Genomic DNA, 121,896 nt, shown 5'->3' on the forward strand with positions numbered 1-121,896 from the left:
CAGAATAGACTATTCTACTCATAAGAAAATCATTTTTTTTATTATTCAGACCATCCAGGATACAGTAAAAAATAAAAAAGCATTTAGATCAGTTAAGTGGTGACTTAACATCATAAACCAGAAGTTTTCAAATTGTGGGGTGGGCGCAGAGGAATGTTTTTTTGGGGGGGCAAGTGGTGATGCCAGGTAGCTTGGACCAGACCCCTGTGGCAGAGCTCATGCCAGCGGCAATGCCAGGCAGCTTGTGCCAGCCCCATGCAGTGGTGCTTGGGCCAGCAGCAACCCTAGCAGGGCTTGGGGCAGTCCCGTGTGGCTTCACACCCTGAAGAACAGCAGCAAGACAAGGAACAATCCCAGTAACTACTGAATTGTAAGTAAAATATATGAAACTAAAAAGAATATATGAACATATAGATAAAATATATGAAACTGCCTTATCTTTTTTGCATACGGTAAGTAAACTCCCCTGAGCACGTACCCAGTGTCCTGTTTTCCGTTTAAGGAAATATGGTCACCCTACTTTGTAGCTAATGACATAAGAGGGTCGTGCACTTTTCCTGACGGGGAGGACTGATGCTTTGTCCCGATCAAAGCACAGAGTCAAGAAAAGAACCAGGAACAGCCCCCAGGCCCACTCCAGGGCCTAGTCACTGAGCGACACTGCCATCTCTTCACAGCTTTCTGCATCCCGTAAGAGTCTGAAAATCCTCTGCAAAATAAAAGAGAATCTGGAAATCTTCAAAATGAGAGTGTTTGCCAAGAAGTTATTGTTAGTGCAGGAAAAGTGGTATCTTTGCTCGTGCTTATTGTGCATTATTTTTCTTATCTCTCTTCCTTTAGAGTCAAGTAATTCAACTAACTGTCATTTCTCATTCAATGGCTTCATCCAGTATTGCACTTTCAATTTGGTGATCCTCAACAAAAGGAACAGCTTTGTAATGGTTTAAATTAAGACTGCAAACCAGCGAGAGTTGCCATCTTTCTACTCGCACAAAACCGAACACCCTTGCCCCGGCCATGCCCCACCCCTTCTCCAGGGCCCCACCCCCCACTCACTCCATCTCCCCCTCCCTCTATCGCTCACTCTCCCGACCGTCACTCACTCACTCATTTTCACTGGGCTGGCGCAGGGGGCTGGGGAGCGGGAGGGCTCCAGCTGGGGGTGCGGGCACCGGGGTGGGGACAGAAATGAGGAATTCAGAGTGCAGGATGGGGCTCCAAGCTGAGGCAGTGGGTTGGGATGCAAGAGGGAGCGAGGGCTCTGGTTGCAGGCTCTGGGGTGAGGCCAGAGATGAGGGGTTTGGGATACAGGAGTGGCCTCTGGGCTCGGGGATGGAGCCAAGGGGTTTGGAGTGTGGGAGGGGGCTCTGGGCTGAGGCAGAGGGTTGGGGTGTGGGAGGAGGCACGGGCTCTAGGTTGGGGGTATGGGTTCCGGGGTGGGGCCATAAACGAGGGGTTCAGGGTGTGGGAGGGGGCTCCAGACTGGGGCAGGGGGTTGGGGGGGGTGTGAGGTCTCTGGCTGGGGGTGCAGACTCTGATGTGGGGCCAGGAATGAGGGATTTGGGGTGCAGGAGGGTGCTCCGGGCTGGGACCGAGGGGTTTGGAGTGAGGAAGGGAGATCAGGGCTGGGGCAGGGGCGCGGGGGGGGCGTGAGGGGTCTGGGCTTTTGAGTGGGGCTGGGGATGAGGGTTTGGGGTGCAGGAGGGTGCTCCGGGCTGGGACTGAGGGGTTTGGAGGGTGGCAGGGGGGATCAGGGCTGGAGCTGGGGGTTGGGGCATGGGATGGGGTGAGGGGTGCAGGCTCTGGGAGGTGCTTACCTCAGGTGGTTCCTGGAAGCAGCAGCATGTCCCCACTCCGGCTCTTACGCAGAGGTGTGGCCAGGTGGCTCTGCACGCTGCCCTGTCCGCAGGTACCACCCCCGCAGCTCCCATTGGCTGTGGTGCCTGGCCAATGGGAGCTGGGGGGTGGTGCTTTTGGTAGAGGTAGTGTGTGGAGCCCCCTGGCTGCCCCTATGCATAGGAGCCAAAGGGGGGACATGCCGGCTGCTTCCCGGGAGCTGTGTGGCACGAAGGCTGGCAGGGAGCCTGCCAACCCCACTGCACAACGCCGCCAACCAGACAGTCATCAGCCCAGCCAGTGATCGGGTGTTCCAGTTGAAAACCGGACACCTGGTCACCCTAGGCCTGATCCTGAAGACCTTCTGCACACAAAACTTCCATTGCAACCAACACACATGAAATAAACTAGAGGATCAGACCTGTAAATGTAAATGCAACAAAACAGTACCAATAATTAAACACCGTTAATGATGTTTATAGCATGGGAGACCAACATGTGTAAGAGACCAAGTGATGCACAGACCACAGAAAGATGCATCTGACTGGAGCTCATCAGTCCCCACATTGGAAACCCTCTTAAAACCCAACAGACCTACCGCTCAGCCTCCCAGATGTTATCAGCAGAGACCAGGAAGCAGGAATGGCGTTCGTAGCATGTTCTGGGCCATCCAGGAACCAACAAACCCTGCTAAAGTTCTACTTTTGGACTCATTCCACGCTCTCTTATCCACTGCAGAAGAACTGACTGTGCTTTGTATAGCCGATTGAAACCACCAGTGCAGACTCTCCAGCACGCCATCTAACCAAGCTGGGAGCAAGTCTAATGAACATAGGTACGTTCCTGAATCAGGGCCTAAGTGTGTGGCTAACTTTAAATAATGGGAGTGCTCATTTGCGTAACACTGCATATATGCCTAAATACCTTGCTGAATCAGGCCTGGTCTACACTACGGGTTTAGGTCGACTTTAGCAGCGTTAAACCGAATTAAGCCTGGACACGTCCACACAACGAGGCCCTTTCTTTCGACTTAAAGGGCCCTTTAAACCGGTTTCTTTACACCACCTCCGACGAGGGGATTAGCGATAAAACCGGCCTTTGCGGGTCGGAATTGGGGTAGTGTGGACGGAATTCGATGTTATTGGCCTCCGGGAGCTATCCCACAGTGCTTCATTGTGACCGCTCTGGACAGCGCTCTCAACTCAGATGCACTGACCAGGTAGACAGGAAAAGACCCGCGAAGGTTTGAATTTCATTTCCTGTTTGCCCAGCGTGGAGAGCACAGGTGACCACGCAGAGCTCATCAGCACAGGTAACCGTCATGGAGTCCTCCCAGGATCGCAAAAGAGCTCCAGCATGGACCGAACGGGAGGTACGAGATCTGCTCGCCATATGGGGAGATGAAGCAGTGATAGCTGAACTCCGTAGCAGTAAAAGAAATGGAAAAGTATTAGAAAAGATCTCCAAGGCCATGAAGGACCGAGGCCATAACAGGGACACACAGCAGTGCCGCGTGAAAATTAAGGAGCTACGGCAAGCCTACCACAAAGCCAGAGAAGCAAACGGAAGGTCCGGGGCAGAGCCGCAAACTTGCCGCTACTACGCGGAGCTGCATGCGATCCTAGGGGGTGCAGCCACCACTACCCCAACCGTGTGCTATGACTCTCTCACTGGAGAAACACACAGGGAAGACGGTTCGGGGAACGAGGAAGATGACGATGGAGGTACTGTAGGTAGCTCACAGCAGCAAGGAAGCGGAGAAACCGGTTTCCCCAACAGCCAGGATATGTTTGTGACCCTGGACCTGGAACCAGTAACCCCCGAACTCACCCAAGACCCTCAGGGCACACAGGAGACCTCTGGTGAGTGTAACTTTGTAACTATTTGTAAACATTACAAAAAAAAAGCAAGCGTGTTTAATGATTAATTTGCCCTGGCAATCGCGGCCAGTACATCTACTGGAAAAGTCTGTTAACGTGTATGGGGATGGAGCGGAAATCCTCCAGGGACATCTCCAGAAAGCTCTCCTGGTTGAAATGGGGTGATTTTATTAAGGGGGACATTCAGAGGCGCCCGTTCCTGCTATTCTGACCAGAAATGTTCCCCGCTGTTAACCACGCGGTGGGGGGGAGGGGTGAAGTGAAGGGGGTGGTTTACTTGTGTTTGTGCCGCATGTTAACCGGGAAACCGCAGCCCCCTCCTTTTACATTGAAACCCCATTTTAAATGGACAACCCAATTCATCCTTGATATGGGAAATGCGCTGCTGTTTGCAATCTTTCCCGCATGTTAAGAAGGTTAAAAAAGCCAAAACACTGTGGCCTACGATGGCTGCCTGCAAGCCGAAATATGCGACCTTGTAATGAAAGACTGTACCCATTGTTCCCTAAAATGTGTCTTTTTTAACCACCTCTCCCTTCTCCTCCACCAGCTGCAAATGTTTCTCCTTCGCAGAGGCTTGTGAACATTAGAAAGAGAAAACGTAAGACGAGGGACGAGATGTTCACGGAGCTGCAGATGTCCGCCCAGGCTGATAGAGCACAGCAGAATGCGTGGAGGCAGTCAATGTCGGAGATGAGAAAAGCCCAACATGAACGAGAGGAGAGGTGGCGGGCTGAAGACGATAGGTGGCGTCAGCTTGCAGACAGACGGCAAGAGGCAATGCTCCGTCTGCTGGAGCATCAAACTGATATGCTCGAGCGTATGGTTGAGTTGCAGGAAAGGCAGCAGGAGCAGAGACCGCCGCTACAGCCCCTGTGTAACCAACAGCCCTCCTCCCCAAGTTCCATAGCCTCCTCACCCAGACGCCCAAGAACACGGTGGGGGGGCCTCCGTCCACCCAGTCACTCCACCCCAGATGATCGCCCAAGCATCAGAAGGCTGGGCTTCAATAAGAGTTAAAGTTTTAAAATGCAGTGTGTCCTTTTCCATCCCTCCTCCCCCACCCATCCCAGCTACCTTGGCAATTATCCCCCTACCTCTGTAAGGAACTAATAAAGAATGCATGAATGTGAAAAAACAATGACTTTATTGCCTCTGCAAGGGGGAGGGGAGGGTGGGGTGGGGTGGTTGGTTGGTTTACAGGGAAGTAGAGTGAACCGGGTCGGGGGGGGGGGGGGGTTGGAGGGTTCATCAAGGAGAAACAAACAGAAGTTTCACACAGTAGCCTGGCCAGTCACAAAACTCGTTTTCAAAGCTTCTCTGATGCGCACCGCGCCCTGCTGTGCTCCTCTAACCGCCCTGGTGTCTGGCTGCGCGTAATCAGCGGCCAGGCGAGTTGCCTCAACCTCCCACCCCGCCATAAAGGTCTCCCCCTTACTCTCACAGATATTGTGGAGCGCACAGCAAGCAGCAATAACAATAGGGATATTCTTTTCGCTGAGGTCTGAGCGAGTCAGTAAGCTGCGCCAGCGCGCTTTTAAACGTCCAAATGCACATTCCACCACCATTCGGCACTTGCTCAGCCTGTAGTTGAACAGGTCCTGACTCCTGTCCAGGCTGCCTGTGTACGGCTTCATGAGCCATGGCATTAAGGGGTAGGCTGGGTCCCCAAGGATCACGATAGGCATTTCAACATCCCCAATGGTCACTTTCTGGTCCGGGAAGAAAGTCCCTTCCTCCAGCTTTCGAAACAGAGCAGAGTTCCTGAAGACGCGAGCATCATGTACCTTTCCCGGCCATCCCACGTTGATGTTGGTGAAACGTCCCTTGTGATCCACCAGGGCTTGCAGCAGCATTGAAAAGTACCCCTTGCGGTTTACGTAGTCGGTGGCTTGGTGCTCCGGTGACAAGATAGGGATATGGGTTCCGTCTATGGCCCCGCCACAGTTTGGGAATCCCATTTCAGCAAAACCATCCACTATTGACTGCACGTTGCCCAGAGTCACTACCCTTGCTATCACCAGGTCTTTCATTGCCCTGGCAAATTGGATCACAGCAGCCCCCACCGTAGATTTGCCCACTCCAAATTGATTCCCGACTGACCGGTAGCTGTCTGGCGTTGCAAGCTTCCACAGGGCTATCGCCACTCGCTTCTCAACTGTGAGGGCTGCTCTCATCTTGGTATTCTGGCGCTTCAGGGCAGGGGAAAGCAAGTCACAAAGTTCCATGAAAGTGGCCTTACGCATGCGAAAGTTTCGCAGCCACTGGGAATCGTCCCATACCTGCAGCACGATGCGATCCCACCAGTCTGTGCTTGTTTCCCGGGCCCAGAATCGGCGTTCCACGGTATCAACCTGCCCCAGTGACACCATGATTTCCACATTGCTGGGGCCTGTGCCTTGTGAGAGGTCTATGGCCATGTCAATTTCCTCATCACTCTCGTCGCCGTGCTGCAATCGCCTCCTCGCCTGGTCCGGGTTTCGCCTTGGCATGTTCTGGCTCTGCATATACTCCAGGACAATGCGCGTGGTGTTCATAGTGCTCATAATTGCCGCGGTGATCTGAGCGGGCTCCATGATCCCAGTGCTAGCTATGGCGCCTGGTCAGAAAAAAGGCGCGAAAGTAGTATCTGATGGACCAGGAGAAGGAGGGCGGGAGGGAGGGAGGGAGGGAGGGAGGGCCAAGTGACGACATGGCGTACAGGTACAGGAACAGGGAGAAACACAAACAACTGTCACACAGAATGGTCCCCCCAAAGATTAAACTGGAAACCCTGGGCTTAGCAGGCCGTTGATTTCACGGAGGAAGGGGAAGCAAATGAACACAGAATAAATCTATTTTTTACATCTTAAGGTGGCAGCCGACGCTGCAGCATGAGTGACAGCCATACCAGTATGATGATGATGGGTACCAATCATAATATACCATCATCTGCCAAAAGGCAAGGGGCTGCTGCTGTGTAGCAATGCAGCCCCATGTCTGCCAGCCCCACGTCCGCCAGCACCCAGCATCGCCCTCGGCCTCTTCTGGGTGCTTAGCAGACAATATTGGGCAATTGGCAGAAAATAGTACATTATGACTGGTAACCGTCATCATCGAGACAGTAGCATGTCTGCCCAGGTGGCCATGATTGACAGCCACTCCAGTACGACGACGACGGGTACCAGTCATAATATACCATCGCCTGGAAGGGGCTGGTGCAATGCAGCCCTACGGCTGCCAGCCCCACGGCTATCACTCATGCTACACCGTCTACTGCCAAAAGGCAGTTAGCAGCTGCTGCTGTGTAGCAATGCAGTCCCACGTCTGCCGGCACCCAGAGGACATATGGTGACGGTGAGCTCAGCTGTGCTGAGCGGGCTCCATGTTGTCTGCACAGGTAACCCAGGTAACCCAGGTAAAAAGGCGCGAATCTATTGTCTGCCGTTGCTGTGACGGGGGAGGGAGGGGCCTGACGACATGTACCCAGAACCGCCCGCGACACTGTTTTGCATCATCCGGGCATTGGGATCTCAACCCAGAATTCAAAGAAAAGGCGTGAACCGCTTCGCGGCTCGAGCTGTGGCGCAAACGTAGTATCTGACGGCCTAGGGGAAGGAGGGAGGGGGGCCGAGTGACGACATGGCGTACAGGCACAGGGAATTAAAATAAAGAACGGTGGCTGTGCATCAGGGAGAGACACAAACAACTGTCACAGACTGGTCCCCCCCAAAGATTAAACTGAAAACCCTGGGTTTAGCAGGCCGTTGATTTGACGGAGGGAGGGGGAAGCAAATGAATACAGAGAAAATCTATTTTTTACATCTTAAGACGACGGTGCAGCGTGACTGATAGCCCTCGGCATCTTTCTGGGTGCTTGGCAGCAAATACGGGGCGGTGTATGACGATGGTCTTCAGGCCTATTGCACGAGCTGCTGCTCAGGGAAGACTCTGCTAATGTGCGATGACCCGACTTGTAATAGGCCGGCTAACAGTCATAATACACCATTTACTGCCAAAAGGCAAGCCCCACGGCTGCCAGCACCCAGATCGCCGATGAAGGCTACCAGTCTACTGCACCGTCTACCGCCAAAAGGCAGTTAGCAGCTGCTGCTGTGTAGCAATGCAGTCCCACGTCTGCCGGCACCAAGAGGATATATGGTGACGGTGAGCTCAGCTGTGCTGAGCGGGCTCCATGTTGTCTGCACAGGTAACCCAGGTAACTAACCCAGATAAAAGGGCGCGAATCTATTGTCTGCCGTTGCTGTGACGGGGGAGGGAGGGGCCTGACGACATGTACCCAGAACCGCCCGCGACACTGTTTTGCATCATCCGGGCATTGGGATCTCAACCCAGAATTCCAAGGGGCGGCGGAGACTGCGGGAACTGTGGGATAGCTGTGGGATAGCTACCCATAGTGCAATGCTCCGGAAGTCGACGCTAGCCTCGTACTGTGGACGCGGTCTGCCGACTAGAGCACCTAGAGCATTTTATTGTGTGGACATACACAATCGGCTGTATACAACCGATTTCAATAAAACCGGCTTCTATAAATTCGAACTAATTTCGTAGTGTAGACATACCCTCAGCACCATAGTGGGGGAAGTGGTGCTGGCAGCCAGAGTTCCATCTATTTGAGAGCTTTCAAGGGTGCTGACATTGCTCAGCTGAATTGGTATTATCAACAGCAGAAAATTTCCCCAGTGCAGGCAAGATCTAAGCAGCTAATCTGACCATCCCTCAATAAACTAGAAACTGAGCCTGTGTACAACCACATTGCTTTAATGACGTATTTATTGTGCAGTTTTATAAATGCACCATTTTACTTGGGCAGGGTAATTTCTGGGGTCACTGGGATTTGCTTTTATGAAGTAATCAAAACGTGTGCAAGGAGCTGTAGTGAGAATCCACAGAGAATATACCAATTCCTTGTACTATGTCTGAAACCCCCTGCAGTGTGGAATTACAGTTTCATGAATGCAAATGGAGCCTCCTTTCGAGCCCATTTAATCCACTGAGATGAAACTCATTTTGGATGGTTGCCTTCCCTTTAGTCATAACCATAGCCAAAGGAAGAGGTGAATTACAGGCTTGGAGGGAAATCAGCCTTTCTTACAATTGTAGAAGCAGTAGTTGGCCTTCTCAGATCTGATCCATCTTTTTTTCTCTTTCAAGATGTTTCTTCCTTTTTAGTACATTTTCTGATCTAGCTAAAGATTTTTTTTTAAATATTCTAATCCATTCATTTTAGAGTAATAAGCTTCCTTCTAAAACCTAGTGGCAGAAGTGCTCTTAAATATTGCTTGGAGTGCTCACAATCTTTCAAAGAAAATCAAAATAATGTGTGTGTATTCGTTCCAATCATTTAAATTAGGTTGGCCAATTGTCAGGAAAACAAAGGATCACTGCTTGTAAACAAATCAAGGAAGCTTATTCAATGCAAAATTAAAACGTTTCTGTTTAGATGTGTATTAAAATATTTCTGGAAAAAATGCAGATGCATGAGAAAAGGTAGGCAGGTCTGCTTCTAATAACAATCCCTTGTATTTATACAGTGTTTTTCATTTTAAAAATCCAAAAATAGCATTTTATAGCCTGGCTGAGATTTCAAAAAGCACTCACCATTGAAGTCAATGGGCGTTCTACCATTGGCTTCAATGGGACCAGAGTTAGGCCAACCTTTGTTCTTCTGAAACTATCACCCTGTGTTAGGGTTACCATATTTTAAGTGTCCAAAAAGAGGACACTCCACAGGGCCCCCCCCGCCCCAACTCCGCCCCTTCCCCAAAGTCCCCGCCCCAACTCCGCCCCCTCCCCTGAACACTTCGCCCCCTGCTCCTCCCCCTCCCCTGCTTCCCACGAACATTTGATTCGCGGGAAGCCTGAAGCAGGCAGGCAGCAGGTAAGCTGGGGCTGGGGCTGAGGGGGGGGAGGGGCACAAGGAGGCGTGGCCCAGTCCGCCCTCCCCCAGCCGAGTGGCTCCCTCTGGCGGCCGGCCCCGGCCAAGAGGCTCTGGCCCCAGCATCTCCGGCCTGGCTCGCCTTGGGCCCTGGGGCACCGGCCCCGGTTCCGGCTGAGCGCCCCGGCCCCGGCCCCGGCCCTGGGCAAGCGGCGCCGGCTGGCGGCCAAGCAGCCCCGGTCCCAGCAGCTCCGGCCGAGCAGCTTCGGCCCGGCCCCGGCCCTGGGAAAGCGGCGCCAGCTGGCGGCCAAGCAGCCCTGGTCCCAGCGGCTCTGGCCAGCTCGGCTCGGGCTCCAGTTCCAGACAAGCAGCTTCGGCCCAGCCCCGGCCCTGGGCGAGCGGCGCCGGCCGGCGGCCGAGCAGCCCCGGTCCCAGCGGCTCCTGCCAGCTTGGCTTGGGCCCTGGCTCCGGCCAAGCGGCTCCAGCCCGGCCCTGGCAGAGCGAGCGGCACCGGCCAGCAGCCGAGCATCCGCCGGCCCCAGCGGCTTCGGCTCCGGCCCCAGCGGCTCCAGCCCGGACCCAAGCCCCAAGCCCCCTCCCTCCCTATTTTCCCGGACATGTCCGACTTTTTGGCAATTCCCCCCGGACGGGGATTTGAGGACCAAAAAGCCAGACATGTCCGGGAAAATACAGACATATGGTAACCCTACCCTGTATGTATGGGAAACCTCCATCCCCCTGTGGAACACACTATAGTGTGGCTGTATTAGCAATGCTAGACAACAGGGATATTTCAGAAGGGGACAATGCAGATATCCATATTAGAATCCTATCTAAAGCAACAAGGATATAAACTGCATCAGGAGGCTTTCTGGGTCATCTCTGGGTGATTAAAAACCCACTCTTTTTGTAAAAATTTATGCTCTTCAGGTGAGGAGAGACAATCTGACTATTAAGAAAGGGTTTTTAAGGAGCATTGAATATATAGGATTGGGGGCCTGAGGATAGAGGGGATTTTTTTAGTAGGAGAGGATGATTTGGTACTCAGCGATCACGGTGTTGGGTGTAATACCGAAATTAAGCAGAATAGCAGATAAGGTCTTTCTTTCCCTCCTGGCTCCAGGAAGTTGTGCGTTTGCCTGGCAGCTGGGAGATCGGCTATGGGACACAAATTCATTGCCCTGATTAAACGATGAGGGTTGCTAATCTCAAGCAAAGCTCTCCAACGTAAATTCCTCTTTTGTAAATTTACCTTTAAGAGTTAATACTCACAGCAACTCCCATGTAGCTCATTCCTCCGGCTTCTGCAGCCCTATGGAAAAGTTGCCACACCCCAATAAACTGTAGCGCTGCAACAACTTTTGCCTCAGTTTCCCCAACCTTCTTTTGCCCTATTCTGGCCATAGACGTTTCCTGGCCCTCCAGCCAGGCCACTTGACAGTGCCCAGCTCCTTATGTCTACACAGTAATTAGATACCCACAGCTGGTCTATGCCAACCGGCTCGGGCTAAGGGGCTGTTAATTGCAGTATAGATGTTCAGCCTCAGGCTGGATCCAGGCTCTAGAACCCTGTGACGTGGGAGGGTCCCAGAGCTCCGGCTGACGCCTGAGCCCAAACATCTACATCACAATTAAATAGCCCCTTAGTCTGAGCCCTGCGAGCCGGAGACAGCGAGCACAGCCCGCCCACGGGTGTCTAATTGCACTGTAGACATACCCTCAGGCTTCATTTCAGGTTTTTTCCCAGCGAGAGGGCACTTCCCACCCCCTGTCCTCTGGGTCTTCTTTCCCCAGTTGGGCTCACCCAACTCTTTATGGAGCCAAACCGTCCTCTCCCGCAAGCTGGGCTTTATTTCTAATTAGTCCTGGCCCACCTTCCAGGCTAGTTAATCAGCCTCTCAGGCCCATATTAAGCCTTTCACAACATGTGTGAAGTAAACACCCCATCACAAGGCCCTATGACATCAGGCAAAGCTATGTTAAAGGGACAGCTGTTACTGCAGTTTATCAAATGTTTTCAGAATGATGCATCTTCCACTAAGGCTATTCGTCTCTATTCTGTTCTTCGGGAAGAGCGTCGGCCTAGGTTTTGGCATTGGCTGAAACAAAAAATGCCACTGAAAACTTTGAGGAGCAGACTCTCCATTTCCTCTCATAATCCACTAAACAAATTTGGGCCTGATTTATCCCTGGCTAATCTCTTGCGAATCCAGTGGATAAATCTGGCCCAATAAATCTCTCTTTATGATAACAAGAAGTGGCCTTGACCTAGTCTTAATGTCCTTGTCTTCTGTTGATGCAAAGAAAACAAAATTCAGATTTTCAAATCTGAGCCTCAGTGAGTGGTGGCTGGATGTTCAGCGTTGAAATATGCTTCATAGAGAACGTCCATCTTCCCTGACACATATACTGGGCTCATTTATTAGGAGTCAGATGAATACTGACTCTTCTATTACAACTGTAACAATGTAAGTCAGTGGTCTCCAACCTTTTTACACCCAAGATCACTTTTTGAATCTAAGGGCAATCCAGGATCTACCCCACCCCTTCCCCGAGGTCCTGCACCGTCCCCAAAGCCCCACCCTGCTAACTCCATCCCTCCCCCCCCCCATTGCTCACTCTCCCCCATCCTCACTCACTTTCACCGGGCTGGGGCAGAGAGTTGGGGTTTGGGAGGGGGTGCAGGCTCTGGGCTGGGATTCGCCGTGTGAGAGGAGGCTCTGGGCTGAGCCCGGGGCAGAGGGTTGGGTGCAGGAGGCAGTGAGGGGTGCAAGCTCTAGGAGGGAGTTTGGGTGCAGGAGGGGGCTCCAGGCGGGGGCAGAGTGTTGAGGTGCAGGAAGGGGTACAGGTTGCTGGCTCTGGGAGAGGGGTCAGGGCTGGTGGAGAGTGTTGGGGTGCCGGACGGGGTACAGGATGCTGGCTCTGGGAGGGGGGCAGGGCTGGGGCTTGGGGTGCAGGAGACGATTTGGGGTGCAGAAGGGAGTATGGGATGCTGGCTCTGGAAAGAGGCTCAGGGCTGGGGGTTGGGGTGCAGGAGGGGATTTGGGGTGCTGGCTCTGGGATGGGGCTCAGGGTGGGACTTGGGGTGCAGGAGGGAGTATGGGGTGCTGGCTCCGGGAGGCTCCTGGTCGGTGGCAAGCGCAGTGAGGCTATAGCAGGCTTCCTGCCTACCTCGGCCCTATACTGCTCCCGGAAGGGGCCAATGCACCCCTGCAGACCCTGCGATGAGGGGGCAGGTGGCACATGGCTCTGCACGCTGCCCCTCTCTGCAAGCACCCCCCCTCCAGCTCTCCCGGGCAATGGGAGCTGCAGGGGCAGTGCTTGCAGGCAGAAGCAGTGCACAGAGGGAGACCCCTGCCCCCCGTACCAAGGGCTGCAGTGGCTGCTTCCGGGAGCGGTGTGGAGGGCGGGGTAGCCAGGGAGTCTGCCTTAGCGGCAGCCACACTTCACTACCACTGGAGATCGCGATCAACTGGCTGGTGACCATTGATGTAACTGACTGAACCACACACAGCTGTTAATGAGTGACACGTTAAGTCATATTGCTTAATATTCCACAGCTCCCGGAAGCAGCAGCATGGCCCTGTGCCAGCTGGGGAGCAGGGTCGGGGGCCGCTCCACACAGCTCCCGGAAGCAGCTTCATGGCCCCCTCCAGCTCCTACACGCTCCAATGGCCCCCTCTGGCACTCCAATGGGAGCTGCAGGGGCAGTGCCTGCGGACGGGGCAACGTGCAGAGCTGCCTGGCCGCGCCTCTGCATAGGAGCTGGACAAGGTACATGCCACTGCTTCCGGGCCTTGGAGCCTCCACCCCTGAGCCTCTCCCCGCGCCCCAATCACCTGCCCCAGCCCTGATCCCCCTCCCGTCCTCCAAACTCCTTGATCCCAGCCCAAGCACCCTCCTGTACCCCAACCCCCTCATCCCTAGCCTCACCCCAGAGCCCACACCCCCAGCCGGAGCCTGCACCCCTTCCCACACCCCAACCCCCTGCCCCACCCCGATCCCCCTCCCGCCCTCCAAACCACTCGCTCCCAGCCCAGAGTAGCCTCCTAGACCCCAAACTCTTCATCCCCAGCCCCACCCCAGAGTCCGCACCCCCAGCCAGAGCCTTCACACACCCCTACCCCAGCCCAGAGCCCCCTCCGCACCCTGAACTCCTCATTTCTGGCCCCACCTCAAAGCCCGCACCCCCTCCCATACCCCAATTTTGTGAGCATTCATGGCCCACCATACAATTTTAATTGCTAGATGTGGCCCTCGGGCCACCCCTGGTGTAAGCTCATGAAATTCGCCCCCTCCCTCAATGTGGAGAGAGATATGCAACAGCTTTTTGCTTCCCAGTTATGAATTCCACACACTGGGTTTTAGACAAAACAAAAACAAGTTTATTAACTACAAATGATAGTTTTTAAGAGATTATAAGGGATAGCAAACAGATCAAAGCAGATTACCCAGCAAATAAAACAAAAACACAATCTAAGCTTAAGATACTAAAGAAACTGGTTACAAGTAGGAATTTCTCACCCTAAATGTTGTTTTAGGCAGATTGCAGAGATTCTTTAAGGCCAGCTGCACTTGCCTCCAGCTTAAATCTTCAGCTATTTCATTCACAGGCTAGATGACCTTCCAGCCTGGGCTCAGTCCTTCTCTCCTCATTCAGTCTTTGTTTCTTAGATGTTTACAGCAGTCATCTTGGGCGGGGATACAGTGAAGAACAAACCCTGATTACATCACTCCCCTGCCTTAAATAGGTTTTACATATGGTGGGAATCCTCTATCTTCCATTGTGATTCCCCCCACCCCCATCTTTGGAAAAATACTAGCATTATCGTGGTGTCCAGAATCAGGTGACTTGATCACATGACCCTGCAGCCATAACTCAAATGCTGTTTGTAGTGTCCCCAGAAAGACTTCTCTGTGGATGATAAACATCTTCTGAGACCTATTGTTCTCTTTAACGGCTCTTCCTCACAGCAAGCCATCTACACTGATTGCATTCAATCTGGTGGGCGTTCTCCAATGTAAACACACATGTAATTGATACATAATCAATATTCCTAACTTCAGATTCAGAAATGATACATGCAAACAAATAGGATAATCATATTCAGTAAAACATACGCTTTCCAAGGATATCTCACATGCCTTATCCTGCACAAAATACATCATAATTATACCATACTCACATCATAACAATATCTCGATGAAGAATAGGAGGGCGTAGTGTCACACTGAAATTTCATATGGAATATTGGGTTTTGTGCTGCATCAATTGGCTGTGTTCTCTGGTGTAAGGTTTCAATATGATCATAAGCAATTTATTGATTAGCAAGAACCTTTTCCAATCTTCTCATTGTTTACATTGCTTACAGGGCACTCTTATGAGTTTTAATAACTGAATGGAAAACTGACTATTTCCAAGCACACTAGGGCATCCGTAAAATCAGAACTGAGTATTACAGTAAAATAATCTCAGTGAGATGAAAGCATTAGTTCTGAAACCAACGTATAAGACAAGGACAATGTACAGCCATCCGCATCAAGCTCAAGCCAGAAATTGGCATTTGTGGCAATATTAGTTTAATTGCTAATTGAAAGGGTGACTGCTTTCCATACCTCAAGGCAGAAACTCTCTGGACAGTTTCTCACCACTCTTCTTCTGCTACCTCAGATAAATCCCGTGAATGAAAGCCCACTTGTACCAAAAATGTCCACACTGATCACTCTTCCAAACACAGCTGGCAGACATCATTGCATCGTGCCATTAGCCCAGTCTGCTAATTAGTTGCAAAACGATTCAAGTGGGCTCCAGGGCTCATGAAATGATAGTAGAAAGATGTGACATTCTTAGTCCCCCTTTGTGAGAGTTTCCTGTGGAAGTTTAGCATTGCAGGTTATCTCCCAGTACAGGTGGGTCAATTCTGTCAAACCAGTTCTCAATAGCTCAGGTAAACAGGAGCCTGAGTTTCATATGCTCTCAGAAGGTAACCAGATCATCACATGGAAAAAGATCAGATACCTCAGTCTCTTTGGACCTGATTCAGGTCTCATTTCCACTGGCTTCAGAGGTGTTAATCTGGATTTAAATCAGGACTTTTCAAAACAGGAGTCTCTAAACAGAGTCTTTAAGGCTGCTTTGTCCAAGAGCAAGAGCCGTTACAGTAGCTGGACTCAAGTGATGTGTTTTCCTTTTACAGTTAGGACCGGTGTGATCTCTCATGTCCCAAGCCTTCATGATTCTATATTTATGGCCAATATTATGTGTCTGCTTTAACTATGTGAGGCAATACAATACAGAATATATGAGTGAATATAATGGCTACTCCTTTGTGTATTACACTGAGACCTGGATTATCCAAACCTACGTTATATGAAACTACCTATTATCTGAAATGGAATCATGTTCCCTGAGAACAATGATTTACATTGATGACTGCGTATGCTCTCAGAATGTGTTGTGTCCACTCTTCACTCACTGGGGGGAGGGATAGCACAGTGGTTTAAGCATTGGCCTACTAAACCCGGGGTTGTGAGTTTGATCCTTGAGGGGGGCCACTTAGGGATCTGGGGCAAAATCAGTACTTGGTCCTGCTAGTGAAGGCAGGGGGCTGGACTTGATGACTTTTCAGGGTCCCTTCCAGCTCTATGAAATAAGTGTGTGTGTGTGTGTATATATATATATATATATATATAAGAAACAACATGCTCTATCCTGCCTGGAGCTGAGCACTCACAGCATTGAGCCCTACACATGCCAGATACATAAGTTAACACCTGGGCACAGAAAACAAAGACCAGCTTAGTACAACATGTGCCAGAGTTGCCTGAAAACAGTTGCTGCCTGTTCAAACATGCAGGCCACAGACATGCAAAGAAAGTCAAGCCAGCCAAAAAAGAAAACCTTGAAAGGGAAAAGGCTCTACATTAATCCTCATCTGCAATTGAGAGTCTGTTTTGCACAAGCTGAAATTCAATTTGTAAGTGTTAATCAAATTGTTCACCTTACTTCATAGGAAATAAGCACACTGAGTATTCGCTGATAAGCAGTGTGGGATTTGAATGCAGAGGGCAGGCAGCTTTATATGAGGAGAGCTGTGCTAACAGGCAGCCTTTACATTACAATGCATGTGGAAGCACTCAGACGCTGCAGATTCACTCATAAACAGATGTCTTTGAAACCTCAAGGCCTATCTAGGCACTCAACCTCTTTCCATCAGTAAGTGCTTGTTGCTTTAAAAAGACACACACACTTAGGGCTGCAGTAACTGATGTCCTCGCCCTAGTCACCACACAGGTGGCATTAGATCAAGTTCCCCAACAAATATGCCTCACCTGGAAAGCTCATCCTCAGATATGGAGGGTCGATGCACCTTCCTTGGCCACTCACTCCAGCAATTGCTCTTTCAGGTTTGGTACACATAGCCGAATGAGAGTGGAGTGGAAATTGATGGACTCACGGACAGGTCAGGTCAGGTCAGTCAGGTTATAGTGAGTAAACAGACTAATAAAATGGATCCCAGAAGCAAGTCATTGATGTTAATACCACCAGGGAGAATTCCACCAGGGTTCTTTGATTTCAGTGGCACGCCCTAGCTCTTTTCTTTGAGATTACAGATTTGGTTGCTAAAGGTAACTGTGAGGACACCATAGCCTTCTGTAAATGGACGTTCAGCAGGGAGGACTGAACAACCTTAGAATTTATCTTTGCCTTTCCTGCTCTTATGGAAGCCATATGACTTTCCATAGTTGTTACTCATTTCCCTTGGCAAGGCTGTATCCTGAGTTGCTCAAATCTAAATATTCCAAAAGCTGAGCTAATTCACCCTTGTCAGGATGTCCTAAATGGCAACTATTTGAATGACCCCTCCCAATTCCTGGCTTTCTTTCCCGGTGCCCTCCCCACAAACACAATCTCATGCTGTTTTTTGCCTCTCTGCTGCAGAGCCCGGGGTCTCTTCTCCCTGGCTAGTAGCACTCAGCTGTACCTTGCGGCAGCTGGATGATAAGGTGCTGTAACTGTGACGTTGTGCAGTCTATAAGGTTTTATAAAAATATGATAAGTGAATATAATGTAACTGGGATATGCTTCATGCAAAAGGTCTCTTGTAAGGTATCATTACAAAGCTCATAATCTACTGAGTGTGATCATCCTATTTGTAAAAAGAACAGGATTACTTTTGGCACCTTAGAGACTAACAAATTTATTAGACCTTAGTCTCTAAGGTGCCACAAGTACTCCTGTTCTTTTTGCAGATACAGACTAACACGGCTGCTACTCTGCATCCTATTTGTATAAATGTATCATTCTTGTATCTAAAACTAGAAATATGAACTATAACTCTGAGGGCCTATTGTACTTATGCAAAGTGTGGGCCATTAATGGTGGTTTGGAATCTTGATGACTCCCATTAACCAGGACCATTGTCTGCAGATGGCTGTGTTTACCTGTGAGGCTTCCTGTATATGTGTGTGCTGGCAAGTGGGTAATGAAGTCTTGCAGTGACATGTGATCATGTCACCTGAACTGGAATCCATCTTTAACCTGGTGCTTTTCCAATGGGGGGAGGGGGGGTGGAAACCCAGAGGGACAAAGGGTTCCCGCCTTATGCAAAAGATATATAAAGGGGTGGAAGAGAACAGAGGGAGAGAGGAGCCATCATGAAGAATCCCCTAGCTATCACCTGAGCTGCAACAAGAGCTGTACCAGGGGAAAGAATTGTGCCCAGGCCTGGAAGGTGTCCAGCCTGCGAAAAAGCTTACTGAAGCATCTCTGAGGGTGAGATTATCTGTATTTAGCTTGATTAGACATAGATTTGCACATTTTATTTTATTTTGCTTGGTGATTTACTTTGTTGTCTGTTACTACTTGAAACCACTTAAATCCTACTTTCTGTATTTAATAAAATCACTTTTTATTTAGTAATTTACTCAGAGTATGTATTAATACCTGGGGGAGCAAACAACTGTGCATATCTCTCTATCAGTGTTATAGAGGGCAAACAATTTATGAGTTTGCCCTGAATAAGCTTTATGCAGGGTAAAACGGATTTATCTGGGTTTAGACCCAATTGGGAGTTGAGCATCTGAGTGCTAGAGACAAGCACACTTCTGTGAGCTGTTTTCAGGTAAACTTGCAGCTTCGGGGCAAGTGATTCAGACCCTGGGTCTGTGTTGGAGCAGACGGAAGTGTCTGGCTCAGCAAGACAGGGTGCTGGAGTCCTGAGCTGGCAGGGAAAACAGGAGCAGGGGTAGTCTTGGTACATCAGGTGGCAGCTCCCAAGGGGGTTTCTGTGATCCAACCCGTCACAGTAACACTTTACCCTTTATCTCTGTTCCATGGCAAACATTTTGGACCCTGTCCTTCCCTCAGTAAACCCACCATCAATACATGAGGAAACGATTGGCTGGTCCTTAATGAAACTGAAAGCAATTCTCATTTACAGTACAGCCAGGAGGCCAGTCACAATGAGTGTGGTTTCTTGTCACACACTGAGTCAGCTGCCTCTGGGTAACTTATGCTGGACACATTTCTCACAGTCTTGTTTGGACATTATCACATTTATTACAGGAAGGATGAATTTGTGGTCAAGGCACAGGATTGAGTGTCAGGAGACCTAGGTTTTTCCCTGGCTCTGTGGCCGCCTTCCTTTGGGTCCTGGTCAAGTCACTTAACTTTTCTGTGCTACCTCACAGGTGTATTGTGAAGGGACAGATTGTGTCTGGGCCATGCTCTAGAACTGAAGCCATGCCCCCCCCCCAAATATGAATCACAGTCCCCAAAGTCCTGTCCCCCCAACACAGACTGTTCTCTCCTGGCACCACCCCCATAATACAAGCCACTCAAAAAGCAACAGATAGTAGATGTGGCCTTTGTACTCCCCCCCCGTGTGCTAGCCAGCCATGGAGAGAGAGTCATGCTGCACCAGGATGGAGATATCTACCCAGACCCTCAACAAGCTCTTCACCCCAACCCTCTCTTCAAGCTCTACACACTGGCTGCTGTGCAGTATATTCAGACACTTATTATGTTTTACAGGAACATTTCCCACACAAGCCTAATCTATGTTTGGCAGCCAATTTCTGGTGCCCTCCCCTCTTCAGTTATGGACAATGAAGCAACTCTGAAAACAATGAATAGGCTCTCAAGCCTCCCCTCTTCTTTTCAAGCCAATGCACCCTTTTCCCAGAAGACCTTGGTAATATATTGTCAGCACATCACTATGGAAACTCCAAGAAGAATTGGACTCCTTCACAGAGTGCTTCCCACCCCCCCTTCTCCCACCCCAGGCATGTGCCTTCCTGGCACGAATAAGCCCTTAATGTTTGTAAAATACTTCACAGATAAAGGTTGCCTCAGAAGAGTATTATTATGACTCCAGACTCCAGCCTTTGCTATTTTGACTCCATCCAGTCATTCACAAGTAACAGCTAGCAATTCTTGGTTGCAGTTTACAAAATGCTGTGAGAACTATGGCAGAAAAAAAAATATTCAAGACATTCAAAGCCACAGCTTTGTGCCCCCAACACTTCACTTCCTGCTTGGCACTAGCCTTCCAGGAATCTTGGTAACTGGCGTGCGCAAATGTGGCCCAGTTCGGTAATCAAGTGGTGATAGTCATTCAGCCTCTCTTTTGGCAGAGGAAATGCCTTAGTACTCATCCCAACAATAAATAAAGCAAAAAAAAAAGAAAAAAAAAAAAGGATAATTTGGGTCGGAGATCCAAGGGAGATGCAAATTAGCCTCCCAGTGAAAAGATCTGTATAGATCCTGGGATTATGTGTACTTATTACTACCATTAAATGTGGCATATTAAGAGGTTGCTGTTGCCAAAAATGCTCTTCTTACCCTCTTTCTTGCTGGCTTTGCTGGGCTAGTTCTTGATCTAAAGGTCAGAGAAAAGAAGAGGGAGAAAGCATTATATTTATTAACCACTCTTGGCTAATGGAAATGCTGCCATATATATCTATGGAACATGCCATGCCCTGAAATACATCTTGGGAAAGTTTCCTACACAACAAATCACTAGTAAAACTCCACAGGTCAGCATTTCTCGGTCTCTCCTGGCTGGTCTCTCTCACCTTTGCACAGATGCTTCCCTATACAGTCTAGCTATTATTCTTCCATTATCTTCACAGCCATCTCTGCTGCTTCCTTGCGCGGCTTTCTCTCTTTGTATTATAGTGTTTGACCCTTTGCATGATCTGTGATGAACTAAAGGCCAAACCACATCCTTGATACAGGATTAGTCATCAAATAGAGGATGTTCCTTAAAATAGGGATGAGTGGTTACCCTGACATGAAAAAGTCATTGAAAAGCCAGAATACAGCCAATGTAATTTTGTACTCTATAGCACAGTTTTACAGTGAGGTATCAGATGCAGGAAGTTAGAAACTTGGGGGCACACAGGTTTTACTAGGGAGTCCCAGTTGCAAGTTAAGGTCCTACTTCAGTAAAGCACTCAATCACATGTGTAGCTCCTATTGACTTCAATGGGATTAAATCACATGCTTAAAGTTAAGCATGTGCTTAAGTGCTTTGCTAAGTCTATCCCTAACTGCAGATCTGGTCCCATCCTCTTGAACATGCCCATAGCTGATTTGCAATTCTGGGGTCTATTCTCTGGGATGGGGGTGACCCTGCTGATTATTTCAGTGGGGGGTTGGTCCTGGTTTCAATATAATAGGCTGGCTAGTCAACTATGAACCTAATGGAACTCCGAGCCCATCTGCTGCTGGACTGGGTGTTGGCACAGTGCCACTTTTGAATGGGATCCATTCTGGCACCCATTATAGTCTGGGATATTACACGTCCCCAAGTGCCAATTCCGCACCTCAAACAAAGATTTCCTTTCCCATCAGGGTATTGAGATAGCAACAGTTTTGAGTGTGGAAGGGAAAGATCTTCTGGAGACAGATTAGCTGATGGCAGTGATATATGGGGCAAGGATCTGGTGAGCAAAGAAAACACGGGAAGTTGGAAGGCATGTCCAGTGAAAAGGGATTTTGTTCCCAGGTGAGTGGTCACTTAAGTGGAGATGGGATTGGGGGGCAGGGGGCAGTAGTGGATGTAGAAGGAGGGAGAATAGGGTTCCTACGTCAAGGCAACCAGAGAGTAAATTATAGAAGTGGTCAGTGGGGAGCTAGACTTTTTAGGCCCAATCCTGATCCAAGTTTTGTCAAGGTGAGTTTTGCCATTGACTTCCATGGGAGTAGGATGGGGCCTAAGTTTGCCTTCCTTGTTCTGTATAACTGCTTATGTAGCCATGCATGGAGCTTAGTAAACCTCACTTATTTCTTATGTGTTCTAGGAGACACAGACTTTGGCCCTAAACAGCAGCTACATGGTTCAACTTCAGCAAAAAGAAAAATAAACATAAAAAAAACCCCACCCCACTTTACAAACATCCGCTAATTAGTCCTCATAAGCTCTTTGTACGGTTGGTAGACGTTACATTCTCCATTTTATAGATGGAGAAAACTGCGGCCAAGGCTATGGAAGGAGCCATATTAAAAAAGTAGACCCAGTGCTGTGTTCAATGCTCTTTCTGCTAATTTAAAGACTCAGGGGCTCATTCTGCTCTCATGCTGGTGTAAATCAGGATTAACTCCATTTAAGTCAATGTAGATATCCAATGTAAAACTAGTTTGAATCAGAATCAGGCCAACTGAGGACACACTAGGTGGCCTAGCCTGTTAGTTATCATTACTCAAAACTGTACATACAGAACTAAAAGCCTGATTGAAACACAAGATAATAAGTGCTTCAAGCTAGAATTTATGAGAAATGGGTCATGTAATGGGAAACAGTTCTTTTACCCATAGTCCACAAGTTATTAAATAACATAAAGTTTGCAGCTTTGCCAGTCACCTTTCAACATGGGGACTACAAATATATTCTTGTAATGTCATTATTTGACTCATGGGAGCTAATGGGCAGTTCCTGGAAATTTCTTGTTTGGGAAATATTTTTTATGAGATCTGGATTTGGGTCTGAGTCAATGTAAGGAAGTGTAGGAAAAACAAGGCAGTCACAGGCACTGTCTGCACTCACACAATAACCATGTTCTAAAACTACATCCCCCCAGGGATCTGTAGAAAAAATGTGACTAGGTCTCATGTATGGACAATCGCACTGCACTGGAAAGAAAGATAGCTGAGCAGAACTTTCAGCCATTCTCTGTCTGAAAAATCTAGAATGGTAACTGGTTCTCAAACCATGGTCCATGAACCACCAGCATTTATCTGCTAGATTAAGGAGCCCTTTACTATCAGAAATCTTCTCCTCATGTAGATACCTATAATTTTGTAAAGGGATCATATGTATACCTATATTTTGTAAAGGTGCTGCTCAGTACAACAAAAATAAGGCTACTCACAGGAGTGAAGGCTGGGAACTTGCTGCTTTATATAACTACATCACAACAAAGTGGGGAGGGAACAGCCACTAGCTAAACATGAAGAAAGGAAGGAGTGGCGCATAGCTCCAACACATAATACTCTGAGTATTGATGATCACTTGATGACCACTTTACTACATATAGACTGTGATCATGTCACTTCTGTTCTCTTCTCTTTTGTATGAAAATTTTGTAACCCTACAAATGTTGCCATGAATGTCCTGGCTTTCGATTTTGAAAGAAAGAAAGAAGACATCTACCTGAATAGCAGAGGCTGTCTTGTTGACAGGAGCAAAAGGACGTATGGGGGGGGGGGGGAAGGAGAGGGGGGGGAGAGGGGAGAGAGAATAACACACTAGAAATTTAAAACTTTGCTTATCTCACTATAATGACAGAAATTATTCCTCCTTATCTTAATTTACGCAAAGTATATAGTTAAGAAGTCTGCACAGGCTGTTTCTGTGGAATCAGCCCTGAAGATTGAAAAAAAATCTGCTTTCTAATTAGAAAACACTAGAAATTAGAATTTTTCACAGTTAAGTTCTATAATTTGAGAAAAGTTAAACAGTGGTTAAAACATCAGCTTACTGTTAAGAGCTGATGTAAAGAACTGCAGAGAGGAAGCCATTTCCAGTGCACAACAACTAGTTTTTTTGGTCCTACAAAACTTAGGAACGGTGCTACAATTCTTGAGTGCCACCTACTGGCACTTTATCTGCTAACTATTTACATATAGACAGACATAGCTCAGATCACTAATTAGCCAAAGCAAATGTAAAGGAAAGTTGTAGAACTTACAAATGATTCTGGTGTGTATGTGGCGATGAAGCTGATGCAGCTTTTTCTTTGCACCACACCTTTACGTTTATAAGTTCTCTACCTATATGCAAAGTTCAGATGTCATTATCAGAGTTGCCATAGCATGTAATGGAGAAGACTTACTTTTGTTCTTCCTTGTTGCTTTTCCTTAACCTAAAATGAAAATAATTGTAGACACAGTAAGTGTTTATTTCTTTACAAAATGTCCAAAATGTCCAAAACCTTCACATAGAGTCTGATTTTTTTTACCATCTAAGGGGTGAATAAACCCTTACTGGTAAGTATTATTAAGATGGGAACCTGCAAAGAGAGAAAAGAGACCTGTTGAAATACTGAAACAGAGAAAGATATTTCTATAAAGTGCTCTGAAATTTCCTTCTCTAATTTACACATAATTCTTTAGCTAAGGGTCTTATCCCACATAGTGTTTAGTGACTGCATCGAATCAGGCCTTATAGTTTTGTGACTAGTCACTCCAGTTTCCTTTTATAGGATGTCATTTAGAATCCAGAGACCTTCTCTCATCAGATTATAACAATTATGAAATCAGTCAAATTTAGAGCCTGAAATCTGGCACATATATGATAACTGAGGTTCCCAGAATGGATATAAATCTCTCGTTGCAATCTCTACTATGTCACAAACCACAGAAACACAATAGGAGCAATTTCTGACCATGAGCAAGAACCCAAGAGAGAATCAGATCAATGCGCACTTGACGTTAACATCTGTTATTTGCAATGATATATCTATACGTCCCATTATTCTTGAGGATACTTTTTGTCACAAGATTTTGTTTCAACATACTTTTTTTTAAACAAAAATAATTTGTAGATAGAGAGAATGCACTCTGATATTTGAGTTCTGTGTAAGCTCAAAAGCTTGTCTCGCTCACCAACAGAAGTCCAATAAAAGATATTACCTCACCCACCTTGTGTCTCTGATATTTCAGTCACCATGGCATGGTGCATTTCCAGTGTGACAAAAGCAAAGTCAGAACAGGGAGTCTAGAAACAATAGCTAATAAAGAAACCATTAATGCAACATTAAGGCTAAGAAATCAAGCTCTTAGGAGTTCAGAAATGAGGCCCTTAACCATCACTTTACATGCTCAGCTGGTGTAAATTGGCATAGCTCCATTGACATCAATGGAGGTGTGGTGATTTACTCCAGCAAAGGATCAGCTACTGAAAGTTCAAACTTAAATTTGTCCTCTGCCTTAAAGCACAGCATCATTTAAGCTTCGAATGAGCATCTATAGGGCCCAATCAAGTGGCATTACAGGCCATCCTGCTTTGCTGTGTTGTTTTGAGGATTAATTAATTAATGTTGGTAAAATGCTCTGAGATCCTTGGAGAAATTAACTGAGAAGCATGCTTTATATGCCCCAATGTTTAGTAGTCTGGAGAGGAATGCAAAACTACTGATCAAAATCTCAGGTCCTAGACCTGGCTACATTCAAACCTGCAACGAAACAGTCCCCAGCCTCTGGCCTGGGTATAAGGCCTTTTTACAAAGCAGTCAGTGGCCTCTCCAGGGACCTGGATTTGTTATTCTGCTGTCAGCATTCCTTGTGGCGACATACAACTAACTTCAGGGATCAGGCCTGGTTTGGGCTTTGGAAATGGCTCTTCTGGAGTGAAATCCTGGCTCCATTGAGAACAGTGGACGTTTTGCCCTTGACTTCAACAAAGCCATGATTTCACGTCAAGCATCTTCCTGTGTGTGGAAAAGGAAAAAGGGGTAGAAAAAGGCAAAGATGGCTTCTTCGCTACAGCCAGCAGGATTAACACACAGTTGTATGAAAGATGCTAATTTAGCCACAAACTAGCCTCATCGTGTTCTTGGCCTCTCATCTCTTTCAAAGTGCTACCGGTGGTGATGCAGCCCCGCAGTCTTTAGTTTGATAGTTTAGGATTAATGGCGGAGTTGGCCAAAAGCAGCAAGCCAATCTGAAAGTTTTCAGTATCAGCAGGAATTCCAGTTTATTGAGCAATTTACTGGATCTTTTAATCTGGCCTCTAAAGCTTGCAATTTTACCCTGAAGGCCAAGGGAACATTTGAAAAGCCATTTCACTTCCCTCTCCATAGCCATATTTAAGGGAAATGAAAGTTGGCCACAGGAGAAAATGAACAATGGTCAATATCCTCTAAGCCATTCCTTGGAGCTCCAATCTTGTAATACTGCAAATCATAGGCACCTTAAGCTTTATCCACACAAAATTGCTTTGGGTTTGATTCTGACTTCTCTCATGTTGGCAATATGAACTTGGAGTAACTCAACAGTTACACTTGTGCAAACCCTGTGTGAGGGAGATAAGGATCAGACCCTTTGTTCTTAAACTCATTACCATATTCTTTAGCTAAGTAAAATGCCAATTTCCCACACTATGATGTAGTGAAGGAGACGTCAAATAATTGTTTGAGACACATAAACCACATCTTAATCCCTGTAAAATCAAAATATCTGTGTAGATTTTTTTAAAAGCAATAGCAGGTTTCAGGTTCTTTTAAGGGTCCTATTTCCATTATCTTTTCTTTAAATGTCAAGTTGGTGTCAGTAAGTTTAAACATATCCAAGTCTTAATGCAATAGTTCATGTTTATATATATTTTGACTTGGGAAGGCGAAAAGGCAGGTTCACAAATGAAGGCTCTACCATCATCATTCATACATTGCCTTGTACACTAGGTAGATGGCATTTCCACCCATTCAAAGTGCTAGCAGCTGCTTATCATGTGTCACCAGCTGCCAGAACACATTATTTCTTAGAGTCAAGGTTCATTGTTGGAAATTCCACAGTGTCAAAACCGCAGCACTGAGAATATTTTCCTTTTGGCCTCTTTAATCGTTTGCTTCGTGTCGCCATTATATGCACACTCTTCTCTCTCCTGTGGGGGAACCGGGTGACTATCTATTAAGGAATTTATCAAAGGCACTGATATTAAAAGAAGAAGGGGGAGTGCTTTGTATTCAGTTCACGGGTATTTGCAAAGCAGCAAGAGACATTCTCAACCTCTTCGGTCTCTGCACAAAACATTCATTTAATAAAGGATATCATCATTTACACAGTAAAGAAATGGCATTTGTTAGAAGCAAATAAACATATGGATATAATGCATCTACTGCCCTTTACATTGAAATCTAATATACTGTGTGCAGATAAGTGCTGTTTGTAGTGAACATATTTATAATCCAAGGGCTGGTCCACACTAACCCCCCACTTCGAACTAAGATACGCAACTTCAGCTACGTGAATAACGTAGCTGAAGTCGAAGTATCTTAGTTCGAACTTACCGCGGGTCCACACGCAGCAGGCAGGCTCCCCCGTCGACTCTGCGTACTCCTCTTGCAGAGCAGGAGTACCGGCATCGACGGTGAGCACTTCCGGGATCGATCCGGGATCGTCTAGACAAGACGCGATAAATCGATTCCAGAAGATCGATTGCTTACCACCGGACCCGGAGGTAAGTATAGACGTACCCCAAGAGACATACACCCATAACAGAATTTGCCTTTTCTGGGGAAGGAGAAGTTCAACTACTTGAGGATGTAAGCTTGGTACCTTTAAACATGCAGGTTTCTCGCTTCTCATATTTATTAGGGTAGAGTGCTTCACACGCTTTGTCTTCTTCATCGTTTCAGAATAAAACAGCCATGTTCTTAAAGATGTGAACAGAATTGATTTTAGAATATACATTAGTTTTGGGGGTTCCCATCCCCTCAATATGTTGACACCCCACAAATCTCTTTCTCTCATTTTCTCCAGTCTGTATCCTCTGTCTACTCTCCACCCACATTGGAGCGATCAGATTGTCTCCAATAGGAGGGAGGAGGCAGTGTGGGCAAATGGTTAAGGCACTGGGGCTGGGACTCAGGAGACTGGGATCAAGCATTATCAACCCCAAGCATTCAGTCAGGCCCCAAATGGGCATGAGAGAGGTTTAAAAATCATATGATTTTTAAAATACACCTCTACCTCGATAGAACGCTGTCCTCGGGAGCCCAAAAAATCTTACTGCGTTATAGGTGAAACTGCGTTATATCGAACTTGCTTTGATCCACCGGGGTGCGCAGCCCCGCCCCCCCCCCCCCCCCCCGGAGCGCTGCTTTACCGCGTTCTATCCGAATTCGTGTTACATCGGGTCGCATTATATCGGGGTAGAGGTGTAATAAGTTTTGGGCTCTTCTGATTTGCCTTCTAGCTTCTGAATTTTAGGGTGCACTTGGGTCATGTTCTCAAGCTTTTCTCTGCACCCAGGAGGGCCTTCCTTTTTTAAACAAAAGCTGAGATTCACATCTTATCACTTTAACTAAAACATCAGAAAGCATATTATAATCAAAACCACAAGAATAGGCACCATTGGGTTCATCCATAGATGAGAGGTTCTACATGAGCTAGATATTATTAATCTTATTCTTCCCTTCTTCCACATGGTGGCAGAGAGGAGTGGGGGGACAGCCTGGAGGCCTGTTTCCCTCCCCCTGGAGAGAATAAATTCCATGTTGCTTTTCACTTGGCAAAGTACTAGTTGTACATTTAGGACAGAACCCCTAGTCATTGTACATTTGGTTTTACCAGTATCACAAGTTTACTCTAGGCATTGTGCAGTATCACCTCTAGCTGACACCCCCTGTGGCCTGGTTCTGACCAGCATAACAATGCTGAGGCATCTCTGTCTATGTGGCTTAAATCAAATACAGTTTGTTAAGTTAAACCAGGGGTGGACAAATTTTGGGGCCAAGGGCCACATCTGGGTGTGGAAATTGTATGGCAGGACATGAATGCTTACGAAATTGGGGGTTAGGGTGCAGGAGGGGGTGAGGGCTCTGACTGGAGATGTGGGCTCTGGGGTAGGGATGGGGATGAGGGGTTGGGGGTGCAGAAGGCTGCTCCAGGCTGGGATCAAGGGGTTCGGAGGGTGGGAGGGGGATCAGGGCTGGGGCAGGGGATTGGGGCAAAGGAGGGAGTCAGGGGTGCAGGCTCCAGGTGGCGCTTACCTCAAGCACCTCCCAGAAGCAGCGGCATGTCCCCCCTCCAGTTCCTACACAGAGGCATGGCCAGGCAGCTCTGCACGCTGCCCTGTCCTCAGGTGCCATCCCTGCAGCTCCCATTGGCCACAGTTCCCAACCATCCCCCTGGATGCCCCTATGCATAGGAACCGGAGGGGGGACATGCCACTGGTTCCAGGAGCCGAACAGAGAAGGGCTGGAGCGCCGGAGCAGGGCAAGCTCTGAACCCACTCCCCAGCAGGAGCTCGAGGGCACTAGAAAGTGTATTATCTTTATTTTTCTTGTAACCATTTCTGACTTTTATGCCTGATTACCTGTACTCACTTATAACTTCTCTCTCTGTAGTTAATAAACTTGTTTTATTGTTATCTAATCCAGTGTGTTTAAATTAAAGTGCCTGGGTAACTCTATTTGGGAATAGCAGGCTAGTGTATATCATTCCCTTAAAGGAATAATTGACTTAATATATTTGGGCTGTCCCGGAGATGATTGGGCAGTACAGGACATGTATTTCTGGAGGAAAGTGCAGGACTGGGAGTGTGTTGGGGTGGCCCTGCAGGCTGGTGAAAGCCAGGATGGGACTGGCAGGCTGCAGTTACACAAACACACCTGGGCATGGCCTGCATGCTGGTGGCTTGTTGTGTGGCTAGAAAGCTTGTCTCTCGTGCCACCAGAAGATGGGCCAATAAAAGTTATTACCTCACACAGCTTGTTTCTCTAATGCACTTTTATGGCATTTTTGAAACCCCTGAGGTACATTCCTCTGTCCTGTTCACAGCAGATTCCCTGACTCCTGCTACGGATGGAATGAGAGCACCAGCCCATACAACCAAATGGGAGCAGGGTAGAGTCAGCGTTAGCAGAACTTTAAGGAACCAGGCATGTGTGACTTCAGCCAGAGAGCACTCACAACTGCATGCCACTTAACCAAGCAAGCAAAAAGCCCAACCCCTTCCACCCGTCACTGAACCACAGCACTCTGCAACAGACAAGATGCACCATTGGAACATAAATAGATAAGCTAATTCATCCTGATTATGCCAGATCCAGCACAATTACAGTGATATGTTTGTTTTCCTGAGGGCTAAATCTAGATGTGGTGTGCGTAGATACGACTCCATTGACCACTTGCCTCAGGTCTAAGTTTGAGTTTGTATGTATCAGCCCACCACCCCAATCACCCACATTTATCCATTATATATTTTTTCACGTCACTATTATTTCGTTAATGATTCTGAGAAATGGAGACTTGAAGGACAGAAGCATCTGGCTATCAAGTCATAAAGTGGTTCAACAGTCTGTGTTAATTCTTACAGGTTCTCCTGTTCCTGAAGATTCTTATTTGGTTCCACACATCTTTCAGGATAAAAATAATGGCTTAATAATGGTTTCTGACTTCAATTCGACCAGAGTGTAAGTGAGAACAGAAATCTTCTTCTTTTCCTTATTCCCAGTTAGCTGGGGTCAGGTTACTGAATCCATCTGTGATGCTGTATGGAACCTGGGTGACATTTTAGGATATTATGAATACCAATATTGTAAAATTTGCAATGAGTTATGCCAGATATAAGGTATCTGCAAAAATGTTATTTGCCAGATATGATCATCTTGTTTATGTGTTTGTATCTCCTTTGTATTATGTTATAGATATGTGTGTATGTCTATATTTCAAACTTGTGCTATGCTTCTGGGTGACATCCCCAGACAGTTTGGCATCAGCACTGCCTAGCCTGCTTGATGGCCCATTAAGGACCATCAGCTATACAATAGACCCATTGAGAGAAGGCAAAGAATACACCTTATGAGTCAGCAAGGCATGCCTATGGAAGCTTCCAAGCCATGTGCAGGGCAGCTTGTGTTTGAAATAAAGGAAGCACAAGCCACATGGCAAAAGACTATAAAAGGCAGCTACATCTTCTCCATTTTGTCTTCAGTCCTGCTTCTTACCTCTGGAGGAACTTTGCTGGCTTGAAAGTCCCCCTGGAATATATCCACAGGTCATTCAGTCCTTTGTTCAGAGCTTCAGTTTGTAGCAAACTCACCAATACTACTAGGAACCTGATATATGGACTTTGAAGTCTTTGTATGTATGTGACTGTTCTACCATTTAATTTTTCTCTTCTTGTTCTTTCTTTTTTCTTTATAATAAACCTTTAGTTTTAGACGCTAAAGGATTGGCTGCAGTGTGGTATTTTGGGGAAGATCCAAACCTACACTGACCTTGTAATGTGGCTGACCCTTTCGGGGGCAGATGGAGAAGGAGCTTTGCTTGGAGGGAATTTCATATAGGAGATGACACACTCTCTTCCCTTGGTCTGAGAGACAGCATTGCGTGTCATCCATGACAAGCTAATGACACAGCAGTCTTTCGTCTGAATGGATAGACAAGAAAGAAATCCCTCCTGTACCTGCTGCCAATATATTTTTGGCTGGACAGTCAGTGTCTGGAAATGACTCCAGGCACATGCACAGAACAGGCTTAACACTATTGTATTGGCAGAGTTCCAGCAAATGCCTCCACAACCTATAACAGTTTGTGTACAATCCATTGAAGCTACTAGCAATGTTTATCCTTCTCACGTTACAGCCACATTGCAGCCTTAAGGAAACACAACATTACAGCCAGCTGTAGGCAAAATTACTCAGCGGGGATAATGCTTAAGATTCTCCATATGCATGTGATAGGCATGTCTGTAGCCAACTCCTCCAACCTAACATGAACCTCATATGTCGCATCAAAAATGGCTGGGAGAAAGTGTTATCATTATTCAGCTTAGGGAACAGATAGCCTCACGATTCCCAAGCCTCCGTCCAGCTCAGCCACTGTCTTTCTGTATGACTTTGAATGAAGGAATGAGCCCTGTCACACTGTCTGGAGTGGTTCACAACCATGAGTGCCACCTTCAGGGCAGACTGTCAAGAGGCCGGACAGAGACCCCAAATGGCCTGGGTTGTGTTTTCTATAATTAGGTTTCTCCAATGCTGTAACTAGCGTGAACTCCCAAAGGACTATAACCGTCTCACAGGCAGCCCCTTTGGTCATTCCAATATATCTTGCCACCCAGGCAAGCTGGACTTAGTGATAGTTGGTTGATATACACCAAAGATCATAAAATATTCAGGTTGCTTCCAGTCCCAAGAGACCAGTCACTCACCCCAGGTCAATGTGCCTTAGATCTCTCACCAAAAACAACGCTTGTAACCAATCCTGTAATAAACTAACTAAAGATTTATACACTAGGAAAAAGAAATGAGAGAATTAAAGATTAAAGTATGGCAAACATATACACAAATGAGTTACAGTCTCTGGTTTTAAAGGTGCCAGAGTTGTAGTAATCTGTCAGCTCTTAATGTCTTTTAGGGCTAGTTCAGATTGACCCTGGGAACCTTTGCTTCTGTTTTGTAGCTCCATCCCTGTGAAAATCCAAACAGCAAAAGAGATGAAAAAGTTTCTTGTCAACTATTTTTGTTTCCTTCTTCCTTCTTCCAGAATTCAAGCTGATGGGATGAGCCCTTTTGCATGTAGCCTCCTCATGGGTGTGAAGGAGCAATTTACAAAGTCTTTGTATTGTGATGTCCCACAATGGCCCATTTAGTCTTGATAGGCCTTCTTGATGGGCAGGAGACAATCCCTAACTTGGTTCACAGTTTTGGAGCAAACAGTTTTTACAGTCACAAAGCAAAAACTTAAGTATTATTATAGCATGTGATAAAGATATTGTAAGTGAGATCAGTGAATCAGGGACATAGCCACAGGTAGGCCTGCGAGGGCCGCAGCCCACCCGTTTAGCATCCAGGCCTACCCAAATCTGAGCACGGATGCAGTGCTGCCACAGCGGCCCGGAGCATCACTCGGGCACCTGAAATCCTGGACAGACCTATGCGCCCGCTCTTCAGAAAGCTACACTCTAGCAGCTCTGCCTTGCCATTATCTGAGCCGCAGGCCAGAAGGTCTCCACCGCCCTTACCTCTCGGAGCTGCCCGGCCACAGGAGCACACGCTGACACGCAGTAGCCAAACACAATGAAGCGACGAAGGACAGTGCTGCAGAGACACATTAGCGTCCCAGCTGTTCTGCCGCCCCGCCCCCCCCCCCTCTGCCCGGCCATATCATCTGGCTGCTAACGCTTGGGGGGAGGAGGATTGGAAAGGAGGTGATGGGAACCACCACCCCACGAACGGAACTTGGGGCCTGGGTCCTCCCTCACGCAGCACGCAATGTGGGCCATTTGTGCTGAGAAATCAACCCTATGTGCAGTCAGGGGTGTCCGCTGCGTATCCCCCCCGCCGCTGGAGGGGGAATGGTTGGGCCCCCACTGGCAGCTGCTCTGAGGGGAGAGGGGGTAGAAGGCATGTAGGGGGGTGCAGCGCCAGGTTCCTGCCGGGTTCAGTACTGCGCAGTGCCACATCTGGCCCCTGTGAGCACAGTGTGAGGAGGAGGCGCCACGACTCCCCCCAGGAGAGGTGAGCTGAGCCCGGCGGAGCAGGAGCAGCTGGCGGCAATTGCCCAAGGTGAGGCATGCACGTGCCCAGCTCGGCAGGGGAAGCCCTGTGTCTGGAGGCACTAGGGCTAGGAAGAGGGCGTGGCATCGGGGGAGAAGCTGAGCTAACTCGGTCTGTCATTGCCCGTCCACCCGAAAGTCGGGGCCAACCCAAATTTCCACTCCTAGCTATGCCACTGCAATGCAGGCAGCAACTTACAAGCATTTCATAAAGTATAAACACTAACTACATTGTTATAAGTCCAATTGTTCTAGGTCTTAACCACACTGGTGAAACAGACTGCTTTCCAGCAATGAATTTGTTAGTGCTTAGCTAAGGCCTAAAGCCTTGGCAAGAGCTGGCATCTGGTCTGCCAGCTTCACAAGCCCTCTGTTTATCCATCTGTACAATGGGCACAATCATATTTAATCTCGTAGCCCAGAGGGTTGGGAGGTTTGATTGATGTTTGTAAAATTCCTCAGGATTCTTGGAGTATGGATATAAATGTGAAGCATTATTTACTAAAACATGCTTATACTGGTGCCCCACTAGAGATTTACCCAGCATCAGATACCTATTACCATCATATGAGTGCTTTCTATTCAGAGACTGCTGTTTCAGACTGTGCAACATTGCTGCACTCATCAATAAGATCACAGTTATCATCCACGCTGCACAGCAAGGATAAAACAAACAAAATAGGCACCTGGAAGCAGAAGCAAAAACTCTGATTTCATGATTTCCTTTTCTACCATTGTCCTAAACGAGTAAATGACGTACCAAAGTCTATAATGGCCAAAGAACACTTCTAACGAACACCGTGAAAAGCAAGGCAACCAGAGCAAAGGCATCTGCTGCAGTTACTCAGCAGGGGGTCTGCCATGAGCGTAAGGATGGTTCAGTGGTTAGTGTGTCTCCCTGGCCCGCAGGAGGCCTGCATTCTAATCCCTGCTCTGCCACAGACTTTGTGTGTGACCTTGGGCACATCACAGGCTTTCTGTGCCTCAGGTCCCTATCTGTAAAACAGATACTCTAACGGTTCCCTACCTCACAGGGGAGTTGTGAGGCTACATAACGAGTGGGTTGCACATTTTGTTGCTTATGTAGACCAAGCTGTACCCTGCTGGGTCTTTGCCCCCACCACAGCTGGGACTCTGGCGAGAGCCTTATTGATTTTGGTGAAAAACTTGATTTTTCATTCAAATCAGGTTTTCCCACTCCCAATTTTCACCAAAATCAATAGGGTTCTGTCCAGAGTGGGGGCCAGACAGAGTTGGTAGAGGGGTCCGTTAACCCTAACCTACCCATCATTCTAAACCCTTAACCTTGAGGTCACTGCCTCATCCCTGTATCCTGCGTGACCAAATGGTGATGTTAGTGGAAATCTGGTTTTTCCAGCTTTCATCAAAATCAATAGGCATCTCCCCATTGATGTCTAGAACATTCCCTGAGATTCTGGATTTGATCGGATGCAATTTTCACATTATCATATTATGTACAGACAAAGAGAAATGCCCTCAAGTTGCTTTCTCCTCAGTGTTCCGTGGGTGACCCTATGCCGAATTTACTACACACTATTCAAACCCTGCTCTGAAAACAACATTATTAATTTCCTCATGGGCTCTTTTATGGTGCTTATCACTCTAGTTACAGCTGAGTGCTTCAAAAACCTTAATTGATTTTCCACAACACTCCTCTGAGGTGAGGAAGTACTACCAGCCCTGTTTTACAGCTATGGAACTGAGGCATAGAGACATTAAGGTCAAAATATCCACCATTTTGGGTGCCCAATTTGAGACACCTAGGACCTGATTGTTCAAAGTACTGAGAATGGCTGAAGTTTGGCAAAGTTATAGGGAACCGAAAACAGGGTCTTATAGTGGAAATTGCTGGGCAACCTTAACTAGAAGCAGCGCTACCTGTGATACCTAATAATAATAATCGTGCTCCCACTGAAGTCGTTAAGTGCAGAAATGTGCCACTGATTTACTTGCAACTGCTTGCGATCTCTAGTCTATAAAGTAGAAGTAGCAGGGAGTATCAGATAATTTGAAAGAGCTCAATTCATAGCTCAAATTAAACCAGGGATTTGGATTCCAAAACCTTAATTCTCACTCTCCACACAAGCCCATCCCCTAAAAAAAATGAGGTGAAATAGAAACAAAAAATACAATGGCAAATTAGAACCACCTTAATCAATTTACCATCCTTCAGTGACCTAACCATTTCTGCTTTAAGTGATTAGCATTGCTCTCTCTCTGGTTCTGAAGTGGGTGGTCATATTCTTGAATAATGGCTTGTTAGTAAACATTTCTTCAGGCTGAACTGTATTCACAGATTGTATTCATAAGGGTCAAGACTATTGTAGAATGCAAGTGTGTTGTTTTCCTTCCAATGTTTTACTTTAAAAAGTTCCAGGCATCTCAAATGTGGTCTTCCTTAGCTTTGCAGAAGATTTCTTGGAGATGCCAGTGATGTGTATTGTGAGTTCCTACACCCTTATTAAAGGGTTAGGAGTACTGAATATTTAATAAAGACATCTTTTCTCCCAACTGTTCATTACACATTTTGGAATTAAATAGGTTTTTACCAGAAACAAAATACAACAGTATGTCTAAAAGTCCTACTCTATCTCAAATTGTTCATCTTTCACTTTTGTCAGTTGTGCTGTCATCATGTTACTGGTTGTCTAGTGATTATAGAGTCTTTCTGACTTTCTAATACAAGAAAAAAGTGTTAAAATAAACCTTTTTTTGGAAAAATATTTCAGGCCATCTTTATACATCATAAAGAAGCAACAAACAAACACCCTAAAAAAATACCGCAAGCCCATTTGTTTTTCATTTTCAGGTCACCTCAAAGGTTCATGGCCAGGGTAGGATGCAGATCTGTGTTTTTTCCTGGCTACAGGTTCTCGTTTAGCTGTGTGAAGGTAAATCAGCCTATCTTTCCATTTACTCATCTGTAAAATGGGTATACTATGAGAGAAGAAAGCTGGTCTTGTGGGTTAAGCTGCTAGCTTGGGATTTATGCCATCTAGGTTCAATTTCCAGCTATGCCACAGATTTCCCATGTGACCATAGACATATCAGCTAGTTTCTTTATGCCTCAGTTCTCCATCTGTAAAATGGAAATGATACTTTCTTTTCTCTCATCCTGTCTTGTCAATTGAGATTATAAGTTCTTCAGCTCTTTTTATTTCTCAGCTCTGTGTTTGTAGAGTGCCTAATACGAGACCCCCACTATTAACTGATGCTACTGTAATACAAATTATAGTAATAAAAATAGTTATCTGCTTCATAGAGGTGTTGTAATGCTAAGTTTGTTAGTGTTTGTATGTCTGAGACCCTTTGGGGCTCTCTACTAGCCGTTGCTGTAGAATTCCAAAGTAGTAGTATATTAAAATACAGGTCTTCCCAGGAGAGGAAAACATTGACTTTTTCTACTATACTCACATTTTTTACTGTCTCTCACCTCAGAAGGTGGGTGAGTCATGAAACATGCACTTCTTTCAGAAAGCTAGTAATTAGCTAGAAATAGAATAGAGCAAAAGTCACAGTGTTAAATACAAATCCACACACTTCATTTGGTATCTTTATAAGATCCCTGACAGGCTATTGCCGGGTCAAACCGAAAGTGGAAAAGCACAGAAAATAGAAATGGATAAAGGAGCAGTGTGAAATACAAATGGTACAGATTTCATTCAATATAATTACTGTGTGAAGCCCTGACAGGCATGAGCTGTTGCATGGTCAACATCTGGAAGGCCAAGTCAATCCTGCAATTACCACACTGTAAAGAGATGGGTTGCAGAGAAAAGGGATAGCTCAGTGGTTTGAGCATTGGGCTCGTAAATCCGGGGTTGTGAGTTCAATTCTTGAGGGGGCCATTTAGGGAACTGGGGTAAAAATCTGTCTGGGGATGGGTCCTGCTTTGAGCAGGGTGTTGAACTAGATGACCTCCTGAGGTCCCTTCTAACCCTGATGTTCTATGATTTATCTCATCATATAGTTTGATGAAATAATATACAGTATGAGAACCCTGGGAACTGTTGCAAGTTTCCTCATGGTCCTGTGAGCATGGTTGTGTTTTGGTTTAATATAGGATCTAAAATGTCTGCCTCTATGGGACTTTCCTGTTCCTTCTCTGGATTTTTCCCTGATAAAGAGCTATTTGGGCTCAGTGTAAAGGCACTTAACTCTATGGAGTGGATGAGTAGGATTGAACCAGTGTAATCCACACTAGCACAGTGTTATTTGCATTGGCCTTGTTAGCACTACAAAAGTAATTTCCCCTCCCTTGGTATTCACCCCTTCTTGTCAACTGTTAAGAATAGGCCACTTCCACCTTAACTGAATTAAGGGAGGGATAGCACAGTGGTTTGAGAATTGGCCTCCTAAACCCAGTGTTGTGAGCTCAATCCTTGAGGGGGCCACTTGGGGATCTAGGGCAAAAATCAGTACTTGGTCCTGCTAGTGAAGGCAGGGGGCTGGACTTGATGACCTTTCAAGGTCCCTTCCAGTTCTAGGAGATAGGATATCTCCATTAAATTAAAAAAATTCATTAGCATTGACCCCCCTACTTGGTAAGGCAACTCCCATATTTTCATGTGCTATAATATACATTCTGCTTACTGTATTTTTCACTCCATGCATCTAATGAGGTGGGTTATAGCCCACAAACACTTATGCCCAAATAAATTTGTTAGTCTCTAAGGTGCCACAAAGACTCCTCATTGTTTTTGCTGATACACGGCTACCCCTGTGAAACCAGTGTTATTTTTGTCTCTCTCTAATGGCTGATCCACAAAAGGATAAAAGCCTGTCACTGCTGCCAGGTAAAGAGGTTGCTCCCTTATTTCACATGATACAGGCTCATACTTTTAAAGTTAAAGGTCCCAGGTTCAAAAACTACTGAAAACTACAACTATAGCCAGACGCAGCACACAGAGGTTAAAAAAAAGATAAGCTAAGAAAGGCCAAAACAATAAATAGGGAAATAAACCACAGAAGCCTTGAGACTTTCTTGTTCAGGGTCAGCAGTGTATATCTGGGATCCTTGGCATGCCTGGCCAAGGAGTGATTGCTAACATAATGAGAAGTTATTGTTAGCTCTTTTGAGGTGAAATTATTGGCATTAATAATTACCACCAACAAAATAATCTGTGGGAATTTTGGGATCATTAGTGACAATGTCCAAGAAACTCAAAGAGCAAACAGAAATGATAGGAGCAATAAGAAATGTGCTGTTTGGGTAAATATAGAGCACAGATAGCTTTGTGAAAGATTTTAATAAACATTTAAAAAAGAGGATGAAGAACATCTTGCAATAGAAACACTTAACAACCCATTCATTTCAGGGTCCCAACCTTGCTTCTTAAAGGGAAATCAGGTTTTTGTAACAGCCTAGATATATCAGGCAGGCATACATTTCCGATTACATCTTGTCATCAGATTTCACCCATTATCACAGACTCAAGATTATCAGACTAGTCACATCCCATCTGTTTAGATCAGGTCAGATTGACTGGCAACCACAAAGCTGCTAATGATCTACATGAGATTCTAAAAATTAGATTTTTCTAGACATATTTTTCACAGAAAGAAAGTAGGAGTCAGATCTTCAGGGGCCATAAAGTAGCATAACATCAATGATTTCTATGGGGCTTTGCTGATTTATGCTAGTTGATGATCTAGCCCTAGGTTTTTACCACCACATGTTGAAATGGTTGTATGTTTCAGGTATTGTCCAGATTTGGTTTCACTACTCATTAGACTGAGCATGCTACCATCTAAACAATTGCCTGTCCACCATCACTTTAGTGAATGGACGCATCAGATAGCCTTGTGTTTCTTAACAGGAGGCATGGTATGCCACTCTCGTGTATTGTTTTTATTACTGAAAAGCTGGAGAACACCATGTCTTCCTGAAAAACCTGACTACAGAATCCTTGAGCATCCTGTTGAAAAAGGACATTCTTTGATTGCAGAAATTCTGTTTAGGGGTTACTCTACTGGAATTTATTCCTAAATAGCTCTAAGACAATGACTTTTCTTGCAACAGTGAAGTGATACTTGGGAAATCTGTTATTTGTTATTCACCCCTCCTAGCCAAGTAACTTTCATGGTAGCTTCTAATAGTATAATTACAGGAAGCCATATGGTGGCATTTTCAAAAATGCTCCGCATTGGCTTAACTCTTCTTCCACTGAAGTCAAAGGGCCTTAATTGTTAATTTTAGAGGGAGCAGAGGTAGGCCAACACTGATCGCTTTTAATTTTATTTCTTTTTATTTTTGGAGTTTGTTGCCAACTCTACATAGCCAGAAGTCACCAGACAAACCCTGAAAAGTCACTAGTCAAAAGGAGTCAAAATTGTCACTAAACAAAATTTCCAGAGAATTATAAACACGTGTGCCTAGACGAGTATAGTCACAAAATCTTTCACAAGCAGCTCAATCGTGTTAATAAAATCCATTCCACGCTCGTCTTACTACATTCTGTTGGACACCAAGTCAATATTATGTCTCAACTGAGTATGTCCTCCAAAGGAATCACATTCCAGGGCTTCTTGAGCTGAGGTCACTATAATCTGCAGGCGAGGAAAAGAAGTATGTGGAGGCTAATTAAATATTTTGCTCAGATACTAATGGGAGCCATATAAGAACCATAGGTAGACGTCTGTGTCCATCAGTAAGCTTTATCTGAACCATGCTATAATATTTTCTTATTTATACACATATTTTACTGCACTCATATGGCAATAAAAACGGACCATTCATCACAGCTTAGGTAATTAGAACCCAACTTTCAACTCTCATCAGCCCTTACTTTAGGATATAATAAAGAACAACAGTACTTACCGGTTAGCATGTCATTTTATTATAGTGAATCTTATTTTACATGGTTCAAATCTAATATTGATTTTTTTGTTCCTTTAAACAAAGATGTACTTAATACATTATCTTTTAGAACAAAGAGAAAATTATGAATAGAGAACATGGTAATTATTAAAAATATATATTTTTAAAGTGCTTTATAGGCTTTCTATTATGTTATGCATTAAAAAGGCAGATTTGGGGTGTGTGACATGGCTTAAATATACTAGCATTTCACTGCCGGAGACCTTGAGGTGCTGGGTTAATTTCTTACTTTTCACAGGCACTAAAATTTCACGAAAATATTCAGATTTTAAAAAAAACTATTTTATCACCCCGAAGTTGCTCCTGCCTGGCTATAAAAATTAAACAGATACCGAAGGGCCCACCATTTAGCATCATTCCACTCCCATGTCTTTATAGAGATGGGGCCAAGCCCTGAAGTTTAGATCAGGAAAAAGATCCAAACTTCCTAAATTTGTCTGTGTATCTACAGATGGCCTGAAATACAGCTCTAGTCATTTGCTAACTCTGCACCATGTTCCTGTGCTGACTATCCGTAGTCGGAAAATCTGTACATAGATTTGCAGGGTCTAGCCTTGTTTCACTATTGTGCTAGATCTCCCCTGAGCTGGAATTTGTGTATCTAAATAGCCAATGGCAAGACATTGACACTATATGGCTGTATCTATACTGGGGGTAGGGACAACTTTCTCTGGGACTCAGTGAGTGCCTGAATAGGGGAAGAATGGTCAGGAATTTGGGATTTTAATCTCTCTCCCAACTACAAAGGAGGTGGAATTTAGTGTATCCACAGAAGCATTAACTGGCTGCATCTCACTGAAATGACAGCAAGGGAGGGCAGGTTGCTACAAGGATGGACAAGAGAAAAAGGATCACATTTCCAGTTAATTGAAACATACGTTCTCTTATTCAGCTAATGGAGAGAAGGGGGCCCCACTAGACTGTATTCATGCTTGTAGCCTATGCTGTTTGCTCTAGCCCTTTCGGTCTAGTAATAGATTAATGTTACAATAATTTGACATGATTGTAGTACACAGAATCTATAGTGTTGTATATTTTCTACACCTCTTAAAAAAAAAAAAACCCTGAAAATATAAGGCAACATTAGATCATAATTGCACTGTGTAGAAACACACACTCTTTACCACTTAGAGCTTGTGAAATAATCAGACTTGCTGCTCTCCTAATCATGGCAAGTTGACAAATGTAGTGACAATGAAGAATTCGAGCTAACTCCTGCCTCCCTCAACATACGAGGTCAAAGGCGCTTGGATAAGGCAGCCTCGGAAGACAAAAAAGAAATAGACTCTTCAAAAGAGACTCATGTCTTGGTTGCTGATAGATTCGTTGTCCTGAATGTACTGGAGAATGTCTACCTCGTCCATGGTTTGAATCTTGTCTTCCTTCGGCTTTGCTGGAGGGGCTGGACTAACATTGTTCTTAGTGGTGATTAATGGCTTCTTAAGCAATGCCGGTTTACATGGCAGCCTGGGTTTTGGCTTTGAACTCACTCTCCAGAGCCTCTCTAAATCCTCTTCAACCCTAAGGAAAGAAAATAAAAAAACAAATGCACACGTGACTCCTCATTGGAGCTGACCAGGAATTTTTTGACCAAAAATATTTTCCCTCGGAAAATGCCAGTTCACTGAAACTGAAACTTCATGGGAAAGGGTTGATTTCAACCAATTTCCCATTCTGAAAATTCTGGAAACTTTGAAATTGTCACAGAAAACGGTAAAATGAGACATTAAATGAAAAGTTCCATTTTTTTTATTTGAAATGACTTTTTATTTAGAAATGCAAGTTAATGTAGAGTAAAGAAAAACTTAAAAAAATTGAAATTGAAACAAAACCTCTCCGTTGACCAAACTGATTTTTTTTTTCCTGTTCACAAAAGTTTGAGATTGATTTTTTGCCTCAATTTGGAACGGGAAAATATTTTTGAAATTTCAACGTTTTTCACAGGACAGGCAAACTCTTTCCTGCCCAGCTCTGCTTCTCAGACAAACAAGATGAACTACAAATCTAGCTGCTAATGCTGATCTGGATAAAGTTAACCACAGAATGGCTTGTTCACACATGCTCCTGTGAAAAAGAAGGCTCCTTTGATCAGTGTGGATTATGCTTTTTTAGGGTAACTTTTCCCAACTTTCTAATCAAATAATATTCAAACAACATCAAAACATACAAGGAAAAATTAAAATAAATTAAGGGCATTTATATTGTTTGGCTGGATTGAATGACGTAAGTATTAGTGTGAGATTTCAGGGTGGGATAAAGCACTCTGCATTGGTCTAACTCTACTGCCGTTGAAGTCAATGGTAAAACATGGGAGCAGGGTCAGTGCTGAACCTTTGAAAAATCCCATCTTTGATCATTCTGAAAGCTGCAGCTGGAAAGACTCCCTCCCCCCCTTGGCTGGATGGGGGAAGTTCTGCCATGCACGGGGTAGTGCTAGATTGATTGGGTGCACCCCTCTCTGCAGCAGCAATGGCTCCCCAAGAGCAATATGCACAGAGCAAGTGAAGATGGGGATAAGGGAAGGGGCAAAGCCAGACTCTTCACTTCTGTGTGGATTCTCTGGTCCTCCCGCTAATGCTGTGGCACCGGTGGCTGGAATGGGTTTGGCGGAGCAGCTCTGCAGCCACTTTACTGCCTGGGGTGGGCAAAGTTCCTATTAATTGTATCCCTTTTCACACTCTGTGTTAGTTGGGTTGGGATTTGGCCTTGGATTTGGCCCTCAGATCAGTTAGCAGGTATTTTGGCTCCCTGTAATGTTATTTATACTTTCTTGTTCATATTTTCCCCACCACATATCTGCTCCTGTTGCGCTAGCTGGTGGCTTTGGGGTATACTGGGTGAAATCCTGGCTCTATTGAAGTCAATGATTTGACTCCCACTGACTTCAATAGGGCCGGGATTTCACCCCTTATATATTTATTCACTGGTGCCCCCAGCAGAGATTTAATAATACTCTCTACTAAGCACAGCAGAGCAATAAAGGAGCCATTGGCAGGCTATTAAATGCAAAGCAAAGCTGAGGTGTTCCGTAACCATAGAAGCAGTTTATTCTGCTTATAGCTCCAGCACCATGGCCATTATTCCACATAGACGATAACAAAAGAAGAGTCAACAAATCTGAGATGCTTCTCTCATCACATCATTCATCACAGTTACAATTCTATAAATATTTGAATTTTAAAATACTCAAAGAACTCCCTCATCATTATTACTACTAGCAGAAATAGTATTAGTTTGGCTTTCTTAAAAGATACAACATAGAATTTCTGACTGTACTGCCTAGACGAGTGGTTTTCAACCTGTTTTCATTTGCAGATCCCTAAAAAGTTTCAAATGGAGATGCAGACCCTTTGGAAATATTAGACATAGTCTGCGGACCCCAGTGGTCTGGGGACCACAGGTTGAAAACCACTGGCGTAGAGTGAATCTAGTTGAACTTAACGCCATTTGGGCCATGCAATGGCTAAGTAGCACCTTGACCTTTCTATTTAACAACTGTCTTTCAGCCTTTTAAGGTTGTTGGAACTTGGCTCCTTATTTGAAGTCAAACATTTTGACAACCCCCTTACGTTTACTATAAAAGTAAAAGTGTATAAATGATAAGCCTATATAATACAACTACATTTGACCTCACAAACTTGGAAGGTGTTGCTAACCATGAAATAATTCTGGAAATTTTATTTTCTCTGCTTTAGATCGTAATAACATTTTCAATGCCTTGCAACCTCCCCGATTGCCTTCCATGTCCCGGTAGGAGTTACAGTTAGAACTGGGCAAATAAATGATTTTTCAGTACAGCAGCAGTTCCAAAAAAATTGGGGAAAAAATTGGTTTGGTTTCAATCAAATCTGAAATTTAAATAAATTGTGATTAGTTAAAAAAGTTCATTCTGGGTCTCAACATGGGTCTCCAATGTCCACTGTGAGTGCCCTAACCAATGAGGTAAAGGTTAAAGAGCAGTATGATTGCTCAGAGCTCCAGTCTGAAACTGGAGACTAGCCTGTTGAGAGTCTTTGGGTTAAGTTTAGAGGCGAGAGCAACAAGGGTGATGTCGTGGTGGGCGTGTGCTATAGACCACTGGATCAGAAGGATGAGGTAGAAGAGGCTTTCTTTGAACAACTAACTGAAGTCTCCAGATCACAGGCCCTGGTTCTAATGGGGGACTTCAATCACCCTGACATCTGCTGGGAGAGCAATACAGCAATGCACAGATAATCCAGGAAGGTTTTGGAGAGTGTTGGGGACAACTTCCTGGTACAAGTGCTGGAGGAACCAACAAGGGGCCGTGCTCCTCTTGACCTGCTGCTTACAAACAGGAAAGAATTGGTAGGGGAAGTAGAAGTGGGTGGCAACCTAGGCAGAAGTGACCATGAGATGGTTGAGTTCAGAATCTTGAAAAAAGGGAGAAAGGAAAGTAGCAAAATACGGACCCCGAACTTCAGAAAAGCAGACAGACTCCCTTAGGGAACTGATGGGCAGGATCCCCTGGGAGGCTAATATGAGGGGGCAAGGAATCCAGGAGAGCTGGCTGTATTTTAAAGACGCCTTATTGAAGGCGCAGGAACAAACCATCCCGAAGTGCAGAAAGAACAGCAAATATGGCAGGCACCCAGCTTGGCTTAACAGTGAAATCTTTGGTGAGCTTAAACTCAAAAAGGAAGTTTACAATAAGTGGAAATTTGGTCAGATGACATGGGAGGAGTATAAAAATATTGCTAGAGCATGCAGGGGTGTAATCAGGAAGGCCAAGGCACAATTGGAGTTGCAGCTAGCAAAGGATGTGAAGGGTAACAAGAAGAGTTTCTACAGGTATGTGAGGAACAAGAAGAAGGTCAGGGAAAGTGTGGGACCCTTACTGAATGTGGGAGGCAACATAGTGACAGATGACGTGGAAAAAGCCGAAGTACTCAATGCTTTTTTTGCCTCGGTCTTCACAGACAAGGGCAGCTCCCAGACTGCTGCACTGGGCAACACAGCATGGGGAGTAGGTGAGCAGCCCTCACTGGTGAAAGAACAGGTTAAGGACTATTTAGAAAAACTGGACATGCACAAGTCCATGGGTCCAGATCATAGGCGCCGACTCTGTGGGAGCTCCGGGCCTGGAGCACCCACGGGGAAAAATTGGGTGGGTGCTCTGCACCCACCGGCAGCTCCCCACCCCGCCCCCCTGCCCCAGCTCACCTCCGCCTCCTCCCCTGAGCACGCCACCGAGTCCTACTTCTCCCACCTCCCTCCCAGCACTTGTGCCGTGAAATAGCTGTTTCGCACGACAAGCAGTGGGAGGGAGGGGGGAGGAGAAGGAACGCGGCACACTCGTGGAAGAGGTGGGGCCGGTGCGGGGATTTGGTGCGGAGTCCAATAGGGGCAGGGAGGGGCGGAGTCGGGGTGGGGCCAGGGCACGAGCACCCACCAGTACCAAAGAAAGTTGGCGCCTGTGGTCCAGATCTAATGCATCCCAGGGTGCTGAGAGAGTTGGCTGATGTGATTGCAGAGCCATTGGCCATTATCTTTGAAAATTCGTGGCGGGGGAGGTCCCAGACGATTGAAAAAGGCAAATATAGTGCCCATATTTTAAAAAGGGAAAAAAGAGAACCCGGGGAACTACAGACCAGTCAGCCTCACTTCAGTCCCCGGCAAAATCATGGAGCAGGTCCTCAAGGAATCCATTTTGAAGCACTTGGAGGAGAGGAAGGTGATCAGGAACAGTCAACATGGATTCACCAAGAGCAAGTCATGCCTGACCAACCTGATTGCCTTCTATGATGACATAACTGGCTCTGTGGATATGGGGAAAGCAGTGGATGTGATATATCTTGATTTTAGAATTCTTGCCAGAAAGTTAAAAAAGTATGGATTGGATGAATGGACTATAAGGTAGATAGAAAGATGGCTAGATTGTCGGGCTCAATGGGTAGTGATCAATGGCTCCATGTCTAGTTGGCAGCCGGTATCAAGCAGAGTGCCCCAGGGGTCAATCCTGGGGCAGGTTTTGTTCAACATCTTTATTAATAAGCTGGATGATGGGATTAATTGCCCATCCTTCAGTCAAACACATACATTGTAGTCTGCAGACCGGGGCCTCAGATTGTGAGCTCCAGGTCAGGAACTATATCATCTTGTCTGTCTGAAAACCATCTAGCACATTGTGGGCAATCCCACAGAACCAACCAACCACTAATATTTATCATGCCCTGGGTTTTACTATCTTCATCTTAGATTATAAAAACGGAAAAGCTTTATCCTATATGACTTTAAAAAATTATCAGCAAATTTCCTGTAAAATTTATACAGGGTGTGTCTCCTCTTACCTCATTTCTCAACGTTCACATGTGTTTTCTGTAATAATCTGCCTGCTAGCCCCAGGGTGAGTCCCATTCCTAGAGGTATCCCTTTGCACACTGACAATTCTCTTTCATTTTTGACTGAATAAAATTCTGAAGCTGGCCACAATTAAATAATACATTTTCTGCATGAATATTCTTAGGCCATAAGGAAAAAGAGGTCCTGTGTTCACACAGTACAGTGCAAAAAATGAACCAGAAATATACAACCCACAAAGACATAAAGGACAGAGAAAGACTATGGTACATCAAGGTTTGCCCCAATTATTTTCCTTTAGGCTTGAATTACATTTTCCTGTGTTAAATCAAAACAACACACCTTATTATACTGCGTGTGCAAACAAGAAGGGTTTGGGCTGTCATCCAAATTGACAAAAACAGAGTTGTTCATCTGTAATAATGAGGGTAAAAGTGGGATAAGATATTTAACTAGCCATGCTGAGTGTTGCTCACATACACAGGACAGAGCTTCAAGGTAGACAAGGACTTGACTTCCTGGAATATCTCGAAGTGATCTTGGGGTTTTTCACTATCCTCTGGAGCATGGAACATGTACTAAAACTGGGAAGTGTATCCTCCACTATCTTTTTCCTCTGACTGCAGGACACACATGGGCATAGGGTGAGGGGATGTCCTTGTTTTGATCAAAAGTCCTAAGGTAAAATTTTCAAAATCATCTAAGTGATTTACGTGCCTAACTCCCATTTTCAAGAGTGACATGCTCAAATTTTCAAAGAATTTAAGCATTACCATGTTCAGCGTCAGGATGCCTAACTGATTTAGGAGCCTAACTCATTTTCAGAAGTGACTTAGGCACTTGGGAGCCAAAATCCCATTGATGGTCAATAGGATTTAGACTCCTAAATCAGTAAAGCATTGCAACACTGAGCACAGCAACGCCTACATGCCTTTACAAATGTGGGCCAGCACTTGGCAGCATAAGCCTCACTGAAAGGCAATGGGCCTTCAGAGTCTCAGTCACTGAAGTGTTTCTGAAAATTTTCCCCTAGTGTCTCAGGCAGTTTAGTGAAGCCAGTTTCACCTCAGTTTCACTAGCTCTAGCCAAGTGTCCAACCAGCTGCCTTTCCCACTCCCTAGCTGTGCCTGTGCTCAAGATGCAAAGTATCGTTTGAATTATTAACATAGCAAATATGCTCAGACATTTCTAGCCATCCAGCAGCTCAGAAGGGAAATTATTAAGGCATGCAAAAAACTTTTTGTTTTTTTAATTAGAAATAGTTTCAAATAACAAACATAGGAAGCTTTTGAAAAGAAAATTTAAAAGAAGAAATTTGCAACTTTTTCCTCTGCACTGAATCAGAGGGACCAAAGATTCACCTTGGTCTCTCTCACTCCTAGGCTAGCCAGTTGATGCCATAAACTGTGATTCCCAGACGTCACATAGATGGCATGGTACTGAAAAATTAATTAAGCTGGCATCAGTGTTAACCATTGCCATGGTCTAGTCAATACTTAGCTTAACGGAGTTCAGACAGTATGAACGAATGTCCAGGCAATTGGCTATCAACTTACAAGTCTCTGCCAAGTTGTTTCAAAACCACAGATATTATAATCTGAAGTAAATACCCCCGAATACCAGAGGGGATAGGAGAAGGGTCTATGACGCTAGGCAAGGTTACTGGGACATGTGCAGTGTGGGTTGTTTTTTTTTAAATAAAATCCCTTTCAGTTCAAATCAGGGTAGAACAATCACAAAAGTCAGAGATGGGACAGACCTTTTTGGGCATGATCCAGCCAAGCACTTTAGCACGTGCTGAACTTTAAGCATGTGAGTAATCCCATTTGTTAGGGTTAAGAATGAGTTTAAGAGTATCAGTGCCCTAGTGCTCAGGGCAGGACTATTTCATACAGGGCGCCCTCTGGTGCTTTGTCAAGTCTAATCTTAAAAATCTCTCATGGGACTGAGCCTCTAGCCTGTCACCTGGAAGACTATTCCCTAGGCCAGGGGTCCCCAACGCGGTGCCCGCGGACACCATGGCGCCTGCCGGGGTGTCTAAGTGCGCCTGCGTACTGGCCGGCGGACAAGCATTCACCAAAATGCCGCCGACAAGCAGCAGCATCCAGAGGTGTCACCGCCGAAATGCTGCCGATTTTCGGCGGCATTTCGGTGGTGACACCTCTGGATAACGCTGCTTGACGGCTGCACTTCGGCGGCAACGCCTATTGACATTGCCACTTGTCAACGGCATTTCAGTGGATGCTCGTCCGCCACCACAGTCCTCCGTGGCTCGTCGTCTGGCACCCGCCAGACAAAAAAGGTTGGGGATCACTGCCCTAGGCTAAAAGGCTACGGGTGTGAGGAAACATTTCCTGATCCTTGGCCTAATTTTTTTTTTCTTTTTGTTAATTTCACCTCATCACACCTTAATCCTATGGATACCCTAAACAATTCCTTCAGATACTTCTAGTCAGTAACCACGTCCCCAAGCTACACAACCACCCTCCGTCATCCTTCAGTAAAGTTCTACACATAGAGCCAAACTCATCCTTGATGTAATTTCACTGAAGTCAGAGTTGTTCCAGGGATAAATTTTACCCATTAGGGGAATATTCAGACCCTTTCCACTGCCTTCAGGGCTCAGGTTGGGTTCTGCTGTGCAAGGGAAAGGATGAATAGGGAGGGAGGGGAAGGAGATCCCCTCTATGGTGTGACACCTTGCTCCATATAATCTTGCTGCACAGCAGAGCACAGGTCAGGGGTAGGGGATGAGGAATGGATCTGGGTGAGGCTAGACAGCCCACGGAGGTTACTTCTGATAAGAGCCTCTATGGAGTGGTTGCACAGGTACTTTGTGCCTGATGTCAATGGTGGGGTTCTCCTCCCTCTCCCATGCACCTTCCAAACACCCAGCCCAGCTACCCAAGCCAAGCACTTGGCTCTGGGTTTTCACCTTAACATCCTCTCCAGAATTTGTCACATCAGCCCTTAATCAAGAGTCAGTTGAAAAATTCTTGTGTGATACTGAACCAGAGATCAAACTGCTGCCACATATCCCCAGGACAGATTCCCTGTTCTCTGGTACACTATGTAATAAGTAATAATTCTATCCCTTCCTCCCCCACTGCACAAATACTGAGTGAATCAGCAGCCTAGAGTGACAAAGCTCTGGCCATACACAGAGAGATCAGGTATAGATTTCAGGACTTCAAACTACAAATGTAAAGGCTCGACTAGGTGCTTTCAGTGTTGCTGTAGCCGGGTTGGTCCCAGGATGTGAGAGAGACATTGGACCAACTTCTGCTGGTGAACCAGACAAGCTGTCGAGCTTCACAGAGTTCCTCTTCAAGTCCTGTAGGTCAAGGGTGATCATATTTTCCCCAAGGAAAAAGGGACACTCCTGGGCTAGTCCAAGCGCTCCTTGAGGTCCCCCAATCCCCCCATGCTTGGGCTTGCCTGAGCCCTCCCTGCCTCCCGCCCACACAGGGCCAGTTTGAGGTCCTCCTCCCACTGGTGCCTGGGGCCAGCCCAAGTCACCCCGCTACCTGCCTGCGACACGCCCCCCCGTCCAAGCCACCGCACTGCCAGCTTGCGACCCCACCACCACACCTAGTCCAAGCTCCCCTCCCCCACCCCCTACCCTTGCTGCATGCACGGCCGCATGGCTGATGGTCTGAGCCCCCACACCGCATGCCTGCGCATGGGGGCTGCCTGAGGTCCCCCTGCACATGGGGTGGGCCGGCCTGCCCGAGCTGCTCTCCGTAGCCCTCCCTCCAGTGCAGGGCTGGTGTTGGCACTGCCCCTGCCACACGTTCCTCCATGCCCCACTAGGGGTTCCATGTGCGGGGGGGTCAGCTGCGAGGTGAAACGCTACTCACAGCCTACTCCCCCTGCCATGCGGCCAGCAGAGCCCCTCCACCTGGGGGAGCAGGGATCCTCCCACCATGGGTAAGCAGGGACCCCCTTGCCCGTAGGCTGTCCCAGGCCCCAGGTGTGTGTGTGGGGGGGCACACCGTGCTCTGGGTTCTCACCCGTGCAAAGCGGGAGCTGACGGCGGCACGGCAGGAGTGCTGCCCAGTAGGCAAGGGGGGCGGTGGGACAGGAGCAGCAGCAGGAATCGAATCGGGGGGAGCGTCGGAGTCCGGGCGGCTCCTGGGCGCACTCTCACTGCCCATCCCTGGCACTGCTGCTGCTGGAGGAGGCAGCAAGGGAGATTCCGGCGCCAGCGCGCGCTGGGGAGAGCAAGGGGGGGGGGGGGGTGGCTGCTTGCTGGTCCCCTCTGCTGGCTCTGTGCTGCGATCCCAGAAAACACAGGACAATTTGCCCGTATTTAACTAAAAGTTGGGACACCTGGAAGAAGGCTTAAAAACGGGATGTCTGGTCACCTTATATACGTCCTCCTTTGTAGTTTGAAAGCTTGTCCATTTCACCAACAGTTGGTCCAATGAAAGCTATTACTCACCTTGCTCTCCATTAGGTGTAGCATTTGTCAAGGTCAGACATTCTGTTCCCTAGAGGGCAGGGATACACATGCCATTGGCCATTAACCTGGTTGGTTATTGTGACTTTCAGAAATTCTGATTCATTTGGAGTTGCACTTTAAATCTTAGTTAGCTTTAGTCATAGCAGCTAAAATGTTTATCGCACAGTCCTAAAACACCAAACAATATACGGCCTCAGAATGCTGCTTAATAGAAATAATAATTTAAAAAAAAACCCAGAACCTGATACCAGAGGACAGTTCAGTTTCAAACAGGTCTATGAACTGGTAGTCCTAGATTTTGAAAGCCATGGGTTAGCTAGAGATCTTTTACAGAGAACATAGTACATAATGTGCGATCTTTGTCTCACAAGCCACTTTCAGTGCTGTTGTGCAAGTCAGGATGTCTGATGTTTTGTTGCTTGATCATGAAAGACATGGTTAAAAACAACGTGAAATGCCTTAGGCCAAGGTGGAACCAAGGACTTACATTTCTTGGCAAGTAAATATACCATGTATAACTATCACATTTAACTCAGAGCTGGGGAAAAAATGAAACCTAGCAACAGCACGGAGCTCTTCTCACAGGAAAAAAAATGAAAATATTTGTTTAAAAGATTATAGGGCACAGATATCCATCCACCTAATGAATTCTTCTCCCAAAGTCTGACTTCTCTTGGAAAAGGAGCACTGTAGTGTTTGAAATTCTTGCCATAATAATGTGCTGATTCAACTACAGTGCAGATTCTAAGTAGTAATTGAAAATAGCATTTTTTTTCCTGGCATAAAAAAGTATCTCCTATTAAAAATAAAAGGCTTATAACAAATTCAGCAGGGTGAGGTAAAGGCTCAGATGTGGATTCTGAAAGGGGAAAAGATTTTATGTAGAGAAACAGGTAATGCTGCCATCACATTGACCAGTCTGTTCATATATTATAGCCCTTTCCTCCACCCGGTGTCTGACTTGTCTATTTAGACTGCAAGCTCTTCAGGGCAGAGACGATCTACTACTATGTTTGTACAGTGCCTAGTGCAGTGGGACCCCACTCTTGGTTGGTCCCTAGACTTTACTGTAATAAACATGATTAATAAATAATACAAAATGATGTTAGTGGTGAGAAAACCACAAACATTTCCACTTGGATCAGATAAGCAACAAAAAGTTGCATGCTTTAGCCGGAGATAATGGGAATCTTTTTGAGCTGGAAATTGTGCTGGAAGTTCCATGAGAACAGACGGTCAATCTTGCCCCACCTACAGCCTGGTCTATGCCTAAATATTAGATTGACCTAGCTACATTCCTCAGGGCAGTGAAAAATTGTTCACCTTGTGCAACCTAGTTAGGTCGACCTAACCTCCACTGTAGATGCAGCTAGGTCAATGGAAGAATTCTTCCGTCAACCTAGCTACCGCCTCTCAGAGAGGTGGATTACCTACATTGATTGAAAAACCCCTTCCACTGATGCAGGAAGCGTCTACACAACATTTCAATCTTGCAGCTGTGCCACTCTTCAGGCCACAGCCCCAACACAATATTCTCAGGAAAATGTACTGTGTTTTTTTCCCCCCATCAAAAACGTTATTCGTCACACTGGACAGTCACAATTTAGATTAATGAGGCATAGGAAGTTGATTGCATTAAGACTGCGCCGTGCTTTGCCTGGTGCATGAATTTGCACATCTGCAGAATGAGTCACTAGGCTGATGGATGAAACAAGAAGAACCTGAGACACCATAGCCTGAAAGTTTTAGCAACACAAATCAAACATGGCTTGGCATGCAAGCCTACTATTACTTGCATAAAATGGAGCAGTAAATCAGATGAAGAGTTATTAGACTGATATTAAAGCAGTGACTAGGACCAAAAGGAAACATTAAAACAATCTTGTGAATTTTAATAAGAAATAGAAAGAGCCATAGTGCCAAGTATCAGAACTATGGATAGCCAGAGGAAAACTGTAGGTGCTGGGTATTATAAGCAGCGACTGGACTTAGGTCCATCCCCAAACCTAATACTAAGAATCTGGGTTCAGTAAATTCCACCCAACCCATTTGCACCCACAAATCAGCAATTTGTATCAGCGGGTAGGATCGTCCACGGTAGCCTGGGCTCCTCCCCTCTGCCTTCATGCTGGAGAGGGACGAGCCATGGGGCATGCTACACCGTTACCCCTTGCAGTGCGTATTCTGGAAGTGAAAGGATGACCTTCCATTTTTGGTGGTGGCAGCTGGGCATGATGGAACTATACCTCATTGTTGGATCTGGACACAGCAGTTTCATTCATTCTCATATGAGTGGCCATACCGGGTCAGACCATCTAGCCCAGTATCCCGTCTTCCGACAGTGGCCAATGCCAGGTGCCCCAGAGGAAATGAACAGAACAGGCAATCATAAGGTGATCCATCCCCTGTCACCCACTCCCAGCTTCTGGCAAACAGAGGCTGGGATACCATCCCTGCCCATCCTGGCTAATAGCCATTGATGGACCAGTCCTCCATGAATTTATCTAGTTCTTTTTTGAACCCTGTTACAGTTTCGACCTTCACAACATCCTCTGGCAAGGAGTTCCACAGGCTGACTGTGCGTTGTGTGAAAAAATATTTCCTTTTGTTTGTTTTAAACCTTCTGCCTATTAATTTCATTTGGTGAACCCTAGTTCTTGTGTTGTGAGAAAGAGTAAATAACACTTCCTTATTTACTTTCTCCATGCCAGTCATGATTTTATAGATCTCTACTATATCCCTCTTTAGTTGTCAATTTTCCAAGCTGAAAAGTCCCAGTTTTATTACTCTCTGCTCATATGGAAGCTGTTCCATACCCCTAATCATTTTGCAGCCCTTTTCTGTACCTTTTGCAATTCCAATGTATCTTTTTTGAGATGGGGTGACCATATCTGCACACAGTATTCAAGATATGGGTGTACCCTGGATTTATATAGATTAGGGCTGTCAAGCAATTAAAAAAATTAATCGCAATTAATGTGCGATTCATCGCGTTGTTAAACAATAATGGAATACCATTTATTTAAATATTTTTGGACGTTTTCTACATTTTCAAATATATTGATTTCAATTACTACAACACAGAATACAAAGTGCATAGTGTTCACTTTATATTTATTTTTTATTACAAATATTTTCACAGTAAAAAAAGAAATAGTATTTTTCAATTCACCTCATACAAGTACTGTAGTGCAATCTCTTCATCATGAAAGCTGAACTTACAAATGTAGAATTATGTACAAAAAATAACTGTTTTATTTTTCAATGCAATGTAAAACTTTAGAGCCTACAAGTCCATTCAGTCCTACTTCAGCCAATCGTTCAGACAAACAGACTTGGTTACAATTTGCAGGAGATAATGCTGCCCGCTTCTTGTTTACAAGGTCACCTGAAAGTGAGAACAGGCATTTGCATGGCACTGTTGTAGCTGGCATCGCAAGATATTTATGTGCCAGATACACTAAAGATTCATATATCCCTTCATCTTCAACCACCATTCCAGAGGACATGCGCCCATGCCAATGATGGGTTCTGCTCGATAACAATCCAAAGCAGAGTGGACTGATGCATGTTCATTTTCATCATCTAAGTCAGATGCCACCAGCAGAAAATTTATTTTCTTTTTTTGGTGGTTCGGGGTCTGTACTTTCCGCATCTGAGTGTTGCTCTTTTCAGACTTCTGAAAGCATGCTCCACACTTCATCCCTCTCAGACTTTGGAAGGCACTTCTGATTCTTAAACCACGGGTTGAGTGCTGTAGCTATTTTTAGAAATCTCACATTGGTATCTTGTTTGCGTTTTGTCAAATCTGCTGTGAAAGTGTTCTTAAAACAAATAAGTGCTGGGTCATCATCCGAGACTGCTATAACATGAAATATATGGCAGAATGCAGATAAAACAGAGCTGAAGACATACAGTTCTCCCCCAAGGAGTTCAGTCACAAATTTAATTAATGCATTATTTTTTAATGAGCATCATCAGCATGGAAGCATATACTCTGGAATGGTGGCTGAAGCATGAAGAGGCATACAAATGTTTAGCATATCTACACATAAATACCTTGCAATGCCAGCTACAAAAGTGCTATGCGAATGCCTGTTCTCACTTTCTGGTGGCATTATAAATAAGAAGCAGCTGGCAGCATCTCTTGTAAATGTAAACAAACTTGTTTGTCTTAGCGATTGGCTGAACAAGAAATAGGACTGAGTGGACTAGTAGGCTCTAAAGTTTTACATTGTTTTGTTTTTGAGAGCAGTTATGTAAAAAAACAAAATCTACATTTGTAAGTTGCACTTTCATGATAAAGAGATTGCACTACAGTACTTGTATGAGGTGAATTAAAAAATACTATTTCTTTTGTTTATCCTTTTTACAGTGCAAATATTAGTAATAAAAATAACAAAGTGAGCACTGTACACTTTGTATTGTGTTGTAATAGAAATTAATATATCTGAAAATGAAGAAAAACATCCAAAAATATTTAATCAATTTCAGTTGATATTCTATTGTTTAACAGTGCGATTAATTGCGATTAATTTTTTTGAGTTAATCACGTGAGTTAACTGCGATTAATTGACAGCCATAATATAGAGGCAATATGAAATTTTCTGTCTTATTATCTATCCCTTTCTTAATGATTCCCAACATTCCGTTAGCTTTTTTGACTGCCACTGCACAATGAGTGGATGTTTTCAGAGAACTATCCACACTGACTCCAAGATCTCTCTGAGTGGTAACAGCTAATTTAGATCCCATCGTTTTATATGTATAGTTGGGATTATGTTTTCCAATGTGCATTACTTTGCATTTATCAGCATTGAATTTCATCTGCCATTGCCTCCCATACATTCTGGGGCTACCCAGAGTGAATTGCCCTGCAGGACCCTGGGGTTATGAGGTTTCAGGCCTCCAGTGCACTTGGAAGCCCCGGAGAGCAGGAAAGAGTGAATGAAGCCACAGTGCCAGAACCCAGGAGGAGGTACCTCATCCAGGTTCCCCATCACCACCACACATACTTGCTAAGAGTGCAGGAAAGCTGACCTCAGAGGAGGTCCTTTAATAAGAGCAACACATATGCATGGTAGGGAGAAGCTGTGTTGGAGTGGACAGGGGGATTTTGTGGCAGAGCAAAAGCCTTGTGGTGTGTGGAAAATTATCTCAAATCAGGGGTGGGCAAACTACAGTGGATCCGGCCCGGCAGCCGTTTTAATACAGCCCTCAAGCTCCCACTGGGGAATGGGATCTGGGGCCTGCCCTGCTCCAGCCAGGGAGCAGGGTCGGGGGCTGCTCCACATGGCTCCCAGAAGCAGCGGCATGGCCCTGCTCCGGCTCAGCCAGGGGGCTCCGCTCTGCACACTGCCCCTGCCCCAAACTCCACCCCCACAGCTCCTATTGCCTGGGAACTGAGGCCAATGGGAGCTGCAGGGGCAGCACCTGCCGATGGGGCAGCATGCAGAGCTGCCTGGCCGTGGCTCCACGTAGGAGCTGTAGGAGGGACATGGCCGCTGCTTCCAAGAGCCACTTGACGTAAGTGCCGCCTGGAGCCTGCATTCCTGAGCCTCTCCCCATGCCCCAACCCCCTGCCCCAGCCCTGATCCCCCTTATGCCCTCCAAACCCCTCGATCCCAGTCCGGAGTACCCTCCTGTACCCCCAACCCCTCATCCCCAGCCCCATCCCTGAGCCCACACTCCCAGCCAGAACTAGCACCACTTCCCGCACACAAACCCACTGCCCCGGCCCTGATCCCCCTTACGCCCTCCAAACCCTCGATCCCAGCCCGGAGCACCTGCCTACTCCACAAATGCTTCATCCTCACCCTCACCCCAGAGCCCGCACGCCCAGCCAGAGCCTTCATCCCCGCCCTGCACCCCACTCCCCAGCCCGGAGCCCCCTCCTGCACCCTGAACTCCTCATTTCTGGCCCCATCCTAGAGCCTGCACCCCCAACCAGAGAGCCCTCACCCCCTCCTGCACCCCAACCCCAATGTTGTGAGCATTCATGGCCTGCCATACAATTTCTATTTCCAGATGTGGCCCTTGGGCCAAAAAGTTTGCCCATCCCTATGTTAGAGGCCTGTGAAAGTGAATGGAAGGAGGAGGAGCCAATCTACCTACTTTTACTAGGAGCTACTGCTACACAGGAGGAGAAAGCAACAGCTGCCCTCTGGGACCAAAGCCCCCAGTGGGATGGGAGCTATTAATCTCTTTAAATCATAATCATTTTCCATATTAACAATAATCTGACTATGACACACAATCCTTGTGGGAAAGCACCTGCAGGTAGTAGAAACCTCAAAGGGGGTTTCCCAGTGGAGTCCATTTAGTTACATACATATACAGAGGGCATTGGGTTTACTCACCTAATGTAATAAAGCATAAAACAAGGGATCTGCTGTTCTCTTGATTCATGGGAAAGTTGCGTGGATAAATCCCTTGGTGTTCTCAAGAGAACAGACCCCAAGACTGTACAACAAGTCAATTTAGGGCTAAAATCTAATCTCAGATAAGTGGGCATGTACTGGCATGGTCTTGAGTACTCCACCACTGGGCATGCATGTGTGAGCCGCCCTCCACATAATCTCGGTTAGTGGTTACTACCAGAGGGGGGAAATCAGGCCATTTTATTTGTATTCACAGGTTTTAGAATACAGCCATACTTCACTTATGTTTGTCCTTAGTACAGTATATCCCTTAATCATACTATCCAACACTAAATGGATCTGTTTGATCTAAGACAAGCTATTTGCAAGGATCTTGACTTCAGGACTTCACTTAGGTTATGGTGCTGACTTGATTTCAGGCTTCCTCTGCTCCATTTTTCATTTCAAGGGGCACTCATAGATGGTTTTAGGCCCTGCATTTAAGCTCTGTAAAATGGGTTTTCAAAAGGGCTTCACGTATATATAATATGATGAGACAACTATGTCTTTTTCAAAGGTGACTTGCAGATCAGTATTAAGTGTATTTTGTGTGCTGCATGCACTAAACAACAAGGATAAAAGAGCTGTTCACCTCATGTGGTTTTGAAACTCTCCTCCCCTTTGCTTCTCCACCGTACTTCCCACTATTTCATATCCCACCCCGTGGAGTTTCTTTTTCCAAAGCGATGCTCCGGGTTGTGATGTCACAAAGACTCCCCTATCCCCGCTGGGGAACAATGATTTGGGGGAAGGCTCAGGAAAGTCCCTTTAAAAAATATTTTATATCCCACATGGATTTGGAGAGAGATACTTTCGGCTACACTTTTCTAGTTACAAACTATAGAAATGATCCCTGAAAGTATAGTCTATTAAGATCCCTGTCTGGTCTCCTCTGTCCCTACCCCAGTATGCCAGCTCCAGCAAGGTTCGCAGTAGCTGGGACGCAATGCTTGTTGATGTATCTGGATGGGCTGATTGGAATTCTGGAACTAATGGGGTGGGATGGGGATTAAGTTTAAACCACTTGTGCACTGAGTGGTCTCTGGACTTTGCTGTTTAAATAATTCAGTATTTCACCCTTCATTAGATCCTTACACAAATATCAGTTCCTTGAACAATAAGACAAACTTTGCCCCAAAAAAAGAAAAAAAAAATCCACTGCTGGTAGGGGCCGCAGTTTTGGGCACCCAACTTGAGACATCTTGGGGCTGGATTTTCAGAAGTGCCATGAGGTGCAGTGGGAGCTGCAGATAATCTGTGCTTCTGGAAATCAGGCCACAAGTGTCACTAGTTCGGCATCAAAAATTGAGGTACCCAGAATCAGTGACTACTTGTGAAAGTTAAGCTGCAAGGCTTCAGGGTTCACAGGTAAATTCTCTTTGGGGTGAAAAGAAGAATTCCACTAGGTTAAGCCAGCAGAAACTCATCTGTCACCTCACATGGTCCCTGTTCTATTTTGCTTCCCATCATGTCCATAATCAGACTCCAACATTTCTTTCTCCCCATGTTCTATGTTTTTCAGGTCCTCTGCTAATTTCCATCCTTCATTATTTCTTGTCCTCCAATAGCTCTTCCTTACTCCTGCTATTTCTCTCAGTTCAGTTTACCTACTCTCTGCTATGTCCATAGGGCACAATCTTTCTACATCCCTACCAGGGATAAGATTTGTCTCTAGAGCAAGAATGATTCCCGTGCCATTTTCCAGTAGGGTCACACACTTGATTTTCTGCTGGGTTACACCTACTTGTTTCCAACTGAATGTTGGCATTGACAGCTGCTGAAGGCATTGATACTGGCACTGTGACAATTCAGGGGGAAAAAAATCAGTCATAACTTAAAGAATTAGTATCTTCTCCCTCTTTTTTCATTCTCACCAGCTCTGGCAATTGATCAACTGTCGCTAGCTTCTTCAACACCAAATCTATATAATGGCATGATCTGGGCCTCTTTCACTGTGCCTGAGCAGGGAAGACTGCATAATTTGAAATGACATTAATATGACAAATGGTCAGGCTCTTTCCACTGCTTTCATGGCTAATGGGGGAATTGCACTAAATAAGGCACTTTTGTTCTAGTTATATGAACAATTTGGGTGAAGCGTGTTATGCCTAGATTATTAGCACAGGATAAAGCAGACATGAAAAGCTGTGAATGTGCGTGTTCACTCCCAACATGCCACCTTAGTAAATCGAGTTATGTCTTGCCACATCATGTCTTGTAAATATCAGATGTGCCCCCAAAGTGTAAGAGGAGATGGCATATAACCTAACTTAACCTCTGCATAAATTAAGCCAGGTATTTCTGCTGTGATATGTTAGTACTAAGGCATTTTGTATAAACAATAGAGGTTGCAAAACTACCAGCTCCAAGGGATTAACACCACCCATCAGAATTTTTGGTCTCTACTCAGGACTGGTTACTAAAGTAGGATACTAAAAAGCTGGATAGCAACTCATAGCATGAGCGAATAGGTGATCCCGCAGTTAGGGGGCCAGCCTGGGACTCAGGAGACCCACATTCAACTCCTTGCACTGCCACACACTTCCCGTGTGAGCTTATTTTCTCTGAGCCTTAATTCCCTATTTATAATGTGGGAATGATCAGAGCAGCAAAACTACCTCAAAGGAGTATTGTGAGGATAAATACATTAAATTAAGAGGCACCCAGATACTGTGGTAACTGGGGCCATATTAAGTACTTTAGATAGAGGGAGGGCATGTTCGTGAATGCTTCCTCCTACCTCAGAGCCTCCTGATAATCCAGATCTTGCATAGTTCTGATTAAAATATAAACACGTCTTAAGAGACACTGTTTAAATAAAGAGGCAGCCCAGTCTAGTGGCTTGAGCACAGTGTCCGAGCATTGAGCGCCTAAATTATAATCTCAGTTTTGAAACAGAGTTCATCTTTGCCCTTGGACAAGATACTCCTCTGCCTTCATTTCCACATTTGGAAAATGGAGGGCTGACCCACCCATCTAGCCTCCTGAGGATTATTTGTAAAGCACCTTGAAAAAGTAAAGGTGCTACCGTTTGTCAGTGCCCATTATTGTTAAGCTTTAATAAAGATGTTTTGTGTTTGATTTTCAAACTTTTAAACAAATGTCTGCCCTTGTCTTGGTTAGTATGAACGTCAATCCACTTTCAGCACAGAATGTTTTTTAAGCTTTGCCCTGGAGTTTGTGGCCTTGGGATCTAAATTGCTTCCTGCTCAAGAATGCTTAGTGGACATCATTACCACAGGACCCGTTTTAGATGAATACCTCAATAGCTCCTCTGTGTCCTCTTTGAGGCTGGTACTTAGCGCATAGTCCTTGTTCTCACAAGCCGTTGGCAGCAGTAGAGAGTCGCCTAGTTTAACAGTCCCACCGAGGTCTGGGTCTTCAAATAATTTCAGATCTAAAGATTGAATCATCAGAAAGGTTTAGTCAAGCTTCAACTACAACACCACCATGACTGTTAGCAGGGGAATCAAGCTGTGTGGCTGAAAGGAAACGTCCTACAGAAAATTTATTTTTATAAAAAGTCTTCCATATCCAAAGTAAAAATCCACAAAGCGCTAGGAAATACATTCTTGATACACTGCACTAGCAGGAGCTACTGGCTCGACTCACCCATCCACATAAGCTACACAACAACTACAGATCCATAACAACTGAGAATCTAAAGTCCAACAGTGTATGGCTATTGCAACTGCAAGCCATGTTTATTTCCACTTCTAGCTAATTTACAGCTGAAGGTCTGGCCCAACATTCTTACGTCAAAACCCAAGTTTCATGTGCTGCACCATTCCATTTTAAATACAAGAGCCTTATAGAAGCTTTAGGGGCCACAACCTAACTGTACATAATAGAAAATGGAACACATTTACTCTCTTTGGCTGACGAGTTCTTCTTGGAACTGGAAGATGAAAAATCTTTTACTGGGCCAAATAATCCTTCCTCAGGATCTACTTCCTCGTCAAAAATGGTTAACTTGGGCTTGACTTCCTTGGCTACAGGAGGCGTGGGCTTCTTAGGTTTTTTAGATCTAAAAGTACAAGAAACAAGAAAGAAATTCAGCTGATATTTCTTATGTTACAAGAACTATCAAGGAATTCAGGCGGAAATGGAAGCAAGATGTATTTTTAAAACTACAATAGTATCACATTTGGTTGCAATTTTCTCCTCCTTTTCAGGACTTTTCATTCATTTGGGAATAAGAATGGTAGACTCCTGAATAAATTTCAGCACCATTGAAATAGAGGGAAGAGGAAGGGAATGGCTTGATATCCACAGAATGGCCTGGACCCATCTGGCCACGCTGCAGACACTGGTTAAATCTGTGTGGTGTTTTAAAAAAATCCCTGTGAGCCTCTCTCCCCAGCCAGTGGTTACTACTTTAGGCCTGTGTACCTCACTGGTGAAGAGAAGGTAGCAGATACTTTATCACTGCAAACTCACCCCCATCAGTGGACATACGACATTGGGGGCTTCTCCAGGATCTGCACCACGTTTGGCTGAGGGAGAGGCAGGCCCATGAGCCCACATCCTTTTAGTCTCTGTAGCAATCTCACTCAAACATTTAGAGACATTCACGACAGAGCGAGAAGCACAACTGTGACATGCTCACAACCCGCTGACCCACTCAGAAGATGGGCAGCCATGCTCTGTATTAGCTGGAGCTTTAAGGCGGCCTTCACAGTTAGGTACCACACATTACAACAGTGCAGCCTGACGTAACAAAGGGGAAAATTCAAGAGAGAAGTCGGCATGTGGGGAGCCAGAGAAAATGGGAGGCTAAGAGGAAATCTTTGGGTGAGAGAATTTAATTTAAAACAAGGGAATGCCTATTCATTAGGGCATCAAATCATTTGCACAGAATCTCCTGATATTTGGACCTACACATGTAACAGCCACATCCTCGCAAGGTGCACCCCCAACAGGCACTTTTTGCACTAAAAGATCTGCTCTTCTTCTTTACCCAGTACAAGGTCAGGTTTCAGTCTATAGTAAAACCATTTAGCAGCATTTAAAATACTATTGCCATCAAAAAAAACAAGGCAATAAAGTCAAAGAGATTAAAAGTGCATTCCAGACACGTTAAACAGGCCAATAAAATACTCCCCGGATTATGGCCACACACAGAAGGTAAGCGGAGTCCGGTTACTTTTCATAAGACTTTATTATCAACAGAACATCAGCCCTGGTGAATAGTATGTTCCTGTTGTTGCTTCATCTCTTAGCAACAGCAGAAGATGCACTTTAAATGACTACACAAGATCCATATGTAATGCTTAATCACTGACTGCTTTGGAAATGTACGGCGCTGACGGGAAATGACAAGGAAGTAATTGCTAAACGGCTTGCTAAACAATTTAAAATGGCAACAAACTGAGTTTGTGTTTTGGTGCTCAGCTGCTACAGTGGTTCGGGGCAGGGGGCTTCCTGTGGTTAGGGTGTTCGCTAGAGACCTGGACTCAATACCCTGCTCAGCCTCAAACTTCCTGTGTGACCATGGGCAAGACACTTAATCTCTCTGGGAGTCAGTTCCCCATCTGCAAAATGGAGATAATAGCACTTTCCTACCTCACAGCGGTGTTGAGGAGAAATACATTCAAGACTGCGGTGCTCAGATACTACAGAGCTGGGGACCATATAGGTACCTAAGATCTGTTAACTTCTCTTTCCCAAGTTACAAAAAGCCCATTTTTCTCCAAGTACACAAGCCTTCTAACAGCATGGTCACCCTTAGGACATAGGTGAGTAGATAGTGGAGTTCATGTGTAAGTTTCTATCCAGTCACCTCTCTGCCTGATCCAGGCTAATAGTATGTATACAGGGCCGGCTCCAGGCACCAGCTGAGCAAGCTGGTGCTTGGGGAGGCAGATTGTTGGAGGCGACATTCTGTCCAATCCTAGGGCAGCACAGCCGCTTTTTTTTCTTTTTTTGTTCTTGTTCCGCTCCGGCCGCCCTGTAGGGGGCGGCGGCGCGGAGAACCAGAGCGCCCTGCAGGGCAGTCCTCTTCCTTCCCTCCCCACCGACTGGAGCGGAGCCCTCGCGGCAGGCGGCGGCGCAGCAGGAGGGGCCGCGTGGCAGCGCCCCTGCTGTAGCCCTGGCTGCCCCCTTCTCTCTCTCCCCCACCCGCTCCCTCCCCCATCCCCCCCAGCCGGTCCCCCGGCACCCGCGCTCCAGCCGCGCCGCAGGGTGTTTTTTTTTTTTTGCTTGGGGCGGCCAAAAAGCCAGAGCCGGCCCTGTATGTATAGTAAAAGCTGCATAGTTCTGCAGCATGGTTTCCGTAATCCTTTCTTTCATGCCCTTCAGCCTCAGTTTTTCCCTTTATTTGACTAGATGCAACCATTCATCCATCCACCTCATTCAATTACCTAGTAACATTTCAGCTATTATTGCCAAGCAACTTGTTCCGTTATGATTTTAAGAAGGCAAACACTGGAGAGATGCACATTTTAAATTCTAACATTAAAACATCCCGAGGCAGATATCTGGAGGCAGCTCTTCTCCATCCTGCAATTGCTTAAAAGAAAAATATACCTTCAATCTCCATATAACTGATCTTCAAATATTACAGCAGGAGTGATGATGAAAAATCAGGTGCATTGCTACAGAGAGAAATTTCCTTAGCCAGTTGGATGTTATGTTTTCTTTTTGCATCTTTTTGCACTTATTGTGCATTTGTGCTGGGATTTTCCTATTTTAAAAGTAGATTTTAGTGCTCAGTTATTAAGTACTGGCTTAACAGCTGCGGAGAGTGAAGATCTTTGTAGCCTCAAAACAGGTACTGCACAGTGCTTCCAAGCACTGCCCCATCAATGTGTCTTACTTCTGATCTGAAGAGAGCACCTCTAGGGGATAAGAGGATCATTAGGAAGCTTCCAGAAAATGATTATTTCCTCCTGAACAAATTAGATGATACTCACCTTTTCTGGGCCAGATCCTCAGCTGGTGTAAATCAGCAGAGCTCCATTCACGCCGTATTTGTGCCCAAGCCGTCATTGGCATAGAAGGAATAGTTTATTGCTGCTTTTCTTTAAAAAAGTTTGACTTGGAAGCTGGTGAAAGCAACTCCTGCATGGCATCAAATCCACTAAAGTCAATGGAAGTGGAGAGCCGTTTGAACTCCCTCAGATAAAGTCAATGGAAGTTGATGGATCTTAGCACCTTACAACCTCTGAACATGCAGGCTGGAATTCTCAACAGAACCTAAGAGAGTTAGATGCCAAAATATCATTGGGATTTGGGCACCTAACTCCCTTAAGCTCCTTAGGAAATCCCAGCTGTAACATTCCAAGGTTGAGATTGTGAACACCTTACCTCCAGTGGAAAGCAGGTACTCACACAAGCTGTCCCTTTGAAAGTCAGCAGATGAGGAAGGGTTTCATGATCTGGCTCTGAGAGTATTGGCATTTAAGAGCATTGTAGTGGCGGGAAATTGCAGGGGAAGGGAGTAGAGCCAGAACAGCACTGTCACAGTGAATAGTGTATTAAAGAAAATGAACTGAACTGCAAAGACTTGCTGATAATCCTCTGTTTAGTCTAGCAATCGAAACTATCCCACACTCGGTCATTTTTAGTCTTGCCAGGATACATCACTGGACCATTGCAAGGCCCAGGACTGAGAGCACAGAAAATGACTTGCCGCATTTTCTAAACGTTACCAGGATGAACAAGATGATGGATCTGCGTCACCTTACTACCCTTCTAAGGACACCAGCATTGTACTGCCAAGCGATTCATGTTTACCAGCAATGTGGATTTCTTGAGAGCAGAATCTAAGCCAGAAAAGATTCCCACAGTTCTGTATTTAGCTGGCTGGTTCCATGCCACCCCCTGCAATAGCAATAATCTTATTTTGAGGGGGAAAACATGAGTGTATAAATGTTGCACTGCTATAAATCCAGGGCTCAGTCTTACAAGAGGGCAGAACAAGGAGTTGCCAGTAAGACGACTCTGTCACTCATGACCCAACAAGTAAGGTCAGCTGAGGTGAACAGAGAATGGTTAAAAGCAGCATTATACCCAGCATGTGTTATGAGGAATGAAGCAGCTGGCTGGGAGAGTAACTTGCCATGGGAACCTTCAGGGCACCGGAATAGGAGGGCCCAGGAGGCCATGGCCCTCCCACTTTTTGAAAGTGGATGGGCCTGGTTTGGCAGGTGCTCCACCCTTCCTCTTCCCTCTGAGCCCTCCCCCAGCCAGGCAATGTCTCTGACCCCTCCCCCTGCCCAGAGCAGGAGGAGCTACAGCTCCCTACAGCTGCCCGTAGCTCTTACCTGGTCCCGGCTCTGGCTGGGGTGCCCGCAGCCTGTCCATGGTAAGAGCGGCGCAGGCAGCAGTGGGGAGCCACGCTGTGGAACCTCCACTTGCCCTGGGCAGGGGGCCCGTAGGGTGAGGACACGATCCAGGGGCTTCTCTTGACACCCCGCCCCCAGCTTGCAGCTTGACCATGGGCGGTGCCTTGGGCGGAAGAGATGGGGCGCTTGGGCCCTGCCCTCCCCCCACTTTTGGGCAGGCTCTGCCATCTTTGGGAACCTTCAGAAGTATTTCTATGTCTGGACCCCAGGGTTGCCTCAGTTATTAATTTCTCCTTCACGGAGCTCATCTATCTACATTACACTCATCACCTTGGTATCTGGTACCTGAAGGTTATTTGAATAAGACACTGCATCTGATTGGCAGTAGGATTAATAGACACTCCTAAAAATGGCTCTTGCCCATATCATTTACATTTCTTGGGAAGCACTTAAGCCCCTATGCTTGGCCCTGTCCTATCACACATCCACTTCTCCCTACACAGCAGTGCTCACAGTTCAGGCAGAAATGCTGAGCACTGTGCATATTTCTTCACACTATGTGATGACCTCTCTGCACAAAGGCTGAGCAAATACTTGCACTTTGGCTCTCTGCACTTCTTTCACCAGCTTACAGGTTCCAATGCTGATAGAGCTGGAATCAGCCATGCCACTCACTGGTCACTATCCTTAGAAAACTGACACTCATTTGGAAAGAGTCCTGGAGCCCTGAAGCATGCTATAGTTCTATGGGATAGAACACAAAATGTTACCTCTGCTATAAGGTGGTCCCAAAAAATCCCTAAAGCTAAGATACTTTATGTTCAATTCAATAGGTTTTCAGAATAATTTCTACAGACCTTTATTAAAGTTCTGACCTTACCAATTTCACCCCTTTTGAGTTCCATGAGTGTAATACTAATTAGGCCACTGAACGTTCTCAGAGATCAAGTGAAGACATTTGAAGATTATGAGCTTCAAAAAAGACTCAACAATGTTAAAACTTTTTGTTGTATAAAACCCTGTACATAAAACCCATCTGTGTAAGCATTAAGGGCCAAATTTTAAACCCATTTTTATGGGCACTATTATTTGCATCTGCAGTTTATAGAGACAAGGTGGGTGAGGTAGTATCTTTTATTGGAGCAATTTCTGTTGGGAGAGAGAGACAGACTTTTGTCTACAGGTTACTTCGGTATAACTCAGGGGTGTGAATAATCCACATCTCTCTGAGTGACATAAGATACATCAACCTAAGCGCCAGTGTAAACAGCACTATCAGCGCTGTAAGTACTGTAGTGTAGATGTAGCCACAACCTTTCGAGCTTACACAAAGCTCTTTTTCAGGTCTGGGAAATGTGCTCACAGGGTCACAGCTAAATACAAGGTGGAACAGAAGTGGCCCATTAACACCTCTTCAGTCAAAGAGGGAGGAAACTTGGGGGGGGAGGAGGGGGGGAGTTAGTGGGTTACAGATTGCTGTCTTAAGCCACAAATCCAGTGTGTCTATTTAGCCAATGATTTTTAGTGTCTTGCAACATCATGATGTGACGGGTTGGATCACAGAAACCCCCCTGGGAGCTGCCACCCCGATGTGCAAAGACTACCCCTGCTTCTGCTTTCCCTGCCAGATCAGGACTCCAGCACCCTGTCTTGCTGAGCCAGACACTCCCGTCTGGCTCCAGACACAGACCCAGGGTCTGAATCACTTGTCCCAAAGCTGCAAGTTTACCTGAAAACAGCTCGCAGTAGCGTGCTTGTCTTTAGCACTCAGATGCCCAACTCCCAATGGGGTCTAAACCCAGATAAATCCGTTTTACCCTGCATAAAGCTTATGCAGGGCAAACTCATAAATTGTTCGCCCTCTATAACACTGATAGAGAGATATGCACAGTTATTTGCTCCCCCAGGTATTAATACATACTCTGAGTAAATTACTAAATAAAAAGTGATTTTATTAAATACAGACAGTAGGATTTAAGTGGTTCAAAGTAGTAACAGACAGAACAAAGTAAGTCACCAAGCAAAATAAAATAAAATGCGCAAATCTATGTCTAATCAAACTAAATACAGATAATCTCACCCTCAGAGATGCTTCAGTAAGTTTTTCTCAGACTGGACATCTTCCAGGCCTGGGCACAATTCTTTCCCCTGGTACAGCTCTTGTTGCAGCTCAGGTGGTAGCTAGGGGATTCTTCATGATGGCTCCTCCCCCTCTCTGTTCTCTTCCCCCCTTTATATATCTTTTGCATAAGGCGGGAACTCTTTGTCTCTCTGGGTTTCCACCCCCCCCCTCACTGGAAAAGCACCAGGTTAAAGATGGATTCCAGTTCAGGTGACATGATCACATGTCACTGCAAGACTTCATTACTCACTTGCCAGCACACACATATACAGGAAGACTCACAGGTAAACACAGCCATCTGCAAACAATGGGAGTCATCAAGATTCCAAACCATCATTAATGGTCCACACTTTACACAATTACAATAGGCCCTCAGAGTTACATTTTATATTTCTAGTTTTAGATACAAGAGTGGTACATTTATACAAATCAGATGATCACACTCAGTAGATTATAAGCTTTGTAATGATACCTTACAAGAGACCTTTTGCATGAGGCATATCCCAGTTACTTACATTCACTTATTACCGTATTTTCTCTAAAACTATCTCAGTTACATTATATTGACTTATCAAGTTTTTATAAAACCATATAGACTGCACAACGTCACACATGAATTTTGGCTCCAAGGCTCATCTTTAGAAGGTGTTGTGCAGGTTTCCTGTGAGGATGAGGACTGATAGGTCAGATAAAGAGTGAGCGCTTTGTGAAAAGTGTCACCCACAGGTGATGCAGTGTTTTTTCATCTTTTATCAATTTTTTGTGTGAGCTCATGCGATAGCGTAGTGATCGTCTTGTTCACCCACACAATTGTTATTGGGGCATTTAGGGCACTGGATGAAGTACATCCAGTAGGACTCTTGGATCCTAAAGGTGTGTTGTGTGGGGAGATGTGACTGCAGGTTTTGCATCTGTTGTTCTGGCAGGGTCTGGTGCCGCTGATATCCTGGGCCCAACACAGTTTTAGGAAGCTGGCTGACTGGTCACTGGTTCATCCTGTCATTGCCCCTGAGAAAACAAGACAGCAGGTGCTGAACTGAAGGCAGGCTTGCTGAGATGATCACAGTGAATTATGGCCTAAATTCCTGGTCTCAGCCCTCAGAAAGATAACAGGCCTGAGACCTAAGGAGCTCACAACAGGATAAGTGATGTAGCCCCTTGGGAACTCACACAAGTGACTTCAAGAGCTGTATCAAGGACACTCCTAACCCACAGGACCAGATTTTCAGACCTGCATGCATGTATATTTATGAACACAATTACTCAGCCTGCACACACAATTGCAAATTAGTGAATAAACAGGCCTGGATTGTTAACACAGTTTGAAAATCTGGGTGATGATTTTTTCCGAAATACAGGCAGGAAACAAAAAGTTCCAGTAATACATGAAAGAATTATATTAACATGTTAGGACTAGCACTCGAATTCATAATTTGAAGGAAAAAGCTAATTAATATAAACCTGCATCTCAATCTCCATTTAGAAAACAGGCTTGAACAACTAAAGTGTTACTATACTAACACTTCTTCAGCTTAAACCACTGCTATAAAACAAAGAGCCTCTGCACATTGGTTCACACAGAAAACAAAATGTCATCTGCTGCTCTCTCTCTATTCCAAGTGTTCACTTTCCGAAGCTGTATGATAACAGACAAGACAAAAGGGTCATTCTCATCTGCCCGGGAGGAGGGGTGCCGAATGGGAAATCTAAGCCAGCCAGCTCACCCAGAGTGACAGCTCAGCACTAAGCACTGTTGACAAGCGCTTACTGTAGGGCAAGTTCACCTCAAAGAGTCGTCGGCCTTTTCTTGCAGACACCAGGGCAGAAAAATCAGTTAATAGTGATTGAAATGTTTTCAGGGTCTCAAAAAGCAAGAGAAGAAGTTATAAAAGGTAGAAAAGTACCCTCATTTTGAAAACAATTTTCAGTGAGAAAATTATCAAGGAGGGAAAATTTCCTTCTCTGACATCTTCGGACCAGGCTGCTCTTGGATTATATAGTTCCAACCAACCAACCAACCAACCAACAGCCGGGGACAAATCATTAAGGGCAAGTTTTACAAGAGTTCAGCTCCCATTTAGGAACCTAAATACATGGCCAGGTTTTCTGAAGCACTCAGCACCCAGGAGTTTCTATTGTTCTGAATGGAAACTATCGGATGCTGAGCTCCTCAGAAAATCTGGCCCTTAGCTTTTAATGACGCTACACTCCTATGTCATTTGAAAGCAGACCTCCAACCGACTGTAGTGAAACTATTTTTGTTGATATACAATAACCAATATCTTTAACCATAAATATGAATAGTTCCATGAAAACTCTGATTTTAATGACAGGTTTCAGAGCAGCAGCCGTGTTAGTCTGTATCCGCAAAAAGAACAGGAGTACTTGTGGCACCTTAGAGACTAACAAATTTATTAGAGCATAAGCTTTCGTGGGCTACAGCCCACTTCTTCGGATGCATACAGAGTGGAATAAATATTGAGGAGATATATATACACACATACAGAGAGCATGAACAGGTGGGAGTTTAATCTGATTTTAATCTACACAGGCACTAATTTACACAGGGAAGGAACCTGGACTGGTATACAAGTTCTTAAAGGAAGAAAACCGCCAGGTATGAAATATTTTCTCATCTTTCTGGATCTCCTAGACCAGTCCAGACATTTGGAACGGGCTAAAACAAGGTTTTAAAGGTTAAGGCTAACAAGATAAAATTTTCAAAATATATCAGGATGACACATTCACAGCATACAGTGATAATGAAATACTTTCTCTTGCAACTGTAACTAGGATTGATATTAAAACAGCAACTGCTACAGTTAAAAATGTTCAGATCAGTAGGGCTGGATAAACTGTATCCAGAGGGTTTTAAAAGAATTGGCCAAGAAGCCCTCTGAGCCAGTGATGTTGATATTTTAACAATGTTTTGAATTCTGGGTAAGTTCCAGAGGAATAATTTTTTAAAAAGCTAATATTATGCCAATATGTAACAAGGTTAAATGGGACAACATGGGTATCTTTACACTGGTTAGCTTGATATCAATCCTGGGTAAAATCATGGAAAGGCTGATAAGGGATGCAATCAGTAAAGAATTAAGAGGATGGTCCCATAAGGTTAATACCAATCAGCATGGTTTTATGGAAAATAAGTCTTGCCAGACAAACATGATATTGTTTTTTAATGAGATTACAAATTTGGTTGATAAAGGTAACTGACATAAAGTTTGACATAGTATACTGAATATGTCCAAACCCTCGTTCTTGCCTTATGAGGCAGGAGAACAAAACCTCTCGGTCCACCTTCTCTGGGCGGCAGGGATGCTGTTGTGGCCAAAGCCACTACAGATGTAGCCTTCTTGATGCTCCTCTGCAGCTGGTTCAAGTCCCTCCTCTGAATAAGGCAGAGTAGAGACCCGACCTTGGATTCCCAACATCCCAAGTGAGTGCCTTAACACTTAGCTATTGGTTTTCTGAGGTCTCTGTCTCTCTCTCGGACCAAAAATTCCACCCTGGATCCGAGAAACCTTCCAGATGAAAGGTTCTACAAAACAGACTCTTTCCTGCAAAAAGTCTCATTTTCAATGAGCTGGCATTTTCTGATGAAAAGCTGTTTCATCAAAAAAAAAAAAATTCCCAACCAGCTGTAGGCCCAACCCTACACAGGAGTTATTCACAAATGTTTTAATCCCAAACACAGATTTAGCATCCATCACTAACTGTTCCAGGTGTGGGCCTTTAGATAGTAAACTCTTGAGCAAGGTCTGCATCTCACATCTGCAAAGCACTGTGCACATGCTGTATACAGATCTAACCATAAAAAAAAAAAAAAGAACATACAAGGAAATAGGAGTGACTAACGTAATGAAATCCAACCAACCTTACACTTTATATGTCCTCCTCTTTTAAATGTCCTGAGCAGCTTTATGATCTATGTCAATTAAGTTGATATGGAGAGAATGTAAAGCGCCTCACCTAATAAACATGTATTTACTGTGTACTGGAGAGGTTCAGAGCAGCAGACACAAAAAGAGAGAACAAGGTTCCACAAATAAACAGCTTATAGTCATATTTTAATCTAAACACAGGGTAATCTCTCTCTGACTTGACTCTGCCCTGGCATCTCTTTAGATTTCACTTTGTACATCACATATCGCTGCTGGACAATGTGAATGTGGTTGGGAAAACCTGAAATGCCGAGGTCTCCACATGTGTGCATTTACGGTATCAAATTTAATAAAACCTTTAATATCAGTGAGTAGGATTACTACAGTTTCTAAAAAATAACAATGATGAATGCAAACAGCAATCATTTCTGGCGTTAGTGACCCGTTCCTTGAACAATGAAATAGTGAAAAACTGATAACAGTTGTTTCTCGTTTAGAGACATATTTGAATAATTTTTCAGAACCACTCAATCAAGGAATTGATTTGAATGTGAAATTAACCCAGGGCCTGATTTTCAGAAGTGCTGAATACCTACAATTCTAAGTGAAAGCAATAGGAGCTGCAGGAATCCAACACCTCTGAACATCAAGCCCTAAATACAGGATGCTATTCTTACGGAAGAGCGGCACTTAATCATTTAGAAACTGCTTTGCAGGGGTTTAATTTCATGCTGCTTAATCATCCAGTGCACTTCATCTCCTGGCAGTCCACAGTGGCTCCTGCTGCACATGCCAGTCAGCTCCTCCATTACTTGCTGTGCTCATTGGCATAAGAGACAAGATTTCCACTGTGCTGCCCCCTCAACTGAATTCGCTGCGAAGTGTGCTCCATCACTACTGCATCCAAATGCTGAGCAGACACGAGAACCAGGGACATGGGAAGATCTCTGATTGTGTGTGTACAAAGTGGACGGAGAAGCCTAGAAGAAAAGGGCCCGTTTCCTTCTACTCCCCCAGCCCCAACCTCACTCTAGCCTTCGAGGTTCCTTGGAAAATTATGTCTCAAGCACAGTTGCCAACTTTCACGTGGTAAATAAGCACCCCGACTTTCACAATAAGCCAAAAATCAAGTTAATCCCATTTCAAAACAAGGCCAAAACAACCAGTCCCTAAGAACCCCAACACTCTACGTGACTAGATTCCTCCCCAGTGTGCAGTCTGGGACTGTGGTGGGCCCACTGTGCACACCTGACTCTCTTCCCCCCTTGCCCCTGCTTGCTGGGAGTAGGGTGACCAGATGTCCTGATTTTATAGGAACAGTCCCGATTTTTGGATCTTTTTCTTATATAGGCTCCTATTACCCCCCACCCCCGTCCTGATTTTTCACATTTGCTGTCTGGTCACCGTAGCTGGGAGCCAATCAAAAAAAAGAGAGGAAACAAGCTACAAGCAAAAAACTAGCCAACAAGCAACTCACAAGCCAATTAAGCCCAAAACAAACCCAATTTCTGAGGCTTTTTTCCGTGGGTTTGGCATGTCTCATCTCAAGATATCCACTCCTCTAGTCCTGGTATATACACAGTCCCACCCCCGTCCTAAGAGAGACCTCTGGCAAAGTACAAAGGATGCTCCAGTCTAAAACTTCCCCTGATATACCTGTTACACCACATTTCAGTAGCTTGTTATAAGCAAGACAAATGCTGGTTACTAAGGCAGTGGACAGATTCCAGCAACAGCTAGGTAGTATATGTAGACAAAATTACACCATTTTAAAGGTATAATACCTTGACTAGTTGATGATATGGCCCCAGGAAGCACCTGGCTTAGACTGGTCTTCCCTGCCCTCGCCTCAACCACATACTCTTCAGATGGGTCAGTTTTCTTCTTTATTGTTTTGACTGCTGTGTCACTAGATAGAATGAACCAATTGCCAAAACCGAGTAATGGCTCCGCAGGAAACAACATAAAGCAAGACACACTGGAACACTGTAGGAGCTAAGTGATGGTGTGAATGTAGACAGAACAGCACACACTGGTGGTTGGTCACCGACTACTGGCTCCCTGCCAGCCAAGAGATCATCTGAACAATCTGCTTTTGTAATGTGAATTTAACAGCTTTTCAAAAGTGAGGACTTAAAAAAATGAATATCTGTGCAATGGATCCTAGAAATAATTTGTATGTGGACCCCTAAGGTCATGAATAAAACCAATGCAAGAATAAAATTCTATTTCTCACACAAAAGACTTCATTAAGATTGTATGTATAGATGCAACAATTCATGTTAGAGGGGAAAAAGCCTCCCTCACATGTTCAAAACTGAGGAAATACAGAGATAAGTCGACACTTCTCAAGCCAGGCACCCGCCCTCCTTAACTCCACCCATGTGGGGAGTTTATCATTTTCCTTTCTTGGCAGAGATAGTCAACACAATTCACTGACTCATTGCTTTTAGAATTAGATTCATATATATGTGACTCTGACACTTCTCAACCCACAAACCTTGCATTTTGCATGTAAATAATTTCAGGACATGGGCACATGAGGTTTGTATATGGAATCACAATAGTTGGATAATTGGCTGCTATATGGAGTCATGGGACCCTATTTGGTGAAATTCTGTTTGCCCTCTGCATCTGGCAAGATCAGGCCTTTAAATGAAGAATAATTCAACCTAAACTGCACAAAGGCACTAAGTGTGGAATGAGTGTCCACATGGAGACTTAGTCGGAATATTCACTGTGTTTTAAATTCACATCCTAGCAATTTCACACTAATTTCCCCATGAATACCCTGTGTAGATAAGCCCTAAGAATGAGAGCCAAATGCCAGTGCTCCACAATGTAATGGGTTATGGTAGTACTCCATTCTCCAGCCAGGACTGATGCTACTAGACTAGCCTCCTTGCTTCCTCTCTCCAGTTGGCCATTGCGCCCACCTTTTCTCCAGGTAATGAGTGAGGCACCATCATTGCCTCCACAGAAGAGTTAGTACTGATGACAGAGTGCTGCAAACAGCAACTTTTATTACAAGTGAATGATATGTACAACAGGGCCCAGTCTTCACCAGCATTAAGGCCTTTAAATATGTATTTAAGTTCATCCCTGTTCAGCAAAGCACTTAAGCACATGCTTATAGTTAAGCGTTTTGTTGAACTCAGGCCTAAGTGCATCTGAAGTCTGAACCCAACCTTCAACCCCCTTGACAGAGCATAACACAATAGTCTCAAAATGTCTGTCTAGTCATCAGACTTCCAGCTCCACCACGGACTCCTGTGAGACCTTGGACAGGTCACTATATTGGTGACTGTTACTCACCTCTACAATAACAATAGCATGACCTACCTCCCAGGTGTGTTGTGTGCTCCAGCTGCAATATATTATTGGTGCTTTCCAAAACAGACTAGTATTTTTAAAGTTAACTTAGCATGGTTGTAAAACACCCAAAGGACAGACCCAGAGACTGTGTCTTATTTATTCATTGAACAGATACCTCATTGGCCCAGACAGTACAAACTTCCCATACTGCTCCACCAGCTTTCTCAGTGCTAACCAGAATGGACCACTTTAGGAGTAAGTGTGCTTCCGCCGCTTGGCCTCTCTTCTGCTAAGTGTGTAACCTGCTGTGGTACTTTGTAATGAATATCTGTCACTGGGCCTGGGCTAGCTTCAAACATACAGTGTTAACATAATGGGCTCTGCATCCCTTTCCTGATGGCTCAGAACCATCAAGTCCCAGGCAGGAGTCTCAGTTTAACATGAAAAGATCAAAACCATGGTTAAAAAGGGCATATATAGTAATCATCACTGCTTTCAAAAAGAAAAATGAATATCCACAGTATAGTTTGTAATTAACCTCTCAAAGTCAGAATAGATTTATTGTCCTCTCTATAGATCAATTCCTACTGTATAATCAAATAATAAATCTGGATAGGAAGAAGTCACACTCTGGGAAGGGAAAAGCAAAAAAGTTCCATCTTAGCTCCAACAGAACCCACACAGAGCTTTGTTTAACACATCAGAAAGGAACAGCTGTGGGGCGTATTTTATGCTATGCCTATTTTTCATGGCACAGTTCCTAAAACACAATTTCTAAACATATTTTCTATCGACAATAACCTCTGCAGGATCAGATAATGTGCAGTAACACTTGCTATTCCAGCAGCGCATTGCAGAGACTGGAGACAGATCAGCTCAGCAAGGCCCCTATGGTTCCATATGCCCAGAGAATTATTATTTTATACAACAGCTGTATGATTTATTACAAGATTTTCCCCTTGTTCCCACTTAGCTAACTGATGGTGTGCTACGGTCTCTCACTGCTGGCTCCCCCCCTCCCCCTTTCCTTCATTTGGGGATAAGGATTTGGGGGGGGGAGGGAGTAGAGGCAACAGGGACAGGGAGCACAAATAGGTTTTCATGGACTCACAGGTACAAACCTCAAGCATCTGAATCCCAAGTGATCTCTGCACTGGGGAGTGAGGTGGAAAGAGGCCTGCGGCTGTGTATGGGCCTGCTCAGGAAGAGCTCCTTGCTGCTGACTCAGTGTGTGAACTTGGGCAAGTAGTTTGACCTTTCAGTGCCTCAGTTTACTCACCTGCAAAACTGAGATAATGGGCGAGATCCTCAGCTGGTATAACTTAGTGCCCAGCCAGTACAGCCAATGCAAATTTACATCAGTGGAAAAACTGGCCCAATAACACTTGTCTACTTTTACTCACAGTGGTGCTATAAATTAACTAATGTTCATAAAATGCCTGGCAATCCTTTGGACAAAAGGCCCTGTGCAGTAAAGAAAGTACATGATTATTCTACCCTGATGTAATGAACCAACCTTACTTGGAATAAATGCTGATGACAAAAAGAGCAAAGATGTAAACAACAATTCTACACCATTTAGTTTTTGCTTTAGCAGTTATTCTTGCTATGTCATTAATTCAGGGTAAATTATATGAACTTCTGCTAAAAATCAACAAAATTTCCATATCCAGATCCGTAAGCTGATCAAAATTCAAACTTCCCCACATAAATTTAAATGATTACCACTTCTATCTATCTTACCTCAGCATCTGACCCCATTATTGTAGCATCTGAGTGCCTCAGGCTTTGATGTATTTATCCTCAGAGCATCCCTGGGAGGTAGGAACGTACTGTCCCCATTTTACACCTGGGGAACTGTCACAGGGTGCCCTACCCACAGCTGTAGTGCCTCCTTCTGGCTATGTTTTGGGATTAGCTCTGCCTGGCCGATGCCCCTTCTTGCAGTTGGACTCTGTCACTCTCTCTGTGTCTCACTCTCTCAGGGCTCGGCTTTACCCTCTCTGTGGCTTGGCTCTCTGGCCAAGTCACCGTAGTCCTTCCTTTCTGGGATACCAAAGTGTCTCACGGCCCACTGACCTAGGCAGTCTTCTCATTCACTCCCCCCCTTAATGGTGCCACTTCAGCAGTGCCTGGCAGGGGAACCCAGGCCCACTCTTTACACTGGGTTCCAGCCCAGAGACCCTACAACAAGCAGCCAAGGTCTGCACAGTCCTGAACCTTACTGCTATATCACTGGGCTATTTCCTACCTTGCCTTCTCTCTAACCCTGAAAGTGACCACAGCCTCACTCTCCCATCTGCCCTCAGCTGCTGGGCTTTATACAGGTCCCTCCTCTTACTGTCCAGATAAGCCTCATCTCTAATTAGTCCTTGCCCCATGGCTCCTCCTCCAGGTGCAGCCTAGGCAGTTAATTGGCCCACCTAGCCACCTTAACCCCTTCAGGCCTTGTGTGGGGTGCAAACCCCATGACAAGAACTGAGGTATAGAGGGGCTAAGTGACTTGCCCACGGTCACACAGGAAGTCTGTGACAGAGCAGAGAATTGAAACCAGTTAGAACTGGTTGGAAATACTACGCAGTTTTTCAGTGGAATGGCCTACTGAAATCAAAACATTCAACAGAGATGGTTTGATTTAGACAAAGTTTCTCTAGAAACTGGCCAAGGTTCTTATGGGAAGCTGGCTGGTTTCCTGCTAGCTTGCTTGCCTCGCTTCTCAGCAGCCCAGACTGACGAACCCAGGCTGCCAGGGTCTGCAGCTCTGAAGCAGATTGCCCTCAAGTCGGGGACCCCACGGTTTCCATCCCCTTTTGCAGAGAATTTAATTTTTTTTTTTTGGTAACTACAAAATAGCCAAATCCTCCATGAAATGGAATTATCTTTCTCCATCCAGCTTTAAAACCAGTTCTCCAGAGTCCCAGGTTAGTGCCCCCTGCACACACTGGACCACCTGTCCTGCTCTCTACTTAATTCATAAACTAAACTGTAAACTCTTTTGGGAAGCGACTGCTTGTTTATAATATTTGTATAGTGCCTAGCACAGTGGGACCCAGGCCTCTAAGTATTACTGGAATACAAATAATAAATAACAACAATAGAGGGTCAAATCTCATTGCCCTTGAAATAAATGGACAGACTCGGTTGGAGCTGATTTAGACCTCAAGGCCTAGATTCTTAAAAGGTATCTAGGCATTACTTGTGCTCAGCATTACAATGCCTAACTGATTTAGGATCTTAAACCTCATTTTCAAGTGGTACTCGAGCAAGAACTTCTCTGACAAGCTCATTCCACTCAGGTCCGGCCCATGCTAGAAGTTTGCAAGCAGCAAACCTCTCACAGAATTGAAAAACAAGACCTCTTTAGCAAATGGATTGAGATAATCTTGTAAAGTTATTGTGAGGTCAAGAGGCAGTGCTGTGTGTTCAAGGAAGCTTTCAAGACTCTCTAAGTAAACACTATTCCAGACAAAAATATTTGCAGTTCAACAAAGGAGGGCACAGAATCGGTTTGGAAATCGTCTCTTTGCTTGGCTGCTCCAACCAGTTTAGCTACCATGTTTGGCTAACTGCAGAGTTGCGAGGGAAAGCAGCACTGGAGGTAGCAAACCTAGTACAGATTCAAATAAATGGACTGTTTCAAAAATTTAGTTATTTTTAGCAAATGTGCACTTGGTCCACTGCTTCTCGTCCTAAGTCCTACCAAACACTGTGTTCCCAGCCTATAGTTAATCAAATGTTAGAATAAAAGCCTTAAAATTCCACCTGGGGACTTTTTCATTTATGTAGTTATTTTTCCTTTTTGTGCCCACGAAACATCTTGAACTACTGGGAGGTGTGATGGGGCGCCTGCCGCACACTGGGCTCTAAGGGGGTAATAGAGCCCTTGGGAGGCTGCATAGGAGGCAGCCAATCCGAGAGGGGCTGCGAGGAGCAGCCAATCAGGGCCGGGCTGGCCCATACAAGAAGGGCTGCAGAACACAGCAGATTAAGTCACTCCTTGGAGCTTGAGGAGGGAGGTGGACTGGCTGCCTTACAGGCTGAAGGCAGCAAGCACCCTGGACAGAGCAGTGCTGCAGGCAGAGACCCAGGGAGCTAAAGGCAGCTCCTGGTGGGCTGCAGACATTTGCAGGCTAAGGCCCTAAGGCAAAGAGGGTGCTGGGGCTGCGGGGAAGAGGCCCAGGGAAATCTACTGAGCAGTTGGAGGGGGCACTGCAAGCAGCGGCCATCTGCAGGGTCCCTGGGCCAGGACCTGGAGTAGTGGGCAGGCCTGGGTCCCAACTCCCACTTGCCACTGAGGAAGTGGCTGGACTGAGGGACTGCGATACTGTCCCCTGGAAGGGGGAGGGAACACAGAGTGTGGCACACCCAGAGGGCTGTGTCCCGAACAAGACGCTGCAGTCCTGGGAGTGACGTGGGTCTCTGGAGCAGAAGCGATGGTGGCGAGACATCACCAGAAGAGGGCACACTGGTATACATAGCTAATCCCCAGGACGGCCAGCAGGAGGCGCCGCAGTGGTGAGTCCCGTCCTGTCATAGGAGGACATCTAGCACCGCCTGCTGCTAGGCAAGCTTCCTCAACCCTGAACTTGCTTCACACATGATCAGTCCTTGTCCTCTCTCCTGAGACTGCCACAGGGGTGTTCGTCATGGCTGCAGTAGTTTTCAATGACAGTCACACCCGTCTACTAGGATCTGGACAGAGGCTGGCCGTCGGTTTTAGATATTCCGCTCAATGTGAAAAAGCATTTGGAGGTTGATCCAAAACCCACTGAAGTTAATGGAAAGATTCCCATGAACTTCAATGCCCTTCATCGTCGTTAAGAACAGCCTGGATTTGATTTTGCATTTCTAGAGTGCCTTCCATTACAGGATCGCAAAGCTTTTGGCAGAGCTGAATTCAGCCTCACAAACCCACCTGCAAAGTAAGTATTAACCTCTGTTTTCCCATTGGGAAACCAAGGCATACAGCTGTTAAATGACTTACCCAAGATCACCCTATGCCAGATCCAGGAGCAGAACCTAGATGTGCCAATTCCCAGTTTGTACTTTAAGCTGTGTACTTTTACAAGGCCATTCTTCCTCCTTGAGCTGGCAGTCTAGATGGGAAAAGTTCCACAGTGTATTACCAGACTACAGATCAATCCAATTACCACAGGAGAATCTGATCCTAGGCTGCTGTAATTTGCACCAGCTAATAACTGTATCGTTATACCAGACAATTAATGGCACTTCTGGAAATGTTTTATGGTTTGCTCCCCAAAATCATTTTGCAATGGCCAATTCTTTGGGCCTTTAAAATAGGATAAATATCTTTGTAGCAAGTATGTTGTTCCACGAGACCATAGAACCAACGTTCAGTCTGTTGGGTTGGGCGCTTAATTGCCCTGATGGATGGGAATGCAAGATTTGCCACAGGGATTTAAACTGAAGGAACATTCACTCCCACAAACAGGCTTCTTTCAAAGCAAATGATTCATTTAAACTCATTAAATAGAAAACAACAGGTAACTGAAATTCATCCCCTATTAGCAATTTGTCTCAGTTAGAAAGCAGTTCTCTAGATCTATTGATTAAACATTTCCTGAGGCTCAGTACAGACATCAGGCTAATCAATGAGGTAATGCTTTTTTAAAAATTCTAATTGAGGGCTTGAGTCAACCCATTATGCTAAAGCCCATGAGACAAAACATGTTTAAAAGCTGCCCAATTACATCATGCTTGGCTCTCATAACAAAGCTGGAGTATAAAGGGACTTTGGATTTTGTTTAGCTGTGAAATTACCCTGCACAGCTTTTAAGGAATCTGCTGCTTTCTACATATTTACATCAGTTAGCCTAAGACTTGTCCTCTATGCTTGCAAGGCTGTTTTCTGTAGCTTCTGTTTGACTTTCATGTTATGTTTTGTTCTACATGGCTACAGGTGACTGTCTATATTATTGTTAAATAAGAAGAAAGAACCATAGAACGAGGGAAAACAACAACAGAGAGGTTTGCCAAAAGGATTATAGAAATTATTTAATAGTCTGTTCAAACTAGTAGCAATATTATTGCAGTTTTATTAACTGGTGTTATTTGGTTCTCTGCAATTCTTCTATACATAAAGTGGGTGGCAAATTTTATTGTTTTAGATATTAAAATATTACAAACAAGGAATAGAATCCACTGAAGATCTCATGGCATTTTTTTCAAAACCAGAGGTACCTACTGCAGCAAATTCCAACTTAGATACTTCTATTACATCTACCTACAATTCTCCCAGCATTTCCCTTGGATAAGGTTTTCTCCACTTATTTTCCTAGGCTGCAATGGAGTGGTGCTATAAAGTAGTAAACAATCACTGAGTTTTACCCCAGAGGTAGCTGCATTTTTATTATGGATGAAGAGATCACGCTATACAGAGTGCCGTTTAAATTTGCATAGCTCTCTGTAATCCTCTGGGATGAGAAAGTAATTTTTGTGTTTATATAACCTATTTATAAGCACTACCAAATATATTCCAGGGTCTAATCAGAAGGAAAATGAAGCATACTAAAAATAATTTACTTAAATTCTTTCCCAAAGGATCTTGAAGTGCTTTACAAACTTTAATTATATACATAAATTTGGAATAACTCTATCCATCTATGAAATGCACATCCCGCTGTGCTAAAATATGGCAACTGCTTAAGAGTACAACAGCAATTCTCCCCAGAGCCTGGGAAATAATGACCAGAGGATCTTTTATAACCAGAAATTTAACAATAGATCAAAAGATGCACAAGCAGCAGCAGAATGTGCCCTCGCTAAACGCTTGCTCCGATATTGGTCCCTCACTGACAGAGAAAAACTGAAATTTGTCCAAGGAATAGGAAAGCAATTAATTATATCTGAAAAAAAGGAATACATAGAGACCAATTTTAGGTTCCTAAATTATCATAGAGCAGACATTTTGCTACATGGTTAGCACCATGTAGCAAATAGTGAAAAAGCATTCTGAATTGGATGCCACAGCTCTCAATGCCAATTTGAGAGCTGTGGCATCCAATTCAGAATGCTTATTCACTAGTTTTCTTTTTGCATTTGGATGCCAAATTTGATATCCTGAATGAGCAGCAGTGGATGGAACATGGGAGTGGGAGTCAGGAACTCCCAAATTCAAATCCAAGCACCTAACCAGACTTGAGCTGTGAACTTCAGGAAGCATATTTGTACTGAGGAAGAAACCATTACAGGGAGCATGAGAAGATGGTTGGTTCTTCAGCACATCCACACAGCAACACTGTTTGAGAGGACCCACAGAGGAAAGGTTCTATAACTAGGGCCCTACCAAATTCAGGATCCCCTTTGGTCAATTTCACAGTAATAGGATTTTTAAAATTGTTAATGTCGTGATTTCAGCTATTTAAATCTGAGATGTCACAGTGTTGTAATTGTAGGGTCCTGACCCAAAAAGGACTTGTGAGGGGAGGGTCACAAGGTTATTGTGGGGGCGTTGCGGTACTGCTACCCTTGCTTCTGCGCTGCTGCTGGCGGCGGCGCTGCCTTCAGAGCTAGGCGGCTTGAGAGCGGTGCCCAGCTCTGAAGGCAGAGCCACTGTGACGGGTTGGATCACAGAAACCCCCTTGGGAGCTGCCACCCAATGTGCAAAGACTACCCCTGCTTCTGTTTTCCCTGCCAGCTCAGGACTTCAGCACCCTGTCTTGCTGAGCCAGACACTCCCGTCTGGCTCCAGACACAGACCCAGGGTCTGAATCACTTGTCCCAAAGCTGCAAGTTTACCTGAAAACAGCTCGCAGTAGCGTGCTTGTCTTTAGCACTCAGATGCCCAACTCCCAATGGGGTTTAAACCCAGATAAATCCGGTTTACCCTGCATAAAGTTTATGCAGGGCAAACTCATAAATTGTTCGCCCTCTATAACACTGATAGAGAGGTATGCACAGTTGTTTGCTCCCCCAGGTATTAATACATACTCTGAGTGAATTACTAAATAGAAAGCGATTTTATTAAATACAGACAGTAGGATTTAAGTGGTTCAAAGTAGTAACAGACAGAACAAAGTAAGTCACAAGCAAAATAAAATAAAATGCGCAAATCTATGGCTAATCAAACTGAATACAGATAATCTCACCCTCAGAGATGCTTCAGTAAGTTTTTCTCAGACTGGACACCTTCCAGGCCTGGGCACAATTCTTTCCCCTGGTACAGCTCTTGTTGCAGCTCAGGTGGTAGCTAGGGGATTCTTCATGATGGCTTCCCTCCCTCTCTCTTCTCTTCCCCCCTTTATATATCTTTTGCATAAGGCGGGAACTCTTTGTCTCTCTGGGTTTCCACCCCCCCTCACTGGAAAAGCACCAGGTTAAAGATGGATTCCAGTTCAGGTGACATGATCACATGTCACTGCAAGACTTCATTACTCACTTGCCAGCACACACATATACAGGAAGACTCACAGGTAAATACAGCCATCTGCAGACAATGGGAGTCATCAAGATTCCAAACCATCATTAATGGTCCACACTTTACACAATTACAATAGGCCCTCAGAGTTACATTTTATATTTCTAGTTTTAGATACAAGAGTGGTACATTTATACAAATCAGATGATCATACTCAGTAGATTATAAGCTTTGTAATGATACCTTACAAGAGACCTTTTGCATGAGGCATACCCCAGTTACTTACATTCACTTATTACCGTATTTTCTCTAAAACTATCTCAGTTACATTATATTGACTTATTATCAAGTTTTTATAAAACCATATAGACTGCACAACGTCACAGCCACCACCAGCAGCAGCACAGAAGTAAGGAAGGCAGGGTATTGTATTGCCACCTTTACTTCTGCACTGCAGTCTGTAGAGCTGGGCCTTCAGTCAGCAGCCGTCATTCTCCAGCCCCCCAGCTCTGAAGTCAGCACAGAAGTAAGGATGGTAATACTGACACCCCCTAAAATAACCTTGCAACCTCCCACCCCCTACAACTCCCTTTTGGGTCAGCACCCCTTATTTGAGAAACACTGGTCTCCTCTGTGAAATCTGTAGAGTACAGAGTAAAAGCACACAAAAGACCCGCTTTCATGGGAGGAGACCAGCTTTCACGGTCCATGACGCATTTTTCACAGACGTGAATTTGGTAGGGCCCTATTTATAACCCATGACCCACTCCCTGAGCCATCCAATCCCCCTGTATAGCACTCCACACCAATTACATCATGCTCCGCTTGGACAGGAAAAATCCCTTTCTGACTCTTGCAGCAATTAATGAGTGATGAAGCAGTGCCAGAAGTGGAGTGAGGGCGCCATGGGGTTTAGCATGTGGCTTATTAGCTCAACTCTGTTTTGTTCTGAAGCAGGCTTTGCTTGTTTGTTTTTAAATAATCTTCCCACCCCCACCCTTATATACACAGAAAGTGTGTGGCAAATTTTATTGTTTGTTATGTTAAAATATTAAACAAGGAATAGAATCCACTGAAGATCTCATGGCAATCTTTCAAAAGCAGAGGTACCTATTGCAACAAATTCCAACTTCGATATTTCTATTATATCTTATATCTACACTGTCCTCCCCCAGAGGGTTTATAGGTCTCTTGGACAAAGCGTATTAAAGCAGGGACGATGTACAAGAATGACAGACCGCGTCAGGGAGTGGGATCCAGGCCTAGGAGGTGACAGGGAAACGAACAGTGGGAGGCAGGGGCGGTTCCAGGCATCAGAGCACCAAGCGCATGCCTGGGGCAGCAAGCTGCGGAGGGCGGCCTGCCAGTCACCGTGAGGGCGGCAGTCAGGCTGCCTTCGGCGGCATGCCTGCAGGAGGTCCACCGGTCCCGCGGTTTCGACGGCGGGTATGCCAAAGTTGCGGGACCGGCAGACCTCCCGCAGGCATGCCGCCGAAAGCCGCCTGACTGCTGTGCTTGGGGCGGCAAAATACATAGAGCCGCCCCTGGTGGGAGGAGTCCATAATGGGGGCAGAAAGTTACATAGCAAAGAAAGACAAATAAGGAACAGAAGGTGATGAAACAGGTGGGAGTCAGGCTGTGGAAAGCTTTAAGGACCTCAGTTTTGATGCAGAAGGAAAGGGGAAGCCCATGATGGGATCTGAATCAAGGGGCTATGCAAGAAATGAACACAGCTAAAATACAGATCAAGCTGTATCAACAGACATACAGATAAACTATAGCAATAAAATTCCTAGAGGAATGAGAGCACCTCTCCCCTGCTCCTATCTATTAGGTTTGAAAGGGAACAGAAATGCTATGTCAGATGTTTAAAAACAGCAGGGGAGCCTATCCAGAAAAACATTTAATCAAAGATTTTTTAGAACTGATCCCATGAGGCTGAGAACTGAGGCTCCAAATAAAGCCAAAGGAAACTGGCTTAAAGGGGAGTGGCTCAGCCCCTCTCCGGATCAGCAATACACACGCCACAGTTAAAAAAAATAGCTATGGCACCAAGCCACTGTCTCCAATTTGAAAATCTCTTGAGGTTGTTGCCCTAAAATGTTTCACAAGAGGAGTGAATGGACAGGAGGAACGGAAGGGTTGTTTAATGGGGTTTGTAAGTTGCAGTTCCGACAGCAACTGGATTGGAATCAGCACAAATATTTGTGTCACTTGGCAGCAGTGATGTCCAAGCATGGTTTGCGACCTTCACTGGTGACTCAACAATTGACAGCAAATAAAGATCTGCCTGTTTAGAACTCTAAAGACTTCACAGCTGGACGTACATACTGCCCTACAACTGCACGCTAGGAAAATACAGCATTTGAAAGGAGTTCTCCTTTGCTTATTTTTCTTGTCCAAAGTACATTTAAACAACCACCTTGTAACATGGGCCTTCCCCTTTCCTTGCTGCCTTGGCCCCAGTTCCTAATGACAGTGCCCTGGCAGAAGGGAATGGGACAGAGCAGCAGAGTCGTTGCTGATGTGGGAGAGTTCAACTGGATTCAAAGGAGAGATCATACACCTTGCTAGCTAGGGCCCAAAAACTAGGGTGACCAGATGTCCTGTTTTTAATGGGACAGTCCCGTATTTAAGCATTCTTCCAGATATCCTGACTTTTTGTTAAATATGGGCAAATTGTCCCGTATTTTCTGGGATCGCAGCACAGAGCCAGCAGCGGGGGGCAGCAAGCGGCCCTGCCACCCCCTTTTGCTCTCGCCAGCGCACACCCGCGACGGAATCTCCCTTGCAGCCTTCTCCAGCGGCAGCAGCGACACCAGTGCCAGGGATGGGCAGTGACAGCGCAGCCAGGAGCAGCCCAGGCTCCACCACTCCCCCTGTTCCTGCTGCTGCACCTGCCCCGCCACCCTCCTGGGCAGCACTCCAGCTTCGCTGCCATCAGCTCCCACCTTGCATGGGGGAGAAGCCAGGGCCAGGCGTGCCCTTCCTCCTCCGTGCACCTGCTGTGCTCCCTGCTCCCCCGGGCGGAGGGGGCAGTGGGTGCAGGCTGTGAGCAGCATTTCACCTCACAGCCTACCCGCCCCCCCGCCGCACATGGGACCCCTAGTGGGGTGTGGAGGAACGTGGGGGGTCATGACAATGCCAGCCCTGCACTGGAGGGAGGGCTAGGAAGAGTGGATCAGGCTGGCCAGCCTGCCCTACATGGGAGGGCCTCAGGCAGCCCAACGTGCGGGCGTGCAATGGGGGGGGGGGAAGTGGCTCGGACCACCAGCCCTGCAGGCAGGTGACAGGGGGGCTCGGACCACCAACCCCGCATGCGGTGGGGGGGCTTGGAAGACCAGCCTTGTGTGCAGGGGAGAAGTGGGGGTCAGACCACCCCTAGGGGGGTAGAGAGGATCACAAGGGATCGCAGGCAGGCAGCTGGGTGCTTGGACCAGGTTGGGGGGTCGCAGGCAGGTAGTAGGGGGCATCAGATGGGGGGGGTTCACATGCAGGTGGCAGGATGGCTTGGGCCAGCCCAAGAGCATGGGGGCTGGGGGACCTCAGGGAGGGCTTGGGCCAGCCTGGGGGGGGGTCTCCTGTTTTCCCTTTGGGAAAATATGGTCACCCTACCAAAGACCCACAAGAAACTGCTAACATAAGACCAAATGCAACTGTGAATTCATGCGGGGGAAGGAGGGCAAGAGGAGGGAGAATGCAAGGGGGAGTGTTTCTGAGGGACCAAAATTGAGACATGTCCAATTTTGGTCCCTCAGAAACACTCCCTCTTGCATCAGGAAAGAAAGGTAAAAAATTCTAAAATCATCTGTTGCCTGCATACCTGCAGAGAGCAGACTCCACTGGAGACAGAGCAGATCCATACGACAGACATAAGAATGCGTAGCCAGGTGGAGGGAAGAGGGGGAGCGGAAAAAAAAAAGGCGCCACCCGCTGTGGCGCTTTTACTGACGGGGCAGCGCTCCGGGTCTTCGGCGGCACCTCAGTGGCGGGACCTTCACTCGCTCCGCGGGTCTTCAGCGGCATTTCGGCAATGAAGCTTCAGTGCCGCCGAAGACATCTGAAGCGAGTGAAGGTCCCGCCGCCGAGGTGCCGCCAACGACCCGGACCGCCGCCCCGTCAGTAAAAGCGCCGCAGTGGGTGGCGCCCAGTTCACACCCACACCGCGGCAAGGAGCGGAACAACAGGCCTAGCTGGGCCACACGTGGAAGGAAAGGGGCGGCCGGAGCTCCCGGGGCGCTGGGACCCCGCACGCCGGGTGTCCCCGGGGGAGGGGGGGTGGACGACATGTGGGGAGGGGGCGCTGCCGGGGGGACCCTGGATCCCAGCGGTGGGGGCTCCCAGCGGGGGGCAGCAGCACTGCCTTGGGGGCAGCACGGACTCGGAGTCGATGGGCCAGACCCAGCGCAGCGCACACTGAGCAGGGGACCCCTGAGCTGGGCTGTACCATCTCCCATTGGCCTGGAGCAGCGACCGCGGCCACTGGGAGCCGCAATTGGCCGAACCTGCAGACGCAGCAGGTAAACAAACCGGTCCGGCCCACCAGGGGCTTTCCCTGCACAAGCAGTGGAACAAGTTTGGGAACCACTGGTCTAGATAATACTTAGTCCTGCCTTGAGTGCAGGAGACTGGACTAGATGACCTCTCGAGGTCCCTTCCAGTTCTATGATAATTTCCCCTAATATATGAAGAAGCCAGTGTTATCTAGGAAGTTTGCAAAATCCACCTCTGAAAAAGTAACTTGTACATTTACACCATGACTGCTCCAGAGCCAACTGGACCTTTACATTCACACGTGCAGATAAAACATTACAACCGACAAGGGGCAGAAAACTCCAGAGTTAAGGCTGAAGATCTGCCTTCATCTCAGGGACTGGGTTTTCTTTCTGGACCTTACATAGTTCATTCATAGGAGACCCAGAACAGTGGGAGATTGTAAAACGTATCTACAGGCTATCAACATGTACAGATGTTATTTGCTGTGGAGGAGGGGAGTAAATGGCTGGTCTTTATATATTTTATAGTGGTAAAAACCAGGCCATTTTATTTGAGATGTTACTGTGAAATTTAATTATGGCAGAGTGCCTGAAGCCAGGGTTCAGCACCTATTTATATTTTTGTACAGTGCTTTGCACTGGGCTTTTAAGTACCACAGTACTACAAATAAATAATAATAATAATAAATAAAGATATATAGCACAAGATCAGCAATGCAGGCACAAAAGGAGCTGCTCAAGACATGAGGCCTGGTTCTGATCTCCATTTCCTTGGTGTAAAATGGGAGTTACTTCCACTGAAGCTGGTGGAGTTACACCAGTGCAACAGCAGCATAAGATCAGATTCAGGCTGCTCATTTCAACTTTAAATTTCTGGCTTTATAACACCCTTAATATTGGTGCTTTGTGCACAACTTTTTTTTTTTAAAAAAAAGAACCAGATTAGCTGGATGCCAGAACAGCCACCTGTTAAACTTGAGTTTACTGTTCAAAGCATTTGATTTTTTAAAAAATTCACCAACAATGCAGAGATTCCCACTGTAGCGGAGTACATATTTTTAAGTGCCTTATTTGCTCTTACTTGGGCAAAACTCCATTGATTTCAGTAAGAATGTTGCTTTGGTAGGAAGTGTTGAACAGGAAGCTACATGGGGATTAAGTGCCAGATCTGGTCATCCCTCAATACACTAAAGAGATCCAAAGATTCAGACTTTTAGACGCAAGTCAAACCACCGGAGAACAGAAAAGCAAACTTCTTGTTTGTTTTGGCACTGTGAATTCTTTCCATCTTATCTTTGGTGTAAGTAGGGAATCCAACAATACATTTTCTAACTCAAAAATCATTTTCCTATCCAAAAAAGGACAGCTTCTTTTGTAAGTTCACCAGCTGGGGATCATTTTGCGGGAAGTATTGCTATACCTAGAGTCTCATTGTAAACTGTAATTTAACCATTTTAAAAAAATTGATCTTTAAAAAAAAAAAAAGAAGAAATAATTTGGATACTTGGCAAAGAACCTGTTCAATTGCTAAATGAGTAAAAGTTAAAATATTCCAATGACAAGCAAGGAATGAAATACACTAAGTAATAATAACAATGTCTGAAAGTTAGTAATTGCAGCTTGTTCTAATAGTGGCAATGAACTCTAAAACATGCTTCCAGAATTAAACATTTCTGCTTGGCCCGACTGCAGCGTGGGAGACCCAGGCTCAGGAATGACTTTAGGTTAAATCATGTTCAGATTTAAGTGGGAGAAGTAAAAGGAAAGGTCCATACCATGTCGCCATCCTAGGGAGGAACCAGTTCAGAGCAGTATTAAAGTCCTAAACCAAGATTTTCAGAAGTAACTGGTGATTTTGGGTGTCTGACTTGACACACCTTAAAGGAGCCTGATTTTCAGAGGAGGGTGCTTAGCATTTTCTGAATATCAAGATCCTTTAAATGATCTCAAGTTGGGCACTGCTGACAATCCACAATATTGCTGTTGTCACTGCTGACAATCCTGGCGACAGAGGTAAGCCAATTTAGCCGCAGGGTTTCTGTTGCAATTTAGAAGTGGTTTTGGGAATTAGTGAGGGATTTCAGATTTAAATAAAGAAAATAATTGCCTTAGAATTACAAGATAAGTAGGTATCTAGGTTTGTTTACCTAAGTAGGTCTTGATTTAATTATTTAGAGTCTCCAGATACTGTCGCTTATGCTTAGGAGCATATGAGCTCTTCGGAGACAGGAAGAAGAACGGGAAAGCCCACACGTGGACACCATAATAAAAATGCTTCCACACTGGGTTTATACTGTTGCAACTCCAACTTCAATAGTGTAAGTGAAACCTGGCCCGTATACTCTACGTAAAAATGGCATAAACAGAGGAAGAAGACAGTCATACCGGATTATGCCAAGAGGATCTACATCTTCTTCCTCCTCTTCCTCCTCTTTTCTGGCATCTTGATCTTTTACTAATCCAAACCGAGGGATTATGTCAGATGTCCTCTCCTCTTTGAAGAAATCTAACTCTTCGGTTTCTTCATCTTTCTCCTCCTCCTCAGGAACATTTTTACCTTTCAAGTCAATGACACTAGTAGATTTTGTCCCTGCGAAAAACAATAATGCACGAAGAACTGAGCATGCCAATTTAAACTCACAGCCATACTTTTTTTTGTCAATTTCTTCCACTTGTTCCCTTGGGGAATGTGTTCCTAGCTTTACAATCAGCTATTGTCAACTATATCCAGCAATCTGGATTGGAGAGTTAGTTCCCCCTATCCATTAACATGGCATTATATGCACCTCTAGATCTGAATATTTGACACTGACTTAACATATCTGGACTTCTCTCAGGTCAAACCCCAACAGAGAGTGAAAACTAAAAGTACAATCCTGGACTGCATGAAAAATGAAGTTGAGATAAGTATGTGGTACAATTCTTCAATTCGCACACATAAATAAAAATCTAAAATGGGTAGAAGAGACTGTGCCCACTAGAACAGAGGTTCCCAAACTGTGGTACACATACCCCTGGGGGTACACGAGACATCTCTGGGGAGCACATGGGAGAATGGTGGATTTTATTTATTAATTATTTTATTTATTGCATTTTCATAATAGGCTACTCAGATGCAGCTTTAAAACTCTGTGGGAATTTGTTATATATAATACGGTAGTTAATTTACTTCAAGATGTACCAATGAGAACACACAGATACGCAGAGATGCTGACATACACAGCCCTCATCTCCAACCACTGTACAGTGTGGGTTCAGTTGTCCACAGGACCCTCTGCTTCATTCATTTAGTGAGCAGCTATTCAATATTGTCTTTTCTCCTCATTGTTCATTGCGTGGCTCCAGACCTTATTTATTGCACACTGTTCAAATCCTACCATGAAGACAGAATTATTAATTTCCTCATGGGCTTTCCTATGGCATTTATCACTGTAGTATCCACGTGCTTCACAAACATTAATTAATTGATTTTCACAACACCTATGCGAGGAAAGTGGGTGTATTATCCTACGTTTACAGATGGGGAACTGAGGCACAGAGAGATCAGAGTCAAAAGCATTCATTAATATTGGATGCCCAATCTGAGATGCCTAGGGCCTGTTTTTTCAGAGCATTATACAGCATTTTATATGTTCCTGGCACAGCTCCCATTGACTTCAGTTGCAGCTGTGAGTGCTCTGCATTTCTACAAATCAGACCCCAGTATCTCAAGTCAGGCATCCAGAAAATGAGGAACACACAATTAGTGACCACTTGTGAAAAGACTGCTTTAAGTGGCTTGTCCAGATCAAACAGGAACCCTGCGGCAGGGGCAGGAGCAAAATCCAATTCTCCAGGGCAGCATTCAACTGCCTGAACCATGAGACCATCCTTTCTCTTCCTGCAGTCCCCTGCTTCTTTCATTACACATCTTCCAACTTCAGCAACAAATAAAGCAAGGTCTATAGACAATAGCCTCCTTCAATATGCAGCCCTCATTCATCTCCAGAGCAGGTCCATCCTGTGCAATGAATGAGGCAAGGAAAAAATAGCATGTGATCATGTCATTAAAGATTGTACCATAATGCATATGCACAAGGGGGGCTGAATTAAGGTTACACAGAAGACCTTAATTCTAGTATTTCCTAACTTTTGAGTGCTTGACTTAATATCGTTTTAACAGGTGTGTGTGTGTGTGTGTGCGCGCCTGTGTACGCGTGCATGCGTGCATGTGCAATATAATTATTTTAGTTACCTAAGAATTCCAGTAATACAGGACTTGTTGCTAGTTCCAAATCTTTGGCGATGAGCCTCATGATGTCATTGAACACCACTCTTCGTTCTCGGATATCAGATTCCCCGACAAACAGAGCTTTCCTGGGTAATGGTGGAAGAGATGCCTGTGGGTAGTGGGCAGTCAGCTTTTGGTAAAACTCGTCAATCTCACTGTACTTCTTAGAGACCTGTAATGAAATATACATGTTGGATTCGTTTATGAACAGACAAGAGTGAAGGACAGACCGCAAACGTGCAGGGAGTTATGCTCCATGAAACATTTCCCCTGGATGCCTCAGTGTAAAATATGCAGTACCAAAAAGCTTTCCATCTGGCCTGGTGTCAGCTTGTCATCTTCGTAGTTCACCACACAGCGTTACCGTGATCCCCTACTGTAATGAAATAAAAATCCAGCACAGTATTCAGTCAGACAGCATGGGCATCAGCTACTTGCATACATAGAGGATCAGAACTCGAGATATTCTTCTTTGAAAGCACAGGCCCCTAACATTCAGCTACAAATAGACTCTTTGCTGCTTGCCCTGCGAGAGGTCAGGAAGTAGGAACCTCTCCAGGCTAGCATCCTAATGGAAAAAGCTGCAGGGATCTTATTCAGGGCCGGCTCCAGGCACCAGCTTGCCAAGCAGGTGCTTGGGGCGGCCACTCCGGAGAGGGGCGGCACGTCCAGCTATTCGGCGGCAATTCGGCGGACGGTCCCTCACTCCCGCTCGGAGCAAAGGACCTCCCGCCAAATTGCCGCCGCAGATCGCGATCGTGGCTTTTTTTTTTTTTTTTTTTTTTGCCGCCGCTTGGGGCGGCAAAAACCCTGGAGCCGGCCCTGATCTTATTCCCAGTTTGCTACTTCTCTTTAAGGCAGATTTGCCAACCTTGGTAGGTAGCTGCTCTATGCTGTTGGTGCCTGAATGTCTGCCACATTTGCTAATGTACCTGATAACCAGCACAGAACCTCAGAACTTGTCACTACCTCTATTGGGAAGCAATAACTCTGAAAAAAGATTTGGGGGTCATCAGCTGAATATGAGCTCCCAGAACAACGCTATGGACAAAATAGCCAATGCAATCCTGGAATACATAAGCAGGAATCACAAGTTGGAGCAGAGAGATTACTTTACCTTTATATTTGGCACTGGTGTGACCGCTGCTGGAATACTGTGCCCAGTTCTGGTGCTCACAATTCAAGAAGGATGTTGATAAATTAGACAGAGTTCAAAGAAGAGCCACAAGAACAATAAAAGGATTAGAAAACATGTCTTATAGTGACAGACTCAAAGAGCTCAATCTATTTAGCATAACAAAACAGAAGATTAAGGGGTGCCTTGATTACAATCTATAAGTATCTACATAAGGAACTCAATGCCCACAAATACGAAGGAGGCATCACAGCAATATACTCTGCTACTCCAGACACAATTATCTGGCTGAACCATCTTAATGTAAAACTATAGTAGTTGCTCTACATTTACTTCAGCCAGAAAAAGAAGACTGAGTGAGGCAATTCCTCATCTGCTGGACAGCAAGGGGTGTCAACTGAGACAGTATCTCATTTACATATAAACACCAGGTACTTTGAGAACACAGGGGTATAATTTGACCCAAGTTTTGTACTTGCGGCCCATAATTTTTGAGATTACCTTGTTGGGAACCCACCTGCACAAAGTCTGGATGATGACTGGGGAGGAATCACCCTGATTAAACCAATGTTTGCCGGGGTGGGGTAAGAGGCCGGGACAGACCCAGGGGATAGAAGTACAAAGGCTGGATGGATTCTTAAAACCACTGAAACCCTTGTATCTGAAATTGCTGTGCTAAGACCTATCATTGCCTTATGTGAGCAGAGCTCACCTAAGGTTCCTACCAGTGGCAAGCAGAGGCCAGAGCCCAGCCGCAGTTCTGGTCATCTGAGCAGCAGGCAAAGCAAAGTTGGAGTTGGGCCCAGCCATAGCACCCCATAGGCAAAGAAAAGCAGCAGTTGGTTTCACCCACAGGTCACAGCTTCTAGCAGCAGAGTGAGAGCAACAGAGCGCACTACAGCGAGAGCAGAGGAATTTGTAGCAACAGTCTGTGTCAGCTTAGCAACTAGGATGAGGTCTGCCTGTCCTACGTGCTGAAATCAATAAAGCAGGAGGGGTGGTAGAGCCCCAGAGCTGTCTACAAAACAGGGACTCTGATTTTCCTGAACTCTTGGAATCACAAACTGTAAGTGTGGAAGCTGGGGAACCATGAACTGAGAGTGGGAGGCTGGAAGGCAGAACAAAGTGCATCAGCCATTCAGGGTCCAATTGTTTGGGACTGTGACTTATGTATCCTGGGGTGAACGGTGGTGGAAGGTGTGAAATTATAAATGTTTGTCCCATTCAACGTGGCCTTTCCCTTTTCTCCTCCACACCCTCCCCTCCCAAATGAAGTTTGTTTGTTTAAACGTCTGTGCTTGCAAGCGGGTACAGATTTACCTAGTAAAGGGACTTAGGCCTTGGCTACACTGGTGCTGTACAGCCCTGCAACTTGCTGCGCTCAGGGGTGTGAAAATGCCCCCCCTGAGCGCAGCAAGTGCTGCGCTGTAAAGCGCCAGTGTAATCAGTGCCTGCAGCGCTGCACGCTCGCTCGCAGCACCGCAAGCTATTCCCCTCAGAGAGGTGGAGTACTTGCAGCGCTGCGAGAGAACTCTCACAGCGCTGGCGGCGCGACTACACTCATGCTTCACAGCGCTGCCGCGGCAGCGCTCTGAATTCTCAAGTGTAGCCAAGGCCTTAGAGTGGTTATAGGTAGTGATCACTTGGTGGATGTTCGAGCCAAAAATTAAGAAACTGCAGAGAATCCCCTAAAATAAGGACCCGGCCCTCGTTGCTGCCTAAGGCCACTGGTAGAAGGGTTACACTTTACCGGCAGAACTCCTCCTTCTGTTGGCATATGTTGAGTCTACACTGGGGGCTGTGGCATAGGCTCTGCAGTGTAGACATAGCCAGAGTGGGGACAGGAGATTCCTCGTTTCTTCTCCAAAAAAACAGATATTGTTCTTCAATGATGTGCACAATATGTCAAATGTAGAATTAATTGTAATAAGTAGCAAGTTAATTTATTAAAGTAATATGAAAGAGCAACTAATCCATACAACTACCCCGCAAAATATTACACTCAAATTCAAAACTGAGCATTGGGATGAAACAAAAAAACCTTAAATATTACTTTTTTTTCTCTTCACCCCAGAAAATGTTAATCTTCCTATGCAAAGCAAATGTGCACATTTTTCATAAATCTCAATTTGTGTTTACACTATTGAATTTAGAACAAATGTGCACCCTCATACACTATTACTAATTAAACCATTGAAAATCCCTGTAGGCTTCCCTCAACAACCAACCAGCATGTGCAATACAGCACACAGAATGTGCTAAATACTCTGTCCCAAGCATACTAATTTGCTACTTGAAAGTCTGCATGTTATTACACCATGCAAAATAATTTAAGACAGTGCTTAAGTGCCCTCTGCTGGAATAGTCTATCATGTACCAGACTCAGGATTAAATATCTAAATATCTTTTTTTATTCTAGCAAATAAATAAAAATCAATACTATTAATCTGTAATATGTGGTTCAAACGATTTTCTCCTATTACCTATGATTCTTCTAGGCCCCAATTCTGCAAACACTTATACACATGCTTAACTTTACTCATGCAAGTATCAGAGGGGTAGCCGTGTTAGTCTGAATCTGTAAAAAGCAACAGAGGGTCCTGTGGCACCTTTCTGTTAGTCTTAAAGGTGCCACAGGACCCTCTGTTGCTTCATGCAAGTAGTATCCTTTGGCCAGATTCTCAGATGGTGTAAACTGGCATAATTGGCTTAAATAGAATTCACACCATCTAAGACTCTGGCTAATCAACTTCAAAGAGACTAGTCATCTGAATAAAACTAAGCACAAATGTATTTGCATGACAGGGGTCCTATTTACAACATTCATTTTGAAAAGACAGCATGCACTTTAGGAAGAAGGATTTTATTGCTAGAAACACATAAATAAATTTATCAGGAATAAAAACAGGCTGAAATAGCTGGAAGAGTAAGAAAACTGCCCAGAAGTTCAAGGTGGAGACTGAAACTTTGACTCCAACCCTACAAATGATACACATGAGGAATCCCAGTGAAGTTATCAAGATGTATGTGAAGTTAAGTACCGCCCGTCGGCCCCCCGCTACTGTGAGAAGCTAATTTAAAGAGCCTGTGTAGGCAGTTAATTGAATAAGGTGCATTTGGGCCTGATAAAAGGCCTTCAGGGCTCAGTTTCAGTGAAGTGTTCTCAGAGAAACCACCTCTCCAAAGAGAGAGGAACTCCCAGAGACCACAGGCCACAAGGTGTGGGGCTGTGCAACCCTGAGCCCAAAGGGAGAGACTTCTGGCCAGAGAGCCCAGGACCGAAACTACAAGCCCCAAGTAGGAGGAGGGCTGGGCAGCCCCTGATCCCACAGGGAGAGACCTTATTTCAAGGTTATGTGGCTTTAATAAAGTAGTACCCCAATCAGGGGAATTTTGTCTTACATTCCCCTTTGGGCTGTGTGGAGTTGTTAAGGGGCCCAGGAGCAGGGAGTGCCTGCAGGGCCTCATTAAGACAGCAGAGGGCACTATAGGACAGGCACACCCCACAACAAAGCCTTTGACACAAACTCATGCTCTTGTGCTTTTTGTTCACAAGGATTTCAGTGTGCAGAAGACATGGTGTATCCTTAACTTACTGCCCAACAGCTTTCTGAGTACTACTCTTCATTTTATAGTATTTTACAGTATGCACATTTGAACTGTGTTTTCCATTTTTAAAAAGCACTTCTTCATACTACAGGAAAATGGAGGCCTGGCATTGTAGCCTTTGAATTGAAACAATTGCAGGCTTTGGCTAACGGCATTTTGGGCTGTATAAGTAGGGACATTGCCAGCAGATCGAGGGATGTGATCATTCCCCTCTATTCGCCATTGGTGAGGCCAATCTGGAGTACTGTGTCCAGTTTTGGGCCCCACACTACAAGAAGGATGTGGAAAAATTGGAAAGAGTCCAGCGGAGGGCAACAAAAATGATTAGGGTGCTGGAGCACATGACTTATGAGGAGAGGCTGAGGGAACTGGGATTATTTAGTCTGCAGAAGAGAAGAATGAGGGGGGATTTGATAGCAGTCTTCAACTAACTGAAAGAGGGTTCCAAAGAGGATGGATCTAGACTGTTCTCAGTGGTAGCAGATGACAGAACAAGGAGTAATGGTCTCAAGTTGCAGTGGGAGAGGCTTAGGTTGGATATTAGGAAAAACTTTTTCACTATGAGGGTGTTGAAGCACTGGAATGGGTTACCTAGGGAGGTGGTGGAATCTCCTTCCTTAGAGGTTTTTAAGGTCAGGCTTGACAAAGCCCTGGCTGGGATGATTTAGTTGGGAATTGGTCCTGCTTTGAGCAGGGGGTTGGACTAGATGACCTCCTGAGGTCCCTTCCAACCCTGATATTCTATGATAATCTCTTTTTACAGAGATTCCAATCCCAGGTTGCAAAGTCAAGCACTCAAAAGATAAGAAGTTAAGATGTAATTAAGGTTGTCCCTGCAATCTTGTGCCTCGGTATTATGATACAGTTACATGATCACATGCTATATTTTCCACCCTGCCTCATTAAGTGCAAATAGGATGAGGCTCAATATTTCTTTTCAGCAACATGTGGCCCCACGTCTTATTTACTGCACACCAACCAACTGCTGCACTGAGTGTGGAATTGTTTTATTACCCCATGGGCTTTTCAGCTGCATTTATCTCCTAGAATTTGAGTGCTCCACAAATGATGAACCTATCTGCACAACATCCCTCTAAAGTGGGGAAATGTTATCCCACATTCACAGATGGAATACCAAGTCACAAGGAGATTTTAGGTCAAAATTTGCATACATGCACAGATAAAATATACATACATACAGAGAGACAGAGAACTATTAGTGTGTGTGGTGCATACATAATAAAGCTGCATTTTGTATGTAAGACAACAAGACTAAGTGCAGGGCTATTTTAGCATTTAATAAACTTCATCAGCAAATTCAATTGTGAACTAATAAGTAATTACACTGAGTATTAGGCTGATACATAAAACAAAACATCAACGGCTGGGTGCGTTCTAAAAGGAGAGTGGGCGGTGGAGGACTTCTGGAAAGACAAGGTGTGAGCAGTAGAAACGCATTTGCGACAAGAGAAGGCGGTGTATCTCTGCCCCAGAAAATGGCAGTTTGTGTGCAATAATTAAGCTTTACCTTCTCAATGGCTGCTATGATTCAGTTTTAAAAATAAAGCAACTCCATTGTTTCTATATACCGAGAACATTCCGAACTTTAAAAGGAAACACAGCCGAGTTTTCCTTTAGTTTAGCAAGTGTGACCCCAAGGTTAACGCTTATCCACAGCTCACACTACACTCTGCAGTGCTTTACAAACGGAAGTGTTTAAATAACTTCAGATTCACAAAGACTCTGATTTGAAGACTCAGCTTGGAAGCGAACTGCTCGTACTGATACTCAATATGAACATTGCATTTTAAATGTACTGATACTGAATGCTATGCAAACACACACACATGCAAACTGCAGGTTAATAGGTAAAGTTATATTGTTGAAATCAAAGAAATGGTAGGGCTAGAGTATTTCACATTTATAAGTGAAATAGGTCTTCCTTGTTAAAGTAGTTTTGATTATACGCACACAGTATATCTTGTAGAAGAAGTCAATAAAAAGCTGTTACCCCACTGTCACAGTTCAGGGCATCTGCACCAATCCCTCTGTGGTCCTTTGAAGGACCCACTCTAGGCTGACTGCTCCTGTCTTGAGCAGAGACCCACATATCTCTCCCTCCCAACCAGGGATTTTACAAGGTTGTGCAGTTCCCTGCCTACAATGTGATATTCCCAGCAAGCCAGACTGCCTAAACAGGCCAGTGTCTGCGCTTTGCTTTCTCTTCAACGCAGTGTACTGCCTGCAGTTAGAGTGCTTTCTAAGCAAGTACATTTATTGTTAAGGTGAAAGCATTACAGAGAAAACATATTAAAAACAATAAAAGAGCCTACACACATGCTAAAAAGCTTATCAGAGGTCACCCCAACTCCTGCCTCGGGCTCTGGTAGATATCATTCCTTCAAAACCCACAACTGGGTGATAAGTTCATAACGGTCTCAGATTCAGAACCAGAACTACCATGAATAGTGCAGTCTTTCATTTATATAGCTTGGGCCTTTGATCTTGCCCTCATTGAGCTGTGATCAGAAGATAATGGCCCCCTCCCCAGGATGTAGCTTCAAAAGGCTGGGGTTTTGCATAAACGGAGGTGGGGACTTTGCATTCACCTCCCCCTAGATAGTCCCCAGGAAAACCACTTCGTTTTTGTTCCAAAAGTCCATTCTTGTCTGGCACATCATTCCACATAGAACCCCAGGTTTCACATTGTCACATCTCTCCATTTGAGAGGTTACATACAATCCTGACCCACAATAATACATAAGCCATTCAGTTACTACAATGGACCCCAAAGATACTTAAACTTAATTCAATATGATCTCCCAAGTATATGACGGAAAACTGACATCTCTGTTACACATGCCGCCGCCACCTCCACCCCTTTGCCCAGTCCATCGCTAAAAAAACACAACCATCCACAATCTCTTCATATCTCCCTCCCTCCAGCTCCTGGTTCTCACAGAGACCTGCATCCCTCCATCTGACACTGCAGCTGCACTCTCTTATAGAGGCCTCTTCTTCTCTCACAGTCCACACTTTACATCAGATGGTGGTGGGCCGCAGAGCTTCTCCTCTCCTGTTCCTGCTGCTTCCAAACCTTCCCTCTTCCCGTTTCTCATTGTTCCTCACCCCTCCATTTTACTGTCATCTACCATCGCCCAACTCCTCCCCATCAGCCTTCTTTTCTGATTTTGATTCCTTGCTCTCTCTCTCTCTCCCTTTCCTCACAATCTCCCACACTCATCCTTGGTGACTTCAACCCCATGCTGATGACCCATCCAATCCCCTAGGTTCGCCCACACCTCTTAATTTGACCTGTAGTTCTTGTTCAGCTCTCTCACTCACAAAAAGGGCTCTTCACTCAACTTAGTCTTTACCAGTCTCTGCCCTCTTTTGCGAAGGTCCACCTCTCTGACCATCACCTAATCTCTTTCAACATCTCCCATCAGCCCCTTCCCTCACGCCCTGCCACTCAGCCTTTCTGTGCCTTCCAGTCTATCAGTGTTGATGACTTCTCATTTGCTCTCAGCCCTCCCTCCCTAGTCTCTTCCACTGATATTGTTATTGATTCTCTCCATGCTTCACTCTCCTCCATCCTTGAGTCTTTTGCCTCTCTCTCCCATTGCAAGTGTAACCCACACACCTCCTGGGTGTGGTGTTCTGTCCCCCCTACTGGCACCAAGACCACTTAGAGAGAGAGATTAATGAGTCTTCTCTACAGCCTTAGCTAACAGCTATATGTCTTTTAGCTCATGCAGTAGAATCATAGAATCATAGAAGATTAGGATTGGAAGAGACCTCAGGAGTTCATGTAGTCCAACCCCCTGCTCAAAGCAGGACCAATCCCCAACTAAATCATCCCAGGCAGGGCTTTGTCAAGCCAGGCCTTAAAAACCTCAAAGGATGGAGTTTGCACCACCTTCGTAGGTAGCCCATTCCAGTGCTTCACCACCCTCCTAGTGAAATAGTGTTTCCTAATAACCAACCTAAACCTCCCCCACTGCAACTTGAGACCATGGCTCCTTGATCTGTCATCTGCTACCACTGAGAACAGCCGAGCTCCATCCTCTTTGGAACCCCCCTTCAGGTAGTTGAAGGCTGCAATTAAATCCCCCCTCACTCTTCTCTTCTGCAGATTAAACAAGCCCAGTTCCCTCAGCCTCTCCTCGTAAGTCATGTGCCAGCCCCCGATCAATTTCGTTGTCCTCCGCTGGACTTTCCAATTTGTCCACGTCCTTTCTGTAGTGGGGGGCCCAAAGATGGACGCAATACTCCAGATGTGACCTCACCAGTGCTGAATAGAGGGGAATAATCACTTCCCTCAATCTGCTGGCAATGCTCCTACTAATGCAGCCCAATATGCCGTTAGCCTTCTTGGCAACAAGGGCACACTGCTAAGTCATATCCAGCTTCTCATCCACTGTAATCCCCAGGTCCTTTTCTGCAGAACTGCTGCTTAGCCAGTCGGTCCCCAGCCTGTAGCAGTGCATGGGATTCTTCCTTCTTAAGTGCAGGATTCTGCACTTGTCCTTGTTGAACCTCATCAGATTTCTTTTGACCCAATCCTCCAATTTCGCTAGGTCACTCTGGACCCTATCCCTACCCTCCAGCGTATCTACCTCTCCCCTCAGCCTAGTGTCATCTGCGAACTTGCTGAGGGTGCAATCCATCCCATCATCCAGATCATTAATAAATATGTTGAACAAAACCGGCCCCAGGACCAACTCCTGGCATACTCCGCTTGATACCGGCTGCCAACTAGACATCGAGCCGTTGATCACTACCTGTTGAGCTCGACAGTCTAGCCAGCTTTCTATCCACCTAATAGTCCATTCATCCAATCCATACTTTTTTAACTTGCTGGCAAGAATACTGTGGGAGACCGTATCAAAAGCTTTGCTAAAATCAAGATATGTCACGTCCACTGCTTTCCCCATATCCACAGAGCCAGTTATCTCATCATAGAAGTAGAGGCTCATGCATTTAGCTCCAGAGATCCCAGGTTCGATCCCGCCCGCCGACGACCAGGGTCTGTCAGTGTTACACAAGGTTTTCCCTGCCAACCCGACATCTGTTTCCTCTGCTCCTGCTCTCGCGCTGCAGAGCGTCTCTGGCAGAAATCCTGAAACCAGCTGACTTCCTCCATGACTAATTCATTCATCTCTTTCAGTTCTGCCATCTTCCGAGCTAAGCAACTCTACTTCTCCAACTCAACTGAATATCACACCTGCAATCCCAGCTGCTGTTCACGCCTTTGACTCACTTCTCAAACCCTTCCCTCCTCCAGCCTCTACCTGTACCTCTCACAGGATCTCAACATTTTCTGCCAAGAGAAAACTGACAATATACAATGTGACCTTCCCCTGCCCTTTGGCTCTCCTCCTTTTCCCCCATCCCCTCCTACAACTCTCTTCGCCTTCCCTCTGGTCAGATGCAGAATTTTCTCATCTGCTCTCCTCCTGTAACCCCCTCCACTTGTCAGAGTGATCCTATCCCATTCCCAGATTTCCCTTGCACCCACTCTCAGCCCCCTCCCTTACTCTTCTCCTTAACTGCTCGCTCTTCTCTAGCCCTTTCCCCCCAGAACACAAGCATGCTTTAGTCTCTCTCATTTAAAAAAACAACAAAAAACTTATCTTTGACTCCACTTGCCTCTCCTGCTGCTGCCCCATCTGCCTTCTCCCTTTCATCTCTAAGCTCATTGAACACACTGCTTATAATTGCTGTCTGTAATTCCTCTTCTTCAATTCCAACCTAGACCCTCTCGGATCTGGCTTCCATCCTTTTCACTCTGCTGAAACCGCTGTCTCCAAAGTCTCTAATGACCTCCTGCTAGCCAAAGTTCAGAACGAATATTCCATACTCATACTCCTTGACCTGTCAGCCACCTTTGACACCACAGACCATGTTCCACTTCTTGAAATTCTGTCCTCCCTTGGCTCCCATGACTCTGTCATCTCCATCCTCTCTAATTGCTCCTTCTGCATGTCCTTTGGATGATCCTCCTCATCCACCTGCCAACTTTCTGTGCGGGCTCCACAGGACTCCGTCTTTGGTCCCCTTCTCTTCTCCACCTACACCTTATCTCTGGGCACTCTCATCTGCAAACACACATTCAGCTACCATCTTTATGCTGACAATTCACAGATCTGCCTTTCTACTCCAGACCTCTCTCTTTCTTGGCCGATCTCTCTGACATCTTCTTGTGAATGCCTAGCAGTCAGTTCAATTTCAACAAGGCTAAAATGGAGTTCTTAATCTCCCCTGCCTCACAAAAGCCCTGCCTGCTATCTCTTTTCTCAAGCAGTAATAATATCACTACCATCCTGCCTGCCAGTCAGGCCCATAACTTGGGGGTCATCTTCGACTTGGACCTCTCTCTAGATTAGGATGGAGAAAAAGATACATTAGAATTGGAAAAGGTACAGAGAAGGGCAACAAAAATGATTACGGGTATGGAACAACTTCCCTATGAGGGGAGATTTAAAAGACTGGGACTTTTCAGCTTGGAAAAGAAATGACTAAGATAGGATATGATAGCAGTCTATAAAATCATGAATGGTGTGGAGAAAGTGAATAAGTGTTATTTATAACTTCACATAACACAAGAACCTGGGGTCACCCAATGAAATTAATAGGCAGCAGGTTTAAAATTAACAAAAGGAAGTACTTCCTCACACATCGCATAGTCAACCTGTGGAGCGCTTTGCCAGGGCATGTTGTGAAGGCCAAAACTATAATGAGGTTCAACAAAGAATTAGATAAGTTCATGGAGGATAGGTCTATCAATAGCTATTAGCCAAGATGGTCAGAGATGCTCTGGGTATCCCTAGCCTCTGACTGCCAGAAGTTGGGAGTGGACGACAGGGAATGGCTATCTTGATGATTGTCTGTTCTGTTCATTCCCTCTGAAGCATCTGGTATTGGCCACTGTCAGAAGACAGGATACGGGGCTAGATGGACCATTGGTCTGACCCACTATGGCTGTTCTTACATTCTTATGAAGTGTTAAACCAGCTTTTGGCTGCAGTAGCCTCTTTTTCAGGTGTAGAAAAACTATTTTCTTCATTTCAGTTTATTCAACTAGTTCAGTTCAATGACTTGTTCATTCACTCAGGGTTGTGAGTTCAATCCTTGAGGGGGCCCATTTAGGGATCGGGGGCAAAAATCTTTCTGGGGATTTGTCCTGCTTTGAGCAGGGGGTTGGACTAGAGGTCCCTGATATTCTGGGGGGAGGGATAGCTCAGTGGTTTGAGCATTGGCCTGCTAAACCCAGGGTTGTGAGTTCAATCCTTGAGGGGGCCACTTAGGGATCTGGGGCAAAATCAGTACTTGGTCCTGCTAGTGAAGGCAGGGGGCTGGACTCGATGACCTTTCAAGGTCCCTTCCAGTTCTAGGAGATGGGATATCTCCATTATTTTTTTTTTTTTTTCATAGTTAGGAAACCAATTGGGAGTTGAAAAATCAGGAAAGCTTGTTTTCCTCTTCCAACCTATGAATAAAAATTCAGTGTGTGAGGATGAGCTCTATTACTTCTAAAACCTTGAAGGACTTGATGACCAGAAACAATAAGTTCAATTGACTAACTACAGATAATACTCCCTTTGTTGAATACATCAGCTAACACCAAAAAAATGCAGTCTTTCCTATCCATCCACACAGCTAAAACTCTCATCTAGGCTTTTATCATCTCATGTCTTGATTACTCCTCTCTGGCCTCGACAAATGCAATCTTGCCCCACCCATGTCTATTCAGAACAGGGCTTTGGAGCAGAGCAACTCCAGAGCAGTGGAGCTGCAGGTTTTTTCCTGGAGCAGGAGCGGAGCCGGAGCTCCAAAGCCCTGATTCAGAATGCTGCTGCAAAGATCATTTTCCAATCCCATCATTTTGTTCGTGTCACCATCTCCCTGAATTACAGGTTCATAGATTCCATGACCAGAAAGGATCACTGTGATCATCTAGTCTGATCTCCTATATAATGCAGGCCAAACTTCCCCAAAATAATTCCCTTCTCTGTCACATCAAACATAAGCTTTCACTTTCAAGGCCCTTTACAGCTTATCCCCACCCTACCTATCAGCTCTCATTCACTGTCAAAAGGTCGACTCCTGACTCTGATAGGCCCATGATCCAGTCTCCACTGCCCTCTCGTTACATTTTCAAATTAGCACCTTCATGCTTCCTCCTATGCTGCCCCTCATGTTTGGGAGGCGCTCCCCACAGACAGGCACAAAGCCACCTCATTATCCTCCTTCAAAACCTTCTCAAAGCTCTTCTTTGCCATGATGTCTACAAAAAAAACTTAACAATGGTTAGGCTGCCTATCATGCTGACCAATAATGTCTCATTTTACTCCTCTGCCTGTCCTATACTTAGACTGTCAGCTCCGTGGGGCAGGGACCATCTTTTTGTTCTGTGTTTGTACAGTATCTAGCACAATGGAGTCCTTGTCTACGACTAAGTCCAAGGTGCTATGGTAATGCAATAACAACAATAAACCAACGTGAAGCATATACCCTACCACTCTACAAACTCAGGATTTAAAATTACTTCCACATGCTCAATCTATTTTCCAACAAGACAGGAGACAACTGAGCAAAAAATATTTGATGGGATAAAATTCCAGTCCTATAAATCAGCTTTACTTTATGACTTCCCCAGGAAGGGTGAAATGCCAGGATGACTAACAATAAACAGGGTATTAGACCAATCTCACTATAGAGTACATATTAAATTCAAGAACTCACATTATTACTTAGCAAGAACCAGGGCCGGCTCCAAGGTTTTTGCTGCCCCAAGCAGCCCCCACGTCCCTCGCAAAAAAAAAAAAAAAAGGCCGCGATCGCGATCTGCGGCACTTCGGCGGGAGGTCCTTCGCTCCGAGCGGGAGTGAGGGACCCACTGCCGAATTGCTGCCGAAGAGCCGGACGTGCCGCCCCTCTCCGGTGTGGCCGCCCCAAGCACCTGCTTGGTAAGCTGGTGCCTGGAGCCGGCCCTGGCAAGAACAGCTTGGGGAGCATAGGTAGCCTCAGAAGATGTTGAAGATAGGGTAGAAAATCTCTGTGCTCCATGTCTTATATGGAGATAATATTCATCTACTTTTGTAAAGTGCTTTGAAATGTTTGGCTGAAAAGCACAATTATAGATGCAAAGTACTGTTATTTCTGTAACAGCCCAGACTGCCCTGTCATATTGAAGATTATGAATATGATCAAACATGTAATATTACAACAGTATAAAAATAATCAACGCTGATAGAGGGGAAAAAAAACAAAAGATTTCTTTATCAAACACAGCAATGATTAACTACTTACCATAAACTGAACCACATCTTCAGGTTTGTGCTTTGCTGATTTGAATGCAGCCAGTCGGGTAACAGCTCCAATGTGATATTCCACATGGCCGGACATCATCTTCCCATGGATTTCCTGGTACTCTGGCACTGACAAGTCTATCCCTGTGTGAGCATTCTGAACTTGCCTATGAACGAAAACAAAAAGTGAGTTCAAATATAGACAGCACTGACAGGAACACCTTTCTTGATTGCCTCAAAGCACACTTGATCAAAGGTCCCCTAAATTCAATGAAAAGACTTCAATTTTAATAGGCTTTGGAGCTGGAATTAAATTTGGTCCTTAAACCATTGCTATTTAGTGAAAATATGACACCACCAACTATGCTATGAAAGAAATAACCAATGTTGCTTACGTAATGTATAAGTATTTAGAGTAGCACCGATTACACTCAGCTTAACAAGATATACTGCAAAACCTCTACACTTCAGCATCAAGACTGAAAAGTATTTTGCATTCATTTTTAATTGCAAACTTTAAATTTGCTGCAGCCAAACAAAACTTCTCTAATATGTTGTGAACCTCCACAGGATTTTAGCCTAAGGGTCGTATTTTCAAAGGTATTTAGGTGCCTAAAGATGCAGATCAGCACCTAACTCCCATTTCAGAAGCACCTAAATCCCATTTAAATATATATTACATTTAAATGTTCACTTTATACTATTTGAGATTATCTGTAAAAAGGTTAATCATCCTCTATTCTGCTGAGAAATTCCTTCTATTGCACCTTGTATTACTCTGTTTCTTATTTAAAATGTCTGCACCCTTTGCAAGGAACAGCAAGTCCAATTAACCAAAGCAAAACCACTTTTCATAGCATTCAAGCAGGTCTACCGATACTCACGGCCACATCGCCTAAATGTGCACAAATGAACTACCTGCCATTTGCTCACCTTCTGCATGCTCCACCCACAGACGAGATGGAGAAAGGACCATCAGCCTCAGCCTCATTGGCTGAAGTGTCATTGCCGGCTTCGAACCCTCAGATATCTTAGAACACTTTTTCTTTACAAATACCATGGGGGCCAAAGCGACCAAAATTATTATTCCTGCAAAGGTTGTTTGTTGCCAAAGTGAATTACGGGAGTGGACCTCCAGGCCTGATTCTCCTCTCTGGTATACACATAACTTCCATTGACTACTGTTGGAATTATTTATTATTTATGCAGGATATTATCATGACACTAATTTAACCATAAATTCCTTTATTAACTCCAAAGGCTGAATGGTATTTATACAATTGCTCTAAACATGCCTAAAGAGCCCAAATAATAAGCAAGAAATAATATGCAATTTACTGCATCCAAACAGTAGCAAAACATTATAAAGAATTTGATCAAGAGACTTACAAAAGGGCTAAGCCCAGTGGTGCTTAGACCCATATTGGTTGGCTCCAAAATGGTCAAGCAGGTATCAGTAATGAACCCTTTAAGAGTCTGCTTTTTATACCTCTTAACAAAGGGAGGGGGAGGGATAGCTCAGTAGTTTGGGCATTGGCCTGCTAAACCCAGGGTTGTGAGTTCAATCCTCGAGGGGGCCATTTAGGGATCTGGGGCAAAAATCTGTTTGGGGATTGGTCCTGCTTTGAGCACAGGGTTGGACTAGATGACCTCCTGAGGTCCCTTTCAACCCTGATATTCTATGATTCTATGAAAGAGGTGATGTATTGCTAATTACTGACTTCAGCTAAAAACCAATTTGAGACCGTTCAGTTTTATTTCCAATCTTAATCCAGGTAAGATTTACAACAGCATTTCTCCCTAAGCTCTTTCCTCCCTATCTCTTCCCCTCGTTCTTGCTGACCAACAGTTTTTCCTTTGCACCTGCGTTCACATCAGCCCAAAACACTGGGGCCTGTTTACACTGGGGAGGGGGAAATCGATCTAAGATACGCAACTTCAGCTACGTGAATAGCGTAGCTGAAGTCGAAGTATCTTAGATCGATTTACCTTGGCTCCTCACAGCACGGGATTGATGGCCGCGGCTCCCCCGTCGACTCCACTACCGCCGCTCGCTCCGGTGGAGTTCCAGAGTCGATGGGGAGCACCTCCAGGGATCGATATATCGCATCTTAATGAGATGCGATATATCGATCCCCGATAAATCGATCGCTACCCGCCATATCGGCGGGTAATCTGGACGTACCCTTTGAGATAACGCTGGTATGTGGAGTGGGAAAGCCCATGTTGGCTCTTTTTACAACAAATTCTCTTTGTCTTATTTAAAGCCTCTGCAGTCACCCCTATCAGTCAGAGCCCTTCTTTTTAGAAATTTCCCATTTTCATTAGTGATTCTTTGAACCAGACATCCTCCCTACTTCATTCCTTCTCGCCTTTTAACTCATTACTTTCACGGCCTCTCTTTATAACACATATTCCTTTAACCAAACTTGAGCTAACTTTAATTCCCTAATTTTATACTTGTGAATGCCTAGCAGGTTTTGTCTTTACTGATAAAAAAAGGTGTGTTATTACCATGGGATAACTAAAGTGCATCAGCTATCCTACTGTAAAGTCCTAGTGGAGGCAAAGCACTGTAGTTTTACCATGGCAACTAGGCAAGGTCAACCACGGGTGGTGAGTACAGTGCTGACCTCACCTAGCTACCTGGCAGTAAAAACTACAGTGCCTTGTCTCTACTACGATTTTTCAGTGATGTAACTATTGCACAATAGTTATCTCACTGTAAAACACACACACAGGCTCTGTCTACACTTTAAACTGTGCAGCTGTACCGCGGTAGCGCTTCAGTGTATACACCCACTTCAGTGATGGGGGGGATTTTCCCCTCACTGTATTTAATCCACCTCTCCGAAAGGCAGTAATTAGGTCAATAGAAAAATTCTTCGTCAGCCTAGCACTGTCTACACCAAGGGTTAGGTTGGCTTGGATGTGGGTATGTGGATTCTTCACAGTGAGTTGATCTAATTTTCTAGCATAGACCAGACACACACAATGAAGACAAAGCCTCAACTCTGCAGTTCATCAGCCAGCCCATTCCCTTTCTGACAGCTTGGGGTCCTGTCTTTACACGGGGTCCACAAATCATAAAGCCAGACCTACTGACAAGTTAGTGTTTTGATAGAGCTTGGGCCTGCAGAAGACCTGGATTACACATTGCTTGGTAGGTTTTAAAACAACAGCTGCGTCTGGGACTTGCAAACTTGGCCTCTGTTTTAAGTATTACTATCCAGTATGGTCACGTGTTTGGAAACAGGTCATATTTCATAGTTCTTTTTGCTTCTTTCCAAGTGTCTCCCTCCCTCTTATTACACTGATTGATTTAAGTGCTTCAGAGGTTTCTTCAGATCACTGGAATTGTGCTGTACCTCATGAAGTGAACTAGGCAGCTGAGATGAAGAAGAGCATTGAGAACTACCAGCTAATCAGAAATTGATTCAAACTTTAGCTGGGCTGATGCTAGATATTATTAATATAAGTTGTTTATTCCCAAGTAAAAGAAACTCATCTTCCAGATAGAACCACAGTGACTCTCTTGAGTTACCACGGCACCGTTTCAAATGCAAATAGGAGCAGTGAGGATACCAGGCATGCACCTGACATAAAAGATGTTCCAATTCACTTTCCAATAAGACTATCATTCATCTTCCTGTTCTAATCATTGTACATTGTTGCCGTGCTTAGTTAAACAGTTGCTACCTCAGATGTGTCTACCTTTCAGTGGTAGGTCAATACCAATTTGTACTTTGATCTCCTATCCATTAGGATGAAAGGCAAGTGTAAGATATTTTAGACAGATTAAGTAGCAGACAGTTATTTACTTTAGGTACTTATATGGCCCCATTAATGTAGTATATGCGTGCCTCTCAGTCTATACCCTCCCAAAACCCGGTATTCTCCCCATTTTATCCTTAGGGAGGCACAGAGAGACTAAGTGACTTGCCCAGGTCACACACGAAGTCTGTGGCAGAGAAGGGAATTGAATTTGGATGTCCTGAGTCCTAGATAAATGCCCTAGCCAATGAACTTCCTTTCTCTAATGTGAATATGATAGTGCTCTCAAGATCCTTCTTTATTGTTTTGTTGTGGAGTATGGTTAAGGATTAATGGAGGGAGGTTTGGGGAAAAAAGTAGTACACTAAATCGTACAGTACAGTATTTTCCTTAACATTACAAATTCCAGGGTATACACCAGGGTGCTGTGTTCCGGCTGTTCGGACAGTCCCAGAAAGGCTGTACCTACATGTAGGTCAACATGCAATAATTCTAAGGCCAGGTTACACTCAAAAGTTAAGTCAACTCAGCTACGTTGCTCAGGAGTGTGAAAAATCCACACAGCCCAGCGACACACTTAAGCCAACCTAACCTAACCCCTAGCGTAGACAGTGCTGGGTCGATGGAAGAATTCTTCTGTTGACCTAGCTGCCACCTCTCGGGGAGGTGGATTCACTATGCCAATGGGAGAATCCCTAAATCACTGTAGTGCAGTGGTCCCTAAACTGTGGGGCATGTGCCTCCCTAGCAGGGCACAGAGAAACATTCGGGGGGGGGGGCCTGGGCCAGCCTCCACAAAGGCCAGGGAGGGAGCAACACTCAGCCCTGCTCTGACCCAAGCTCTGGCCCCAGCCACAGCTCCGGCCCCGGCCCTGCTCCCAGCTGCAGCTTGGGGGAATGGGGGCTCAGAGGTGTTTATTATATGTTTTCACGCCTCAATTGTTACAGGCAGGCTGTGGAATCTTCAACAAGGACCACCTTTCTTCCAAGTGTTCATTAGGTATTAGAGTTTTAAATGTGCTTAAAAAAAAAAAACAAAAAGGAAATAGTTTTAAATAATCTAACCATAAATCCCTCCCCCTCTCAACATGTCAGGTTTCCCTGTGTGCTTTTATGTGATATCATAATAGAACTAGTTCTTTAGATACTGATGAGTTTACCCGAGAAGACAAGACATAATTTCTAATGTAAAAATCAAGTTGCATTATTTTTTTTAAACAAAAAGACTGAGGTTTCTTTATAAATCATAAAAAAACAAACAAGCACACTAGCCCAATTTCTCACCCACCCTTCTTTGCAGATCGTGTTGAAAAGGAACCTGATCCTAGCCCCACTGACTTCACTGAAGCCAGGATTTCACCCTAGGTAACTAACGTGATATGCTTTATGTGGTATTCTGTCTTGTCCCAATTCCCTTTTCTTTCTCTGAACACTGGCAGAGACTCATTTTAAAATCAAGCCAAATTCTGTTCTCAGTTACACTGGTGCATTGACTTTACCAGGGTTGTCTTGATGTAAGAAAACAGAATTTTGCCCATACTGCTTAGATGTTTGCATAAAAGATTGCTTCTCTCACATATAAATTATGGCTGTTATTTGGAGTGTCTTCTCCAGCAGTGGCAGCCAACAATGCTGAGTAAGGGACATCTGACAGTAAAATTTGTTTTGTTTTAAATATAGATTTATGTTAGAGACAACACTCCCCAAATGCTTACTCACTCAGATTGCAGCTGTAAGAGTTAGTCAAAACTACCAGCCTGCTGATCTGTTGACTAAGTTCTGCTTTTGGTAACAAATCCTTAGACACATCTCTCTATTGCAGATTCATAAAGCAATCTGTTCTCCCTCTCCCCACCCCCAACAATAAGAAAAAGAAAATGTACTGACAAACCATCCACTATTATTCCAGCTTCCTCAGTACATGGAACAACTCTTTTGTCTAGATGAAATCTAGCAGCTTGTCAACACTCTTGTATATTAGGATAACAACTGACTTCAAATGTATTGGGTTCAAAACACTAGTTTAATTACAAGGGTTACTGAATCAGAGTTCTTAAAGGGCTATCCACCCAAACAAAAAAAAAATCACACCGATTTTTGGGCTTTTTTCATATTGTTAGAAATAACAGCTAAGATTACTATAACTGAAAGAGTTTAGAGAGGGAAATGATATTTTTGTTTGCAGTTTGTTAACTTTGTGCCTTTGACAGCACTTTGCATATGGTCAGTTTCATCGTCATTGTTTCCCATGTGCAGTTTCCCTGTTATTTGGGCAAACCTCTCCCGCAGAAACAGGAGAGAGAATTTTATTTATTTATTTATTTATTTTTAATTAGGAAATTGTGATCCTAAAACCACAAGAACTGGCAGGGAAATTCAGGAAGATGCATTATCTGAAGTGACTTTAGAGTTTTTGAATTACCTAAGTTTCAAAATGAATGTTCCTAGGACATTTTGGATCTATCAGTATTGTTATTAATTTAATTTTGGTAGCACCCAGAGGCCCCACCATGCTCGGCCTTCTATAATTACACTGAGTAAGAGAGGATCCCTGCTCAGAAGAGTTTACAATCCAAGGCCCCGACCCTGCAACATTAGAGAAATGCTTAAACTTTACCATGAGTCATTCCATTGATATCAGTAGGACTACTCATAGTAGTAAACAGGGGTATCATTTGTTATGGGACAAGGGATGCAGTTGCCCGCCACCAGACCTTGGTACCCCACACAGACTTGTCAGGGGTCTATACGCGCCAATATATCGTCCGCTTCATCCTGCCCAGACTTTGCAGGATATGATATAATCACATATAACGTTCTACATACTGACACAACTTTGGTCTCCCCCCAGACCAGTGCTCAAGCCGCTAGGCACGCTGCCTAGTTAAATATCACCAAGCTTACAGTAGAATATAAACAGAAATAAAGATGAAGGCTGGTCTATGCACATCTGATAATGGGTACTATCAAAAGCAGATGCAGATTTTTTCCTATACATAATTTACAAGATTATGTATTTATTATTTGTACGGTTGCAACAAGGATACCTGCTCCTGGGTCAGGATCACACTGTGGGAGGTGCTGTCCACACACAGAACAAAAAGATGGTATTTCTACTGTACCTCGTACATACTCATACCTTGAAACATACTCATTCTCCAACAAGCATGCAAACAAACATGCCAATCCCACAATTTTAGGAACTCAGCAATTTTTGCTGCGTTCTACAAATTCTAAACTTTTCCTATAAAAAGAAATGAGGTTTATATTATTCATTATTATTATTATCCTCTTGACTGAGGAGCAGCCGAATGCCCTCAGCATCTGGCAGGATTAGGCTCTTACTGAAGAGTGAGCAGTGTTTACTTTCAGAATATTATTTGTCTAATCACACATTTGTAAAATTGTTTTAGGTGCATTACCTACAGCCACAAAGACGATCATAAAGCGGCCTGTGCCCTTCCCAGCTCCATGATTATAAATAAATAAATGTTGATGAATTTATACACTACTCTATAGCGGTAGATAGCTGTACTCTACAGCTGCAGCGAACCTCCAACACTTTAAGAGAAACCACACATTTTTCACTTGTAATCTCACATCCAGAATATCTAGCAGGATGAAATTAAAATGGATTAATTTACACTGATCAAGAAGGCAGTGCCGGCACTGCCATCCGGCATCAAAACAGGCTTTTGCAGAAAATTTCGCCTGGCTGTACAGCTATTCAGAGGCAGGCTAATGTTATGTAAAGGGAGTCCTGCTGCACAGAAAAAGGTGGATTGTTGCCATCGTTCTGTGTTTCCCACTTGCAGAGCCCAAAACCCAAGTGTCAGCGCGGAAACCTTTGATGTTCACGAGTTTGTTGCCAGTCCCATAACTTTGGATACCAGTAAAGGGACTAACAACCTCCCAGGCGTGGTTTTAGAATGGCTACGTTCTCTGGGAAAGAGAAAGCCTCGAGCGCAGGGAGCTGGCCTGGTACATTTTCAGAGGGAGGTAATTCAGAACTGCTAGGCGGTCAGATCATCTCCCACCTCCACTGTGCCCCCTTCGCGGCTGTGGAAAGGGATCACCGCCGATTCCCACTAGTGCTGCCTAACCCACCCCCTACTCCCCGCAAGGCAGAGCGCTCGCGGCTCCCCGGAAAGCCCAGAAGCTCGGGGGCGCGGGGCAGCCAGGCCCGGCGGAGGCCCCAGCGCGGCGGCACCAGGCTCTGCCGCGGCCGGCTACAGGCAGCGCTCTGGCGGGGCGCCCGGCCGAGGCTCCACCATGAGGGCGCCGCAGCCCCCGGCAGTGCCCGCAAATCCCCGGCCGGCCAAGGCCGAGTCCCCGGCAGGTCGGAGCCAGGCTGCCGGGGCAGATCCCGCGGAGGGAAGGCGCAGGCCGTAGCCCCCAGTCCCGTCTCCCAGCGCGGGCTGCGGCCGCAGGAGCGAGGCGCCCCGGCAAAGGAAGCGGCAGCTGCCCTGAGCCGCTGCGGGCCCGGGGGAGGTTCCCCGCCCCGCGAGCCGCCTCACCTGCTGGTGACCAGTGCGGCCGGCGCCGCGCCCTGCTGCATCCTGCCGCCCCGCACAGCGCAGCCCCCGGCCCGGCGTCCCGAGATCGCTCCCTTGCTAAGAGCCAGCTGCGGCGCAGGGACTCCGTGCTGGGCTGGCCCGGCTCCCCCGGCCTGTTTTCCGGCTGCTCTGCCCCATAGGGGCGTTTGCTTAAATTACAAGGGGGAAAAGGAACCAAAAGAAACCCGTAGTCGGCAGGATTCGAACCTGCGCGGGGAGACCCCAATGGATTTCTAGTCCATCGCCTTAACCACTCGGCCACGACTACAACTTCTTCTGGTTGGTTTCAAAGGAGTGCTCTACAAATTCCTCTCTCTTGTGTTCGTTTTTGGTATATTGGAGGTATTCTTATGTCACAAGCTGAACGAGGCTGCTCATCTGTTCTCTTTGTACTTTAACTAGTTCCCTCGGCATGCCTTTACAAATCTTAGTAATAGTGCCACCCAGTGTCATTACCTTTAATAAAAGAATCCACTAACTAAAACGTGTCATAATTGTTCTCAATATATTTGTCACTGAAGGAGTCATGCCCCCACTTAATAACCTTTGCCCTCTGATGAGCTACAGAATATTGCCAGCACACAGGTGATTCAGCCACGTTTGAAACTATTTGCAGTTCAGCACAAAAGGAGCACTTTGATCCTGACCTAGCTGCACTTTTGTTTGGCACCAGTAGTAGCTGAACTCATGAAAACACAAACTGTACCATGTCTTTGTTCTTCTGTAGAAATGAAATAAACGCAAAAATATGTTATTAAACCTTGGGGCCTGATTTTGCAAACTCATATGTACTGGCCAGGCAATAAAGTTAGTAAAGGATGTCAATGTTTTCAGGATTGAGCCTTTACTATCTCACTTTCAAAGAAACACACCAACGACACATACATGCTTCCCCACCCCTCCAAAAAAACAAACAAACACGGGAGTCACACATAATATACATATATGTAACTATTCCCAGGCAACGTTCCCTCTAATTTTTTCCATCCATCTACAGAAGGAATTTTGTTATGTGCACCAATATGGAGTTGATGTGTGGCAAGGGAGGGGCCAAGAGGTTCGGAGTGTGGGAAGGGGCTCAGGACTGGGCAGAGGGTTGGAGTTGGGGGGTGAGGATTCCAGCTGGGGTTGCGGGCTTGGGGAGGGGCTAGGGATGAGGGGTTCAGCATGCGGGAGGAGGCTCAGGGCTGCGGCAGAGGGTTGGAGTTAGGGGGTGAGGGCTCCAGCTGGGTATGCGGGCTTGGGGTGGGGCCAGGGATGAGGGGTTGAGGGTGCGGAGGAGTGAGGGCTCCGGCTGGGGGTACGGGCTCTGAGGTGGGGCCGGAGATGAGGTGTTTAGGGTGTAGGCTGCCCCGGGGCTGCAGCAGGGAGAGAGGACTCCCCCCAACCCTCTCTCCCTGCAGCAGCCCTGGGGCTGGGGAAGAGCGTCTTTCCCCACCGCAGCAGCTCCAGGTCTGAGGCCAGGGGAGAGGCATCTCTCCCCACCATGGCAGCCCTGTACACCCAAGCTCCCCGCCCACCCCCTACTCCCCACACCTCTCTCCTGCTCAGGGGTGTGAAAAATCCACACGCGTGAGCAATATAGTTATACTGACCTAACGTCCTGTGTAGACAATGCTATGTCGACAGGAGATCTTCTCCTGTCATCATAGCTACCAGCTCTCCGGGAGGTGGATTAACCATATCGATGGTAGAAGCTTTTCTGTCAGCATAGGAGCGACTTCACTTAAGCTCTACAACAGCACATCTGCATTCGTGCAGCTGCGCCGATGAAGCGTTTTTAGTGTTGACCTGCCTTGAAATATCCTTGCTGCCCCAAGAGGCTGAGTCCCTAGGAGACATGCTGGTAGAGCAATGTGTGTGGAAAGGTTAGCAGGCTGCTGTCCTGCAAGTGACATTGTTCCCACTGCCTGTCAATCTGACACCTTTCACCAGCACCAAGGCCGGCTCTAGGCATCAGCGTTCCAAGCATGTGCTTGGGGAGGCCCTTTTCAAGGGGCAGCACGCCGGCTTTTTTTTGCTTTGGCGGCAGCACTCCGCACCCCCCCCCTTTTTTTTTGCTTGGGGTGGCCCTGACCAGCACTAAATCCACCCGCAACTTCTGTTTTTTTAAATTGAGGTTTATGATTCTATACAAATATGCAGATTAGCATCATGGGTACAGGGCTAGTTGCACCTTTGTCCCCTTTGTGGGTGCACCCCCTCTCAGTTTCATGCCTTTACCTCTCTGAGGTGGAATTCTGCGCTTCACCCACCCCTGAACTGGACCCTGGGTTACAATACCCTGTGTATGAACTGTTCTTACCCAGCAGGTCCGACTGTGATTCTTCACTTTGGGAGTCTGTGACCAGTGGTGCATATAATAACCAAACCATCTTCTTAAACCAGGTATTGTTTATTTATCAGTGCAAAGCATTTAGAGAAACAAGAATTGTAAAACAAGTCCACACACATGGCTTTAGAATCATAGAAATGTAGGACTGGAAGGGACCTTCATAGGTAATCTAGTCCCGTCTCCTGCACTGAGGTAACATTACATATTATCAAGACCATCCCTGACAGGTGTTTGTCTAACCAGTTCTTAAAAACATCCACTGACAGAGATTCCAGGTAATTTGTTCCAGTGCTTTACTACCTTTATAGCTAAGAAGTTTTTCCTCATAGAATCATAGAATCATAGAATATCAGAGTTGGAAGGGACCTCAAGAGGTCATCTAGTCCAACCCCCTGCTCAAAGCAGGACCAATTCCCAGCTAAATCATCCCAGCCAGGGCTTTGTCAAGCCGGGCCTTAAAAACCTCCAAGGAAGGAGACTCCACCACCTCCCTAGGTAACGCATTCCAGTGTTTCACCACCCTCCTAGTGAAATAGTTTTTCCTGATATCCAACCTGGACCTCCCCCACTGCAACTTGAGACCATTGCTCCTTGTTCTGTCATCTGCCACCACTGAGAACAGCCGAGCTCCATCCTCTTTGGAACCCCCCTTCAGGTAGTTGAAGGCTGCTATCAAATCCCCCCTCATTCTTCTCTTCTGGAGACTAAACAATCCCAGTTCTCTCAGCCTCTCCTCATAAGTCATGTGCTCCAGACCCCTAATCATTTTTGTTGCCCTCCGCTGGACTCTTTCCAATTTTTCCACATCCTTCTTGTAGTGTGGGGACCAAAACTGGACACAGTATTCCAGATGAGGCCTCACCAATGTCGAATAAAGGGGAACGATCACGTTCCTCGATCTGCTGGCAATGCCCCTACTTATACAGCCCAAAATGCCGTTAGCCTTCTTGGCAACAAGAGCACACTGTTGACTCATATCCAGCTTCTTATCCACTGTGACCCCTAGGTCCTTTTCAGCAGAACTGCTACCTAGCCATTCGGTCCCTAGTCTGTAGCAGTGCATGGGATTCTTCCGTCCCAAGTGCAGGACTCTGCACTTGTCCTTGTTGAACCTCATCAGGTTTTTTTCTGCCCAATCCTCTAATTTGTCTAGGTCCCTCTGTATCCGATCCCTACCCTCTAGTGTATCTACCACGCCTCCTAGTTTAGTGTCATCTGCAAACTTGCTGAGAGTGCAGTCCACACCATCCTCCAGATCATTAATAAAGATATTAAACAAAACCGGCCCCAGGACCGACCCTTGGGGCACTCCACTTGAAACCGGCTGCCAACTAGACATGGAGCCATTGATCACTACCCGTTGAGCCCGACGATCTAGCCAGCTTTCTATCCACCTTACAGTCCATTCATCCAGCCCATACTTCTTTAACTTGGTGGCAAGAATACTGTGGGAGACAGTATCAAAAGCTTTGCTAAAGTCAAGAAATAACACATCCACTGCTTTCCCCTCATCCACAGAGCCAGTTATCTCATCATAGAAGGCAATTAGGTTAGTCAGGCACGACTTCCCCTTCGTGAATCCATGCTGACTGTTCCTGATCACTTTCCTCTCCTCTAAATGTTTCATAATTGATTCCTTGAGGACCTGCTCCATGATTTTTCCAGGGACTGAGGTGAGGCTGACTGGCCTGTAGTTCCCCGGATCCTCCTTCTTCCCTTTTTTAAAGATGGGCACTACATTAGCCTTTTTCCAGTCATCTGGGACCTCCCCCGATCGCCATGAGTTTTCAAAAATAATGGCTAATGGCTCTGCAATCTCACCCGCCAACTCCTTTAGCACCCTCGGATGCAGCGCATCCGGCCCCATGGACTTGTGCACGTCCAGTTTTTCTAAATAGTCCCGAACCACTTCTTTCTCCACAGAGGGTTGGTCACCTTCTCCCCATGCTGTACTGCCCAGTGCAGCAATCTGGGAGCTGACCTTGTGCGTGAAGACAGAGGCAAAAAAAAATCATTGAGTACATTAGCTTTTTCCACATCCTGGGTCACTAGGTTGCCTCCCTCATTCAGTAAGGGGCCCACACTTTCCTTGATTTTCTTCTTGTTGCTAACATACCTGAAGAAACCCTTCTTGTTACTCTTAACATCTCTTGCTAACTGCAACTCCAAGTGTGATTTGGCCTTCCTGATTTCACTCCTGCACGCCTGAGCAATATTTTTATACTCCTCCCTGGTCATTTGTCCAATCTTCCACTCCTTATAAGCCTCTTTTTTGCGTTTAAGATCAGCAAGGATTTCACTGTTTAGCCAAGCTGGTCGCCTGCCATATTTACTATTCTTTCTACACATCGGGATGGTTTGTTCCTGCAACCTCAATAAGGATTCTTTAAAATACAGCCAGCTCTCCTGGACCCCTTTGCCCTTCATGTTATTCTCCCAGGGGATCCTGCCCATCTGTTCCCTGAGGGAGTCAAAGTCTGCTTTTCTGAAGTCCAGGGTCCTTATTCTGCTGCTCTCCTTTCTTCCTTGTGTCAGGATCCTGAACTCGACCATCTCATGGTCACTGCCTCCCAGGTTCCCATCCACTTTTGCTTCCCCTACTAGTTCTTCCCTGTTTGTGAGCAGCAGGTCAAGAAAAGAAAAGCTTTGCCCCTAGTTGGTTCCTCCAGCACTTGCACCAGGAAATTGTCCCCTACACTTTCCAAAAATTTCCTGGATTGCCTGTGTCTAACCTAAATCTCCCTTGCCGAAATTTAAGCTAATTTCTTCTTGTCCTATCCTCAGTGGTGCCGGAAGTATGGGTGCTGCCACACCCCCTGGCTTGAAGTGGTTTCCATCATATATAAGGTTTATAGTTTGGTTCAATGGCTCTTAGCACCCCCACTATAAAAATTGTTCCAGCCCGCCATAGCATCCTCCAGTTTATAGCACCCTTTTACATATCTGAAGAGTATTATCCTATCCCAACTCAGTCTTCTCTCCTCCAGATTAAACAAAACCAATGTTTTCAATCTTTCCTCCCAGGTCATGTTTTCCAGACCTATGATCATTTTTGTTGCACCTCTTTGGACATTCTCCAGTTTCTCCACATCTTTCCCAAAGTGCGGTGCTAGAAATGATCACAGTACTACATCTGAGGCCTTATCAGTGCTGAGAAGAGTGGAAGAATTACTTCTCGTGTCTTGCTCAGAAACATTCCAGAATGATATTTGCCTGCTTTTTTTTTTTTTTTTGCACAACAGTATTACATATTACCTACAGTCTTCCTGGTGGTAACCTAAACAGGCCTGACTTCATATACCCCAGCAGGTGCTTGCATCTTAGTCTGGTTCCCCTGAACAACTACCCCCATTTAGAGAGACAGTGTCCCTTTTGAAACTACAGTAACTTCTCACTTAAAGTCGTCCCGGTTAACATTGTTACGTTGCTGATCGATTAGGGAACATGCTCATTTAAAGTTGTGCAATGCTCCCTTCTAATGTCGTTTGGCAGCCTCCTGCTTTGTCCACTGCTTTCAGGAAGAGCAGCCCATTGGAGCTAACTGGTGGGGGCTTGGAACCAGGGTGGACTGGCAGCCCCCCTATCAGTTCCCCGCTCCCCTAAATTCCCTGTGCAGCAGCTGCCCAGCAGGCTATCAATTGCCGGGCAGTTCAGCTGTCCCACCCCCCACTGCCATGTACTGCTCCTGCCCTCTGCCTTGGAGCTGCTCCCCGAGCCTCCTGCTTGCTGTGGGGGGGGGGGGGGGAGGGCGGGAGGGGCTAATGTAAGGGTGTCCCCCTCTCCCCTGCTCCTATACCCTGCTTACCCCTTCTCCATATAGAGCAGGGTGGGAACACGGATGGAAAGAGACAGAGAGAGTTTGGGGCAGCAGCTGCTGTCTCAACTTCCTGATCCACTTAAAAAGACAATGCACTTCAGAGTGGGTCAGCTTACTTAAAGGGGCAGTGTGCATCTCTCTCTCTCCCGCACACACAAGATGTGTGTCTATCTCTGTCTGCTATGCTATTCCCCCCTCCCCTCCATTCCTGCTGCCTAGTAGAGTGTGAGAGGCTACATTAACAACAATGTGTTAACCCTTGAGGGCTCAGCCGAGTGCGAGTTCATCATTTAGCAGCAAGACATTCCCTGGGAAATATCCCTCCCTCTTCCACTCTCTAACTTTACCACCTCAACCGAGCTTCACAATCATCATAGCTGTGAACAGTATTAAATTGTTTGTTTAAAACATTTTGTTTGGTGAAAAAAATTTCCCTGGAACCTAACCCCCATCCTATTTACATTAATTCTTATGGGGAAATTGGATTCACTTAACATCATTTCGCTTAAAGTAACATTTTTCAGGAACATAACTACAACGTTAAGCGAGGAGTTACTGTACTGTAGTCCTTTTGTTGTTCTGCATTCCCAGGACTTTTCCTGTCCTGGCATTGTCTGTTAATGACTCTCAAGTGTTTGCTGAGACATGGCTAACCTCAAGCCATTCTTTTGCTTTCCTGCTTGTTTTTCCTTACACCCACCTATTAAACTAAACCAATACATTCATACACTAGACCTCCCAATAAGTAGTGCGACAACACACCTCTTTTGTCACATCGGGGCTCAGTGTTTCTCCCTCTGGCATTGAGGGGTTCTGGGATAAATCAATCCCACTCCAGAGATTTAATATTTCACATTGGTTTATTTACAGGGTAGGCCTTAGGTTTGGCCTGAGAGCTTCTTTAAACAAAACCAAAATAATTACATTTCTTAACTCACACTGCAGTATTGCCTCTTCTTATGCCAATCACCAGCTATTAAGATGGTTGCAAGGCCAACCAGCCTCTCCTGTGTCATTGTGGAACGTAGATGTGTTTTTATTAACTTCAGCTTGAAGAAGCTGCATTCTCCACTGGCAACTGTTACAGGAAGTGTTAGAAGTATGCACAGAGCAACAAAAGCATTTGGATAGAGGGTGGTCATTTTATTTGTGCACATATATTCCAGACAGCC

The 121,896-nt window shown here is 45.5% G+C and overlaps 1 protein-coding gene, 1 non-coding gene and 1 pseudogene across 4 annotated transcripts; all 3 read right to left on the reverse strand.

Annotated features, from left to right (window-relative positions):
* Nucleotides 1-40,163: 40,163 nt before the first annotated feature.
* On the reverse strand, nucleotides 40,164-114,722 carry HS1BP3 (HCLS1 binding protein 3). 3 transcript variants are annotated; one of them, XM_054023287.1, is made up of 7 exons: nucleotides 114,534-114,722; nucleotides 106,244-106,409; nucleotides 92,149-92,356; nucleotides 90,300-90,504; nucleotides 61,299-61,456; nucleotides 60,691-60,826; nucleotides 40,164-41,748 (listed from the first exon to the last, which is right to left on the reverse strand). In XM_054023287.1, the coding sequence occupies exons 1-7, from the start codon at nucleotides 114,572-114,574 to the stop codon at nucleotides 41,517-41,519; spliced, it is 1,146 nt and encodes a 381-aa protein (XP_053879262.1). In that variant the 5' UTR covers nucleotides 114,575-114,722; the 3' UTR covers nucleotides 40,164-41,516. The 3 variants fall into 3 exon arrangements, with proteins under 3 accessions (XP_053879262.1, XP_053879263.1, XP_053879264.1); XM_054023288.1 differs by lacking the exon at nucleotides 114,534-114,722 and adding an exon at nucleotides 92,485-92,560 and having other exon boundaries at nucleotides 106,244-106,332; XM_054023289.1 differs by lacking the exons at nucleotides 106,244-106,409; nucleotides 114,534-114,722 and adding exons at nucleotides 92,485-92,560; nucleotides 93,302-93,467.
* LOC128835174 (small nucleolar RNA U3) lies at nucleotides 58,193-58,298 on the reverse strand (annotated as a pseudogene).
* Nucleotides 114,723-114,758: 36 nt separating the features above from the next.
* TRNAS-AGA (transfer RNA serine (anticodon AGA)) lies at nucleotides 114,759-114,840 on the reverse strand. The gene has a single exon. It is a non-coding gene; the product is annotated as a tRNA-Ser (tRNA).
* Nucleotides 114,841-121,896: the final 7,056 nt, after the last annotated feature.

This window comes from Malaclemys terrapin, chromosome 3 (assembly GCF_027887155.1).
Source record: "Malaclemys terrapin pileata isolate rMalTer1 chromosome 3, rMalTer1.hap1, whole genome shotgun sequence".
NCBI classification, from domain to species: domain Eukaryota; kingdom Metazoa; phylum Chordata; order Testudines; family Emydidae; genus Malaclemys; species Malaclemys terrapin.

What these genes read in the sequence shown, in the direction of transcription:
- HS1BP3 (XM_054023287.1), bottom strand. Translation starts at nt 114,574, where the DNA reads ATGCAGCAGGGCGCGGCGCCGGCCGCACTGGTCACCAGCAG. An exon ending in AAGATGTGGTTCAGTTTATG is followed by an intron (nt 92,357 to 106,243) that starts GTAAGTAGTTAA and finishes ATTTCATTACAG; the next exon opens with GTCTCTAAGAAGTACAGTGA. An exon ending in GAACTCGTCAGCCAAAGAGA is followed by an intron (nt 60,827 to 61,298) that starts GTAAATGTGTTC and finishes TTCAATCTTTAG; the next exon opens with ATCTGAAATTATTTGAAGAC.